The sequence below is a fragment of the Oryctolagus cuniculus genome, chromosome 4 (assembly GCF_051225735.1).
Source record: "Oryctolagus cuniculus isolate XC-2025 breed Fujian yellow rabbit chromosome 4, ASM5122573v1, whole genome shotgun sequence".
Classification (NCBI taxonomy): Eukaryota; Metazoa; Chordata; class Mammalia; order Lagomorpha; family Leporidae; genus Oryctolagus; species Oryctolagus cuniculus.
The window spans coordinates 127,781,241-127,925,419 of NC_142870.1; positions in this window are offsets into that span (position 1 = coordinate 127,781,241).

Sequence of the window (144,179 nt, forward strand, 5' to 3'; positions counted from 1 at the left end):
GAGGCTCCTGACTCCTGGCTTCGGATCTGCTCAGCTCTGGCTGTTGCAGTCATTTGGGGAGTGAACCAGTGGAATGGAAGACCTCTCTGTCTAGCTCTACCTCTCTCTGTAACTCTGTCTTTCAAAAAAATAAAAATATAATTCTTTAAAAAAAGCAAAGAAGCAATATCACAAAATTCAGTGTAACAGACATCTGTCAGGGAGGGAGGGCAGTGTGATCATGGAAGGCACACAGGGAGCTTGAAGCAAGTTCAGAGTACTCTAGTTCTTGTGTTGATTGGTAGGGACATGGATGTTATGTGCATTATGCTTTATATTCTACACATTATATTTTATAAAATAATTTATATTTCTAAAAATGTTTTACATGTCTGTTTCCAGTGTCATAGTAATTAATAACTATAAAATTTCTCACCTATAAATAGTTTAAAAATGCCACACAATGTATTTTTAAGTTGATGGACTAGTATCTTAGAAAGTTCAAAGTATCCCCTACAGCCAGGAGCAAAAGGGAAGCAAAAATCCCAGGTGTTAGAAACTGACTGTGAAGCAGAACCTAAAGGCATCTATGAGATTCATGCAGGTGGCCTGGAGTTGCAGGGAGCTGTGCAGAGCACAAGAAAAGATGTGAATCCATGCCATTCAAAGCTGGGACCTCACTAGTACAGGGCATGTAAAAACAAGACAATCTACAATAAAACTCTTTCAACAACAGAAGACGAAAAAGAAAACTGTCTGATCTCTGTTTTTTGTTTTTTTTTTTAGCTCATAAGGAAAAAAAAAAAAAACTATTGGATTTAGCAAGGATAGACCAGTTAACACAAGTCTAGACCACACATCTGTGTCACCCCAAAATGTCCAAGAAGAATCGTATTAACAAGAACTGCATGATATTGTGGCCCCAACACCCTAGCAGAGTTTATTTTCTATCAACCGTGTCTTCACAGAAATCCTACATCGAATTTTTAAATTAAGATCTTATAATTACTAACACATAGATGAACACACACAAGGAAATAAAAGTCAACAGCCACAGCAAACAATAAAAACAAAGATTTCACATACTGGAAACTTTAAACACTGAATATAAAATAGGTTTATACTTACTGTGTTTAAACAAACAAAAGGAAGGTGTCGGTGCTGTGGCTCAGCTGGTTAAGCCACAGTCTGCAGTGCCAAGATAAGGCAGAGCCATTGGTTCAGCCTCTGGTGACTGCATTCTTCTGGCAGAGTCCCAAGGAGGCACAGAGCATCACATGGCAAAGACAGCAAGCACACCTCTCTGTCTATGTCTACATGATCTCTTATGTAGCCACTAAGATTTGATCGTGGGGGCTCCATCTTAATGACTCAATGTAATCCAATTGTCAGAAGCCAGACGGGTTCAGTTGTTCCTGGTGGAAAATGAGGAGAGTTCCTCTGAGAGGGTGCAAAATGCTTGCTTCCCCAAAAGTTATCTTTAGCAAGGTCAAAAGTGCCTATTCCACTCCTTGGGAGCTTATGATCTTATCATGAAATAGCAAGGTAGTGGTGATTCCTTTCTGATGGATTTTAGTCTTATCATGAGCAAGCCACACAGGACAGACAAGATTCCAAAGCTGGACTCTCCAAGGGTTTTGTCTCTACCTTGTAACTGATCATTAGCTGATTGCTGTTTTTCTCCCCCAAATTTGTGCTTAAAAACACCATTACCACCAGCCCCTTCCAGTTTGCCTCTCTCAGAACCCCTCTTCAGGCTGCTTCAGCAGTTCTCTGATTTAAATAAATCTTGCTTTTCTCTCTACCCCATCCATATGGACACAAAGAACCCAGGTCATCTTTTCTCTGTAACACAATCACCTCCTACAGGCTCCATTTCCGAATAACAAAATTGGATTAAGTTTTCATGGCTTTAGTAAGACTAAGGTTTAGGGAACCAAACCCTCAAGTAATTCAGAATAAATATAAATATCCCTATGTTAACTACTTCAAATAATTTAGCCTTTGGACAAAGTAATTTTGTTTTAGAGTATAAGGTGGTTCAAAATAAGTTTTAAATTGGAAAGATTCTATGTCACAAAAAACTTTCAGCCTCTTTCAGGACTTACACAGATGGAGTTTTTATGACTAATGGATTCAATTCAGCAAATAGTCCAACTATGTGCACTATCTATTGTTGTGCAAAAAACTATCGCAAAATAAATTGACTTTAAATCACAAACATTTATTTTCTCACAACTTTTGTGAGTCAGGAATCTAGATGCAGCTGACCAGGGTATCTCCAGCTTAAGACCTCTCATAAGGCTGCAGCCAAGGTGTGGGCTAGGCCAACAGCCATCTCATGGTTCTACTGGAAGAATGTCTACTTCCAAGCCTGACCATGTGGCTGTTGGCCAGAGATATCAGCTCTTTGCTGCCTGGATCTCTACATAGTGCAATACATGACAAGGCAACTTGGTTCTTCCAGAATGAAGGTCCCAGAGGGAGAAGAGTAATCAAACAAGAAAGAAGTCACAGGGTTTATTTTATAATCTCAAGAGACACCCATTACATTTGCCATACTCTATTCAGTAGAAGCAACTCAGTAAGTCCATTCCACACTCAAAGAGAAGAAATTACAAAAGGGTATGGATACCAGGAGGTAGAGATTGTTAGAGCTGCCTAGAGCCTTCCTGCCACAACAACAAACAACTATTCAGCACTTGGCCCTTGGAAAGATGCAAGGGCATCTTTCATCATTCATCCAGCAGTATCCACTGAGCAACTGCTTTGTGCCTGGCCATAGAAGTCTTGGGAACAAAATGAATATTTGCATATTTGCATGGCTTTCATAAAACCTACAGCATAGTGTCCTCAAAATTAAAAGCCTAAATGGAGAAAGCATTTTCAATAGCAAGAAATCACACCTCAGGAGCTTTCTATCTGCCTTAGTGCTCTTTCTTAAGTACTGTTCCTGTCGATCAAATACCGATGGCCTCTCAGTAAGGATGAAGAATCCAGGGCCATAACTCTCTTACAGCCCCTGGTGTGGATCTGTAGACTTCCCAGCTCGGCGACAGCCCATGTGACTCCCTCCCGTTTCTATACTGAAAATGCATTGTGAGGGCTACAGATCAGAAGTCTTAGCTCACCCAGCTGTGGAAAGAGATGGTACTTATGAATTGAGCTCTTTCTCCCTCTCAAGCCATCAATGGACAGAAAAATCTATGAGGTCAGCAAGGCCCCAGTCAGATTCCATGAATATTCTTCTTTTCCTCTAATGAAAAACTCAATATATTTTTGAGAAAAATTGAAAACAGAATGATTTCATTGACTTTAAAACAAACCATTATCAGTGATTAAAGAAGCCTGCAGATTTTATTTGCGAAATCATACAAAACTCTCAGACTTCAGAAAATGGGATACTCTTGGTGTTTATTTAGTGCTATGATAGGTAACAACTTTTTTTTAAAACGAGAATTAAATTAAGATCATTTCAGTAATTGAAAAATAAGTAAATACATGATCAACGGTTGAATAAGTTGGAAATTTTTTTGTCTAGGATTCCCCCATAGTAACTTATACACTGCATAAACACAAATATGCAAGGAAATGTTCTGCTATAATATTTGTTTTTATTTATTTATTAAGATTTATTTTATTTATTTGAAAGGCAGAGTTACGAGGTGTAGTGGGGGAAGAGAAAGAGAGAGAGATATGTTCCATCTCCTGGTTCACTCCTCAGTCACAACAGCCAGGGCTGGGCTAGACAAAAGCCAGGAGCCTGGAGCTTCTTCCAGGTCTCCTACATGGGTGTAGGGGCCCAAAGACTTGGACCATGTTCTGCTGCTTTCACAGGCACATTAACGGAGCTGGATTGGAAGGGAAGCAGCTGGAAATGAAACTAGCACCCATTTGGGGTGCCAGCATCACGGGTGGCAGCTCTACCCTCTACACCCAATGCTGGCCCTGCTATAATGCTTCACAAGCAAAGGCATATTAAAAAGTGAAAAGCTTGAAAGAAACCTACGCGCCTATAAGCAGGAGTATGATTACCATTAATAGTAAATTCTTGTTACAGAATAATTGCAACTCCTATAGAATACTAAGTAGAGCTATATGTACTGACCATGAAGAACACACTAAGTACAAAGAAAAGAATGTGTTGCAGTATAATGTGTAAAATTATACTTCTGGGGGTTGGCACTGTGGTGTAGTGAGTAGAGTAGTGCCATATGGGTACCTGTTCAAGGCTTGGCTGCTCACTTCTGATCCAGCTCTCTGTGATGGTTTAGGAAAGCAATAGAAGATGGCCCAAGTGCTTGAGCCCCTAAACCCACTTGGGAGACCCAGAAGAAGCTCCTGGCTCCTGGCTTTGAATTGGCCCAGCTCTGGCTGTTGTGGCCATTTGGGGAGTGAACCAGCGGTTGGAAAACTTCTCTATCTCTGCCTCTGCTTCTCTGTAACTTTGCCTTTCAAATAAATAAATAAATATTTTAAAAATATTATACTTTTGGGGGCTGCTATTGTGTCATAGTGGGTGAAGCCACTACCTACAATGCCAGCGTCCCATATGGATGCAGGTTCTTGTTGCAGCTGCTCCAATACCAATCCAGCTTCATGCTAATGTGCCTGGGGAGGCAGTGGAGAATTTTTCTCTCTCTTTATATCTCTGCCTTTCAAATAAATAACTAAATCTTTTTCAAAAATGTGTATATAATTTTGAAGGTAAAAAAATATTCTCTATTTAAAATGCTAAGGTATATTATAATAATATAATCACATTAAAATATTTGAGCGATGGGAGGTGTTTAGTAGTTCAGATGCTGGTTAAAACACCCTTGTCCAAAACCACAGAGCCTGGATTTGGTTCCCAGGTCCCACTCCTGATTCCAGCTTCCTGCCAATGCAGACTGTGGGGAGTCAGCAATGACAGTAGACCTGGAGTGGGTTCTTGGTTTGGGCTCCAGCAGAGGGGAGCTCTATCTCTCTCTCCATGTCTTTGTCTCTCTACCTCTGAAATAAATGCATAACAAAATACTTACATGGGCAGAAAGACTACGTGCCAGGTGTTAGTTTGAAGAATAGGATTAAAGCAGTGGAAAGAGGGTAGTAACTTTCATATTTTTCTTTTATATGCTTGTGTAATGTTTAATGTGATTGTTCTTTCTGCAAAAGTATATGCTACTTTTATATTACCCTACATCATCACCAGGGCTTCGCATTATAGATGTTAGGAAATTTCACCTCATTATTTTTATGTATAAGTCACTGCAGACATGTTGATATACAATATACAATAACATAAATACTGGTGATATCAAGTGGCAGAGTTATAATAGCAATAATGCACATTAAAACAACATACACAGTGTGATATTATGTATTTATTTGCTTAGTTTATACAATAATCTTCAGGATACAAGCATTGTATTTAAGAATAATTATTCTGTGGCCAGGCTTGCTAGCAATTTTAATTAGGAGGACTATTAAAAGGTGGCTACTACAGATTTTTCCATCATCTATCTCTCAAATCAGGACTTTGATTTGATCAATTGTCTTGAGAAAGTGGTGGAGAAAATGTTAATAATCCAGCTGAAACTTAAATGTGTGTTATGTCTTTAGTCATTATATCATGAATAGTACAAAAAGCTGAGAAATTATTCTTTCAGCATTTGAAAACCCATCAGAATCTACAGTCAGTTATGTCATTGATGGTGAAATGAAATTCCCACAGAAGTCTTCATTGTTTTACTTTCATCTCATTAACACAAACAAAATGATAAAATGATATTCACATAGGGCTCCTCATTCATCAATTAACAACCATAGGTTGGCTACAGATACAAGAAATTGGCCAAGAAGTGGCATATCAGTTATTTACAAATTTACCATAATGAATATTGCATGCTTTATGATTATTTGTAAATCATATATTTCAGTTATTCATCAGTAAAATTTGTAGTAAATCTATCCTTCACTCCCTCCCCTCCCTCCCTCACATACACACACACACACACACACACACACACATTTTTCAGAACGAGTTGTTCAACATTTATCAACACAATGATGGATTCTAGGAGCTTAAGTGATGTTCACTAAGCTCAAGACTTCATTAGCAGATACTGTTGCTATGCCTACTCAGAGGAACTCATACATGGGGTATGGCCAATTGGCGTAGGTGACTTCTAAACACAGAGCTAATGATCAAGACCTCATAATAAATCCAGAATCAACTTTTTGTATTTGGATGTATTCTTTTCAGAACCAGCAGTTTAAAATCTTTTTATTTTACAAAAGCTTTGACCTTGGACAACAGTTAATTAAAATTCTGTATGCACTCTCAAAAACTGTTTTGAAAATAAGTCTGATGAAAATGCATTGATTTTTTTTAATAATCATAACTAGATATGTGGTGTTAAAAGAAATTAACTTGTTTTTAAATTGACTTAGGCTCTATTTCAGGAAAAAATTTCAACAGACACACTGCTAGAACATGACTCTGGGAGAATCTGGGGAGAACAGGGGGACTTTGACAAAACATATTTGTGCATGACAGTGCACAGTTGAAGAAAAGAAAATTGTTGGAGTCTACAGATTTTCTCTGCCACAGAACATTTTTGTTTCCACTTTTAGGGATTAAAGCACAATACACTTATTAAATTATGTTTTGGGGCCAGTGCTGTGGTGCAAAGGGTTAAAACCCTGACCTGCAGTGCTGGCATCCCATATTGGTGCCACTTCGAGTCCTGGCTGCTCCACTTCCAATCCCACTCTGTTATGGCCTGGAAAGCAGAAGATGGCCCAAGTCCTTGGGCCCCTGCACCCATGTGGGAGACCTAGAGGAAGCTCCCGGCTCCTGGCTTCGGATCGGCCCCGCTCCAGCCGTTGCAGCCATTTGGGAGTGAACCAGTAGATAGAAGATTCTCTCTCTCTACCTCTCTCTCTCTCTCTCTCTCTCTCTCTCTCCTCTCTTTCTCTGGCTCTACCTCTCTCTAGTAACTCTTTCAAATAAATAAAATAAATCTTTAAAAAAATTATGCTTCGAACATGAAGAACCTTCAATGAAATACTTGAGTCCTTTAATCTGCAGAGGTGCTATGACATTTAAAGTGTCAGATTCCTTGGGAGTATAGAAAACCTAATGGTGCTTCTCCCTTGGAAATGCCATAGGAAGTCCACAAATGCTAATTTTGGTGCAAATGCAAACAGTTCCAGTAAGCTCTCTAAAGAAAAACTCATTCTAACTTATTAAAATAATATATGGTGCAAAGTATCAGTTTAAAGCTTTTGACTAATTCAAGTAAGGGAATATGAAGGGATTGTAAATAACGACTTGTCCATTGATAGACCATCATCTTGTACAAGTAGATATCTGCTTCTTGAATATGTAAAATAGGGTAATTCATTGACTTGTTTTAGTACTTTGTGTGCCTTAGATTTCCGTTTTAAAACATGTAATTTTTTTTGAGCCTAAGGTTTCTTATACATATAATTATATAAAATAAGTGATTGTTTATTGCTTCCGCTGCTCCAATAAGATATTTCCTAGTTTTAGGCTATCTGGAATACACCCTTGTGATACTTTATGTTAGACTTTAGGCCTTAGTTCCCACTAGAAATTATTTCCTCACCAGATTTAATGGATAACGTCTTAGGACCTTTTATCCGTCATCCATTCTTCCAGTCTACACTTCATTGAATTTGAATCCCTACCTATGATGTAGTAAGCTTAAAAAATTAACATCCTAAAGGATACTTTTGCAAATATTTTTCAAAGACATAACAAATGACCTTCAAAACAATCCATGATGCTATATCTGTAGTTATGCAAATCATTTTGCTTCCAAGTTTAAATCAGTTTCTTAACAATCTAATGGTCAAACACCAATGTTGGTTTATGGGACTACTGGGACTTGTGAAGCTTGGTGCAGTGAGAACCTGAAAATACTAAGTCTCAACTAAAACATTTCCATTCCATTGTTGTAATTAACACCATGAATGGACTGCCTCAGCTGACATCCCCACTATGGGAACTCCACTCTATTCCTCCCTTGTTGGACTCTATTTCCTAGTTTCTGCAGTTCACCGTCCCTGTGCTTCTGCTAATTCATTGTTCTTTAGCATTGTGATTGTATGCTGGCCACACTGCTTTTAGAATGCTCTTTCTCATCAAGCAAGAAAATAAATCGGTTTGAAATGACATTTTCACTCACACACACACAAAAAATTATGCTTCATTACCTAGCTTGGATTAAATACAGAACAGTTTCTAGAAGAGATCTCTCTTTTGGTTGGCTTCCCATTCAGTATTCTTAGGAACACACATGAAAAAATGGTTGAAAACAAATGGGGCTGTGAATAATCAACAATAACAACAGTAGAGTTCAATTGCCTTATTCACTGCAATATGCAGTCTGCTTTCTCACAATATTTGGTCCAGAATAAATACAAGACCAATCAGTGACTTGCTAAATGTCTTGAATGTACACCTTCCAAAGGCTCAGCCTGCGCAGCAGGGGCTCATCAGCTGCGTTCTCAAGCTGAGTCTACCGGTTCTTTGGTTCTTTTGCCTTTAGCTACTGTTTCATACCAGCTGTTTGTTCTTGCTGCTCCTCCCCCTTCTCCACCTCCTCCAGGTCTCATTTTAAAAACCTTCCCCATAGATACCCAATTCATTCCTTCTGAGTTGCCTTGGCAACTCTCAGAGTTAGGATAGCTCAGTTCTGCAGTCTAATTCTGTCACACGCCTCAATTAGTTTAGTTGAGACTTTTATGGTCAGATATTCCTTGGAATCATAATCAGCCAACGCTCACCCTAAACCATGTTTACAGATTCACATAAGGCAATTTCCTGCATTTATCCTGAGGGCCGTCTTCTTCCAAAATCCTTCTGTCTAATGCCACTAGCATGCAATTTTATTATATAACCTGTTTTCATGCCTCTCTGTATGATCTGTCAACTTTACCTTGAACCCTTACTTTCTTAACGTGTCTTTTGGCTGGCCAGGTCTTTTAGCATTGTTCAACACCTGGCCGGGTTCCTTGTTTGGCAGTAGTTACCATGGTTGCCAAGTTTTCTTCTTTAGGTCCTCAAATGAGAATCAAAATGTTTAGTTTGTCAGCAAAACATTCCACTGAATACAATGTTTGCAAAACACAAACAGATAGGCCATTCCTAGTTTACGTTTTGAGAGGAGAAAATCACCCAGCCCATCTTTTTACCCACGTGACACCACCACACAACAGATGGCTCTGCTTGCCCAAGAAGCACAAAAACTTACTTCAAGGAGCCCTGTGGAGGAGGCTGCCCAGGTGGCATTACTTGACTCTTCAGGTTTGAAGAAATTACATTTCCATCAAAAGGATATAAGAGTTCACTTTTCTCTGATTGCTCACTAGTTATTTTTTCTTTTTTTACTTTTTTGACAATACCTATTCTAACTAAGGTGAGATGTTCTTTCATTGTGGGTTTTTTTTTTTTTTTTTTTTTTTTTTTTGGACAGGCAGAGAGGACAGTGAGAGAGAGAGACAGAGAAAGGTCTTCCTTTGCCTTTGGTTCACCCCACAATGGCCACTGTGGCCAGTGTGCTGCGGCCAACGCACCAAACTGATCGAAGCCAGGAGCCAGGTGCACCTCCTGGTCTCCCACGTGGGTGCAGGGTCCAAGGACTTGGGCTATCCTCCACTGCACTCCCGGGCCACAGCAGAGAGCTGACCTGGAAGAGGAGCAACCAGGACAGAATCCGGCACCCCGACTGGGACTAGAACCGGGTGTGCCGGCGCCGCAGGCAGAGGATTAGCCTAGTGAGCTGTGGCACCAGCATTCATTGTGATTTTAATTTACATTTCTGTGATGACTGAACTTCTTTTTAAAAGATTGTATTTGTATAGGCTAATCTATGAAACTGAGAAAAATAATTAAGCCTTGACAATGAAATGGAAAATTTCACAAAAGGTTGTCCAGGGGCCAGTACTGTGGCTCAGTGGGTTAAAGCCCCAGCCTGCAGTGCCGGCATCCCATATGGGCACCCATTCTAGTCCTGGCTGCTTCTCTTCTTATCAAGCTCTCTGCTATGGCCTGGGAAAGCAGTAGAAGATGGCCCAAGTCCTTGGGCCCCTGTACCCACGTGGGAGACCCAGAAGAAGCTCCTGGCTTTGGATCAGCTCAGGTCTGGCTTTGGTGGCCATTTGAAGGAGTAAACCAGCAAATAGAAGACTTTTCTGTCTCTGTTTCCACCTCTCTCAGTAACTCTTTCAGATAAATAAAATAAATCTTTTTTTAAGATTTATTTATTTTATTTGAAAGTCAGAGTTACAGAGAGAGGCAGAGAGAAAGAGGCAGAGAGAGAGAGAGAAAAAGAAAACCCAGGAGCCAGGAGCTCACCCTGGGTCTCCCACGTGGGTGCAGGGGCCCAAGAACTTGGGCCATCTTCTACTGCTATCCCAGGCCATAGCAGAGAGCTGGATCAGAAGTGGAGCAGCCAGATCTTGAACCAGCACCCATATGGGATGCTGGCGCTTCAGGCCACGGCGTTAACCCACTGTGCCACAGTGCCAGCCCAATAAAATAAATCTTTAAAAAAATAAACATAAAACACAGAATACCTATTTTAAAAAATATATAGGTTGTCCAGCCTGTTAATTCAAAATACATACCTCAATTTACTGACTAAATTATGGGAGAGATGGGAAAGCATACCATGAAAAAGCACTGCAAATATGTCTACACATAGTAAACATCCTCCCTATACTACCTTAGAGATTATTTTAAACAATATAATGGTTCTCAAACATTGTCAGGGAAAGCTCAGCACTACTGAAGAAAGTTAGATTTTAATTTTAGGTAAATATAATTATTTCCCATTCCTCTATAATATAACCACAGTTGCAAGAACCAATTCCTATGCAGATAAAGTTACATTTACTGTTTCTTTATTAACCAGTCAGATAAAAAAGCTTCTTTTTAACCTACAGTCTAGGTAGCTCTGGCTAACATCTACTTGTTTAAAAGAATGATTTACTGCAAAAAAAAAAAAAAACTCTTGCTCTTTTCATAACTCTTGTCACTACTTCTATAATTTGTTCTTGTTAAATTTTCAGTGAAAAGAGAGGCTTGTGAGTTATTCTTCCTCATAGATAACTTAGTGTGAATATAGCTACGTTATTTTTTTTAAGGCAAGTAAGAATCCCCCACTGATTTCTTTCCCCCACTTGTGTTTCCATGGAGGTAAATCGTTTTATTTTTATTTTCAAAAGAAAAATAAGTAAACTCTTTTGTATTTACTGAAAACACTGTGTAATTTAGCCGAGCACTGCTTGTTGAGACAGACGTGCACAAAAGACTTTCAAGTCTTTCTGGTGTTAATAAATATAAATCTATATCTTTTTATGAGCTATTTTCCCTCTCACTTATGTTTCCAAAGTAATAAAAAACCTTCCAAATAGCAACTTCTACCCCAAATATGAAGACATCCGTGTAATTAAAGATGGAAACTCCTTTTTAAAAGAAAATTGACTTACAAAAACCAGCATAAGGAATTTGTAGGGACTTTATAGTGGCGCTTAAGAGTTCACTTTCCTTTTGACATTTGGCATCTGCTTAGTGTTCTCCATCTCCACATCATTGACAGAGTTTTTCAGGCCCAGAGTCATGATCCCTGCTTGCTCTTCTTCTCTCAGACCCCCTCTTGAATCCAGAATCTGATAGTCTCCTAGTAGAGTCTTTTGATTCACCTATATACGGAATTTTGTCATCTGCAAACAAGGATGGTTTTCTTTTCCAATGTGTATCCCTTTGATAACTTTTTCTTGCCTAATGGGTTTAATTAAAACTTTCAGAACTATATATAATAGCAATGGTGAAAGGGTTCATCCTTGTCTGGTTCTGGATCTTAGTGAAAATGCTTCCAACTTTTCCCCATTCAATAACATGCTGGATGTGGGTTTGTTATATATCACCTTGATTGAGTTGAGGAATGTTCCTTGCATCCCAGTTTGCTTGATTTTTATTATGAAAGGATGCTATATTTTGTAAAATGCTTTCTCTGCATCTATTGGGATAGTAATATGGTTTTTATTCTTTAATTTATTAATGCAATGTATCACAGTTATTAATTTGTGTATATTGAACCATCCCTGCATACCAAGGATAAATCCCTCTTTTGGTTGGAATGAAAAATCTTTCTGATGTGTTGTAAGATTCAACTCACTAGTATATTGCTAAGGATTTTTGCTTCTATGTTCATCAGTGACATTGGTCTATAATTCTCTTTCTTTGTTGTATCCTTTTCTGGTTTTGGAATTAAGGTGATGCTGGCCTCATAGAAAGAGTTGGGAGGACTCCTTTCCTTTCAATTGTCTTAAATAACTTGAGAAGATTTGGAATTAGTTCTTTTTTATTTTTATTGTTTATTTTCTTAAAATGTTATTTAAGATATACAAATTTCATGTATTCCTTATATACAGATTCAGAAACATTTCCACCCTACCCTCCTTCCTGCCCATGATCTCGCCCTTCTTCCTCCTCCCTCTCCTATTCCCATCTTTAATTTTTACAGAGATCTATTTTCAGTTAACTTTATACTCATTGGATTAACCCTACCCTAAGAAAAGAGTTCAACAAATAATATCAAGAAAAAAAAGCACTGTTCCTCAACAGTTGAGACATGAGCTGTAAAAATTATTGAATCTCAAAGTGTAAATTTCACTACTATACATCACCATTTAGGTATTCTATTTGTTACCACAGATAAGGGAAAACATATGATATTTGTCTTGCTGGAACTTGCTCATTTCACTAAGTATAATGGTTTCCAGTTGTGTCCATCTTGTTGCAAAATACAGGATTTCTTTCTTCCCCCCTGCGGTGTCATATTCCACTGTATATATACCATAATTTCTTTATCCAGTCTTCAGTTGAGAGACATCTGGGGTGATTCCACATCTTAGCTACTGTGAATTGAGCTGCAACAAACATGCGGGTACAAATCACTCTTTCAAATGCTGATTTTATTTCATTTGGGTAAATTTCAAGAAGTGGGATGGCTGGGTCATATGGTAGGTCTATATTCAGATTTTTGAGGTATTTCCATACTGTCTTCTAAGGTAACAGCACCAGTTTACATTCCTGCCAAGGATGGATCAGGATAACTTTTTCCCACATCCTCACCAGTATATATTGTTTGTTGATGACATTCTAATTGGAGTGAGGTGAAACTTCATGTGGTACAATTAGTTCTTCTTTAAATGTCTAGTAGAGGGGCTGGCGCTGTGGTGTGGTAGGTTAATCTGCCTGTGGCACCATATGGCACCCGTTCTAGTCTGGCTGCTCCTCTTCCAATCCAGCTCTCTGCTATGGCCTGGGAAAGCAGTAGAGGATGGCCCAAGCGCTTGGCCCCCTGAACCCACTTGGGAGAATTAGAAGGTGCTCCTGGCTCTTGGCTTGGGATCAGCTCAGCTCCAGCTGTTGTAACCATTTGGGGAGTGAATCAGCTGATGGATGACCTTTCTCTCTGTCTCTCATTGCCTGTAACTCTACCTCTCAAATAAATAAATAAAATTCTTTAAAAAAGAAAGTCTGGGCTTTTCTTTTTTGGGAGAATTTTTATTACCAATTCAATCTCTGCCTTGGTTATTGGTTTATTTACGCTTTCTTTGTCTCCATAACTCAATTTTGGTAGATTGTATGTGTCCAGAAATCTATCCATTTCATCTAGATTTTCCAATTTTTTGGCAAGCAGCTATTTATAGTAATTCCTGTTGATTCTTTTTATTGCTGTAAAATCCATTGCAAAATCTTTTTCATCTTTGAATTTATTAATTTGTGTCTTCCCCCATTGTTTTGGATAGTTGTGCAAATAGAGTATCAATTTTATTTTTTCAAAAAAAATCTTTATTTCATTGATCTTTTGTAGCATTTTTATTTCAATTTTGTTTATTTCATCTCTAATTGTAAGTATTTCATTTCTCCTACTAATTTGGGGTTTGGTTTGTTCTTGTTTTTCTACCTCCTTGAGATTCATTGTTAGATTGTTTATTTGATGCTTTCCAACTTCTTGTTGTAGGCACTAATTGGTATAAACTTTCTTCTTAATGTTGCTTTTTCTGTATCCCATAAGTTTTGATACGTTGTGTTGCCATTTTCATTCACTTCTAGGAATATTTTTATTTCTCCTATGATTTTTTCTTTGACCCACTGTTCATTCAGTGACACGATGTTCAGTTTCTATGTATATCTGCATATTTTCTAATTTCCAAAGTTGTTAACTTCCAGCTTCATTCTATTGTGGTCAGAAAAGAAAAATGCATGATTGCAGTTTTTCTGAGTTTGTTGAGACCTTCTCTATGGCATAGAATATGGTCTATGCTCATAACTGGTGCATAGGGAGATTACTGATGCCATAAACAGGAGTGTCAATTGGTAAAGTCAACAACAGGAGTCACTGTGCACTTACTCCTCATGTAGGATCTCTGTCCTTAACGTGCTGTACACTGAGGCTTAATGCTATAACGAGTACTCAAACAGTATATTTCACTTTGTGTTTCTATGGGGGTGCAAACGACTGAAATCTTTACTTAATGTACACTAAACTGATCTTCTGTAAAAAAAAAAAAAAAAAAAAAAAAAGAAATTATCAACTCCCAACTTGACTCTCACTGGGATTAAACATGACAATAGGTCTGATCTGATTTCATCATCATTTAAAAAAAATCATCTATTATTTTTCACTTTATGTTTCTGTGTGGGAGCAAACTGTTGAAATACTTACTTAAGGTATACTAAGCTGATCTTCTGTATATTAAGATAATCGAAAATGAATCTTGATGTGAATGCAAGGGGAGAGGGAGTGGGAAAGGGGAGGGTTGTGGGTGGGAGGGACGGTATGGGGGGGAAGCCATTGTAACACATGAGTCATACTTTGGAAATTTATATTCATTAAATAAAAGATTAAAAAAAAAAAAAAGAATATGGTCTATGCTAAAGAAAGTTCCATGCTGATGAAAAAAAAAGGATTCTTCAACTGTGGGATGAAATATTCTGTAGATATCATTTAAGTCCATTTGTTCCATAGAGTAGATTAGCTCTGTTTTTTCTTTGCTGATCTTTTTGTCTAGTTGATCTGTCAATTGATGAAGGGGGTTTTGATGTCCCCAATTATTATTGTATTGGAATCTATATCTCCCTTTAGATCCATTAACATTTGTTTTAAATAGCCAAGCACCCTGACATTGGGTGCATATACATTTACTACAATCACATCCTCCTGTTAAATTGATTCATTAATCATTACATAATGCTTTCTTTGTCTCTTTTAACAGTTTTGTCCTAAAGTATATTTTGTCTTATATTAGAATGACTACACAGGCTCCTGTTTGCTTTCCATTGGCATGAAACATCTTTTACCACCCTTTCACTTTCAGTCTATTTGTATCTTTGTTGTTGAGGCTTGTTTCTTGTAGGCAGTAAATAAATAGCTCTTATTTTTTAATTCAGTCAATTTTTACCTTTCAATTGGAGAACTTAGGCCACTTATATTGACAGTTATTGTTGATAAGTAACAACTTGGTCCTGTCATTTTTCTATTGTTTATTTTGGATTTCCTTTGTACTTTTATTTATTTCTGCCTTCACATAGATGGTGACTATTTTCCTCTGTTATGATCAATTATAAACTGAAACTGATCACTTGGACTAGTGAGATGGCATTGGTACATGCCACCTTGATGGGATTGAATTGGAATCCGCTAGCACGTTTTTAACTCTACCATTAGGAGGCCGGCGCCGCGGCTCACTAGGCTAATCCTCCGCCTAGCGGCGCCGGCACACAGGGTTCTAGTCCTGGTCGGGGCGCCGGATTCTGTCCCGGTTGCCCCTCTTCCAGGCCAGCCCTCTGCTGTGGCCCGGGAGTGCAGTGGAGGATGGCCCAGGTGCTTGGGCCCTGCACCCCATGGGAGACCAGGAAAAGCACCTGGCTCCTGGCCTCTGCCATCGGATCAGCGCAGTGCGCTGGCCGCAGCGCGCTGGCTGCAGCGGCCATTGGAGGGTGAACCAACGGCAAAGGAAGACCTTTCTCTCTGTCTCTCTCTCTCACTGTCCACTCTGCCTGTCAAAAAAAAAAAAAAAAAAACACCTCTACCATTAGGAATAAGAACTGTGCACCTAAAAGGAAACCTGTTGAAGTGAAATGGACACTATGAGAAAGAATGACTTGATCAGCCCTTGTTCTGACTGTCAAGAAACAACTTACTACTTTATTCCTTTGGTATTATTTTGTTCTACTTAATACCATTGGTTGAACTCTTTAATTAACACACAATTATTCTTAGGTGTTTAAATTTAACTGAAAAGTGATCCCTGTTAAATATAAGAATGGGAATAAGAGGGGGGAAATGTACAGTTCGGCACATGCTCAATTGTACTAACCCCTAATGGTAGAGTTAAAAATGTGCCAGGGGATTCCAATTCAATCCCATCAAGAATGTTTTTAACTAGCTGTTCTTTAGTAGTATGGCAATCTAAGAATTGATGAATGTTAGTCACAAATAATTCTGATAACCTTTTTCTTTAATTTACTCAACAGAGCCCATCTATACATACTAGAGAAAGTCTTAGGCAGCGCTAGATGATTGGCATACTTCCCTACTGACAGCAAGAAATGTGGATCAAAATTCTTGGCAGGTTAAGCCTTATTTTTCCTTTATCTGAATCAATTAGTCTGTTATTGAATTTAAGCCAAAACACTTTAATGAGGTTTCCAACACAGCAATTATAGTAAATGTAATGTATAAAAATTATTTGGAGTAATTTAGTAAATAAACTATATATAATTATATTGATCCAAAACTCTGGTTTATTAACAATTTAAATTATGATAAACATAATGATAGTGAAAATAATGTCAGTTTATTTTTAGGATTTGATTAAGAAGCAAGCAGACTACATTTAGGACTCTAGTGTTCCTCACCCTTTAATCACATTTTAAACCTCTAATAATTAGTGACCAAGTAAATCCTAAGCATTGGAAGTATTTTATTTTCAACTGTATATTCTGTCTGATAATATAAATCAGGATCTCCTTAAGTATCTTCCACAGAACACCAATCTTAGTACATTAACACATACTTTGCTAATAATAATAACTAACGAGGTTCTTTGGCCAAGAAGCTTGAGAAAGATTGGGATAAGAAAAACTTATTTTCTGAGCCGGCGCCGTGGCTCAATAGGCTAATCCTCCACCTTGCGGCGCCGGCACACCGGGTTCTAGTCCCGGTTGGGGCGCCGGATTCTGTCCCGGTTGCCCCTCTTCCAGGCCAGCTCTCTGCTATGGCCAGGGAGTGCAGTGGAGGATGGCCCAGGTGCTTGGGCCCTGCACCCCATGGGAGACCAGGAAAAGCACCTGGCTCCTGGCTCCTGCCAGAATCAGCGCGGTGCGCCGGCTGCAGCGGCGGCCATTGGAGGGTGAACCAACGGCAAAAGGAAGACCTTTCTCTCTCTGTCTCTCTCTCTCACTGTCCACTCTGCCTGTCAAAAAAAAAAAAAAAAAAAAAAAAAAAAAAAAAAAAAAGAAAAACTTATTTTCTTTGCTGAAAGACTTCTCAGAGCCTTGATTCTTAAAAATGTATGTACATTTTCAAGAGAAGTCAAATTATGTGTTCAGTGAACCATTATTTTAAATAAGGTCATTTGGACGTGTATTCTGGACAATGCTTCTGCAATTCAATATAGTAGTCTCCCTTAGCCAAGGTTTCACTCTCCACAGTTTGTAACTCATTTTCAACCATGGTCCAAAAATCTTAAGTGGAATGTTGCACTGATAAGTAACTCGCAAGCTTTAAATTACTCATCTTTCTGAATAATGTGATGAAGTCTGATGCCACAGAAATCAAATTATTCCTTTGTTCAACATATGCCAGTTATCTATATACCCACCCATCAAACACTTGGCAAACCATCTCAGTTACTAGATTGACCATCACAATATCCCAGCACTTACGTTAAAGTCACCCTTACTTTACTTAATAATGGCCCCAAAGTACAACAGTGGGGTGCTTGCAAATTGGATATACCAAAGCGAAGCTGTTAAGTGCTTGCTTGAAAGGTAAAGACTCTCAACTTAATAAGAAAACAGAAAGAATCACATGCTGAGGTTGCTGAGGTCTAAGGCAAAAATGCATCTTCTGTTCTTGAAATTTGGTCAAAGGAAGAGGTTCTGTCTTGTTATTACTCACTGATTTTTTACTACACCTACTTCCTGAACTTTTTCACAGCTATGGACATATAGGAAAAAACAGAGTATGGAAAGTGTGGATATTTAGGGTTCAGTACTTCCTTTAGTCTCTGGCCTCCACCGGGGTCCTTGGAACTTTGTCCCTGTGGATGAGGAGGGACAACCATCTGCACACCTTTGGCACTTGGTGATGCTTTCCTGGCGATAGGACTGGAAGAGTTTTCCCGCAGACTTAGTGGACAATGATTTCAGCAGAATCCCGGTGGTCAAAACTAACCTCATCTACCTTCTATTTGATTTTTGAAAATCCAGCACTTACTGTTTATTGTTCACTATTTTATATTTTCATTATTAAATAGTAACTTCACTTTGTAGTCCCATGTCTTCTTATTTACAAATCCAAAGGATTCTTTCCATTCCTAAGCCATTAAATTACTTTGGAGCATTTGATATTACAGATCACCCAATATTACTTGGAATTCCTAAATCCTTAGTTCTTCTACTCTTGGCTTTATTCATTCAGTTTCCTGTGCCACTCTTTTTCCTCAGCTCACTCTATGTTTTGGCAGGGTCTTCACTACCCTTCCTTCTTTCCTCTCCCTACCCACTCCCATGTTTTATCACATCCATAGTTATTGTCTCAAATGGCATTAGAAACTGGTGGCTCACAAATCTGTATGTCTGAGACCTCTGTGACCTAATGCCTTCAAACCTCTGCACTGGAATGTGGAGGTTGCTTCATTATAGTGTTCACAGATACCTCAGATTCAATTTCCAAGTCCTTGCTCCACCTACACTAAATATAGTCTCTATTCACTGGTATTTTTGTCTTCATGCAGCATTGAATTCACTGAAACAACTATGACAGATAAGTATTACAGAGGGAAAAATGGTTTTCTTGGAGACAGATTACTTAGGTGTGAGTTGTACACTGAGTTAATAACACAGGTACATACACCTGAGTAAGTCCATTCACAATTTTAGCCCTCAGTTTCCTTATACATAAAATATTACATAAGATGGCTGGGAAAATGTATAATTATCTAACATATTAATAAATTATCAGTCTTCCCTTGCTTGAATGTAAGCTCAGTGTTGGCAGGAATTTTTTTCCATTTGGTTCACTAATATATCCCTAACTCCTAAAACAGTTCCTAGTATGCAGGAAGTGCTTAATAAGTTTTTGTTGAATGAATAAATGAAGCATACATAATCATAATTCAACAAGAATTTCATTGACTCATTCTGTGATTGTTTGTCCCATTTCTTCCCCTGTAGAGAGCCTGCAGAAGAGGCCAGCATAACTTTTGAAAGGATAAATTAGCAAATGCTTTGTGTTTCTCTTCAAGGCATCCCTAAGCATATTTCCAAATTATTGAATTCAAGGTTAAAAGTTTCACTATGGAACATTCATATAAAATATGTTATGATTTAGAGGAACCATGGCATTTTCCTGCCTTGAAGCTTTGAAATAATGAGCTCTTTAATTCATTATTGAAACAAAGGAAGTTTAAACAAAATGATACAATATTGGTGTTTTAATGATGAGAGAAAGCCTGCAAGCCCAGTATCCATAGCAACATGAAGTTCTTTTCATATTTTTAGTGACCAAATGTGATTATTTCTTTCCTTCAGTTTATCACAGAGGTGAAGGGCATATACTAGCTTTCAAATGAAGTGAAGGTATTTAAGACAGAAATACACTCAACTGCCCCTGGACCCCCACAGGAAACTTCCTTCTCTCCCAAATAAGAGAATTCACCAATGTCACCATTCAGAAGTAAAGGGTTACAAACAAGAATTGAAGTGCTACTTGCAATTAAAATTTCCGAGTAGGAAAGAAAAGAAAACAACGAGGATAGGCAATCATACTGCTGAAAATTATGCTATTGAATCGTAAGGCAGTAGATAGAGTATCACTGAGGTTTATAGGAATGCTAAGAGGGGCCGGTGCTGTGGCTTAACGAGTAAAGCCACTGCCTGCAGTGCTGGCATCCCATATGGGTGCCAGTTTGAGTCCTGGCTGCTCTTCTTCCGATCCAGCTCTCTCTCTCTCTCTCTCTTTTTTTTTTTTTTTTTTTTGAAAGATTTATTTATTTATTTGAAAGTCAGAGTTACATAGAGGAAAGGCAGAGAGAAAGAGAGAACGGTGTTCCATCCGATGGTTCACTCTCCATTTGGCCACAGTGTCAGGAGCTGTGCAGATCTGAAGCCAGTGACCGGCAGGTGCTTCTTCCAGGTCTCCCACGTGGTGCTTCAGGCCAGGGTCGCCCCCCACCCCATCCAGCTCTCTTTTACGGCCTGGGAAAGCAGTGAAAGATGGTCCAAGTCCTTGGGACCTGCACCCGCATGGGAGACAGAAGAAGCCCCTAGCTCCTGGCCTTAGGTCGGTGCGGCTCCCACCATTGGAGGTATATGGGGAATGAATTGGCGGATGGAAGACCTCTCTCTCTGCCTCTGCCTCTCTGTAACTCTGCCTTTCAAATAAAATAAATAAGTCTTTAAAAAATTCTAAGAAATCCAGCTTCATTGAAGTAACATAGAAGTTCTTTAAGTGGCAGAAGTTATGAGAAAGAGAATATGAGAGACATAGAAGGACCTAAAGACAATACACCAAAATGTTAATATGTGAGTGGTAGGTGAAGTAGAACAGGATCATATTACCTGCTTTGCTTTCCTGTACATTTTAAATATTTTATAATTACAAAACCTGGTGGTTCAAAAAGAGAGAGATCATGAGAAGGATTTATGGAGATGATATGGTAAATTGTAGGATTAAATTGAAAACTAAATTGTCTCTGTGAATCATTTTGCTAATTAATGACAGAAAAAGAGTTCATCAAATAATCTTTCCTCAAAAGCTATTTTCATTTTTTATAAAATGTTCCACCTTATCTATGACCTAGCTAATTCTTTGACGTGATTGGATGCGTATTATTATGGATTATTTGATGTAATGGGATGCCTGTTACTACTGTGGGCTTCAGTCTCCAAATTCTAGAAACAAGAAACAGATTGATTTTTATTTCTATGACAAGACTCATTGAATTTGCAGTTTATTTTTGTCAAAATAATAATAGTAACAACACTAATAATAAAAGTAAAGACATAGATCATGTCAAATACAATGTAAAATTCAAGCTATATTTAATCCTCCTATAAAACCTACAAACTGACACTATTAATATCCTCTTTTTCAAAATAAGGAAACTGAGTTCCAGAAAGCTACAAAATTCATCCAGGATCAGAGCTGGCTTCAGAGATTTTACTCATAAATACTGCTCTATACTGTCTCCGACCCATGGCTACAGGAATTTAAGGAATTTTAATTCTATAATTGTACCATAAGTCATTCATGGTTTAACTAGTTACTCTATTTTATCCTCCCAGGTGTTAAGGGTTTTAGTTATCAAGGAAGGTCCCATCCCTCACCCAGAGATGTAGTTCAACCATCAAGAACAGCCCGAGATAAGAGCTAGGGTGCAAGAAGCACCGAAAGATGTTGGTAATCATAGGAATGGCTAACCCAACATAAGAAGAATGGGATTCCTTGTCAAAGATAAACTAAAACTTGGGAGTAAAAATTATTGGAAAAGACAAATAGACCAGTATTTCATGCTGGTGGCAGTGAGCTCTGAATGAAAAGAGCCAGAGAAAAGACACCAATGGGTGATTACAGATCAAGCCAAACTCAATGATGACAAGGAAATTAAAAAAGTTTAAAATGCAAGCTAAAAATAGACCACTTTGTCAGTATTCTTTCTGAAAAAGATTTTGTCAGATTTTTTTTCATTTAACTGATACGTAATAACTGTACATATTTATAGGATACAGTACAAAATTTTGATACACATATATAATGTATAATGATAAAATCAAATTAGTGCATATACCCATCATCTCAGACATTGACCATTACTTGTGGTGAGAATATTCAAAATCTTCTTTTCTAGCTTTTTTGAAATATGCAGTTAATTGTTATCAACTACAGTCATCTTACTGTGCTAGTAATTGTAACTGTAATTGTTAGGTGCCAACCTGTCACTATCTACCCTCCACCATACATACACACACACACACATACACACTCCTTTCCCAGCCTCTGGTAAACGCCATTGTATTCACTACTTCTCTGAGACCACATTTTTAGCTTACCAATAAGTCAGATCATGTGATTGTGGTATTTTTCTTCATGTGTATGACTTATTTAATTTAGTATAATGCCTTCCAAGCTCTACCATGTTGCCACAAATAGCAAGATTTCATCCTTTTGTGATTTAATAGTACTCCGTGTGTATATGTACCATATTTTCCCTTTATTCATTCTTCTGTTTAGGATACTTGGGTTGATTCCACATCTTGGCTGTTGTGAGCAGAGCTATGCTAAATATGGGAGTGCAGGTGTTTCTTCAACATAATGATTTTCTTTCCTTTGAGTATACACTCAGAAAGGATAAATCATATAGCAGTTCTATTTTTAGTTTATAAGGAATCTCCATTCTCTTTTCCATGATGGCTATACCAATTTACATTCTCACCAACAGTGTACAAGAGTTCTTTCTCTATCTCTTTGCCAGCATTTGTAATCTTCTGCCTTTTGGATGATAGCCATTCAAACTCAGGTGAGATGACATCTCATGATGGTTTGGGATTGCCATTTTCCTGATATTTAGTGTTGCCGAGCAGATTTCTTGTTGTGGTTGACAGAGCTGGGCTACCCAGAGTTCCACTTGCCATTGAAGAACTTGCTGCCCAACTGTGTGAGACTCTAGCCCTGAGCTTCTTCAGCTGTGTCCCAGCTGTGAGGAGCTACCTTACCTAAAGTCACCTCTTTTAAAGGGTGGCCCACAAACCAACGTCAAGATGAATTAAGAGTTCAGGAAAAGAACTTCAAAGTGTCCTTGAAAAAATGGAATTAAAAGGCAATGCACGGGCCGGTGCCACGGCTCACTAGGCTAATCCTCCGCCTTGTGGCGCCAGCACACTGGGGTCTAGTCCAGGTCGGGGCGCCAGATTCTGTCCCAGTTGCCCCTCTTCCAGGCCAGCTCTCTGCTGTGGCCAGGGAGTGCAGTGGAGGATGGCCCAAGTGCTTGGGCCCTGCACCCGCATTGGGAGACCAGGATAAGTACCTGGCTCCTGCCATCGGATCAGCGCGGTGCGCTGGCTGCAGCGCGCTGGCCGCGGCGGCCATTGGAGGGTGAACCAACGGCAAAGGAAGACCTTTCTCTCTGTCTCTCTCTCTCACTGTCCACTCTGCCTGTCAAAAAATAAAAAAAATTTTAAAAAGGCAATGCACATTTTCCATGACCATTTTCAAGGCTCCTTCACATTTCAGGATGAAAAATTAATACAATCTTGCCTTTAAATTTAAAGCATATGCACTCAGAGAACATGTTCTTAATTATCTGGGTTTAAATTAAGACTAATTATTTAAGATTAATTATGCATTATCCATTCAAAAGTATTAAAAGCAAGTATATGTGAAATACCTCAAATTGTATGCCTTTCCATGATTATCCAAGATTTTTATGAAAATAAAGTCTTGATATCAAGATTTTCTGCACGATTTCTTGCACAACTGAAGTTCATTTCTAAACATCCACACACAGTTAACTTGAGCACAAATCTCTAAGATCCCCTGGAAAACAATTCATATTTGTCTACCATGCATAAGCTTTCCATGCGTAAGTTGGCAGTGGCAAATTTCAAGGCCACCTGCTCCTCTTCATTTTCAGTCGCTTTTCCCAACCCATCTATCCTCATTCTAAATTGTTCCTTTTGAACTCACTACTATGAAATTGGCACCACATCTAAACCTACCAATGGATTAAAATCCTGAAGGAAGATAGCAAATAAGTGTATAGAAAGCCAGGGAATTAGTACCTACTGAACAAGAAGAAGGGATGCGTAAAAAGTGAAAAACAGATAGATGTTAAGTGTAGCCAATTCTTTATGAAACAGATCAAGAGTAAGTCAAAAAATCCTCATGCTATGTTATCATTTGTAATAATTATCTTCTAATGATAATATTTATGCTGATAACCAGACTTCAAGTTTTAATAAAGTTAGGCTTTTTCATTTCCTTCTCAGAAATCACCCAAACTCCATAAGAAGAAAAAGAAACAAAACACAAACACTACGTTTGATGAATCTAAGAAGCAAAACCTTAGATCAGGATATAAATTAAAGGGCTGCCAGAAACAGTACAGAGCAACCAGCCATGCAGGGAGATATCAAAAGAAGATTCACAGTCTCAGGGAAAAAAATGGCAGAGCAGAGACCTAAAGAAAAAGTAAAATTCAAAGCAAACAAGCCCTTAATCATGATGCCAAGGAAAGAGGGAAGGGTCTGGGGTGAAAGCTCCACCACCTCCACTGTGGCTCTGAGCAGAGGATGCAGGGCTGGGTGATCACCCACACCGCGTACCTGTAGCAGGTGCACCCACAGTTAAGTCAAGAACAGCACAGACTGCCTCATCATCAGTACCGCAGTATTAATCCTGGTTGATCTTTAGAGGAAAGATAACACTTAAAAGAATGCACAGGCACCAGACGTGAGGGCGATCTGGACGCAACATCTATCACCCCACTGATCTCTGGAGTTGATTTCGGCTGATCTGGCTGGCTAGGCGCGTCCGCTTCCTCCCAAACCGCTCCGTGTGCGTCCCTCCCAAATTGTGTGTTTGATCAAGGAGGATGAACTTCCCTGCTAAAGGAAGACCCATCTTCAGTTCAAGAGTATACGACCAGCTGCACTCCCATGCAGGAACCTCAAACCAAGCTCTCAAGAATGCACAGGCACCAATCTTAAGACATAACAAAAAATGTCTGCTACTATCAACTTCATCTGAAAATTTCTAGCAAATAAATAATAGAGGGAGAAGTCACATAATTAAAGATGAATAAAAATCAAAAAGGAGATAACAGATATCGTACAGGACACCATAAGAGAAAAAGGAGGACAGGGACAGCAAAAATTAATAAAAAGGTAAGAAAGTTAGAAAAAAAGTATTTCCAGTCAACAGGTTAAAATGTGATCAAACATACTGGTATGAATTTGTTAAAAAAATTTTTGATGAGAGGTGTTTGATGCAGTGGTCGTTGCTGTTTGGTGGACTTACATCTCATGTCTGAATATGTATATGGCTGAGTCCCAGCTCCCACACTTCTTTTTTTTTCTTTTTTTGTTTGTTATATAGTTAATTTTTTTTATTTAATAAATGTGAATTTACAAAGTGCAACTTTTGTATTGTTGTGGCTTCCCCCCCCCCAACCTCCCTCCCTCCCGTGGCCCTCCCCTCTCCCTCTCCCTCTCCCATCCCGCCCTTCATCAAGTTTCATTTTCAATTACCTTCATATACTGAAGATCAACTTAGTATATACTAAGCAAGGATTTCAACAGGCTGCACTCACACAACCACACAAGATATAGGGTATTGTTCAACTAGTAGTGTTGTTTTTAAGTTTCATAGTAAAACACATTAAGGACAGAGATCCTATGTGGGGAGCATGTACCCAGTGACTCCCGTTGTTGATTTAACAATTGGCACTCTTATTTATGACATCAGCGATCACCTGAGACTCTTGCTATGAGCTGTCTAGGCTATGGAAGCCCCTTGAGTTCACCGACTCCGAACTTGTTTAGTCAAGGCCGTATCACAGTGGAGGTTCCTTCCTCCCTTCAGAGAAAGGCACCTCTCTCCTTGATGGCCTGTTCCTTCTGCTGGGTTCTTGTTCACCAGGATCTTTTCATTTAGATTGTTTTTTGCCACCTTGTCATGGCTTTCCATGCCTGTGAGACTCTCATGGACCTTTTAGTTAGCTCCGAATGTCCCAAGGGTTGATTCTAAGGCAGGAGTGCTGCCATTCTATGAGTCTGCTGTGTGTCCTGTTTCCCCCGCAGGATCATTCTCTCCCTTTTAGTTCTATCCTTCATTATTTGCTTACATGTCTGAATATGTATATGGCTGAGTCCCAGCTCCCACACTTCTAATCCCGGTGATGGCTGGATCTCCACTACCCATGTGATAGACCTAGATGGAGTCCCCGGCTGCCTGGTCCAGCTTTGGCTGTTGCAGGCATTTGGGGAATGAACCAGGAATGGACAATATCTGTTTATTGATTGTCTCTATGTTCCTCTGCCTTTTAAATAAAATACAAATTAATTATTAATTAAATTTTCAAAAATATTTCAAATGGACACCAAAGACATACATCAGAGTTCAAGGTGATTTTACAAAAGGTGATGAACCATGAGCTGGAAGAATTCAAGAAATAAGAAATAAAAATATTGCAAAAATGATATACAAGAAACAAGACAGCAGGTGAAAACACTGTTAAGACATGAAGACATAAGAAAACTGACCAACAAATTAAATAACATGAACTGTAAATGAACAAAATATTCAAAAATATGAAGAGAAGTCCAAAATACTAATTCCTGTTTTCTTTCTGGGTGTAATATCGTTCTAACCAATGCTATCAATACATAGCATGTCAGTTAAAAGTACTGACTTGGGTCTACACGGTTCCACCAATTACTTGTTTTGGAATCTTGAAAAAGTTACTGTCTGTGCCTGCAGCTCATAAAATGAGACTAATGAAAGCATGCAAGCCATGGGTTCCTTGTGGTCAGGGTTGCTGCCGCTTTTATTCAGCAACTTAGGAGAATCTTGAGACTTCCACAATTCATATCAATGCAATGAAGTCTTTACACTAAGTAATTAAGATAACAAGGAGTTTTCATAGATTCCTACTATAAAAACAATGAATCCAAAATGTATAATTTAGGAACATTATCTAATTATAGTTAATACATTATGTGAATAATATCATTTACAAAATTTGAGAGACAAATATCACCCAGAGGCAGAGGCAACTATCTAATTATTGTGCATTTTCATTCAAAATCTTTGTTTTTTTCTCTCATAATTTTGATTAAACTATACAAAATCTTACATGATATCATATAAAATTGTCTATTATTCAAAAACATTCTGAAATGAAATCTCTTGATTCTTTTTTTTTTGTATTTCATAAATACAACTTTAGAAATATAGTGATTCTTCCCACCATACCTGCTTTCCCACAAACACTCCCACCCCTCGTCCTCCTCTCTCTCCTATTCCCATTCTTATTTTTACTAATATCTATTTTCAATTAATTTTATACATATATGACTAACTTTATACTAAGTAAAGAGTTCAACAAATTATACGGAAAAAAAAAAAAACTGTTCCTTGACAGTCGAGACAAGAGTTGTTCAAAGCCATTGTATCTTGAAGTATCAATTTCAGTACTATAGACTACCTTTTAGGTGCTCTATTAGTTGTCACAGATCAGGGAGAACATACATTATTTGTCCTTTTGAGACTGGCTTATTTCACTAAGTATGAAGTTTTTCAGTTTCATCCATTTTTTCTCAAGTGACAGGAATTCATTTTTCCCACTGTGTAGTATTCGATGGTGTACATGTCCTATAATTTTTTAGTCTTCAATTGACAGGCATTTGGACTGATTCCATATTTTAGTTATTGTGAATTGAGCTGCAATAAACATGGGGGTACAGATAACTCTTTCATATGCTGATGTCATTTCCCTTGGGTAAATTCTCAGGAGTTGGATGTCTGGGTCATATAGTAGGTCTACAATCAGATTTCTGAGGAATCTCCATACTGTCTTCCACAGTGGCTGTACCAATTTACATTCTGACCAACAGTGGATTATGGTACCTTTTTCCCTACATCCTTGTCAGCACTTGTTGTTTGTTGATTTCTGTATGAAAGCCATTCTAGGCAGGCGCTGCGGCTCACTAGGCTAATCCTCCACCTTGCGGCACCAGCACACCGGGTTCTAGTCCCAGTCGGGGCGCCGGATTCTGTCCCGGTTGCCCCTCTTCCAGGACAGCTCTCTGCTGTGGCCAGGGAGTGCAGTGGAGGATGGCCCAAGTGCCTGGGCCCTGCACCCCATGGGAGACCAGGATAAGTACCTGGCTCCTGCCATCGGATCAGCACAGTGTGCTGGCCGCAGCGCGCCGGCCGCAGCAGCCATTGGAGGGTGAACGGCAAAAGGAAGACCTTTCTGTCTCTCTCTCTCTCTCACTGTCCACTCTGCCTGTCAAGAAAGAAAGAAAGAAAGAAAGGAAGGAAGGAAGGAAGAAAGCCATTCTAACGGGGGTGCAGTGAAACCTCATTGTGGTTTTGATTTGCATTTCCCTGACTGCTAGTGATCCTGAACATTTTTTCTTGTGTCTATTGGTCATCTGGATTTCCTGCGTTCTGAGTCCTGGGGCCAAGGCATTTAATGAAGGGACCTCGCCTTATTTGGACTGAATCTGAGGGTCGCCGAGGGCGTCAGGTTGTGTTGGGTGCTCTGAGGCTTGGTGCCAGTGCTTATTTATTGGGCACTGAACTTTATAGAAAATGTATTTCCTCTTTTGAAAAATGTCTGTTTAAGTCCTTTGCTGATTTCTTAACTGGGTTGTTTGTTTTGTTGTTGTTTCTTGAGCTCTTTATATATTCTGATTGCTAAACATTTATCAGTTGTATAGTTTACAAATAATTTCTCTCATTCTGTTGGTTGCCTCTTCAGTTTGCTGAGTGTTTCTTTTGTGGTGTGAAGCGTCTCAATTTGATATAATTCCATTTGTCAATTTTGGTTTGATTGCCTGTGCCTCAGGCTCTTTCCAAGAACTCTTAGCCCATATCAATGTCCTGCAAGGTTTCACCAATATTTTCTAAAAATTGTATGGTGTTGGGTCATAGATTTAGTTCTTCAATTCATTTTGAGTGGATTTTTGTGTAAGGTGTAAGGTAGGATTCCTGCTTGATACTTCTGCAAATGGAGATCCAGTTTTCCCAGCACCATTTGTCAGTCCGTCCTTGCTCCACAGATTTATTTTAGCTCCTTTGTCAAAGATAAGGTGGATATATAAGCATCGGTTGATTTCTGGTGTTTCTACTCTGTTCCATTAGTCTACAAGTCTATTTTTGTGCCAATACCAAGCTGTTGTGATTATAAATTCCCTGTAGTACATCTTGAAATCCAGTATTGTGATGCTTCCAGCTTTGTTTTTGCTGTATAAGAATGCTTTAGCTATATGGAGTCTCCTGTGTTTCCATATATATTTCAGCATAGATTTTTCCATGTCTGAGAAGAGTTCCTCTGGTATTTTGATTGTTATCACATTGAATCTGTAAATTGCTTTTGGTAGTATGGACATTTTGATTATATTGATTCTTCCAATTTATGAACATGGAAAATTTTTCAATTTGTGTGTCATCTATTTCTTTCTTTAATGTTTAAATTTATTCCAAGGTATTTGATTTTTTTGTAGCTATTGTGAATGGGATTAATCTTAGAAGTTCTTTCTCAGCCATGGCATTGTCTGTGTATACAAAATCTGTTGATTTTATGTGTAGATTTTATGTCCTGACACCTTACCAAACTCTTCTATGAGTTCCAACAGTCTCTTAGTACAGTCTTTTGGATCCCATATATAGAATCATGTCATCTGCAAATAGGGATAGTTTGATTTCCTCCTTCCAAATTTATATCCCTTTTATTTCTTTTTCTTTCCTAACGGCTCTGGCTAAAACTTCTAGGATTCTATTGAATAGCAATGGTGAGAATGGGCATCCTTGTCTGGTTCCGGATCTCAGGGGTAATGCTTCCAACTTTTCCCCCAATCAATAAGACACTGATGGTGGACATGACATAAATTGTCTTGATTATGTTGTGGAATGTTACTTCTATACCTAATTTGCTTAAAATTTTCATCATTAATGGGTATTGTATTTTATCAAATGCTTTCTCTGCATCTATAGAGATAATCAAATGGTTTTTGTTCTTCTGCTTGTTAATGTGATGTACCACATTGATTCATTTGCGAATGCTGAGCCATCCCTGCATACCTGGAATAAATCCCACTTGGTCCAGGTGAATGATCTTTCTGAAGTGTTTCAAAAAGCCAGTTTTATGTTTCCCTGATCTTTTGTGTTTTTTTGTATCAATTTTGCTGATTTGTTCTCTAATTTTAATTATTTCTTTTCTCCTACTAATTTTGGGTTTGGTTTGCTATTGTTTTTCTAGCTCCTTAAGATGCATTGATGGCTCATTTTTTGGTGCCTTTCAATTTCTTAATGTAGACACCAGTTGCTATAGACTTTCCTTTTGACACTGCTTTTGCTGTATCCCATAAGTTTTGATATGTTGTATTGTCATCTTCATTTGTTTCCAGAAATTTTTTTACTTTTCTTGATTTCTTCAATGATCCACTGTTCATTCAGGAGCATGTCATTCAGTCTCCATGTATTTATGTAGTTCTAGAGATTCTTGAGTTGTAGATCTTCAGGTTCATTCCATTGTGATCAGAGAAGATTCATGGTATGATTTCAATTTTTTTTGAATTTGCTGGGACTTGTTTTATGACCTCGCATGTGGTCTATCCTAGAGAAAGTTCCATGCACTAGTGAGAAGAATGTGTATTCTGCAACTGTAGAATGAAAAGTTCTGTAGATATCCTTGCGGTCCATTTGATCTATATTGTCAATTAACTCTGTTTTTCCTTGCTGATTTTCTATCTGGTTGATCTTTCCATTGCTAAAAGAGGAGTATTAAAGTCTCCCATTACTATTGATTGGAGTCTATGTCTCCTTTTAAATCCATTAACATTTCTTTTAAATAGCCAAGTGATCTGTAATTAGGTGCATATATGTTTATAATAGTCACATCTTCCTGTTGAATTGATCCCTGAATCATTGCATAGTACTTTTCTTTGTCTTTTAATGGTTTTTGTGCTAAAATCTATTTTGTCTGCTATTAGGATGGTTACACCAGTGCTTTCATGATTTTTATTAGCATGGAATATCTTTTTCCACCCTTTCACTTTCAGTCTGTGGGTGTCTTTGTTGGTGAGATGTATTTCTTGTAAGCAACAAATAGATGAGTTTTGGCTTGTAATCCATTCAGCCAGTCTGTATCTTTTTAACTGGAGAGTATAGTCCATTTACATTCAAGGTGACTATTGATAAGTAACAACAGGGCCCTGCCATTTTTCTATATATATTCCTGTTGTTTACTTTGGATTTCATTTGTACTTTTACTGAGAGAGTTTCTACATTCACCTTCTTTTATAGTGATGACCATGTTACTGTGTTTCTGGGTGCAGCACATCCTTAAGCATCTTTTTTAAGTCCAGATGGGTGGTGACAAATTCTTTCCATTTCTGTTTGTTATGGAAAGTCTTTACTTCACCTCCCTTCATAAATGAGAGCTTTGCAGGGTCCAGTATTCTGAGTTGACAGATTTTTTTCTCTTAAGTCTTAGAATATATCTTGCTATTCTCTCCTAGCCTGTAGGTTTTCTGATGAGAAGTCTGCTGTGAATCTTATTGGAGATTCTCTGAAAGTAATCTGGCCTTTCTCTCAGGCACATTTTAGAATCTTTTCTTTGTTTGACTGTGGAGAGTTTGACTACAATGTAGTGTGGTGAGGATTTTTTTGATTACTCGTAAGCAATCCTACAGGAGTATTCTTAAATTCTATACATGTTAAAGTGAAACTGAAAGTGTTGTTATCTATTTTTCAATGAAGGTATCAGTTTTATTTATTTATTTATTTAAAAGAGTTAGAGAGAGAGAGAGAGAGAGAGAGAGAGAGAGAGAGATTCCATCTGCTGGTTCACACCCCAAATGGCTGCAATGGCCAGGGCTGGGCCTGGCCACAGCCAGAAGGCAGGAGCTTCTTTTGGGTCTCCCATGTGGGTGCAGGGGTCCAAGCACTTGAGCCATCCTCTGCTCCTTTCTTAAGTGCATTAGCAGGAATCTGTATGGGAAGTGGAACAGCCAGGACTCAAATTGCCACCCATATTGGAAGCTGGTATCACAAGCAGTGGTTTAACCTGATATACCACAACACCAGCCCCTAAATCATCAAGTCTAATTTTACACAAACTTAAAATATACCATCAGACTTTTTGTGCTATGAGATATATTTGTCTCTAAAAGATTCCTTCAAGATTAAGAAGAAAGGATTATGAGAAGCAAGGAGTTTGAGTCAGTTTGAGACATTTCTGAAATTTTTTTACTATTTTAGACAATTTTTTGAATTCTGTTTCTGGCATTTCTTAAATTTCTTCATTTTCACATTCTAGTATTGAAGTGGTATTGTGTTCCTTTGGAGGCATCATGTTATCTTCCTTGTTCTTTTTTTTTTTTTTTTTTAATTACTGTGTTTATTTTTAGGCATTTGTAGAGATACTTGTTGGTATTTTTTTCTCTGTGATGGCTTTTATCTTTAGACTATGCCTCTGTGGCTTAGTGGAGTGTCTGCTCTTCCAGTGAATACCCTGAGGTGTGTTCTGGGTGTGGCCAGGGAGCTCTGGTCAGTGTCCCACGGAACTCTGTTCAGTGCTCCAGGGTGAGAGGAGTGCCCATGGTGACACCCAAACTGGGCATGATAGATCTCTGTCTCTTTTTTTTAATCAGAGGAGAGGTTTAATCTGCTCTGTTGGCATAGTCTCACTATCACCTCGCATCCTCCAAGGAGACTGATGCCTGGTCGCTACCCATAATGGGTATAATATTTGTTCACGTTGCCTCAAGAATCACACAAAGGATTCATGCAGTCCTCAGTATGAGCACAGATCCCACAGCAATGACCCTCATCAGGGAATCAGGGAGCCCTGAGCATGTGGAACCACCCACAGTGACCACCCATACTCCCGGCCACACCTTGTGCTTTCCCACACAGCCACAGTGTTTTCACAATCCTGATACACAAGGCTCCCATGGTCATGAGCTCCCAGCACCTTGTCAATTTTCCCAGCTAGACTCAGGCATCTCCTCTTGCCTGGTTGCTGGGCACACAGCCATGAGATGGCACAGCTGTTATGTATGTCCAAAATGGTATTCGCCCTCTCTTGGCTAGCTATAGGACGCTGGTGCTGGGTGGTCAGGGAGAGAGTAACATACCCCTTTTTGTCCTCTGTTGGTTGGCAGCTACACTGTCTCCCACAGAGCTCCAAGCCAGACTCATGCAAGGCTCTTCCCACAGCCTTATCACCAGTGGCTTGGGCTGCTGCAGTTTGGCCTCATCTCACTCCAAAGCTGGTACTGAGGCTCTCTTGGTGACTGGTCCTCTGAAATATAATTTTAACAACTGTTTTGAAGTCCATTATATAAATATGCTATTATGTCTAACTAACTATTCTTTTGATGTGGTAAACACCCATTTAAAATAATTTAATGCATTTCTAATTATTTACCTAGAAAAGAACATCAGAGATGGAATTCTTTGTCAAACATGATTAATATTCTTAAAGTTTTGATACAAATTTTCAAGTTGCTTGAGATAAACAGTAGTAAAGTACTTAGAATATTATTTAAGGCATAGAACCCATTTGAAAAGTGCTTCCTATGATAAAAAATAAATAAAACTTTTCATGTCTCATTTTACATACTTTCCTATTATTTTTTGCCTTAAAATATCTCTAAATACAAAGTTAATGCTGCATTTTAATTACATCTGTTCATCCCTTGGCTTATAACTTTTTATCTAATGAAACCATTCCCCAGCTAGATAGCTAATATTTTCTTCCATTTCACCATTTATTGTTTTAAAAAGACTTATTTAATTATTTGAAAGGCTATCTGACACATATAGAGAGAGGATGATACAGAGAAAGAGTGAGAGATCTTCTAGCTTCTGATTCACTCCCCAGTACCTGTAGTAGCCAAGTCTGGGTCAGGCCAAAACCAGGAGCCAGCAATTCCATCCAGGTCTCCCATATGGGTTTCAGGGGCCCAGCTATTTAGGCTATCTTATGCTGCCTTCTGAGTAGGAAGCTCTATCAAAAGTGGAGAAGCCAGGACTCAAATTGGCAGCCTGATATGGAATGTTGCCCTTGCAAGTGGTGGCCTAACCCACTGGGCAGTAATACCAGTCCCTAATATTTTCAAACTTAGGCCTTGGGTGATTTCTCAATCTTATATGATTTAGTTGAATTTTTTTAGCATTCTCCTTTTGCTAATGAGACTTTTTTTCCTAGATGAAAAATTCAAGTTATCAAAATTAGTTAAAGATTAATCAAAAGTTGATTTATCTGGATCAAAATAAATGGTGCTTAAGAAGTGGCTCAATAGAGGAAGCTGCATTTCACAGCTACTCTGGCTGTTAGATTTTGGTTTGTTTATTTTTTCTTTTTCTGCTTGAGTAAACAATGTCTTCTAAGACTACAAGAAATAGAAAATCATGAAAAATAGGAAAAAGAGTGTTTTTAGCAGTTTAACCTTCAACTTGTTCATGTGGGAAATGAGAAGACAGCATAGAATTCTGTGCAAAATCTAATAGATCTTAAGGTTCACTCATTCCATTGGTTGGAGAATCATCTTGATAGTAATTATTAAAGTTGGAAGGTACACTTGGTTATCTACTACAACCACCACCATTACCATGTTGTGGTGTTAACACAGTCAGAAGTTTGAGCTCCTGGCCAGTGTTCTGGCATAGCAGGTAAAGTCACCACCTGCAATACCTGCATCCCATATAGATGCCAGTTAGTGTCTTGGTTGATCCACTTCTGATCCAGCTCCCTGCTAAAGGCATGAGAAGCAGCAGAGGATGGCCCATGTGTTTGGGCCCCTGACACCCATGTAGAACACCCAAAAGATGCTCCTGGCTCCTGGCTTCATCCTGGCCCAGAGCCAGTTATTGCACCCATTTTTAGAGTGAATCAGCAAATGGAAGATTTCTCTCTCTCTCTCTTTGTCTCTCTCTCTCTCTCTGTGTAACTCTGCCTTTCCAATAAATAGATAAAGCTTTTTAAAAAAAGTTTTAATTCAACACTTGAACATGCTAAAACACTTTATAAAAAAAGGAAAATTCTTGTTTCCAGACTAAGCAATAAAGCTGGCCATTTCATAAACCCACAAATGATGCTAAGTAGCCATCACTGTTCCAGAGTGAGTCAGCATAACTGAGAGAGCTAATAATGGCTAGAACAGTGTCCCTGTGGGAAAAGATTTGGTCTCTCTGACGTTGCTGATTAATGCGTCCCCTCAAGATGGATGAGAGGACAGCTTACCAGTCCTACTATACTCCCTCTCATTACAATTTTCTGCTATGTATTTGAAATGTGACTAAACGGTAAAACATGTATCTTTTATTTAAAAAAAAAAGCTACATTTAAATGTAGAGTTAAAATATCAAGAGTATTTAAAAATTTTTCTATACCCCAAGCAACAATGCTTTTAGGATTTATATCAAGTCATATTTCCAGTAGCCACAAGATAAAAGCACTTAAGAAGCCATATGCCAGTATGAATCTATACATATTTATATAAATATAAATATATTTTATATCTATATATATTTATATAAATATAAATATATTTTAAGTTAAAAATCACCAAAAGGCTGGCACTGTGATGTTTCAGGTAAAGTCACTCTTCTGATCTAGTTCCCTGCTAATAGCCTAGGAAAAATAGAAGATGCCCCAATTGTTTGAGCCTCTGCCATCCACATGGGAGACCGGGAAGAAGTTCCTGGCTCCTAGATTCAGCCTGGCCCTGTCCTGGCCATCTCGACCATCTGGCAAGTGAACCAGCAAATGGGAGATCTCTTTCTCTTTGTCTCCCTGTTTTTCCCTCTCTCTGTAATTCTTTCAAACAAACAAACAAAACCTAAATATATGTAATATATATGTGTATGTATATATATGAACCACAAAAAGCCCACTTGGATATATGGTTTCAAATTATTTGGGAACACAATGCTTATAATATTTATATGTTATATTCTATAAAATAACTTAATGTACTTATTAAGCAAATATTTATTAAACACTACTGTGTCAAACCTTTAATGTATATCAGTGAATATAACAAAAATTCTTACCCATGATCCCTATCCGAGAAGTGCTTGGTTTCTTGACTATGGTGTTGATCACAGAAATCTACACCTGTGATAAAATTGCATCAGACTAAATACATACAAACAAAAGAGTATGCATGAAAGTAGGAAGATCTGAATAAGATGGGTGAATTCTGTCAATGATGATGTTCTGGTTTCACTATTGCACTAAAATTTGTAAGACTTCCTTATCCCTGGGAGCTATTAGATGACTGGTATACAAGATTAATTTATATTACTTCTTACAACTGGGTGTAAATAAATAGTCATCTGACAGTGACTTCTTTAAAATTCCTTATCTTTGAATCTTAAATTCTAGTAGGTAGAAACAGAATTTTCTATATTTTAGGTTAGAAATGAATAAATCCCTAATAAAAAAAAATAGGGTGGAATTAAGAAAACCAAGAGTAGTCTTGATCTTTTAGGAAGGTGATACTTGGACAAAAACAGAAAGTTGACATTTGGCTGTAAGAAAGGCATTCAGTAGAAGGAACAGTCGCTGCAAAGCCCCTAAGGTAAAAATGAGCTGGAGCATTTGAGGGTCTACAGGGGCCAGGTTGCTGGAGCAGAGAGAGTAGAAGAAGAACAACAGGTGATAAGGTCCCCAAAGAGTAGAAGATCATCGTAAGGACTTTGTCTTTTTCTCTAAGTGAGGGGCCTTTGAAGATGTTTTGAATAAAGTGACATATTTCCAAAGGATCGTCTAGTTCCCATGTTGAAGATAAAATATAGCAGAGCAAAAGTGAAAGCAGGGGGACCTGCCAGGAGGCCATTGCAGGCATCCAGGGGGAGAGAAATACTTGCTTGGACAGGAAATTAGCAAGAGTTAAGACAAAGTCTAATAATTTACTACTTCTATACACTGACTTGCACACAAGTACCTAAAATAACAGTTACAAATTCCACAAATTTGCAATATACTTCCAATGACAACTATTTAGAAGCAGATTTTGAAAATGCTGAACTTTCATAAAGTACAGGTTTTGTCCTTTATTGTGAGAATCATAAACACCAAAATACTTACTAGAAAGCTTGCCATATCTCATTCAGAAATCCTCTGCTACCCCAGCTACATCTGATGATTTGGACCCTGGTTGGCTGCATCCCTTTTTCTCACCAGGTCAGGACCGCTGGCTAGGGGACTCTGGCTCCCTCTACTGACCTAATCCCAGGGCCAATAAGAATCCAGATTTATCAACCCCAAAAGAAAACTCCCCTGTGCCTCGATATCCAAAGTGGTGCTATCCATGACAAGTATGTTTAAGGCTTTTGAAGAAGACAGATGCTGGCATGATCTATTGTTTAGAAACTGAACATTCCCATGAAGTGAATTTCCTGGTATACCACGCCCTTTACATCATGGGCTACTGTTTGTCTACACTGTTATTTTACTCTGGGTATATTAGAGGAGCTTTGTCATAATACCTCCTTAAATCATTATACTATGTATGCTTATTGACTAAATAAAAGAAGACATTTTTGAGCAATCCAACCTCTTCAGTACTCAAAAGCAGCTATTCTTTTGAAGCTGATTTACCCCAAGGTTCTGCCCGGCAGGTAGTAAAGCTTTAAAACAATTAATTTATATGTGACTGATGCTGAAGCAGAAGAAATATGCACCACGTGGTAGAATGAAACAAAAAGCAACATTCTACTTAAAGAATGTTTGAAAGGAACAGAAAAGGCTGTATTCGCAAATATTGAAGAGTGCTTCTGTTTTCTTTTTGGCAACACAGTATTGACAATGAAAGTATTTACTCATCTGATCCTGGAATAAGAGGAAAATCTCAGCACTATTAATTAATTGTAGTAAAACCTCCACCTTCACCATTTTCAGTCACAGATTTTGTAAACTTAGTGCTTTCACAGATTAAAGCATAACTAGGTCAGCATCATTTTTATTTACACAAGTAGATTTTGTAAATTACTTATAAAGTTAAAATAATACCATATAACATTTCATTAAAAGCACTGGAGGCTGGAGGCTTTAAACTTGGAGTAGTAATAGATTGCATGATTTCAACACATTCATTGTATTGCCAATATTGTCAATAAATCTTCAAAACATTTTTACATTATGGAAATAATGCTTTACTTTTAAAGTTGCTACATTAAATACTTATTCAGCACCTGATATTTATGGCATAATTGAGCCTTTTTCATTAATTTTAAAATAACTAAAAAGAGACAAAAATAATTTTGTTCCCTTCATTCTCTATTACTTGTCTCCTGTCAGGGTAGGAAACATGCCTTATTATGCCTAGATCTGCATAAATCTTTCACAGTTAAATGCCTCAAACTCGGTTGCCTCACTCACTTACAAAAGAAATAATCCTTTTATCACTACAACTCAAACTGTCTTCTGCCACACTTCATATATCCCCTCACTCTTTTCTGATCTCCATAAACATTGTAGCTCCTAACTCCCCTGTCATCAGGAACTCCATTCAATTAAAACCTCATTGCACTTCTTACTGTTACTGGTCTCCCTATGACATGTGATTATCAACACGTTAGATTTTTCTTCAGGTCTTGAGGTTACACAGCTTTTCATGAAGCAAATTCCTAGGTGGTAGTTGTTCCTTGTGATATTTCCCTGTAATCTCACAGCTACTGCCTCTCATTGTCAACATCTTTTCTGCCCTCTCACCTGGAAATCTGTGGCATATACATTCCCTAATCTGGAAGTCTCTACCCACACACTCTTCTTTCCACCTCTAGCAGCATTCATTTCATCTCAAACTTCATCTTGTTGTCACTTATTTTTGAGGAACACAGTATTGACAGTGAAAAAATGCTTTCTTTTTTCTCTGTTTCATTTTCATCTGTGTATATTTCAGGCCCTTTAATATTATATTAACTATAAAAATGCTATTGTAGTACAAGTACTGTTCCATGTGTCAATGGCAAATGAGGAGAGAACTATTGTTGACTTTACACCTTCTGAATCCCCAACACACTGTTTGCACATAATAAACTCATGTTGAATGATGGTGTGGAATGCACCTGCTATCTCAGGGGTTCTTTGAACCTCGATCCATCAATGTTCTCACATAATTCCTGTAAACCCTAAGCAACAAAGACACAGAGAAAATATTTTAATAATTTTAACTTACATTCAAGACTTTGGCACTGCAGTTAGGACACAGCATGGGACACCCGCATTGCATGTCAGAGGGTCTGGGTTAAAGTTCTGGATAAGCTTACAGTTCCAGCTTCCTGCCAATGTGTGCCCTGGGAAGCTGCAAATTATAGCTCAAGTGCTTGGGCCTCTGCCTCTTCTGGGAGGCCTGGATTGAGCAACCAGCTTCCACCTGACCCAGCCCCAGCTGTTGCAAGCATTTGGTGGAATGAATCAGTGATAGAATCTCTCTGTCTCTCTCTCTCTCTGTCTCTCTCTCAAATAAAAATTTAAATAAATAAAATTTACAGAATTTTTATAAGATCTAGCACAATAAATTCCCTAGTGTTTTAAACGGCCTCTATCCCTATTTCTCTACATAAATCAACATCCTATTAGTAAGCACAAAGAAATTGGCTGTTCACCTTTCCTAAGACCTCAGTTTCACTATTTTAGAACCTCTTTATAAACAGCAAAGCCAGAGGATACTAGACAATACAATGTAAATAAAATACTCCAAAGTTCTTTACTCAAGACAACAACACCAGCCAAAGCCTTTGATATAAGGGCCATAAGGCAGGATTATATTGGCAGGACGAAGAGGAGAATGTGCCGAACAGATTTGACAGAGACCCAAATAAGCCTGGTCAAAATTTTCCTGTCTCTAGAGTACACTCATTCATGATTCAAAGAAAGTGAAACAGACCAGAACAGAGTTCTGCATTTTTGCTCTATTATTTTGTCTCTCCTTTCCCACAAACTCTGACTTCTAGGCAGCTTTTTCTATATTTATTACCTGAACTTTATTTCTGCTAGCTGATCTGAATGTCTTTCACTTCACCTCATGCAATTAATTATGCTAGGTTCATATTATGATAAAAATAATACTCACTTAACATATGCATTAGTGTAAGTTCCCCAGAAGAACAGAACTAATAGGAAAGGTGTGCATATGCACACAGGAACACACACACGAGTGTACTTCAAAAATGTCATGGGATATGGAATTAAAAGACAAGACTAATTTTAGTGGGGAAAAAAAACCCTTCAGAAGCCCCTGCACAGTTTTTTCATATTATGAATTTTCTATGAACTTTTTGGAAAACCCTCTCATAGTTCTAAGGCAAAGAACTATTCAAAGATCCAAGAACCTGGAAAGGTGATGATATAAATTCTAGTCCAAGTCTAATTCCGAAGAGAAGACTATGTCCCAACTCACAGACAGGCAAAGAGAACCAGTTTCGCCCTAACTCAGGTTTTATGTTCAATTCAGGATATTCACAGGTTGCATGAGGCCCAGCCACGTTGGGGAAGTCCATCTGTTTTACTCAATCTACTGATTCATGTGTTGATCTTATCCAGAAACTTCCTCACGGACACACCCAAAATAATATTTAACCAAGTGTCCAGACACTCACTAGCCCACTCAAACTGGTACCTGGAATTAACCCTCAGCACACATGGCATGCCTGCTTTCCTCTGTTTGCTCAAATTCACATCTACATACGATAGTCTTTCCTCTCTTTTCTAAGATTCTAAGAGTCAAACTTTCTTCAAGATGAAGCCTGTGACTGAATTGCATAAGCACCTTCTCAGCCACAGCCAGCCACTCCTCAGTTACTTTTGCTGAACTCGTGATGCTGATGTGTAGACACATGTAACACAATCATAGAGAAAAGGGAAAAAGGCCATTTAAGATTGCAAATGCTAAGTATCACCCAAATATACATAATAAATTAATTACTGTGTACACGTTTTTCCAACTGAACAGTCTTGAGGCTATAAGATCAGTCCAACACAAGTTTAGCTCACATCCCTTGCAAACTATACATCCATGTAAAACCCTAGAGACAGGTTGTTTTCCAAAGCATTAGGCTTGCAGTCCTACACAGCTTTGTCAGGGGTCCTACAGTTTGACTCACAAGATCATGACTTCTGAAGACCTGTTACTGATGCAGGTAAGCTCCATCTAACAGTACGTGTAATGTAGTCACAAGAGTTAAGGGCTCTGATCACATTCTCAAGGGTCTATGACCCCAGTGGGTTAGGAACCAGTATCTTTAGTCATTTTCTGCTGCATCTATGACTATGAAACCTTTCTCTTCTGCTACTTTTTCATGAACGGCTTTTTCATTGGAAGAATATAAGCACTTGTATTGGGTGTTTTTCTGCTCCAAAGATCAGTTAGAGTTAAAAATCGATCTACTGGAATGCAACTGTTAACTGCTATACCACTCAGTTATTACTATGTAATGACCACAAAATCTCAAAGGCTTTAGAACAGGAAGCATTTATCTTACTCAACAATGTGTGAATCCCCTGAGGCAGTTCCACTCCACATGTCTCACATCCTATGACCAACTGGAATGTTTTTTTTTCCTCTGGGCAGTGCAGAGTGCAAGAGAGCAAACTCTACAATGCAAGCACTATTCACGCCTGTGCTTGTGTTAAGTCTGTGAACAACCCCATGGGCCAAAATATCATGTGGCCAGGTTCAAGATCAGTGAAATGGAGAAGTGTATTCACCTCTTGAATGAGAAACTTCAAAGATACAAAGAAGCTGCATACAGGAGAAGATGATGAATTGGGCCCAATAATTTAACTTACTACATTTTCAAAGTCAATTAGTAAACACAACATTCCACAGAAACTAATAAGAGCAGGTCTAACATAGAGGCTGAGAGGAGCACATTTTACATACAGTGTGTCATTTAATCCACACAATCACTGCATGTATAAATCATTTTGAAAGAATATTATTCTTACAACAGATAACAAACTAAAATTTAGGGAATTTAAATGACTTGCCAAAAGATACACAGCTGGCAAGAGATCAAATTCTAGTCTTTGTTGAGTCCTGTGTTAGAAATAAAATACTTTATGTAGTACTAGAGATAATTTTTTTTTAATTTGCTACTAACAAAAATTTCAAGAAGTTTATACAGAAACTAAAAAGTAGGAAAAGGAGCCAGTATTGTGGCACAGTGGATTAAGCTGCTGCCTGCAGTACTGGCAGCCCATAAGGGCACCAATTCCAGCTCCCTGCTAATGCACCTGGGAAAGCAGTGGAGGATGGTCCAAGTGCTTGGGTCCCCACACCCACATGGGAGATCTGGAAGAAGCTCCTGGCTCCTGGCTTCAGCCTGGGTCCTCCCTAGCCATTGCGGCTATTTGGAGAGTGAACCAGCAGATGGAAGACCTTTCTCTTTCTGTCTCTCCCTCTCCTTTCCCTCTCTCTAACTCTGACTTTCAAATAAATAAAATAAATATTTTTTAAAAAGCAGAAGGGAAGTGATTTCTGGCCACATTTCAAAAATGGACAAAGATGGGGAAAGCCTGTATGCATCGTCAGCAGCCACAGGGCCTTTCCCAGTCTCAAGTCATTTCTTTCGATTTCTTCCCCACCTCCCTCTGCAGGTGGATTACATTCTCTAAGGCTGGCATCTGAGAAACAGAACTGCTTTCCAGAAGTTCTAGTTTGCCCCTGACTTACCTGTGACCAAAGAGGAAATGGGTGGATATGAAAACACCATGGAAGGATTTCCCTACCTGGATGGGGTCACAACTGTACCACCGGAATGATGATCGCTCCTAGAGTCTGGGAGTGTGGGCACTTGATTAGCCCAGCCGTGAGAATCCTGGATCTCAGGAGGAGGCTCCTGTTGCAGTAATGACACAGGGGGAAGCATGAGAATGCTATCCCCCACAGATGCAGCAGGCAAAAGCAATCTATAATGATCACTGTATTACAATAATTATTTGACATACTAATTTCAAAATGTTCTCAAGTGGTCAATTTAATTGTTCAAAATTCAATGTTTAAAAATTATTTTAGCTCCCTTGTAGATACCCATTTTCCAATTATTTATTTGATTAAGAGTAATAATGCCTTTGAGAGCTGTCATAATTTCCATTCATCTTGTTTCTGAGTGTTCTACTGATCAATTATGAATTTGCAACATTAATCAAATCTTTTTATCTTTTCCACAGTAACAAACTTAAAAAACTCCCATTGGAAGGAAGAATGATAAAAACGAATTTTCTTAGGAATGAGCTTTATCAGTATAGTGGGAATAGCAAAACAGGGAGCATCAGAGAAGATTACAAATTTTTCAAAATCATGTTGACTTTATTAGCTTTAGCAAATCATACAGGCTTCCAGATCCCTCAGCACCCACTGAGTCTATTCTTTAAGACCGTGACTTTGAGTATGACTGAAGAAAGAGAAATTTATTTCTGTAGGAGGAGGAATCTTCCTATACAAAAGATCATTTTTCTCCCTAGAGGAAGAAAGATTTGTTTCCATCTCTGATCTTGGTGCACTGCAGCAAGCTGCTTGTACTACAGCACTGCAAGCTGCAGCAGAAAGTACACGCATGCGATGCAGAAAAAAATGTGGTACTGAGTATAAGCACCCTTCTCAAGTTAGGAAGTTGGGATACATTCTCGTTTTTGCCTTTTGCCTTAATTTGGGATCTGAAAGCTTTATCACGATAAATATTTTTATCTTTGCAGGAGAGCAATACAATACTCCATAGAAAAATGAGTAGGTGAAAAGGACCCAGGTTTTTTAAAAATTTTACTGAATTTCATTTTGATTTGAAAGTCAGAGAGAAAGAAAGACAGCGTGAGATGTTCCATTGCTGGTTTACTCCTCATATGCTTGCAACAATCATGACTGGATTGGGCTGAAACCTGGAGACTGGAATTCCGTGTAGGTCTTCATGTAGTGGCATGGAACTCCATTTGGGCATGACCCATCACCACTGACTCTCAGTGTGTGAATTAGCAGGAACCTGAATCAGAACCAGATTTCCTGGCACCAGAACCAAGCACTCAGATATGGGATATCAGCATCAGAAGCAGTAACTTAACTGCTGTACCAATACCTACCAGAGCACCCAAGGTTTGAGACAGATTTTCAGTTACAGAGACTGACGTGGGACTTACATTGATCACTCACCTCTCTGAGCTATAGTTTCTCTTGAAAATGGAGTTGAGTTTAATAATCACAAGCTTACAAGATTGTTTGATGTTTAAATAACTATTGTAAATAGTTATTTTGGTGTTTAAATAACGAGTTTAGTTTTCCAAGTATATATTTCAAAAGTCATGGAAGCCAGCACCGTGGCTCACTAGGCTAATCCTCCGCCTTGCGGCGCCGGCACACCGGGTACTAGTCCCGGTCAGGGCGCCGGATTCTGTCCCGGTTGCCCCTCTTCCAGGCCAGCTCTCTGCTGTGGCCAGGGAGTGCAGTGGAGGATGGCCCAAGTACTTGGGCCCTGCACCCCATGGGAGACCAGGATAAGTACCTGGCTCCTGCCATCAGGTCAGCGCGGTGCGCTGGCCGCAGCGCCCCAGCCGCGGCGGCCATTGGAGGGTGAACCAACAGCAAAAGGAAGACCTTTCTCTCTGTCTCTCTCACTGTCCACTCTGCCTGTCAAAAACTAAAATAAATAAATAAATAAATAAATAAGTCATGGAGTGAATGAATATTATCAAAAAGCATGGCTGATAGGAAGTTTTCCCCATCAGAAACACAGGGTGTCATTTTACCCATTAATAAGTGATAATGACTATCTTAAGCAAATTAATACCATTTATGAGAACCTAAAGGCTTATCTGGGTAATAGTCATCATAGGTAATTTTACATCAGATGGAATATTTGGCAATAATGTTACAATTCCATTATAATAAGTTAAAACAGAGAGGGAAGAAGAGAGAAAGACAAGGAGATATGGAGACAGGGACAGAGAAATAGAAGAAAATGAAGTCATTAAACAGGAAGCCTTCAGGACACGCAATCTTCAAGGTTGGCCTCACCTGCACCTGTTTCTTTTTTTTTTTTTAACTTTTATTTAATGAATATAAATTTCCAAAGTACGACTTATGGATTACAATGGCTACCTGCACCTGTTTCTCCTCCTGATAACAGCCTTTCTGTAGGGGTAGGTTTACTGTCAACCCAGGCCTTAGATTCCAAAATCTTTCTTCAGTCTATTGAACACGTTTACTTTGGCCTCTAGGAGGACTTCCTCTGGTTATAACTCCACCAGGATGATAAATGTCTGCCTCTGGACTGGCTTTCCCCACATTACACACTGCAACATGGGAAAAGTGGGAAGGTATTTCCAAACCACTCTAGCAGAACTACTGCTTGCTCTGTCATCAGGGATATTTCTTCTCTCTTCCTGAATTTCTGTACTCTCATTCCCTGATCTACCGCAGAATACAAAGATTACACCTGCAGGTGACATGCAATGTTTCCCCCCTTAACACCATTCCGTGTAGTAGAGTGTAGAGCACCCAAGGCAAGGGTGTATCAGGCACAGAGATAGATCTGTGGAAAACAATGAGCAGGCCCCATGCCCACACTCAGAGTTTATCCTTTCTTGGAAGAATCCTTCTGATGGAGCTAAATTTTAAGAAAGTGAAGTGCAGGGAAAGGAGGGAAGCCCATACCAGAGTGAAACCCCTGCCACGTGCTAGGCTGCAGAGTTGCTTGGGTCCAATGATATGTGTAAAAGTATCCCCTGTGTCACACACTTAGTAAACAACTCTGTGACACGTCAAACTTCAGTTGCATTATTTCTCATGAAGTAATTTTTTTCAAATAAGTCACTGATCAAGGTTTTAATTTCAGTTGATAATTACTTTGAATTAAGGTAGTGTTTGTGGGTTTACCAATATTAACTGATATTTTCGGGCTATTTATACTTTACATTACATTCTGGGAAGCTCAGAGTCTACCCAAAGAATGCTATGTATGCCTGCAGGAAACCTTCCTGACTCCATCCAACCTAGCTTTATTGTTCTCAATTGGAGCTCTGCATCTGAATACCATAATGTCCATATGGGATCTCTCATATAGGTCTTGGTAGTGTTTATCAGCCTAACGCTTGGAGATGGGAAAGGCTGATGGTATTCATAGGAGGGAGCTGGTTGAGAGAGTTGACTATTTTAGGGAAAGGAACTATTTCATGGCAGCATTTAGGGAATGTAAATAATTCATCGTTATTAGTATGTGTGAGTCCAAACTTTTGGAGATTTGAAGAAGTAAGACCAGGAATGCCTGAATGTAGTGATTAAATGATAGTGCAATGATCTGGGCTCTCTGTTATGCGTTATTTCTATACACACATTCTTCAAAGATATGTTAATCAGATGCTCTGAATCCATGATCTTTTGTCTGATGATCTTGTCATTGGGCTAGTCCTTTTTATAAATGGAAAGCTGCTGGGTGTCCCACATTTATAATCAAAAGGAACAGAGACCTTTTGTCTCCTTGTATTCATATAGCAAATTTTACTAAAGGAACTTGATTAGAGTTGCTCAGTTCATGTTCTTACCCTTAGCTCAATCTCCAAGTTCCATGAAACAATTGTGGAGTAATGAAGGCTTTGTTTTTCATAGGTGCATTTACTGTACAGTCAAAAATGTCACTTGGAGTATTTTATGACTATTTTACCATGTGCCTATATCCCCTAATGGACTACAAGCTAAAATAAGAGCTGTGTCTTGCTAATCTTTGTAGGCTCAGTGACTAATACAGGACCTCACCCATAGTAGGCATTCAATAAATGTTGGTTGAACAAATAGGCTGTAAAAGAATGTAAATAACTATCTAGGGAGAGAGGAGAATGTGCTGCCCTAAGTCCTGAAGCACATCAGCAGGGATTGCCAACACTGGGCAGCGGGGAGAGGAATCGAAGTGTTGAGAGCAAGTGGCTCTTAACCTCTGAGTCACTTTGAAATGTTTTTGAGAGGGCACACTACCTACTCAGTTGACATCAGTCACAGGGAGTCTTCATTTTAATCTTAACGTCTCTCTTTTAATAACAGATAAGAATACTCAGGGGATGATTAAAATAGTGTGACATCCTTACAGTTCTGTATTAACTCTACCACTGAGTCACTGAACGTTCTAGTCTGTGAATCAACAGGGACCTGAGGCTCACAGGGTAAGTGGTGTCAAAGCCAAAATCTTGCTAATTTCAACTTCACTATCGGAAACTTTGGTAACAGAAGTGTTCAAAACTCAGAAAAATCCCATGCCATTTTTATTTTGCCCTTTGTGTAGAGTGTTAAGTGAAGTAGTGTATTTTCCTAAATGATGAGCTAGAGTATGGAGGAATGCTTCTTATCAAATTGGTAGTGGTCCAGTGATCGTGAGCAGGATCCTGTCATAAGTGTCCAGAGAAAACCTAGTTTCAAGAAAGCAAGCACGTTCAGAAAGCTTGAGAAGCTGTAGCAGCACTTCTGAGAACTGGCTGTTGATTTTTGAGCAAGTCTCCTGTGGTTAGAATGTGGGATGCTTCAAAAATTTATGTTGAAACCTAACCCCAGGGTGGCAATGCAGTGTGTCCCCTATCAGTGCCAGTTCAAGTCCCAGGTGCTTCACTTCTGATCAGATCCCTGATAAGGTGCCTGGGAAAGCTACTAAAGATGACTCAAATACTAGGGCCCCTCCCACCCAGGTAGATAGATCCAGTTGGAGTTTCTGGCTCCTCCTGGCTTCTGCTTAGATCAGCTCCGGCCCTTGCAGCCATTTAAGGAGTGAACCAGCAGATGGAAGATCTCTCTTTCTCTCGCTCTCTCTTTGTAACTCTACCTTTCAAATAATTATGGAAACCTTAAAAAAAAAAAAAAAAGGAATGAAAGAAACGTAATCCATACTATGTGGTATGCAAATAGTGGCCTTTAAGTCTTGAGAGGTCTACACTGGTGAATGGGTTTTGCACCCTCATAAAAGGGCTTGAGTGTGGGAGCAGTCTCTTGCCCTTCAGCCCCTGCCACATGCAGACACAACAGCGAAGTACCATCTTAGAAACAGATGGCAGCACTCTGCACAAACCAAGGCCAGCATCTTGATCTTGAATTTCTCAGGCCCAGAACTGTGAGAAAAACATTTCTGTGGTTTATGAATTACCCAGTTTGTAGTATTTTGTTGTAGCAGCATACATGAACTAAAACAAAGTCGTCTGGCAAAGAGAGAGATTATTGAAATAAATAGGCAGAGGCTGTTTGTCAAGATATTTGGTAGTAGAACGTAATGGTCATAGGACTGTATAAAGAGTGGGAATATTGCTCCTTGTTTGACTATTTAGCTTTGTTTATTTTTACAAGTAGGAAACATTGTTGCCAATTGCAGGTAGAAGAGAGGGATCCACTCAAGGGAGATACAGCTGTTTCACAAAAGGGAGAGTTTTTCATGGAAGCAGGTCCTGGGGAAGGTGAGGGAGATGTGTTAGAGGGCTTAGCTGAGCAGGTTACTTTAGGTAAGAAAAGCCACAAGTCTGGAGTATGTATTTTTTAATACGTGGATAACTGTTATTTTAGAAGATGAAATAGTTGGATAATTTCCATTCTCAACTTCATTTCACTCAATACTAAGAACTATTTTTTGCTAATTTTCTTTTTTGATTTATGGAAGGCTCAAGTTACGATAGAAAAATTCAAAATAAAAATGATTCCTTCTATTTAGAACATCATACAATAGAAAAGATAATATGCTTCTAAAATACACAAATATGGAAAAGCTAAATATAAAATATATGGAAAACAAAATTATGAAGTTATCCAAAAGTACAATAATTCAGAAAATTTGAGGCTTTGTCCTAAATGAAATGTTTAAGAAATATTTAAGAAACGAAAATTAAAAATTAAGTTAACTTTTATTTAACTTCACAGAACATGCATGCATATCTGGATTTGTTATTGTGCTATGGCAAATAAAATGTCTAAAACAATTTAGTGTGTTTCTTTAGATAAGTACATCCTATAAACAAAAAAACATAAAACAGAGAAAATACTATTAATATATTTTGAGGAAACAGCCTACACACACCAAGAAAAGTGTGAGGGGAAGGCGAGAGGAAGGAACTGATTATTCACCAGGAAAGGCATATTGGTTTTTTTTTTTTTTTTAGTCAGTTGAATCTTCTTTCAAATTAATTTATAGCAGACACTAGTTCAAAGATTCCTTTCATTGCAAAGGTTAAATCACCAAAACAAAAAATAAGGACCGTAGTTTTCCATTAAATCTTAGTACAATGAAGTATAAATAAATTTAAGGGAGTTCTCTGAGAATCAACAAATCATGAAACCATCCCTAGAACAAGCAATGCACACGAAGTTATAACAGTTTTCTCCATCTTTATTCCTGTGTTGGGAAAGGTTTGGGTTATAGAATATAATAAAAATAAATCAGACAGACATGATCATATTAAAGTAAGAGCGTGAGATAATCAGTCAAAAATGCACTACAGTTATTTTAAAACCAGCTCCACACCTGGAAGCAAACTTAATCATCATCCTGGTCTTGTCGTCACTACAGGAATTTTTGAGTGACTGCCTAAGACAAGAATCACAGGATTTCAAAAGACCAAGATTCAGACTGATAAATTACTAACTTCCACTGTTTGATAAAGGGCTCTACATTATTTAGAACCTTGGAACTTGCAGAAACTTCTTAAGATTCACTGTGATGCAATCTCACCCATTGCAAAATGCTGATGAATTCTTCAGTAAATTCTTGGAGTCAAAATGTGCCCTCATCTTCCATACACAGTTACTACCAGAGCCCATATATTAATATCCCTGAGACTCGCCAGTTTAGAAGACCAAGTGAGATTCCTCCTCAGTGTTTTGTCCTCAAGGGGCTTCTCCATATGTTTCTAAGCCCATCAGCCCAAGTTCTCCCACTGCTGCCTCTAAATGTTGTCTATCAAGAATCCATTTGGGGGACGCTGGTCACCACCACCACGCTGGTCACCCCTGCCCAAGCCTCCATGAAAATGATCTGGGTGAGATCTCTCCAACACTCCCAGAGCCACAGATCCAAGAGGTCCCAGCATGTTTCTAGCTTCTGTCCAGCCCTCTGAGCCTCACAGGCATACACAGTCTTACTTTTACACAGTGCAGGGAATCTTCTCTTTGCCTCCCTCTGTGTGAGGATGAATATATAGTTTATCCTCTTAACTCAAATAATTTTTAATTTTTTTGTTTTTTACTTTTATTTCAAAGGCAGAGCAAGTCAGAAATCTTCCGTCTGCTGGTTCACTCCCCACGTGTCTTCAAAAGCCAGCACTGGGCCAGGCTGAAACCCCGAGCCAGTAACTCAATCGGGGTCTCCCACATGGGTGGCAGAGACTCGAATACTTGAGCCATACCTCCGAGGGTGCACCTTAGTAGGAAGCTGGATTAGAAGCAAAGCTGGAACCCAAACCCAGGAACTCCCATATGAGATGCAGATGTCACAAGTAGCTTAACCACCTCACCAAATGCCCACCCCTTAACTCAAACAGTTGTGAAAGTAAAAACAGGTCCTAATTACTAATTACTCCAAGAAAAGAGACTAAATATGAAATAACACAGGAAATTTGTGTTATAGTGAAGCCATATATGATTGCTTTATTTCAGCTGCACCCTCAGGCAATGAGTTTGCCTCCTGGTTCCCCATCAGTTCTGAGGTTAAAACAGCTTCTTTAAGCACCTTTCTTTCTTCCACAGACCTCAGAGGGAATCCACAGGGCTGTACTAGGGAGGGCCTGGATTCCATTCTCTTTGTCTGCATGCCTCACCAGCTGCCCACATCAACCTCTGCTTTGCACACCCTCCCTTCCCCAGGAGACACTCAGACCAAGTTGCCTAAAATATGTTCAGAAGTAAGACACCCAGAGGAACAAGTTCAGCCTCAGCTCAGTGCAAGGAAAGCAAGCAAAGAGGCTAACCTTTTCTTTGCCAAGGCCAATTAATAAGTTTGTATATTATGAATGTATATAAATAAAGTTTAGATATTATCCTTCTATTTGTCATTAAATATTGATAACTGCATCTGCTCTGTGTCTAGAAATATGTATAACAAGGCAGTACTAGCAAAATCATGTCTATAAAGCATTATTGATCCCTAAGAAAAAGAAATTACATTATTAAAAATAATATTGTTTTCAAAATAGAAATTTAAATGGAAAGCAACATATTCCTACCAGAAAAGCATCTATAATTTTTTTTAATATTGATTACTTTAAGTGAATATTGTCAGCCATATTTCCTAGCATTCACCAGCCATGGGGAATCCATAAAGGACTAATGATTGCAGTCTAGTACTTAAGTGTGAATGTTTCCAAGAGAGAGTACCACATCTTTGAAAATAGTTTTTAACAATGGACTACACAGCATTCATTTGAAGCAGAGAGCTTTAGGGAAAAGCTGTGACACAATTATGTGCACAATTTACAAAGAAAATAGTTTTACTCAAGACCCTAATAAAGATCTTACATTGTTTTCTATTGGCTTCCAAGATAAGACTGTGACATTCAGTTAAATATTAAATAATCTGACAGTCAAGTTTACATTTGTTTTACTGATCTAGATTGCATCGAGAAATAGATAAAACTGAAACCTTAGTCAAGCATAAAGTTAGGACTTTGCACATTTTGGTTGCTCAGTGGCTGTTAGTTAATTTAATAACCTTGACATGTGCCCAGCCAAACAGGCAATATCACATCTCTTGAGATAGGATTCTGACTTTAGGCTAAACACCAAGGATATCACCGCTGAGCACAGTGGAGTCGTGCTGCTTCGGAGTCCTTTTCTAGACATGATGAGAAGTTTCACTGGGAAAAACTCAGTTCTGAAACAGAGAAAGCAGGAGCAAATGATAAGGTGAGGTCTGAAAATAATACAAATAATACAACAGTTCAATTTGAATCCAATCCAGGACAGCATGCTGCATAATTGAATCCCTTAACATGACTTCCCATGAGGTCACTTGGAAGGGCCAACGTTATCAAGCACTAGGCTGATGCCAAATAGTCTCTACTCCTCTTTATGACCTTTCTGACTTTCTTAATACCTGAAATTCCACCATTACATCATTATTCTTTTAGACTGTGAAACTTCTTGCTCTTCTAGAATTTCTCATAAAAATGAACATTGCATTGGGAAGGTCAGATATTTACTACAGCTTTTCCAGTATATAGATATAGATATAGATATAGATATATTTGTGTATATTTCCAATCCCTCATGATGCTCCAGGGGTAGAAAGCCCTAAGGGGAAATAAATATGGTAAAGACTGAAAACTTCATCACTCTCTAAGATTAACAATGACAGACTATATTAAATAAAGGTTCTGAAATACCTTACAGATGAAAAGCTTTTTTAAATTTATAGTTGCTTAAATCCAGTGTTTATAAAATTATTTTGACACAAAAAAAGTAATTTGGAATACTTTTCAGCATCCAGAATACTATATAATATCAACTCACAATGAGTCACTAGAATTTGGAAAAAATGAGCAATGTGATCAGCAGCTAGGAAGCCAGAACTCTTGAGTTCCTGGGTGACTGCCTCCGTTGTCATCGCAGGTAGTCATCAGACTAATAATCATTGAATAACATCAAGAGTGTTAATGATTTTCTAATTCTTGTAGCCCAATGCAAAAGTATATATCCTGACCTATCCATTTAAGATATATCATATCCATTATTTGAGAAACAAAATAGGACTCAGGTGAAAAGCAAATGAGTAAGGAAATACTTGATAGACTAAAGACAGGCTATTCAGATTATTTGCCTTTGAGTTTTAGAAATAAGAAGTTAGTGGAATTGAGCTGTGCTTTGAAGATTGTGTAGCATTAGAATTGGCAGAGAAAAATGAAAGGAATATCCTCATCCAGAAAATGATGACTAGAAAGGCAATCCAGTAAGACAAAGGCAGTGGGTACCAGTGCCACCTGCCAGAATGAACCACTCCTACCACTGGGAGGAACACCTGGAGCCACTGCATTCAGTTACTGCCTACCACATTAGGCATTCTAGAGCTCAGTGTGGGCTCCCCAAGGACCCTTCTCAACTGGGGATGCTTTGAGCCAGAGCTTCTGCTAAGAAGAAAATTTGTGATTCACTGAAACCCGGATCCACCAGAACCTGTAGCCACCAGGCAAGCTAATTCCAAATCTGTCTCTGACCAGCAATTGTCATAAAGGAACCACCATTGTCTGAACCAATAAGTTGGGCTGAAGTAATAATGATAAATAACTTGGGCTTAGTACTCAAGATTCCAGCCCCCTTGTGATCTCCTGGTACACCCAAAATTTGCTCTGTTTTGAATGGTGGTGCTTATGAAAATTCAGTGCTCAGGGGCCGACGCTGTGACCTAGTGGATAAAACCTCCACCTGCAGTGTTGGCATCCTATATGAGCACCAGGTTGAGTCCCGCCTGCTCCACTTCCCATCCAGCTCCCTGCTATGGCCTAGGAAAGCAGTAAAAGATGGTCCAAGTCCTTGGACCCCTGCACGTGCATGGAAGACCAGAAAGAAGCTCCTGGCTCCTGGCTCCTGGCTTCGGATCAGCGCAGCTCTGGCCATTGCAGCTAATTGGGAAGTGAACCAGCGGATGGAAAACCTCTTTCTCTCTCTCTCTCTCTCTCTCTCTCTCTCTCTCTCCCCTCTTCATCCTCCTCCTCTATCATGCTCACTCTGTGTGTGTGTGTGTGTGTGTGTGTGTAACTCTGAATAAGAAATAAATAAATCTTTTTAAAAAAGGAAATTCAGTGCTCAAATAAATGTCCTGCTGCAGAGAGCATGGAATATTAATACTCCAAGTGCTGCCCCTTGGGTCCACCATGTCATGTGAGCCCCAGCCATGTTGCCCACGCGTACCCCCTGCTAACACTAATCCTGGTGAGGAGACTCTTCCAAGTCATTGCTGTGACATGAGAACTTCATAACTGGTAATTTTGGCCCAAGGCTTTCCATCAATAAAGTCAAGTTTTTTGGACCTCTACTGAAGTCTGAGACGGGTCATAGCTAGACTTCTTTCCTTTTCTGTCTTCATCGTAGGCTCAGACCAGCACTGTGGTCTGGTGGTTTTGCCTTCTCCAGCTCCCTACCCGTTCTCCTTCTCCAGTGTTTCCTCTGAAAGATCATTGCACATCTAACACTAGCTTTGTGTCTACTTCTTGGAAAACCACAACTAACACAGATGCCCAACCATGATACAATCCATTCTGAAATCCTACTCTGCTGAGCTTTTCAGTGTAGTCTGTCTTTCTCACAAGCAAGCCAGCCCTGAGCAATGAGGCAAAGAAGTGAAGATTCTCCATCTCCCAGTGCCACCCTTCCTTTGGCATGGAGTTCCAGGCCTAAGTCTATCCATACTCTTCAACAATGGTCAATTGGAAAAGTATTTTTTCATTTGATAAATGCAAAGGAAAGACAATTAACACTGGAAAACTGGCCACCCAAACAAAATAATAAGAAATGCACATGAAGAATTGGAGAAGATTGTATAAACCTGTATCTTGAAGAGCCTAACAGTGGGTACTATTCATTTTGCAATCAATAAGAGGTTACAATTTTTCCATACTTGGTATATTATATTTGTACAGCTACACAGCAAACACCACCAGTTGGGTAGCTTTCAACAACAAAAGTTTATTTTTTCACAATTATGTAGGTTAAAAGTCTGAAATCAAGTAGTTGGCATAGCCATCTCTCTCTGAAGACTCTAGGGGAGAATCTGTTCCATGTCTTTCTTTTAGCCATTGGTATGACCAATATTCATTGGTGTTTTCTGATGTACGTGTATATTGGTTCAGTTCCTGCTCTGTGATCCCATGGTGTTCTCCTTGTGTGTCTCCCTCTCCATATCTAATAAGGACATCAGTTATAACAGATTGGGGCCCAGCCTACTAACATTATCTTCATTGAACTGTACATACAGAAACCTTTTTCTCAATAAGACTTCATACATATGCTACCAGGCATTAGAATCTTGGGAAGCAATTCCACTGACAGTATTCAGATAGAGGCATATTTATTTGAATAGAAACTGGAAACCACACAAAAAACAAAAGTTCTCAGTGACTTGGTAGATAAGAAATCAAATAGTTCTCCTTTAATCACTGAAATGTGCTGCTACTTCTATTACATCCTTGTTGTATATCTGATGTGTCCACAGACTTTATATCTTCAGAAGTAGCCTGAATTTAGCTTTTGGGTCACTGCTTAATATTACTACATGGGAAGTGACATGAAACCAGTTTGAATCTTCTGAGAGCCTATGAATTATATGAATTGATAGGCATATTTATTACAATGGGTAAAAGCACTTCTGGTTTGAGTGGTGACCTTTATGGTTGAAATTAATGAAAGATCTCTGCGAGTGAGATCCCAGTGGAAAGAACAGGCCATCAAATAAGGAGGTACCTTTCTCTGAAGGGAGGAAAGAACTTCCACTTTGACTATGACCTTGTCGAAATAAGATCAAAGTCAGCGAGCTCAGGGGGCTTTCAAGGCCTTGGCAACTCATGACAAGAGCCTGGGAGATTGCTGACACCTAAACAAGAGTGTCAATTTGTTAAGTCAACAATAGGAGTCACTGTACACTTACTCCTCATGTAGGATCTCTGTCCTTAATGTGTAGTTCAACGTGAATTAATGATATGATTAGTGCTCAAACAGTATTTGGCAATTTGTGTTCGGTGTGGGGGCAAACTGATGAAATCTTTACTTAATATAAACTAAATTGATCTTCTGTATATAAAGATAATTGAAAATGAATCTTGATGTGAATGGAATGGGAGAGGGAGTAGGAGATGGGAAGGTTGTGGGTGGGTGGGAAGTTATGGGGGGGAAAAAGCCATTGTAATCCATAAACTGTACTTTGGAAATTTATATCTACTAAATAAAAGTTAAAAAAAAAGAAATTAATTGGGTCCTTTCAATGACACTATTTGCACATGAATATATTTTTCTGATTCAGAGAAAACAAAATAAAGAAACCACCAAATCAATCAGTTGTAAAGGATTTTATTAAGCACTTTTGAAATAATGAATCACAGCACACTAAAACTTCACATGTACGTAACTGAACATTTTTAACAGATTCCAAATCCCTGCCCCTTCCATCTGCCACACAGAAGTGATTTAACTAGAATGGAAAATGTAACAAATGTTGCCTATGGGCTATTCAAAAATCATTCACAGTTAGCCTTGTCCCTTGCTGACTCCAAGTATTATAGAGGCAAAAAAGCTAAAATTTTGACTTATATTAACCTTTGCAATGGGGTGAGAGAGTGGAGAGGTACGTTACCCAATTTTGGCCAATAATATATGGGTGGTCACTAGGAAGACCATCTCTTCTCAATAAAAATACAACCTCTTTAATTTTGAACTCTTACTACTTGCTGATCTCCCACTCTCCTACCAGAAATGTGTAGGTGATGTCAAGAAGTACAGAAGCCATCTATCCACCAGGTGTTCAAAAGTTTCTATTAGCAGAGTGGAGCAAGATCATTAAAGGCACTAGCCTTGGATTTTGGAAGCAAACTTGTTTATTTTTAAAATTTATTTATTTATTTTAAAGGCATAATTACAGAGGAAGAAAAAGAAAAAGACAAAGAAAGAGATCTATTAGCTGGTTCACTCCAAAGCCAGGAGCCAGGAGCTTCTTCCAGGCCTCCAATGTGGGTGCAGGGCCCCAAACACTTGGGCCATCCTCCACTGTCGTCTCAGGTGCATTAGCAAGAATGTTAGATAGGGACTCAAACCTGTGCCTATATGGGATGCTGGCACCACGGTTGGCAGGTTAACCTGCTATGATACAGCACTGGCCCTCTATTTTGTCTTTTCTTTTTTAAGATTTACTTATTTGAAGGTCAGAGTTTGAAAAAGAGAGACAAAGAGAAAGAGAGACAGAGAGAGAGAGAGAGAGAGAGAGACAAAGAGAGAGAGAGACCTTTCATCCACGGGTTCATTTCCAAGATGGCCAAAATGCCAGGTCTCAGTCAGGCCTGAGCCAGGAGCCAGGAGTCTCACCTGAGTCTCCCATCTGGGTAGCAGGGGCTAAGTACTTGGGCCATCCTCCACTATTTTTCCCCAGCTAACAGCAGTGAGCTGGATCAGAAGTAGAGTAGGCAGGATGTGAATCAGTGCCCATATGTGATGCTGGAGGGGCAGGTGGCATTTTTACTCACTATGCAACAATGCCCCAGGAAGCTGTTTTAAAATCAGATCTTCTAATAGTTGAACTTGAACTTGACTTTTACCACAGTGATTATTAACGGGAAAATTTTTACTTCAAGGAAGAATTTGGCAATGTTGGGAGATATTTTTTGTTTGTACACCTCGGGGGGAGTGGAAATAGTGGCATCAAGTGGGTAAAGACTAGGAATGCTGTTAAATATCCTGTAACGTGCAAGACAGCTCCCACAACAGAGAATTATTCAGCCCCAAAAGTCCATGTTGCAAAGATTGAGAAACTCTAATGTATGAGTCTCAGTTTCTTTAATGTTAAAGAAGTGAGTTTTTAAGAGATGACATTTCTGGTTTCTTACAAAAATACAAAGTAGTCTGAATATTCCTGACAAGAGAATACTTGAGTGAAGGTGCACAAACTTGGTAGCAATTTATACTACCTTTTAAAATCATAACTGTGCACACAAAGCAACAAAGCAAAAGTTCCATATTTCTTAAGATAAAAAATATAAGAAGTGTTGAGTATTGAATGATTAGTGTAATAAAAGTGAAGGTAAGTAATCCTATCAAAGTGATAATTTGTATTGAGGATTTCTCATAGTTTGTTCCTATTTTGCAAAGCTTACTCAATATGACTATGCTATTTCTATAATTTGGAAAATAATTTCCTAAAGTAATGGATGAAAAGAAAGATTAAAATATTCATCAGCACTGTGGCATAGCAGATAAAGCCGCAGTCTACAGAGCCAGCAACCCATATGGGTTCAAGTCCTAGCTGCTCCTCTTTCAATCTAGCTCTCTGCCATGGCGCCTGGGAAAGCAGTGAAAGATGGCTCAAATGCTTGGGCCCCTGCGCCCTTGTGGGAGGCCTGGAAAAAGTTCCTGGCTCCTGGCTTCGGATCTGCTCAGTTCCAGCTATCATGGTCACTTGGGAGTGAACCAGCAGATGGAAACCTTTCTCTCTGTCTCTTCCTCTCTCTCTGCCTGTAACTCTACATTTCAAATAAATAAATAAATGGACCTTTAAAAAAAGGCATAAATTTTTTAAAAATAGATCTATTTCATTGATATCTATGAAATTTCTTCTTAACCTTACAAAGAATATATAGGCTATTATAAAGATGTTTTATGCATTCGAATGCCATTTATATTCATTTGCCGTGTCAGCAACATTCTTTTTCTAGTCTTCCTACTTCCCTAAATGTGGAATTCTTGGCACTCAACTCACAGGACTATACCTCTCCAGGGTTTTGTGAAAGCATCAGAATAACCTACACAATCAAAATAAAATTACATGAACATTTTTCACTTTGAAGGCTTATGGTTGCTTTGGATTCCTGTGACTGCTGTATCAAATTACCACACCAGGTGGCTTAAAACAACTTCCATTTATTCTCTGACAGTTCTGAGGCCATAAGTCCAACGTTAGCATCCTTGGCCTGAATCCCAGGGCCGCCAGGGCTGCACTCTTTCCAGACGCGCTAAGAAAATCGTTCTTGCCTCTCCTTAGCTTCTGGTGGCCTTGGGCATTCTTCGGTGTGTGGTTCTTTCATTCCCATTTCTCTTCCATATCACTTTCTTCTCTGTGTGTTTGTCAAGCTCCCTCTGTCTCTCTCCTGTACAAATACATGGGATGACCTTTAGTTCCCACACAGGCAATCCAGGGTAACATCCCTGGGATGGCTGATCAGGGAGGGAATCCCTCTGACTTAAGGGACACTCAAGTCTTAAAGAATTATTTACGCTCTGTTTCAGTGGGCACTGAGTTCATTCCTACTTGCTGAAAGGGAAGCCCAGATGATTTGACATTTAATTAGAATGATTGAGCTGCTCTAGGTGAGTCTGTGAGGGAGTTTGTGGTGGAGATTGGCTTGTGAGTCAGTGGACTAGTGGGAAATATACTGTGATTGTGGGCAAGCATCATCCAATTAGCTGGGGACCTGAGTAGAACATAAAGGTGGAAGAAGGGCCAAGTCTTGCTCTCTTTTTTTGTGTAACTATGATACCCTTCTCCTGCTCGTGGACGTCAAAATCCCAGGTTCTTTGGCCTTTGAACTCCAAGACACACATCATTACCCTGGTGGAGTCCCAAATCCTTGGCTTTAGACTAAAAATAACAGCTGGTTTTGAGGTCTTCAGACTTGGACAGAACCAGGCTATCAGCTTCCCTGGTTCCCCAGCCTACAAACATCCTATGATGAGACTTCTTAGTTTCTATAATAAAATGAGACAATTTCCATAATAGGTGCCTTCTTATATCTCTTATATATGTATACCCTATTGATTATGTCTCTCCGGAGAACCCTGACTAAAGCATTCCCCCTTGTCAAAATTCTTAGTTTTTAATTACCTGTGTAAAGATCCTGTCTCCAAAAAGGCAAGGGCTAAGTTCCAAAGACGAGGATCTGATATCTTTGGAGACCATTATCCAATTTATTACAACATTATATTATAAATGTCAACTATTTATAATATTTCATGAAAATATAAATTCCCATTAATACCTCAAAAAGACTTAAAACCTGGTGGGATTATTCAGGATCTTTTTTGTTTTAAGATTTCTTTATTTATTTGAAAGGCAGCGATAGAGAGAGAGATAGAGAGGGAGAATCAGAGAGAGAGAGCTCTTTCATTAGCTGGTTTACTCCCCAAACGGCTACAATACCCAGAGTTGGGCTAGACGAAAGCCAGGAGCCCAGAACTTCTTCCCGATCTCTTACGTGGGTCATGTAGGATCTTAATCATACAAAGGTGAGACAAAAAAAAAAAAAACCTCTGATTAATCTTATTAAATGAAAGAGGCACAAAATGTTAACCGTCAGAGAAATTAACTTTTTTAAAAATACATTAGTGTGGCCGGTACCGCGGCTCACTACACTAATCCTCTGCCTTGCGGCGCCGGCACACCAGGCTCTAGTCCCGGTCGAGGCGCCAGACTCTGTCCCGGTTGCCCCTCTTCCAGGCCAGCTCTCTGCTGTGGCCAGGGAGTGCAGTGGAGGATGGCCCAAGTACTTGGGCCCTGCACCCCATGGGAGACCAGGAGAAGCACCTGGCTCCTGCCATCGGATCAGCGTGGTGCGCTGGCCGCAGCGCACTGGCCGCAGCGGCTATTGGAGGGTGAACCAACGGCAAAGGAAGACCTTTCTCTCTGTCTCTCTCTCTCACTGTCCACTCTGCCTGTCAAAAAATATATATATAAAAAGTACATTAGTGTAAAATGTCTTTTAAGTTGTGAACTAGCTAATAAAATTTGTTCTACCTATATCGAAATGTGAATACAGTATAACTCCATGTATCTAAAAGTAGAAAACTCAGCCATTGTTTTACTGTACGTGAAAAATGGCATGTTTTGAAAACTAATTTGAGAATTTAACCTTAACAGTACAGTTCAGTAAACATAAATCTTGGAAATTACTAAAGAGGCAGGATTATACTTATTTTACTTGAGTTGACTAAGAAGCTGAAAATATCTTAATTAACTTTCCAATTAAACATATTTCAGCAAAATTATGAGAGTACACAAATAATTGAAGCCCTAAAGCTTTAACTTGGCTAGTTTAATTCTTCAGATTTAATTTTAGAATAATCCTGCCGAAGGCTTAAATTTTGGAGTAGTATATATAACTGTTCTTGCATTTGTGTTTTTTTGGCCAGGAACATCATCTCTGTCTAATCATTAATTTCTATGTTGCCTGGAACATATTTGACCTTGGCATTTAACAGCCTTTAATGCTACTCATTTAGATGCAATTAACCAGTAAAACCTACTCGATTATTTTCAAAGCTGAAATATAAAAAGCTACCCATTGAACTTTAAACAAATCAATAGAATTGTCTCTTAAATTAGGCAAGTCACGATCCAGCTTTATCACATTTAAGATTATGCGTGCCATATGCCACCCAATAGAAAAAAAATAAAGAAAAATCCATACCAGTGCACAAGATAACCTTACTGTAAACTTTCTATCTTCTCTTTTTTGTGAAAAGACAAATGGGTTAAATTATGTGTTTAAAACAAACATACATATATTTACTATGTTCTTTTGACAAAGTAAAGGGATAATAATTGAAGTTTCAAAAACAACTTTTCATGTCTATTAAGTAGTAGTAGATCATAAAGCCCAATGTATCACTATGTCCAAACTCCTCCTGCCTATCTCCCAGAGCTCCTTTCTAGGGTCCATGCTCTCTTTCTGGTCTCTTGAAGCTAATTCCAATAGTCCATGCCTCTTTCCTCTGACCATAATTTCTCCTTCTCAACTGGTCCCTTACATCCATCTACAAGCAAGCATCTCTTCTCCACACTGAGAAGAAAAGAAGCCCTTCATCTCCCCCTTGTTTTTTCACCCTAACATCCTATATTCTTCCTTTACTTGTGAGTGGTAAATTTTACTCACTACTTAGGTTTCCCAGTCTCCCATTTACTCTCTAAATCTGCCGTGACATATCTCATATGAGACAATTGTAACACTTAGGTGACAAAATTTTTCTTTTCTTTTCAGGGAATTCTGCAGTGAGGTAAAATGCACAAAACATACCATAGACCACTGTAACCATTTTAAGCAACCAGGTCTATGGCATTGCACACATTCACCTTGTTGAACAACCGTCACCATCGTTCGTTGCCAGCATGCTTTTGTGTTGCCCAGCTGAAATTCTGGACCCATTAAACAACAATCCCCACTCTCCCATCCCCCAGCACGTGGTAGCCACTATTCTACTATCTACCACTATGAACTTGAAAATCCTATGTACTACACATAAGTGCAATTAAGCAATTGTTGTTCTTTTGTGTCAGGTTAATATAATGCAGCATAATTTCATTTTATCCATGTCCCAACACAGGCCATAATTTCCTTCCCTTTTAAGATTGAATAAATCTAGCAGACACCAATTAAAATATGTAATATATATAATCCTCTCCACTGCAGCACTGGCATCTGATATGGGCACCGGTTCTAGTCCCAGCTGCTCCTCTTCCCATCCAGCTCTCTGCAATGGCCTGGGAAAGCAGTGGAAGATGGCCCAAGTCCTTGGGCCCCTGAATGCACACAGGAGACCTGGAAGAAGCTCCTGGCTCCTGGCTTCAGATGGGTGTAGCTCCCGCCTTTGCAGCCATCTGGGGAGTGAACCAGCGGATGGAATACCTTTCTCTCTGTCTCTACCTCTCTCTGTAACTCTGTCTTTCAAATAAATAAAATAAATCTTAAAAGAAGAAGAAGAAGCACAGAGTAGCCAGGACTTGAACCAGGCATTCATTCCTACATGGAACTAAAGCATTCCAAATGGCAACTTAACCCACTGCACCTCAATGCCTGCCCTTCATTGTGATTTTGATTTAATGATGTTGAACATCTTTTAATATGCTTATTAGCCATTTGTACATCTTCTTTGAAAAAAATGGCTAATCAAGTCCTTTGTCCATTTTTAAATTGAGTTGTTCTTTTCTCTGTTGGTGAGTTGTATTCTTTATACTCTTTATATATTTTGGATATAAATCTCTTATCAGAAATATCCCTTCAAGTATTTTCTCTCCTCTCATGAGTTGGCTCTTTACTCTGTTCATAGAGTCTTTTGAAGCACTAAAGTTACAACACACAATTTTTTAAAGATTTATTTATTTATTTGAAAAGCAGAGTTACAGAGAGGCAGAGGCAGAGAGAGAGAGAGAGAAAGAGATCTTCCATCCACTGATTCACTCTCCAGATGCCCACAATAGCCGGAGCAGTGCCAATCCAAAGCCAGGAGCCAGGAGCTTCTGCAGGGTCTCCCAGGCAGGTGCAAGGACCCAAGAACTTGGGCCATCTTTCATTGCTTTCCCAGGCCATATCAGAGAGCTGAATTGGAAGTGGAGCAGCCAGGACACGAACCTATGCCCATATTGAATGCCGGCAGTATAGGCTATGGCTTTACCCGCCATGCCACAGCTCTGGCCCCATACATGACACAATTTTAAGCACAATTTATTTAATCCCCATAGAAATTCTATGAGAAAAATACTATTATTATCATTCCTATCTCAGATCTGAAGAAGCTGAGACATAGAGGACTTTAGGAAAGTACCAACATCCCATGATAATGACTGAGCCTAGATCTGAACCCATGGAATGTCTCCAAAAACATGATATCATAGACATATTTTATAATGGTTATCAGTGACCTCCTGATCACCTTTGATCACATATTGCAACCTCTGTAGTTGAGATATTTGTGGCCCTAGCCATGCTGAATGAAAATCACTAAGTAACCATTACGTCCTCATTTTCCACCCACTTGGAGCTGTCTCTGTCTCTGTAATCCAAGAATCATGTGTGATCCCTTGGTTTGGGAGGTCAGCATCCGGTTCTCTGACTTGCCAGAGTCCCTTCCCTGCCCTGGCCAGAGCCCCACCTGCAAAGTCAACTCTATCTGCTAGCCAAAAGGAAGGAAGGCACTGTAGGACATGTTATGAGATATAGAATATGGAATCCTGGCTATGTTCCCAGTGAGTTTGGCTTTGTTGACCTCTGCTTGAGAAAAAAAAAAAAATTGCATCACATCCTCACACATTTATGGCTTGAGTTTTTGGGGCAGGCATTTGCATGGTAATTAGGACACATTCAGTATGCCCTCACCCCACATCACAGTACTTACTTCAAGTCCCGGCAGCGCTTCCATCCACTTTTCTCAGGTGTGCACACTGGAAGCCAGCAGATGATGGCTCAAGTACTTGGGTTCCTGCCACTCACATGGGAGACCTAGGCTGAGTCCCAGGCTCCTGGCTTCCGCCTTGCCCAACGCGGGATTTTGCAGGAATTTTGGGAGTGAATCAGCAGATGAAAAATATATTTCTATGTCTCTTTTGCCTTTCAAATAGCATGAAATTAAATTAATTAAAAATAAATAAATAAATAAACCAGAGCTTTCTGCCAGCCTCGTGGCTAGAGTTCTGGTGAGTGTTCACAGATGTTTTTGAAGTCTAAGATTCCAACCCATCATCCACTTTAGCACTCTACTGTTGTGACACATCAGGGACTCAGACCAGCTTCATGTTCAATTTAGTGCCACCACTCATATTTTCTAAAAATTTGATCAAATGCATTTAACAATTCATAGTTCACATCACATATTTACATTTATTTTCCTACACAACCTAAGAGAGTTAAAGAAAGCCAGAAACCCAAGAGATTAAACAGCAATAGGTCACACACGCTCCAGCACTTAGATGCAGACCTCCTACCACTGAACCCAGGTCTCCTTTCCCCTCACAACACGGTGTGCACTTGCATTCCTGAAATGTCCGCACAGATCTCTCACCAGCAGGACCAATCCCAGGGAGGCTTCTAGCTCCAGATCTCTCTCTTTCTATACCTGCCCTGCCCTCGTGTAGATATCTGTCCCATAGTCCCTCATATCCAAACATCGCTAATGATCGATTTGACACTAACAATCCCCCTTCTCAAAAGGCTGAAATTGTAGACCAACATAGTTCCATAAGCAAGTATGCAAGTTTGCAGGTACAAGGTTAACAATATTTCTTTGGCAAAGTCAAATGAATAGGATGTGACCATGCTGAAGCCAGGAACCCGGAACTCTATCCAGATCTCCCACATGGATGGTAGGGGCTCAAGCACTTGGGCAATCCTCCACTGCCTTTCCAGGCACACTAACACAGAGCTGGATCAGAAGTGGAGCAGCCAGGACTCCAACCAGAGCTCAGATGTAGATTGCTGGAGTCGCAGGTGGTGGCTTATCCCACTGTGCCTGAACTTTGGATGCATAGTAGTCTTTTTTTCATCCTTTTCTCCTTCCTTAATGCTGTAATACAACAAGTCTGTTTTTTGTATTGCCATTGCCTACTCTGGTCTGTAAAATGCTGGACATACGGTATAAAGGTGATGAAAACATAAGCTCTGGAACAAGATTGACCCAGTGGGAATCCTGATGCCACTATCATTGATTGTGACCTTGAATCAGTTGTTTAAAAACACTGTATCTCACATTATGTCTTATGGAGCTATAAATAGACTTGTCTCCAAGGGTTGCTGGAAGGATTAAATAATTAATATAAATAACGTGTCCAGAATAGCACTGTTCTGTAGAACTTGCTATTTAACTGTTCACTATTGTATATGTACAGCAATGAGGAAGTAGCACACCGCACTCCCTGGAGGAATCATAACTACTAGAGAGCCAGAGGGAATTTAAAAGCAAAGACTTTGGAAATCTGACTCTATTAGTTGTCATAGTATGCCTCCTTACATAGAAAAAAATGTAGATAATTAGTTTATATATGAAACAGTTATTTCAATCTAATAAACATGTATGAACTTCACTGTGATAGGGGATGCCAGGCACAAATTTAGACACAGAGCAAGCAAACACTGACATGGAACAAGAAGCTGGTTATCAAGAGAAAAGGTTGGCCATGGGTTTGGGGTCAGATCCAGACTGCAAGACAGAATTTCTTGAAAAAAAGTTTGGTAAAGGCCTATATAATTTATTTGTAGGCACAATTTATATTATATTTATATGCACAATTGTTAATAAAGATCTGTGATGATTTATACCTTCCTGTGTTCTTGTATATTCTTAAGTTTTCAATATGAGTTAATTAGCACAGAAGTTAAGAGAATTAATAAAAAAAAAGTAGCATAATTGCGCCATATCTTCTGCCACTGTGTCACCTTTATAGAAGGAAAAATAAATAGTTACTATGATGGTAGAAAGTTATAAAGACTCCATAATGATACAATGTATACAGAATTATCCTCGTTGTTAGTTCTACTAATGTCAATTTTTGTAAAAACTGAACCTACAATTAGAAGCATTCTAACAAACTATTTCTCCGAATTATAATGTAACTGAAAAATAAAATATGAGGACTATTTAGGTATACGAACTGATGATATATAAGAGCAAATAAAGCTGTCATATCATGTCAATATGTTATGGGCACATTATCAGGGAAAACAGAACAAGAAAATAAAAATTCAATTGTATTTAAGAGAATGTGACTTGTATTGTCACTAAAAACTTGCGACTGAGTTGTGTGCCAGGATACCAAAATGTTGTTCCCAAAGTATAAGACATCACACCTGGCTGCCCTGCCCACTACCTTAGACCCAGCCAATATGACCTAGCTCCTGAATCACAGTAGGTGCAAGCCAGGAGATTGGCCATCAACAGGAGTCCTTGCTTCAGTTCAGTGACTCCACCCACGCAGGGCTCATTGAAGATCTCTTCACATCACATATTTACATTTATTTTCCTACACAACCTAAGAGAGTTAAAGAAAGCCAGAAACCCAAGAGATTAAACAGCAATAGGTCACACACGCTCCAGCACTTAGATGCAGACCTCCTGCTACTGAACCCAGGTCTCCTTTCACCTCACAACACGGTGTGCACTTGCATTCCTGAAATGTCCGCACAGATCTCTCACCAGCAGGACCAATCCCAGGGAGGCTTCTAGCTCCAGATCTCTCTCTTTCTATACCTGCCCTGCCCTCGTGTAGATAACTGTCCCATAGTCCCTCATATCCAAACATCGCTAATGATCAATTTGACACTAACAATCCCCCTTCTCAAATGGCTGAAATTGTAGACCAACATAGTTCCATAAGCAAGTATGCAAGTCTCTTAAATAGTACCTAAAAATACAATTGAATTTTTATTTTCTTGTTCTGTCTTTTCCCTGATAATGTGCCCATAACATATTGACATGATATGACAGCTTTATTTGCTCTTATATATCATCAGTTCGTATACCTAAGACTTTTGCAAGATCAGCAAGTGTCTATCCCAATTTTAGTCCCACTCCCAATATGTCACTTTTAGAGAGTCGGCTTAAAACTGGGCCCTTGTTTTTCTGGTATATCTTTAAACTGACAGGTACAGGAAAGAAGAACTTATCCAGGAAGGAAAACTGGATCAAACATTTAACATCACACTAGGGCCAGCAGTGATGACTATATGTATTCTTACTTAAATAAATCTTCCAGGGGCCCGCTCTGTGGTGCAGCAGGTTAAAGAACAGCTTGCAGCGCTGGTGTCCCATATGCGAGCAGGTTTGCGTCTTCGTTGCATCACTTCCAATCCAGATCCCTGATAATGTGCATGGGAAAGCAGTGGAGGATGGCCCAAGTCCCTGGGCCTCTGCACCCACATGGGAGACCTAGAGGAAGCTCCTGGCTTCTGACTTCAGTCTGGCCAACACTGGGGGTTGCAGCCATTTGGGCAGTGAATCAAAGGATGGAAGGTCTTTCTCTGTTTATCCTCTCTCTATATAAAACTGACTTTCAAATAAATAAATAAATCTTTTTTAAAAAATAAATCTTCCATTGGTCTTTTTTTTTTTTAATTGAGACTGATGTCGTTGTCCTCCTCTTGCTTGTATACAACTTCACCTGGCAAGTTAAATGTCCCAGAAACTTTGACTTGCTTCCCAAAAACAAACCATTTCTATGCGCACCTTTGGAAAGAAGAACTCCTTGCAGAGATCCAGAGTAAGTGCAGATCTTGATGTGGGGGAAGGGGGTACCATGACTTTCCCAGGGCCAACAAACTAGCAACACCATTCAATGGATTCTGGCAGTGTCTGCAGTCTCTCTCTCTCTTCTTCTGCCCAGAAAGATTGCAGAAGCTACCTCTCAGCACCAGTGACCCTTGTTCATCTTAGAATCTTCACCATTTAACAAGCCACCTCTGGAGAGAACTGCTAACACCTAGCACCTAGGTGGTGAAGTGGACACCACCCTTTGGTACCTGAGCAACTAAAGGGAGTTGGAGGGCATCATGCGTAGGAAGAACCTATGTGTGTGGAGTAGGGTGTGTATGTGCGTGCATGTGTGTGTGCATATGTGCATATATTCCTACGTGTGTGTCTTTTTCTTTTTTGCCATGGAGACAGTTGAATTTGGGGAATTTTCCTACAAAAAACAGTCAATTTCTGCTTCCCTAATAAGGAATGACTATAACCTTAAGCCCATTAATGACACTTGCAGTCACCAAGACAACTAGTGTGGCCTGAGTATGACCGACATGGACAAAGGGCATGAGAATGAACATCTACCCAAATTCACTCTGAGCTCCTGCAAAGGAAGCAAGGAAAGTGCCTGCACTCTGAAATGCGAGCTTCGTCCTCACCCTCCCGAGCTTGGCCCACCTTTCCATTGTTTCCTTGGGTGAATGCAGGAGCAGCAATGGTCCCCTGCCACCTGGACAGTGGTGTGTGTAGCACACAAGCTGGGTGGGTGTTTGTTGGGGGCCTCATAATGCCTTGGAGCAGATGAAGATAATGAGGTTTTCCTTACCATATAAATGACTATTTGCATGATTAAACTAACACACCCACAAACACACACACACACAAACAAACTAGAAAAAACTGTAACTAAAAATGAGTTTCTCACTTTTTAAAAACCCCAGGGGGCCTGTGCTGTGGCATAGAGGGTAAAGCGGCTGCCTGCAGTGCCAGCATCCCACATGGGTACCAGTTTGAGTCCCGGCCACTCCACTTCCAATCCAGCTCTCTGCTATAGCCTGGGAAAGCAGTAGAAGTCCTTGGGCCCCTGCATCCACGAGGGAGACCCAGAAGAAGCTCCTGGCTCCCGGCTTTGGATCACCTGAGCTCCAGTCATTGTGGCCACCTGGGGAGTGAACCTGTGGATGGAGAATTCTCTCTCTCTCTCTCCCTCTTCCTCTCTCTCTCTCACTCTCTCTTTCTCTCTGCCTCTACTTCTCTGTAACTCTGCCTTTCAAATAAATAAAAATTTCTTCAAAAAAAATGAGTTGGAGTTGCATTACAAAGAAAGCAAACTGCCATATAAGTAAATAAAGACCAGTAATAAGGAATTATTTAAAGAAAGAGGTGGGCATTTAGCACATGGTTAAGAAGCTGGTTAGGACTTCCACATCGCAGATTGGAGCAACTGGTTTGAATCTCATTACTCTGCTACTGACACAACTTCCTGTTAATGTGTACCCTGGGGGACAGAAAGTGGCTCAGATACTTGGTGACGCTCACATGAGAGACTCGAATGGAATTCCTGCCTCCTGGCTTTGCACTTGCCCAGCCCTGGCTGCTGACGGCATTTGGGAAGTGACCCAGAGGATGGAAGATCCATCTCTCTCCCTCCCTCTCTCTCTCTCTTTCAAATAAAAACAAAATGAATAAAAATTTAAATAATTTTAGAAGAATTTATTTAAAGAGAGAAAAAAGAAGTTTCACTGTCTCACAGTCTTAATGAATGAATCTCAAAGTCTTCCTTATGACCTTGACCTACAGAGCATCATTACCATATGCAGTCTTCTTAGCAGACCACCAAGTAAGACAGGAAATGTCAATTTAGCTTTTTTTTTTAACTTTCAAAAGCTAGATTGCATGTCCAATGGCAAGACTACTGTTCTGATAAACTCTTCTTTATCTAAATACCTGCCTTTCTTCTAATCTCCTTGACTCCACCAGGCCTCAAGACTACAGCTGTGCAATCTGATAGAAGATAAACCCTTGTGCCTGTTTTCCACCCTCACTGAAGAAAGCCTTTGAATTTGTAATTTGGGTAGAAGATGTTTATCACACAATCTTCAGGTGCCAGGATTGCTAAAAGTGGGCCATGGCAGCCACTGCTGGAATCTGGCTCTTCTGGTTTTGTTTGTTTAAAATTAAAAAAAAAAAAATCCACAGATATCAGCACAGAACACTTAACTGAATTTTAGTTCAGTTACCCAGAAACATCCTGTAATACTTTTTTCAGTAATTTATTTAAACTATGTGGCAGTTCTGCAGAAACACTAGATCCCACTACCATTCTAATTTTGGGGGGTGCTGTATTCTTTTTAAATCCATAGGTGTTAACACAGTTTCTAAGCCAACATGATACTGAGTGGATTTCACTTTTTGAGAAGTCAATTCAAAGGAGACCCAAGGCAAAATCCCAAATCCAAATGACATTCTTAATCAAGAAATTCCCCACCCAATTTTTTTAAAAATGCAGCTCATAACACAAGAAATACAGGTAGCATTCAGGAGAAAATTTCATTTCAATGACCTAAAGACCCCAAAATTTGAGACTTTAGACTGTTTTATCCTCAGTTAGGCAAGCTTATTGAGTGATGATTTTTTCTTCTCCAAATTCTGTGATTTTCTACTTATGCCCCCAGACACACACTGCCATTCAGTATATCTAATCTCCCTTGGCCTGGGACATCAAACTAACCTAGGAATAAGTAAATGCATGCTAATATCTGAAGCCCTCAAGAAAAAGAGATTCAATTGGCCTTTATCTAAACATGATGCTTCTCCCCTGTGCTGTTAACCAAGCTGTTTGGGTCCTTTCTCCTAATGGCATCCCATGAGTCATTCACTCTAGCTCACTGGTAATGACCACTCTTATTTAGTTGTTCATCTTCTCCCCTGCACTTTAAAACTTTTATAAAAAATATTTTATTTATTTATTTGAGAGATAAAGTTATAAACAGAGGGAGGGAGAGACAGAGAGAAAGGTCTTCCATTCACTGGGTCACTCCCCAAATGGCCACAAAGGCTGGAGCTCCAGTGATCCAAAGCTAGAACCTGGAGCTTCTTCCAGTCCCCCATGCAGATGCAGGGGCCCAAGGACTTGGGCCATCCTCTACTGCTTTCCCAGGCCATAACAGAGAGCTGGATCAACAGCTGGGACACATACCCGCACCCATATGGAATGCCAACACTGCAGGCAGAGACCTAGCCTACAGTGCCAGCCCCTAAAACTTAAAAAAAAAAAAAAAGATTTATTTATTTGAAAGTCAGAATGAGGAAGAGAGATGGAGAGACACAGAGATCTTCCATCCACTGATTTACTCCCTAAATAGCTGCCATAGCTGGCGCCAAGCCAAGCAGAAACCAGAAGTCAGGAACTCCCACGTGGGTGGCAGGGCAGCAAGCAGTCAGGTCAACTTCTGTTGCTTTCCCTGGAGTGTTAGCAGGGAGGTGAAATAGCCGGGACTCAAATTGCAATATGGGATGCAGGTATTGTAAGCAGAGGTTTAACACTCTGTGCTACAATACCAGCTCTTCCAGCACCTTAACAACTCTTGGTCTCCTTCCTCTATTCATATTCAGCCATATGTAAAGTATTAAAGACTGAATAATACAAAAATGGTATGCCAATAGACTGGACTATAATTAATGCAGGGAATAAGTTTCAGGAAAGTAAGGTCCATATCTGGTTTCCTTCTTGGCTTTGCAAGGGTGACACAGTTTCCAGATTATACACCTGCTTTAATTCTACTTTTAAATCAGTTTGCGATTACTGCAGTGGATGATGAACTGAATCCACAGTGTCCTATTTAGTAAATCGAAATAAAACAAGGTTTACAAAGTTTCTGTAATCCATAGGTAATCAAATTTCCACTTCTCAATTTCAAGGGTTTCTTTCAAAATCAAAATAGCAATCAAAGTAAAACTACTTCATTAGCCAAAACCAAAAACAAACCTCCCCCCAAAAAACAAAGAACCTAACTACACACAAATAAATTAATTACTATGTGCTAGTAAATAAGCACTTAAAAATATTAATGAGGTTCCCTTATGTTGTTTGTAGTTTTACCTTAATTTTTCTCTTGAATATCAAGCTGAGTAGAGATTTCCAAGGAGAAATGAAAGAACTTTTGAAAATTTCATTTTTATGATAGAGACTTTATTAGATACCTTGGACTTATTTTGTAATAAAATCTGCTCCTTGCTGCTCATTTGTCACAATTCCTATGCATTGATTAAATTGTTTAGTCCTAAGTGACCCATTTCAGAGTCTATGTCACTCTCCTTTAATCACTTCTCTGCTGCCCAGGGGCAGAGGATAAGAAAACATAATAGAACCAGTATTGCCTCCTAGTCATCAACTTTCTTTTTTTTTTTTTTTTATTTATTTATTTGACAGGTAGAGATATAGATAGTGTGAGAGAGAGAAAGAAAGGTCTTCCTTCTGTTGGCTCACCCCCCAAATGGCCGCTATGGCCGGTGCTGTGCCGATTCGAAACCAGGACCCAAGTGCTTCTTCCTGGTCTCCCATGCGGGTGCAGGAGCCCAAGCGACTGGGCCATTCTCCACTGCCCTCCCGGGCTACAGCAGAGAGCTGTAGAGGAACAACTGGGACTAGAACCCAGCACCCACATGGGATGCCGACACTGCAGGCAGAGGATTAACCAAGTGAGCCACAGCACCAGCCCAGTCATCAACTTTCAAATACTTTATGATTGACTTGTAGTTCAAGTTCAACTGGCAGTTTCTCTCACCCCTGCCTGCTTTCCTCCTAAGACCTGAAGCCTTACACACGGTGGCCCTGGGAAGTCTGGATATGACCATGAGTCCAGGAAAAACAAGAACTCTGAAGTATGGGACTCCTGGGGTGGTTGATCCTGAGGACCGGAGGCAGTAGGAGATGGGGAACACCTGCCCAGCTATGGCAATGTGTTCTCTCCTCTACAATAGTATCCACTGGGGCAGCTGTTTGATGCAGCAATTAATATACCACTTGTGTTGCTCATATCCCATGTCACAGTGCCTGGGTTCATGTCTTGGCTCTGCTTCTGGTTTCAGCTTTCTGTTAATGGGCACACAGGGAGACAGAAGGTGAAGGCCCAAGTCCCATATGGGACACCTGGATTGGGTTTAAGTTGCTAGTCTTCTGGTTCTAAGCATTGGTCTGACCCAGATTTGGCTATTGAGGGCATATGGGTAGTGAACAAGAAGATAGAAAATCTCTCTTTCTCTCGCTGTGCCTCTCAAGTAAATACAAATAAATTAATTAAAATTAAACAACACCCATTTATTTTTTTTTCTAACCAAATGCTTTCACCCCCTTTCACTATAGATGGAAATGCTGACAATTAGAAAGTCACCTGAGTTAACACATACACACTTTTCAAAGACAATGACTTCTGGGAGAGTTCAATTCAACACTCCCCACCCCCATAGGCATAGACTGTATTGCTGGCTCTATGCTAGGTTCTGGAAGTAGAACTAGAAGATATTCATGAAGATGAAGAAAACACAACCCCTGTCCAACTGAAACCAGAATCTGGTATGAAGGAAAGGTTTATAAACAGATGTGCATGGCAATGTGCTATGTGGCATAATAAGAAACATGTTAAACTCTTTTTAAAAGGTGAAATCTCAGGGGTATTGGCAAAGGCTTCAGTATGAATGATTTTGAGTATCTTCAGAGCGAGAACTTGGAGAGTCAACTGGAAGTGCACAGTCTGAGAAGAGAGGTCACAGTGTTGCACGCAGAAAGTGTTGTGCATGAGGGCAAGAGGGCAGAAAAGGCTCCTACTTGGCAAGAAGGAAATCACTGGCCACAGGGAGTTGGTGGGCATGAGGAACCACAGAGCAGATGAGGAATAAGGCTCTGATGTGCAACAACAGATTGCCAAGGGCCTAATGAGACAATTTAAGATGGTCAACTGTGTCTTCTAGTTAAAGAGAAAGCATGAGAATATTATAACCTGGATGACAGGTCCAGAACTGAATTTTTCAAAAAACAGTTCCAGGGGCCACTGCTGTGGCATAATGGGTTAAGCCTCTGTCTGCCATACCGGCATCCCATATGGGCACCGGTTCAAGACCCAGATGCTGCTATGGCTCCCTGCTATGGCCTAGGAAAGTGGTAGAAGATGGTCCAAGGAACAAGGAAGACCCCCTGAGAAAGACCCAGAAGAAGCTCCAGACTTTTGGCTTTGAATTGTTCCAGCTCCAGCTGTTGCAGCCACATGGGGAGTGAACCAGCGGATAGAAGATCTCTGCCTCTGCCTGTGCCTGTCTCTAACTCTGCCTTTCAAATGAATAAATAAATCATAAAAAAGACAGTTCCAGTAGCAGCTCTTAGTAAAGCATATTTGCTTTTTCTTACAAACTAGGTGGAAGGCCATAGTTAGGAGATGGGAAGAGACGGAAGGGAAGATTAGAACATCAGAGCATGGGGTACTTTGGGATAGAGCAGTCCTGCAAGGAAGGCTGTCACTGAGATTTAGAGCAGGATGGGTGTGCAGGGAACATGAGGCAGATGAGGGAGGAAGCAGAAAGAGATATTAACAAATCAGAAGTTAATCTTGGGTTTCTATACAGCAGGATTGCCCAACCATGCCTGAACTTAGCTACTGTTCAGCGTATAGGATGCTTCTACCTGTTAAGCAGATGGGGGAAAATCCAAAGATTAATACTTGCAAAACAGCAAACTTATATAAAAGTCAAATTCTGTGTCCATAAATAGAGTTTCTTCTAAAACAGCTATGTTCATTTGTTTACATATCATTAAGTATCAGTGTTAAACACTGGTGACAGATGATACGATGTGAAAAGCCTAAAATACTCTCTGGTCCTTTGTAGAAAACACTCGAGGGCTACTTAAAGAAAGCCAGCCCTCTTCCTTCCTCATGAGGTTGGGTCAGCAAAGGGAAATGAGACCTAAAACACCAAATATTTGTGCCCTCTGTGGTGCCACGCAAGAGTTGCAAAAGTTGGAGGCTATGCCACACTTCTCTGCAGGCACTCAGGGGTAACAGTCCCTTTGTGACAGCCCGATTTCTATGCCCCAGTTACCTGCACCAAAGGTCCAGGATTCAGAATCCAGAACTTTGACTGTAACTATTATAATTCAACTATTTTTAATTTTTTAAATTTATTTAACCTGGAAAGAGAGAAAGAGAGTGTAGTCCCATTCACTTGTTCACTTCCCCAAATTCCTCCAATTACAAGGACTACACTGGACCAAAGCCAGGATCCCGGAACTCAATCAAAGTCCTACATGTAGGTGGCAGGAATACAACAACTTGAGCCATCACTTGCTGCTTCTCAGGGTCTGCCTTATAAGAAAGTAGTATCAGAAGACAAACGGGGCCGGCGCTGTGGCACAGCGGGTAAAGCAGCCACCTGCAGTGCCGGCATCCCACATGGGTGCCGGTTCAAGACCCGGCTGCTCATCTTCTGATCCAGCTCTCTGCTATAGCCTGGGAAAGCAGTAGAAGATGGCCCAAGTCCTTGGGCCCCGGCATCCACGTGGGAGACCTGGAGGAAGCTCCTGGCTCCTGGCTTCAGATCAGCACAGCTCCAGCCATTGCGGCCAATCAGGGAGTGAACCAGTGGAAGGAAGAACTCTCTCTCTCTCTCTCTCTTTCTCTCTCTCTCTCTCTCTGCCTGTCCTCTCTGTGTGTAACTCTGACTTTCAAATAAATAAATAAATCTTAAAAAAAAAAAAAGACAGAACTGGGTATCAAACCCAGGTACTCCAGTACACAATGCAGATGTCTTAACTGGTGTCTTAAATGCTATAGACTAAACATCTACTTCGAGCTATTTTTTAAATGGATTTCAAAAGGATTTAGTGGACTAATTAGGCAAATCTTCATGCCAGTGTGAAAGTAGACCTCTAAAAACAGCTTCGTTGTAAGCTGTGGATCTGCATAGTAGCTTAAAATATAGTAGAATTTTCGTTCACATGATTCAGCCTAAACTGATGGGACTTAACAGTGTGAAGGCTCATAAAAGACGACTAGGCCTTGGAAGCATGCCAGAGGTTTCCTGATTACTACACACTGACTGCTTCAGATATTGTTGGGAAACTGTTGAATGAGGCGGACAGGATGTAACACAAGAGATTAGTTTTATGAATTGGAATTTATCACTGACTTCAAATTATGTCTGGAAGAAAAGATTGCAGTGAGGATTTAAGAGAGTGCAGATTATTTCATAGGACTTACAATAAAACATGCGTGTTGATAACATTCTTATAGAACCACTTGCAGAAACATTTTAGTTTTTTAGGCTTAAAGCATTATGTTAAATGTTTTATAGGATTTTTTTAATCCATTGATGAAACACTTATGTAGAATTTACAAAATGCCTGGTTCCATGTCAGGTCCTGGGGATACAAAAATAAATAAGATATGGTCTCTTTCCTAAAATAATGTACTCACACAGAGGGAAAAAACGGTACGGGTCAACCAAACACAAAAATTAAAAGCAATAAAGAATTCATAGATAAAATGAAAGCATTTTTAATCCACACAAAGGGAACGGTCATTTTAAGATAAACATGTTAGAGACCAGCACTGTGGTATTGCTGGTAAAGTTGCTGCCTTCGATGCTGGAATCTCTGTGAGCACTGGTTCAAGTCCCAGCTGCTCCACTTCTGATCCAGCTCCCTGCTAATGTGCCTGGAAAAGCAGCAAATGTGGCCCAAGTACTTGGGTACTTGGGTACTTAGGCTCCTGCACCCTTGTGAGAGACCTAGAGGAAGCTCCTGGCTCCTGGTTTCAGCCTAGCCCAGCCCTGGTTGTTGAAGTGAACCAACGAATGAAAGATCTTTCTATCTCTCCTTCTGTTTCTTTCTCTTTGTAACTCTTTCAAATAAACAAAATAATTCTTTTTAAAAAGATAAATATGTTAATATTGATGCAGATTTGGAGCTTCCTGGCAGGAAGACTCTAAACAAATGCAAAATTATCAAAGACCAAGCCAGTCTTCAATTTTAACTCCAGACACATTAGAAGTAAAAAAGCTTATATGGTGTATTGGGGCATTGATCTTAAAGTTGCAAAGGCAAATTCTCTTCTGTTGTTTTTTTTTAATGAAAACTTTCCATTAAAAATATAAAGCTGAAGCCAACATTTGTTTTCACAGTTAAAACATTGGTTAAGATGTCTGTCGTATATCAGAGTGCCTGGATTTGAGTCTCTACTCCAAAGCCTGACTGTAGCTTTCTAACAATGTGTACTTGCAGGGGCAGCAGGTGATGGCTTAGTGATTGTGTCATCCACACAGGAGACCTGGATTGAGTTCTGGGCTCCTGCCTTTGGCCTGGCCCAGTCCGAGTCACTGCAAGCAATTGGGGAGTCAGCCAGTAGATGAGAGTGCTCTCTCTCTCTCTCTCTCTGTGTGTGTGTGTCTTTTGTTTCTTGAAAAAAAATATATATATATATAGTGCTTCTCCTTCCTACTTTCCTTCCTTCCTCCCTTCCTTCCTTTTCCTGTATGTCTCTCTCATTCTAAATAAGGTGTTGGGTTTTCTAAATAAGGTGTTGGGTTTTTTTAAGTTTTTCTTTTTAAGTTTATTTTTTTCTAAATTGTTTAAAAGGCATAGCAACAGAGAGAGAAAGAGAGACAGAGAAAGAGACAGAGAGAGATCTTCAGTCTGCTGGCATACTCTCCAAATGCCTGCTCTGACAATAGCGAGGGCTGGGCCAGGCCAAACCCAGGAGCCAGAAACTCCATCCCAGTCTCTGATGAGGCTATCAGGAAGCCAAGCACTGGAGCTATCATCTATTGGACCCCAACGTACACATAGGCAAAATACCAGAATCAGAAGAGGAGCTGGGATTCAAACCCAGTCCTGCATGGGATGTGAGTCCTCAGCAGTAGCTTAACACACTGTAGTACAATGTCTACTCCTGTTTTTTATTTTTAATAGACACATAATAGTGTACATATTTATGGAATACTGTTGCAAAGACAACCTTTGGTAAAAAAAAAAAAAAAAAACTGCCATAGGCCAATGGTCACACTCTTATCAAATTTGTATACCCAGGGGTTGGCGCTATGGCATAGCAGGCATAGCATCCCATATGGGCGCCAGTTCTAGTCCTGGCTGCTCCTCTTCTGATCCAGCTCTCTGCTTTGGCCTGAGAAAGCAGTAGAAAATGGTCCAAGTCCTTGGGCCCCTGCACCTGTGAGGGAGACCTGGAAGAAGCTCCTGACTCCTTGCTTTGGATGAGCACTGCTCCAGTCATTACAGCCATCTGAGGAGTGAACCAGCAGATGGAAGACTCTCTCTCTCTCTTTCTGCCTCTCTGTAACTCTGCCTTTCAAATAAATAAATCCTTTTTTAAAAAAACTCTGTATACCCAGAAGTTAATACAATGCAATATATACAAAAAGATCTCAAATGTTAATTGAATGAATTAATGTGATTATATATTAGTGAGCTAAATTTTCAATGTGCTTGGAAAATATAATTGACATTGGCTTTAGGAAACTCTAGCCATTGTCAAAAGGTATTGTTTTGGCTACATTGCGTCATAGTAGTATCTGAGGCAGGAAGTTTACCACGGCAATGATTAACCCTCTGTATTTTTCAAGGTAAGAGGAAGGACGTTCCCAAACTGAATAATATATTCAGATGATAGACATATCACACTGATAGACATAATGGGACTTCCTGAGCTTCACACTCTGTGAAGAGAACAGCTTTAAAATATCTAGCACAAGGAAGAACACATGTAGCTTAGCAGTTACGACCCCAGTGTCCCATGCTGAAGTGTCCGGGTAGGATGCCTCCAGCTTCCTCCCAGTGCAAACCCTGGGAGGCAGCAGTAATGGCTCAAATGATTGGGTTCCTGCCACCCACAATGGGAAACTTGTATTAAGTTCCAAGATCCTGGTTTTGGTACCTCACAGTTGTCATGGGCACTAGGGGAATGGAATAGCAGATGGGAGCATTCTTTCTGTGTGACTCTCTCTCCCTCTTACCTCTCTGTCTCAATGTGGTTTTCAAATTAATATTAAAAAACAAACCATTAACATTTGTAAGGCAACATTCACACTAATATAAAAATGTTAAGGGAAATATAATAAAAGAAATCCAGCATGAACATGTAACAATAGCAATAGTAGTAGTAACAATAAGTTTTACATAACATAATAGCAGGTGCAAGGTAATGCAAGAAGCTCAACAACAGTAAATGCAATTGGGATGACATTCAAATAGTTGAAGATTCTGCTCAAGAAATGCAACAATGGCATACGAAATGGGAAATGTACTACAATAAATGTGACAACGGTATATGCAATGTGGAATATTTTTCAAGTGCTTAAGCAGTATCTGAGACAATGCTCGCTCTGCATGTACTAGTTTTGTTGCTGTTGTTGTTCTGCTTTTTCACATTCATTTAGAAGAACAACACTGTAAACAAACCAAAACTATTTCTTCTGAACGTTGGGGTTATAGTTGCATAAATTTTTATTCAGATTTACTTTTCTGTAATAAAATCTGCCCTTGCTGGTTTCATTTTTGTTTACTCATTCACTCACAATTGTATTCAACAAAAACCATTCATTCAAGCAAGTATTGAGTGAGTTGAATCAACTTTTATCATCTTCTATTCTTTTAGGGTTGTACTGAAAAATCTAAGCATACCTTGGTTCCTGCCGGCATAGATGTCACAAGAGAACCACACAAATATATCAAGGATTAAAGTGTCTGTTGTCAAATACAGTGAGGTAGAGCTTCCAGTCCACAATTGCGGTGTGTACAAATGCGTCTCTTAAAGAAGTCATACTCAGGTATGATTTTGAGAAGCTAATAAGATCTGGCCAGAATCCCAGGTAAGGAGCATAGGAGCCAAAATCACTGGAGGCAGAAAAACCGTGGGAAGACACAGCATTTAAAAATGCACACTTTTTTTTTTTTGGCTGAAACAAAGGATACATGTCAAGTATATTGTTTGACTTTTTCAAAATTTGATGCCACAAAAAGTCAAGGGCCAACAGTTCACTCATGAGGGATCCCAGGAAACCCTGGGGAGGGTTTGGGAAAGGAAGCTGGGAACAACAGAAAGGCCACTAACAGAGAACATTTTATCAGACCTGTTACCACCATTTGTAAAAGGTAATTAACTACACTGGGGACTCAGGCCTCTGAGTTGCCTATGCCAGGGCTAAGGAAGTAGCTGTTTTATGAACCAACTTTTGTGAGTCATTAGTTGAGGATTTCTACTGGGTGGAAAGGCTGCAGGCAGTTGGAAGTCAAGCTCAACAAACGGTGAGTTGTGGGTGAAGCACATCAACAGTACGAGCAGCATTCAGTCTTGGGCACAGCTACACCCCTAGAGTATGTCTCTGACAGGAAGGAGTAGGAGATGGAGAGGTTTCTTCATGGTAGTGAAGGAATTTGACGATTATACTGATTTTCACAGAAGACCTTCTGAAATGCTTCAGAGAAGGGGTTTTGTTATCTCTCTGGAATGTAAAGAAGAGCTTAAAGGAGCTAGAGTAAGGGTAGGAAGCTAGAATTTAGAAGATGCTGCAGTTTCCTGATCAAGGCCATGCTGACCTGAGCTATCGCTTTGCATTCTGTGTGAAAACAGAACAGAGGGAGAGGTAGGTCACAGGAGAATCCAGGTTTGTGTCTTGGGAAACTAGACAGATGTGTGCATCATTCACCCCAATTGAGAGTTCAGGAGAAAACAGGTTTTGAGAGAAAAACGATTGAGATCAGATGTAGAAATTCTGACTGCTCATCCTGCTATATAAATCCAAAATTCACCAGACCGCTCAGAGCCGGAGACACAGCTTCAGGCATCCTCAGTATGTAAATGGTAGTTGAAGCCATGTGCTAAAGAGGCTTGAGGGTCCTGGAGGATGAAAAGAAAAGCTTGTAGGAGTCTAATGAAGAAGAAGGCAGACCAGCAAATACAAATGGAGCTACTGGCACAAAATGCCAATACGTAAGGGAGACTCTTCAGTTTGCAGGCGGCATCAGAGAAAACTGTAATCAGAGAGTCTGTTCATTCTAAGTATGAAAGGAAGGGTCATATCTATTAGATGATGAATTGGGATCGGGGGAGTAAACCATCCCTGAAAGGATGACCTGTGTCAAGACGAGTAAGTAATAAAGGAGTAAATTACGCAATTTGTGCTAAGTTAATGTACAACCAAGCTTGCAGTTCCTTTATCTCCTAAGAGAGACACTCCCTGAGAATGAATGTGAGCTCTGTGGATGCTGGAAACATCTTTATCCGCAGTACCTAGCAGTGCTGAACAACTAGCAGAAAAAAGTGTTGCTAACCACGCTATCTGTAGCTGATAGAGAAAGCTGTCCGTGTAAGGAGCATCCTGATCCAGACTTCCCATTTATTTGAACAAAACTCTTCTCTACCTAGTCCTGACTAGGGAGGCTCTGTTATGAGCATATTTTATCTAAAGTGACCCACCTACTGTTTGCCTTTATTTTTTGCCCTAACTTCTAGTGACTGCATTGTTATTTCCTTAACACCTAACAGAAGTCTCAGAGTGCTGGGTATATAATAAATAAACCAACTCCCAGGAATTCATTCACCTCTAAGCAAAGTGGCTACTCTTCTTGTCAGTGGCTCTAAAGCTTTCTGTGGTGTTGTGAACTTGTTTTTGACTACACAGAAGTTTTCCATTCTCCTTAGAACACTACTGCTGTTTTGCCTTGGAAATCTACTTGGATGTAGTCATGGGTAGCATCCTGGATACAGGCCTGGAAAACTTCCCTCAGTTTCACTCCCCACCCCACCTCCCCCAGCCAAGATTTGGACAGGACCAGCTCAGCAAGGTTGATGCTTTCAAAAAATCTATTTGGAAATTTGAGTACAGTGACCCAGGAACTGAACAGGGTCTTTACATAGCTGGAGCTACTTTAGTTCCTCTCTTTTGGATTGATCTTCAGATCTGTTTTTGATTCATGATCTATCCCATAACTGTAACCCAATCAGAATTAGAGTTTCATGATTATAACCAAAGAATACTAATGATATATAGTTCTCTAAGATTATCTGAAACTTAACAAGAGAAAAAAGGAGAGAATGTAAGAAATAACACAGGCCGGCGCCGCGGCTCACTTGGCTAATCCTCCGCCTGCAGCGCCGACACCCCGGGTTCTGGTCCCGGTTGGGGCGCCGGATTCTGTCCTGGTTGCTCCTCTTCCAGGCCAGTTCTCTGCTGTGGCCCAGGAAGGCAGTGGGGGATGGCCAAAGTGCTTGGGCCCTGCACCCGCATGGGAGACCAGAGGGAAGTACCTGGCTCCTGGCTTCAGATCAGCACAGCGCGCCGGATGTAGTGGCCATCTGAGGGAAGAAGCAACGGAAAAGGAAGACTTTTCTCTCTGTCTCTCTCTCTCTCTCTCTAACTCTGCCTGTCAAAAAAATAAAAATAAAAAAATAAAAAAGTAAATAACACAGAAGTATGCTGAAGGAAGAATCATATTAAAATATAAACTGTTTGGGGCCAGTCCTGTGGCACAGTGGGTTAAAGCCCTGGCCTAAAGTGCCGGCATCCCATATGGGCGCCGATTCTAGTCCCGGTTGCTCCTCTTTCAATCCAGCTCTCTGCTATGGCCTGGGAAAGCAGTAGAAGATGGCCCAAGCCCTTGATCCCCTGCACCCATGTGGGAGACCTGGAAGAAGCTCCTGGCTCCTGACTTCAGATCGGCTCAGCTCCAGCCATTGCAGCCATCTGGGGAGTGAACCAGTGGATGGAGAACCTCTCTCTCTCTCTCTCTGTCTCTCTACCTCTCTCTGTAACTGTCTTTCCAATAAATAAAATAAAGCTTTAAAAATAAAATAAAATAAAATATAAACTGTTTAACCCAAAGATGAGTTTTATAACTTTTTTTTTGGTTTTTTATTTGAAAGGCAGAGTTACAGAGAGAAGAGGAAGAGGAGGAGAGAGAGAAAGAGAGGAGAGAGAGTCATTCCTTCATCACCTGATTCACTCCCCAAATGGTCTCAAGGGCAAGGGCTGAGCCAGGCTGAAGCCAGAAGCCTAAAGTCTTCCACATGCGTGCAGGGGCCCAAGGACGTGGCCCACTTCCATTGCTTTCTCAGACACACTAGCAGGGAGCTGGATCTGAAGTACAGCAACCAGGACTCAAACCAGTGCCCATATGGGATGCTGGCATCGCATGCAGAGGTTTATCCTTCTATGGCACAGTGCTGGCCTCCAGGATTGTATAATTTTCAATTAATGAGTGTGAGTTTAAGGTCAGCCACTTTTGGGCTTAGTGAGCGGAACAACCACTTGGGATGCCTCTTTAAATGTAGAGTTCCAAGCCCTTCCTGCAGAGATTCTGATTTGGAACACCTTGTACGCCTGGGAATCTGCATAGTTTACAAGCTCCCCAGAAGATTCTCATTCCAGTGCTACTGTATACAAAAAAAAAAAGACAATTAATCAGATATGCAAACACAGAACCTTCCTTCTCCCCACTATTTCGCTAGATAGTGCCAAACTTCTAGTAAAATAACTATCTTATAAAATGCCTTAACTTTGTCAGTAGCAATGGTGCTCTATTAAGTAAATTATGGATATATTTCCAAATAACAAGACAACAATGACCAATTTCATTTTTTTTTTATTTCATTAAGTGACTAGATCACAAAGGAAAACATTTAGGCTCAGAAAACTAAAACTACCATCCTTCTTTAATGTTCTAATTTTTAAATTTAGATAAAGGGAACTTTCTAATGACTATGGCTTTATTCCCTGCTGGTCTTTTATAGACCTTTGTGTTTATTTCAAATACTTTCTGCATAAGAAGAAAGCCTCTATCATAATGGCCAGGAATTCATGATTACAGTGTATCCTTTGAAATAGAGGCATATTAATAAGCTTACCTGGCCAGTCATGGATGTATGATTATCTCAAAGATATATCACAGACCATGTAATTTTCACAAGCATTTGAAGAATCGAGTTTGCTTTCTCAAAAGTCAATAGTAACATAAAAAAGGATCCTATAAAGTACAACATGAGCATTTGGACACAGCAAAATATTCCAATTTTTTTATATGGCTGACACTTTTTACAGATAGACCTTCCTATATAAGCTATAAGACAAATATGTTCCAGAAAATAACCAAGTCCAGACTGTATGCAATGTCAAAAGTTTGGTTAAAGTGCTGTTTTGCTTAATTATTTTTGTAGAATTATCTAACAGATCTATACAAAACTTTCATCCTGGAAACAAGGATAATAATTTAAACTCTTAAGTTCAACAACTGTTTATTGGATGCAAAGAAGATCTTCATGACTCTGCTAGAGTAGAATGTAAAAAACTGTAATGCAGCCCATTTTGGAATGGAACTATAAATATAAGGGATTTAAAAGTTGATTTTAGGGAACGGCATTGTGGCATAGCAGATAAAGCCAACACCTGTAAAACCAGCAACCCATATGGGTGCCAGTTTGTGTCCCAGCTACTCTCCTCCCTGTCTGGCACCCTGATAATGGACTGAGAAAAGCAGCAGAAGATGGTGCAAGTGTTTGGGACCCTGCCACCCACATGGAAGACCCAAATGAAGCCCCTAGCTTTGGCTTGGCCCTGTTCTGGCCATCGCAGGCATCTGGGGAGTGAATTTTTGAATAGAAGATCCTCTCTCTGTGTCTCTGCCTCTCTCTCTCTCTCTCTTAACTTTGACTTTAAAAATAAATAACCTTTTATCTTTAAAAAAAAAAAGAGTTGATTTTAAAAGCCAGAGCTGTGAGGGCATCATCAAAAGGACAGTATTTTAGTATAAGGAATCCCAGGAGGCCCATGGGATCCTACTAACATGAACAGAAAACACTGTTCTCCTTGTCTTCCTTTCTGCACATGACACTCATAAGGTTTACAAGAAGGAGGAGAATACTCAGTAGAAACCAGTGTCTAAAGCACTGAACTAGTATTTAGAAATTAGCCATGGGCTTGGAGAAGTAACTCTCATCATTTATACAAAAACTCACTAAAAATGAAAAGGTATGAAATCATTACAAAACTTTTTATTAGAATGTCAGTCTCAGTCTTTGAAAACAAATTCAAAGCTGTTTTGCATTATGTCGCTAGTACATGTGACAGTCACAAGAGATCTTGGGTGTCCAGTGTCATAACAATGACCAAACATCCCCCATGTCTGCAGCAGAGACAGGACTAAGTTAAAGGGGAAGGAACACTCTTTGTGGATGCCTTGTTTTTGGGTTTTATTTCCCTGTACCGTTAGTTCACCCAAATGTCCTTTTTTTTTTTTTTTTTTGACAGAGTTAGACAGTGAGAAAGAGAGAGAGAGAGAAAGGTCTTCCTTTTCCATTGGTTCACCCCCCAAATGGTCACTACAGCCGGTGCGCTGGGCCGATCCGAAGCCAGGAGCCAGGTGCTTCCTCCCGGTCTCCCATGCGGGTGCAGGGCCCAAGCACTTGGACCATCCTCCGCTGCCTTCCCGGGCCACAGCAGAGAGCTGGACTGGAAGAGGAGCAACCAGGACTAGAACCCTGCGCCCATATGGGATGCCGGTGCCGCAGGTGGAGGATTAACCAAGTGAGCCATGGCACCGGCCCCCAATTGTCCTTAATTTTGATTATCTCAGGTGGTAGAAACCAGGGTTTGCTTACATTGCTTCCTTGATTAGCACCAAAAAAGTCAAAATTTTCATGCAATTCAACGTGACTCGCCAGTTGTTTATTGAATACCCACATGTTGCATGGTTCTCCACTAGACACTAGGAAGGATGCTAAAGATGAGTAACAGAATCTCTGACTTCTAGGCCTGAGTTTTCCTCTTGAAAGGCAAAATATACCAGAACTGGATGAAGTCCTGTAAGATGACAGGTGAGCCTTTGAGGGCAGATGAGGCTGATGGTGGTGGTGTGCCTAAGGAAGGAGATGTCACGCAACAATGCTCCTGTTACTAATATTAAGAAAAAACAACAGAGATATTTTTAAACAAGGAAGTATTCTGCAGAGTAGAAATCTAAAAATACTAATTGATAGTTGCCTGTTTCAATGAAAATAAGTCAGATAACACAGATGTGGATAATATAGGAGAGGAATTTCACATCTGTTGGAATGTACATCTGGAAGATTTTCCTGCTAAAGAACAGTGATCCCTAGACACTTTTAAGCCCTAAATAAACTTGTATGAAAGTAATACATGGTTGGCCATTTCAAAATCATGTCCAATCAGAGTGACACATGAAATTATCAGTAATGAGTAATAAGCTGAGATGTGAAACTTGAAAAAGTATAAAGTGGCATTGAGTTCTATAGAGGCACTTTTATTCTTACTTGGAAGCTAAGATGATCCTCTACCAATCCTGGATTTAGTCTGTTGTTGTTGTTGTTGTTGTTGTTGTTGTTTTCAAGAACTAACCATCTGCTTTTCCCTACTAAAAGTGATTGACAGGGCCTGCCACTGTGGCACAGCAGGGTTAGCCACAGCCTGAACAATAGCATTTTGTATCAGATGTGCCAATTTGAAGTCCAGGCTGCTACATTTCCCATCCAGCTTCTTGCTAATGCTCCTGGGAAAGCAGTAGAAGATGGCCCAATACATAGACTCCTGCCACCCATGTGGGAGACTCAGATGGAGTTCCAGGCTCCTGCCTTCTGCCTACAACTGCCCCGGGTGTTGTGGATATTTGGGGAATGAACCAGCCAATGGAAGATCTCTTTCTGTGTGTCTCTCCTTCTCCCTATGTGTCATTCTGCCTTTCAAATAAATAAATCTTTAAAAAAAAATAAAAAACTGTGGTTAGAAAGAAAAAGAGAGACAGAATGGGAAGATGGAAAGAATTATCATTATATTCTTAAAATTGTTTCTGAATTGTAAAAAATTAAAAAATAAATACATAAAAATGTGATTGACAAATTGAGAGTAAAAATAAGTTTTGTTACTATCATAAAAAGTACAATTTGAAATCTTGTTTATGGTTGTGTGAAAAATGTTTGAGTTCAATATCAAAAGTTACAGAGCCTTGACATAAGCTTTGTTCATGACAGACAATGCGATTGCTGAAGAAGAAGCTCTGGGGGAAGCTCACGGATCAACTTAAACTATTTGATAAGAAATAAATTAGATGCTATTTCACCAAGTAAAAAGCCTGTATAAATTTAAACATTTAAAAGAGGGAATAACAGACATTTGAAAACCAATTAGTAGTCAAGAATGCACTTTTTCTAAAAGCAATCTGGAATTATATGGCTTTAGAAAATGAGTTAGAACAAGTTGGAGAACTGCTTGGAGTGGCAAGTCTGCTTGATTTGTACAGTAAAATGTATGCTGTCCCATGTCATCTTCCATTTTGTGGCTTCTCCTGCACACAGTATAAATAATACAGGTTCCCAGTCAGTGAACTTGAAAGTAATTATGCTTGTCAAGCCTTTTATAAAGCTATTTGAAAACAGGTTGTGAGCACCTCTCTTGCTCCAAGCCTCATTCTAGTAAGTGATGATACAGTAGGATAGGTCCAGCCCCTGTCCAGAGTACTATGGGATTTCCAGTGAAGGCAGATGGTAACATTGCCTACAAGTTCAGAAACTTTGAAAGTGGCACCCAAGGACCTCAGCACCATTCTTTCATCTTCTTCCCAAACTATAGCCACTACACAGACACACACCCACACAGGTGTTCTACTTTCTGTCAATCACAGCTTTCAATTTCTTATATATGAACAGTGTAAAGTACAATGTGGGGCTGAGAAATTCAACCAAAAGCAAATGGTGTCAGATGAGACAGCTCTCTTTCAGGTGGCTTCCGGGAAAACAGCCATCTTTTCCATACCTTACTAAATTATAAGTAAAGTTTTCAAAAATAGTGGTTTTAGTAGTCCAGTTAATATTTTAGAAAATGTGTTAGATTTCTTATTGTAGTTGGTGTGTTTTCTAAATAAATTTGATATGAAAAATATCAAAGGGGCTGGCGCAGTGGCGCAGCGGGTTAAAACCCTGGCCTGAAGCACCGGCATCCCATATGGGCACTGGTTCTAGTCCCTGCTGCTCCTCTTCCGATCTGGCTCTCTGCTGTGGCCTGGGAAAGTCCATGGGCCCAAATCCATGGGCCCCTGCACCACGTGGGAGACCCAGAGGAGGCTCCTGGCTCCTGGCTTCAGATCAGCATAGGTCTGGCCATTGAAGCCATCTGGGGAGTGAACCAGCGGATGGAAGACCTCTCTCTCTGTCTCTACCTCTCTCTGTAACTCTTTCAAGTAAATAAAATAAATCTTTAAAAAAGAAAAATATCAGAACCACGGAATGGGTGAAAAAGCATTCATTTTACTTAACCTACAGGTGTTTTTCAAATTCTGTCATATCACGACACACAGACGTGTGTCGCGATCACTTTAAACTTGATAGTCCAGGATAAAGCAATACTTCCAAAGACAGACTTCCACGGTGTTCAGGATGCCCGGTTGCAGAGGAGGACTTAGCTCAACATATCTGTAACCCACTGATGCACATCATGTGGAAACTCTGATCTAAGAATTTGACTATTAAGTTTTCTATTTTATACTCAGAAATAGCTGAGTTGCCTTGTGAACAGCCAGGCCCCCTCCCTGTAATGACACCTGTAATGAGGAGAGGCTCACAACTGGAAATGGCTGTGGGAATGAGTTTCTTTTACTGCTGGGACTTTGCCATGAACGAATGGCACAGGCGGAATGGACAGAACATCATTAAGAAAGATCAAGCCAGAGTTTGCCAGCTTAACCCTTTATGTTAACAAAGGGGAAAACTAGGCACAAAGATCAATTGTAAGTGTCTTGGTGGCAGGAAGCAGTGAAAGCAGATGAAGACAAGATCTCTTAACTTCCATCCTTGGGCTCTGTGTAGCACCTCGATGGCTCTCAAATGGGGCTGCCAAGCTGGCAACATCAGCATCACAGAGAACTTGCTAGAAAGACTACTTTTCAAGTTCTACTTTGTATCTAACAAATCAGGGACTCTGATTTAGCAAGTCCTCCAGGCTGCTCTAACATATATTAAAGCTGGAGAATTCCTGCTCCCCAGTGCTGCTCCCACGGAGGGCTTGAGAGCTAATCTGGATCCAGACTGCCCCTGCGTAGTCTGAGGGCCAAGCACTAAGCTGCAGTCTCTGGGAGTGGAGCAAGGGTTCACTCTGTCCTAACGGATGGACTTTAGGATTAAAGCAGCCAAAAGGAAAAAGGAGATTTAAGTTCGATATCCAAGTGAAAGCTCACTTTTCTTGGAACTACCAAGTATGTTATGGCCCGGGCCCTTTTCTATTAATTCCTTCAAAAAAAAGTTTCGACTCCACAGCTGTGAACTTTAAGGAAGAATTTCTAAGTTTATAATGAGAACCAGTAGAAGAAAGCAATTTTCCTGTTCAAAATTGTCCTTTGTTGCCTCTTAGTTTAAATATAATAATTCTCAAAATAAAAAAAAAAACCTCTGTAGACTTGGATCATGTAATATGTAGAAGATTAAGGGAAAGGGGAAAAGGATATTTCTTGGAGATGAGGCAAGGTTGAGTTTGCCCAGTTTGCGTCATCTCTATTAAATTCTTTTGCCCTGAAAAATGCTTGAGTTTTTGTTGCATATGACTCACCACCATTTTTCTGTTCCTTAGATGTGGGTCCTACATTGTGCTGATCATGGGTATCAAATAACCAAAATATGAAAAAAAATGCATGACTTACATTTTAGTCCAAGACTAATTCTATCATAGGGGAATAAACAAGTTGAAAATTCTTTTTCATGATTGAAAAACTCATGTTAAGCTTAGCAATATTAGTTGCATTAAAATACTTTTAAGTTATAACCTCAGGACACTGATGAATAATAAAAGCCATAACAAACACTGTTGTCTTTAAACCTGGCTCATACTAAATCTCATAAACCACCTCTAAAAGAGGAGAAGGATACACTGAATTGCACTCATTTCCTTTCATCCCTCTCTACCCGTTCTCATATTTCTGGATAATACCTCTTTATCAAATATTTACTTATTACTCAACTACCGCAAGGAAAAGCAACTCCTTAAGCCTCTGAAACCATAGTATTCAAGATAATTATCAACATTATATACAAAATTTATCAGATAATTTTCTATTTATCATTCATATGTGGAGCCATTCATTCCATCAGTAGATATCTGCAGTGCAGAGTAAGAATTTATTAGGAGATACTGTGAAAGAAAATGCAGATATTATAGTAAAAAAAAAAAAGCTTATTATTATATAAATATGTTTAATCTGGTCTTTGTGTCTTTTCTTTGCAAAGTAGATTCTATTTTTAGTTACTTGAGTAAAATTAGAAACCCAGGATTTTAAGCTCCACAAAGTGTGGGAAAGAGTAATATTTAATTACTACCTCTTTAGACCTAACACAATACAAATAATGTGGTGCTCAAGTCCATAAAAACTTAGCCTGGACACAAAACTGTGACGCTTCAGGCCTACAGAAAGAGTTGCACAAATGTGTTTGTGTTTGTGAAAACATTTTTCTTTAGCCCAAGTACTCTTTCAATGCACTCTACATTCATAAAACTTCCCAAGAAAAGTAGAGAATGTTTCAATACGTATTAAAGGCAACACACGGATACAAAAAGTTCCTGCCAGTATTTCCTACTCTAAAGCTTAAAGTTGGGGAGCAATTGAGAAAAGGAGCTGTTTGTTTAGTACACTAATTCCCAGTTTGAGATCCCATCTGCTTTCATGAATAATAGGGAAGATCCAACGGAACAAAATGCAAGCAAGTATCAATTAACAAGGGCAGTGTGTTATGAGAAATGCATTGTTTGGGGCAAGTAAGTTAGTACTTACATAGACTAGGATGGCTATATCACTGCGCAGTGTAATCTTATGGTTCAAAAACCATGGGAGATGTGGTCCATCACTGAACAAAGTCATTACGTGGCACATGACTTTATTGAAAATATATCTAATTCTGCTGCACTGCAGTGACCACTTTACAGATTTGATCTCTCCTAATGAATACATGCTATGAAGATCCACATTTCTGGTTTTCTGAGGTAGCCACTTACATTTATTTTTTTGAAGATTTATTTATTTACTTAAAAGTCAGAGCTACACAGAGAGAGAAGGAGAGGCAGAGAGAGAGAGAGAGATCTTCCATCCACTGGTTCTCTCCCCAATTGGCCACAACGGCCGGAGCTGTGCCGATCCGAAGCCAGGAGCCAGGAGCTTCTTCCTGGTTTCCCACGTGGGAGCAGGGGCCCAAAGACTTGGGGCATCTTCCACTGCCTCCCAAGGCTATAGCAGAGAGCTGGATTGGAAGTGGAGCAGCCAGGACTCGAACTGGCACCCATATGGGATGCTGGCACTACAGGTGGCGGCTTTACCCACTATGCCACAGCACCAGCCCTGCCACTTAAATTTAAATTCATTCGTATAACAACTGAATTCATTGCAGCTTCCTACCAAAGCCCTAGAATCATGTTAATATTATCATAACCAGGCAATGTAAAAAAAAACCACATTTTTAATATTTTCCCTTGCAACTTCATAGCATGATTTTTAAGTCTCTAATACAAACAGCTACTTTCAAATCTCCTTTCTAAGACCACTCAGCCTATTTTCTTTATGGGAAGCAGATTGTTTGCTCTATAGTGTTCTGTTATTGCTCATTCTTCTGCCTGTTGTTCCTTCTCTCTAATATTTCTGTGGGCGCTCTGAACAAATGTTCAAATACCTGTGAGTCAGTTATATTATGTCGTATCTTTTAAATTGCTTCTCTAGTTATTTTATTTCAAAGACAAAGACAGACAGGGATCTTCCATCTCTGATTTACTCCCTAAATGCTTGCAAGAGCCAGGACTGGAGCAGGCCAAAGGCAGGAGCCCGGAACTCAATCTGAGTCTCCCCTGTGGGCAGCAGGGACCCAAGTACTGGAGCCATCATCTGCTGTCTCTCAGTGTGCACATTAGCAAGAAGTTGAAGTGGGAAGCAGAACCAAGACTGGAACTGATAGGGGATGCTTGTGCCCGGTTCTATTATTTCTTGGAAAAGAGAAGAGAAGCCATGTTTGTGGTAAGTCCTCCGTGTGTTAAACTCAGAGTAGCCAGTTGACCCTCGCAATCCTTGGGAATGCTACATTCCAAAGGGGTAATTGTCATTGCACCCATTTTACACGGTTATAAATTAAGGCCTACAGAAGTAACTTGGCAATAAACTTCCAAATATAAAGGGGCAAAAATTTTGTTTGCATCAGATACTTTGTAGCTACAAAGCTCATGCTCTTTGTAAACTTAATAACATATTATCTCTGGAATATTTACTAAAAATTGTGATAGTTTCATTTAACGACTAAGATTCTTCAAGGCACTGTCACATACACCATCCCACTTTAAGGCAGCCGGTAGAATGGAGGACTAGAGGGGGCTGTTGTAAGGATTAACAATAATGTATAAAGTACAATACTCATGTCTACTGTGAAAGCAGCGCTCAATAGCTAGTATTAGAGTATTGATCTTCCCAGCAAGCTGAGCAGTTCACCTGTGTAGATGTCATCACTCCCTCCTGACAGACGACCTCTACAAAGATTAATCCATTTCACATTATACCCTACAAGCAAGAATTTGGTATTTTTATTTAAAAAGCATTGGCTTACAGGAATCTCAAAACTCCATATTCCAGTTGAGTTTGCAACCGAGGCAGACAGGGAATGGAGGGGAAGGCAGTGTGAGGCTGGCAACAGTCTCACAGCAGGGTCGGAGGTGGAGATTTTGCCTGCTGCCTCTAAGAGTCTGCCTCCCCCCCCCCCCACTGAACCCAAATGATATGCAGCAATGTCCTTAGTCCTAAGCTTCATTATCATCTTATTACAGTAGTAATAGAGAGTCCTTCGTGCACCCCAGGGAGAGAAATGACCCCCTGAAGAGGTACAAACCACATTGGCTTGCTGGAGTATGAGCAGGCACCAAGCAGAGCCACAGCTTTGGTCTGACTTCTGCAGCCGCATTCCTGTTCCCCGGACAGTAGGCAGCGAAGTGCAAGAAAAGTGCTGTGTATCAGTGACTCCCAGCCAGAAAGGAAATCGAAAGCAGGTCCACCCTTCCTTCCTGCCCTCGCCAAGAGCTGAGCTTCTAACCACAGGCTGCAAAGGGCCTAGAATGTTACTGAGAAGAATTGGAGCCCAGAGTCAGCAACCCCAGCTACTCAACTGAAATGGATTAAACATCAGGGCCAGCTGCAGGGAGAGCACACTGCTCTCTCTATCCTACAGAATACTTTTCCTGTTGAGATTCTGCTTTCTAACTTTACTCAGCATCTCCTTGGAAAATTCTAGACTTTGTGTTGTTTTTAAATATGAAAACAATGAGCTGGACATAATTCAATTGAGTGATCATCCTTTTTGCCACTTTGAAAAAGCATGCAAGTGAGGCTGACACTTAGCACACCATTTGGGGTATCTGCAACCCTATCAGATTGAGATCTTGGCTTCACTTCTGATACAGCTTCCTGCTAATGTGCACTCTGGGAGTTAGTAGGTGATAGCTCAACTAGTCGGGACCCTGTCACCCACGTGGGAGAGCTGGACTAAGTTCCAAATTCTTGACATCAGCCCTGGCTACTGCAAGCATTGGAAGAGTAAATCAACAGATAAAAAATTTTTTCTCTGTCTCATTAATTTTGTCTTTCAAATAATTAAAAATACTAAAGAAAATTTTAGAAAGCAAGCCAGAAATTATATCAATTATTATCAAGCAGGGCTTCAATAATGGCAAAATGGCAGGATGTGTCTGTATAGTAAAATGTGACTGCATTCACAAAATGGAGGAATCTGGAACACATCATGCTGAGTGAAATAAGCCAGTCCCAAAGGGACAAATACCATATGTTCGCCCTGATCGGTGACAACTGACTGAACACCAAAAAGGAAACCTGTTGAAGTGAAATGGACACTATGGGAAACAGTGACTTGATCAGCATAGCCCTGACTGTTAATGAACAACTTAATACATTATCCCTCTTAGTAGTTTTTTTGCCTGTTCTACTTAATATGACTGGTTTAATTCTGTAATTAATACACAGTTATTCTTAAGTGTTGAAAATTAACTGAAATGTGATCCCTGTTAAACGTAAGAGCGGGAATAAGAGAGGGAAAAGATGTATAATTTGGGACATGCTCAAGCTGACTTCCCCCAAATGGTAGAGTTAGAAACATACCAGGGGACTCCAATTTAATCCCATCAAGGTGGCATGTACCAATGCCATCTCACTAGTCCAAGTGATCAATTTCAGTTCACAATTGATCATAATGAAAGGACTAAGAGTCAAAGGGAGCACATAAACAAGTCTAGTACCTGCTAACACTAACTGATAGAATAAATAAAGGGGAGAGTGATCCAACATGGGAAGTGAGATACTCAGCAGACTCATAGAATGGCAGATGTCCTAAATAGCACTCTGGCCTCAGAATCAGCCCTAAAGGCATTCGGATCTGGCTGAAAAGCCCATGAGAGTATTTCAGGCATGGAAAGCCAAGACACTCTGGCAAAAGATCTCTGTGAGTGAGATCCCAGTGGAAAGAACAGGACTTCAAAGAAGGAGGTACCTTTCTCTGAAGGGAGGAGAGAACCTCCACTTTGACTATGACCTTGTCTAAACAAGATAAGAATCGGAGAACTCAGAGGGCTTCCATAGCCTTGGAAACTCATGACTAGAGCATAGGGAGATTACTGAAGCCATAGACAGGAGTGTCAATTGGTAAAGTCAACAACAGGAGTCACTGTGCACTTACTCCTCATGTAGGATCTCTGTCCTTAATGTGCTGTGCATTGAGATTTAATGCTATAACAAGTACTCAAACAATATATTTCACTTTGTGTTTCTATGGGGGTGCAAACTGTTGAAATCTTTACTTAATGCATACTAAACTGATCCTCTGTAAAAAAAAAAAAAAAAGAAATTATCAACTCCCAACTTGACTCCTCTCACTGGGATTAAACATGACAATAGGTCTGATCTGATTTCATCATCATTTAAAAAAAATCATCTATTATTTTTCACTTTATGTTTCTGTGTGGGAGCAAACTATTGAAATCCTTACTTAATGTATACTAAGCTGATCTTCTGTATATTAAGATAATCAAAAATGAATCTTGATGTGAATGAAAGGGGAGAGGGAGTGGGAAAGGGGAGGGTTGTGGGTGGGAGGGACGGTATGGGGGGGAAGCCATTGTAATCCATAAATCGTACTTTGGAAATTTATATTCATTAAATAAAAGTTAAAAAAAAAAGAAAAAAAAAGAAAAAAAAGTGACTGCATTCATGGTAAGATTTTGAACTCAATGTAAAATTCCTTCACTAAAGTTACATTATGCAAGCCTAAGAGTTATTAACCCAAGGTCAGCTTTAAGTACTTTAAGCATTTAAAATAGGCATTGTCATTCCCATTTTATACATGAAGAGACTATCAAAATAAATAAAAGCCTCTCCACTGTCTCCCAAAATTATTTTTAAACCTCATGAATAATAAATTAAACTCAAGCTTTGTGTGATTGTGTGATTGAGTGTGTATGTATGTGTGTGTGTGCATCTAGTCACCAAAATTGAGCTCTGAATGACAGAAAGGAATCAGTCACTCAGAGATGGGTGAAATAGAATTTGGGCAGCAGCAACCCACTGGTTAAAAGGTGTTAAGTTTAAAAAAAATCTTGACTGGGGCCAGCACTGTGGCACAGCGCCAGCATCCCATATGGGCACCATTTCGAGACCCGAGTGCTCCACTTCTGATCCAGCTTCCTGCTATGGCCTGGGAAAGCAGTGCAAGATGGCCCAAGTCCTTGGGCCCCTGCATCCACGTGGGAGACATGGAGGAAGCTCCTGGTTCCTGGCTTCAGATAGACGCAGCTCCGGCCATTGTGGCCAACTGGGGAGTGAACCATCAGATGGAAGACTTCTCTCTCTCTCTCTCTCTCTCTCTCTCTGCCTCCCCTCTCCCTGCCTCCCCTCTCTCTGCCTTTCCTCTCTCTGTATAACTCTGACTTTCAAATAAATAAATCTTTAAAAAAATCTTGACTGACTTCTTTTTATTTGAGAGACAGAGAGACAGAAAGACAGAGACAGAGAGACAGAATTGCTACCCATTGCTTTACTCTTAAAATGCCTGCAATAGCCAAGACTGGGCCAGGCCGCAAATGGAAGCCAGGAACTCAGTCTGTGTCTCCAATGTGGGTTGCAGGGACCCTACTAATAAGCCACCACCTGCTACCTCCCAGGATGCACCTTCGCAGGAAGCTAGAATCCAGAGTGGAGAGGAAGTTGAACCGCAATATGGAGAGTGGGTATCTTGACCACTGTGTCAAACACTGGCTCCTCCTTGAACATTTATACGATGATCAGACCCTTTTTTGCTCAGACCCTTTCCCTTGCTGCTTGTGCCTTCCCTCCACCCACCTCAACCACTTATGTAACTCAGCTTTTTCTCACAACAAAACACCACAACACTCAGTGACTAAGACAATAAGCATTTGCAATTTTTTACAGTTCTGTGGGTGATCTGACTAATGCTCCTGGATTAGTCCAGCTCATTTGGGGCTGCATGGTCTAAAGTGACTTCCTTGTCATGGCTGAGGCTACAGCGAGGGCAGCTGGGATATTTAAGCCATTCTTCACATGGCTTTTTCTCCTTCAGTACAGTGAGAGTCTCTTGGTGACAGAAAGACTCTTAGCCATGCCCAGAATTCAAGGATGGAGAAACAAACTCAACTTTGATGGGAAGTATAGCAAAAACTCCATGACAAAAGGACGTGCATATGGAGATCTATGTAGTATGTGAACATTATGTGATCCATTGCACCTTGATTTTGAAGAAACAATACAAATTTAACTCACAAGAAAATAGTCAGCACTCCCCATAAAGTGCTTTGCTTCTTGCTCTGGCAAAATGCCTCATCTCAAGGGATCAATCTCCAGAGTCCGTGTCCCAGGCCCTCAGCCAATGAGGGTCTGGTTTTCTGCAAAAGACTCTGCCAGTGCTTCTAGTCCTGACTCCTAAGGAGCCACTCTCTCTGCTCAGACTCCCACCCTTTAGAAAAGTTGTTATCATCGTATGCTTGAGAGGCATGATTTGGCTTATGGAAGAAAGTGCATCAATCACTTGAATCTACCAAGTGCCTGGCATATAAGCTACTCAGCAAATTTTGGTTGAATTAATGGAACTGTGTGTATGAGTGCAGTGACAGGGAGAGAGGGAGAAAACATATGCATACACACACAGCTCCTTTGCAAATGCTACCATACATAGTCAAGAGGAATTGTGAGCGAATGGAATTGGCATGGGTTTTCATTATCAAGTGAACATACGACCAGTATTCAGAGACACTGAATAATTAACAGACCAGGCTAGCTTCCTACACAAATTCATTCCTCTTTCCCTGCTTGGTTCAGCCCCAGTGCTGCCTTCCTTGAGTGGTCTACATTCCTAGACCAGCACAATCAAGAAACGAGAACGAGCCTGGGAGGGAGAGGGAGGCAAGCAGCAAGAGGTTCTTGCAGCTGCAGCAGTGAGAGGCAGATAAGCAGGGGGAAAGAGTGACTGCAGCAGTGTAGCACCTGCAACAGTAAACCCCCAGTTATTCACTGTCTGCCATGGCAGCGCTGCAGAAACCCACAAATCTCTCCAGATTTGGCTCAGTATGCCTGACACAAAACAGGCAGCCCTCAAGTTTTGTGAACTAAATGAATGATCTCACATATGGAGATCACCAAATGACACACAAAGAAAAAGTGTCCATATGCAGGCACGTTTCTGAAACTTCACTCTGTCAAGAGACAAAAGACCAAAATTTTATGAGAGAAGAAAGAAGTCATCTATAAAGAAATGAAAATCATACAGTTTGAGGTGTCAGTTCTGAGGGGAAGTTATTTTGAACTTGGACTTTTAATTTAAATAATTTTTTTCAAATCCAAAAGACCTTCTTAGGCATTCAAGTACTTAGAGATCATTTTACTTCCCATGCACACTTTCTGAAGAAATAAATTACTTAGGATAAACTAAGGCAAAAATAAACAGTAATCTAAGACAAAGAAGACCATGGAAACCAAGGGAAAAAGGAAAACTGAACTTCACCCTCGAAATCGGTGAAAAATCATTATTGGGTGAGAGCTATCCAGAAAGCTTAGAAAATCAGCATTTCAGATAGTAATGGGAAATCAGAGGACTCTGCCAGTCTCCGCATAGACATACCCCTGTAGGAAATGTTCTTATTAAGAAGTTAGGTGGTTTTGACAAGATGAAAGCACATTATAATTCTGTCCACAAGAAAAAGAAGTTAATAAGAAATTTCAAATACCTGAAATGCTGTAAAATAAGAACTATGGTCTAAATATAAAAAACCTATCCTATTCTGTGAAACTTTATAATTTGAAGAAATCAGGGCTGGCGCTGTGGTGTAGCAGGTAAAGCCACATTTGGTGCTGACATCCCAATGGGCGCCAGTTCAAATCCCAGCTGCTCCATTTCCAATCCAGCTCTTTGTTACGGCCTGGGAAAGCAGTAGAAGATGGTCCAAATGCTTAGGCCCCTGAACCCACATGTAGGAGACCAGGAAGAAGCTCCTGGCTCTTGGCTTTAGATCAGCTCCGGCCACTGCAGTCATTTGGGGAGTGAAGCAGCGGATGGAAGACTCTCTCTCTCTCTCTCTCTCTCTCAGAATCTGCCTCTCTGTAACTCTGACTTTCAAATAAATACATAAATCTTAAAAAAAAATTTTTTTGAAGAATCAACTTGACCTTGGCACTTGAAATATTACTCTTCAAATAGGAGGTGTTTTTTTTTGTTTTGTTTTGTTTTGTTTTGTTTTGTTTTGTTTTTTTTGGACAGGTAGAGTTAGAGAGAAAGGTTTTGCTTCCATTGGTTCACCCCCCAAATGGCCGCTATGGCCTGCCCGCTGCACAGATCCGAAGCCAGGAGCCAGGTGCTTCCTCCTGGTCTCCCATGCGAGTGCAGGGCCCAAGGACCTGGGCCATCCTCCACTGCACTCCCTGGCCACAGCAGAGAGCTGGCCTGGAAGAGGGGCAACTGGGACAGAATCCAGCGCCCCAACCGGGACTAGAACCCCCGGGGTGCCGGCGCTGCAAGTAGAGGATTAGCCTATTGAGCCGGCTGGAATTATTTTTTTAATAGGTCTAATCATACTGCTTTGTGCCCTAAATAATAATATTTACATTATTATTCTAATTCAGAATCTTTTTTGCTTATTTTTTAAATCAACCTATTGACCAAGTATCAGTCATTGAGAATAAAGTCTAACTGTGGCATAGCAGGTGAAGCTGCTGCCTGCAACACCAGCATCCCATATGGACACCACTTCCTGTCCTGGCTGCTCCACTTCTGATCCAGCAACCTGCTAATGGCCTGGGGAAAGCAGCAAAAAATGACCCAAGAGCTTGTGCCCCAGACACTCACGTGGGAGACCTGGAAGAGGCTCTGGCTCCTGGCTTCGTCCTGGCCCAGCCCAGGCAGTTGAGACCATTTGGAGAGTGAACCTGTGGATGGAAGATTTCTCTCTTTCACTCTCTCTCCCTCTCCAAATCTTTCAAATAAATAGATGGCTCTTTTAAAAAATAAATAAAAAATAAAAATGTTTTTGCTGGTTGTTTCCTTCTGATATTTTAAGTTTATGCTTGAAATAATTTCAAACTTAAAAGAAAAGTAGCAAAGGGGCCAGTGCCATGGCTCACTTGGTTAATCCTCCACCTTGTGGCGCCAGCATCCCATATGGGCGCCGGGTTCTAGTCCTGGTTGCTCCTCTTCCAGTGCAGCTCTCTTCTGTGGCCTGGGAAGGCAGTGGAGGATGGCCCAAGTCCTTGGGCCCTGCACCCGCAAGGGAGACCAGGAGGAAGCACCTGGCTCTTGGCTTCAGATCGGCGCATCTCCGGCCGTAGCAGCCATTTGGGGAGTGAATCAACGGAAGGAAGACCTTTCTCTCTGTCTCTCTATCACTGTCTATAACTCTACCTGAAAAAAAAAAAAAAAAGGAAAGAAAAGAAAAGTAGCAAGAAGAGTACAAAGAACTTCTGATTACCATATTTGCTGTCTTAGCATTTGCTTATTTGCTTTCTTTTCTCATCTTCCTATATCCAGCTCTTGTCCATATTATACATTTAACAAATATTTTTCTGTGCCACATGACAGAAGGTTGCAGACATCATTCCTTTGTACACTTTAATATTTCTATCTATATTTCCTAGGACAAAGCCAGAAGATTAAATTCAAATCCACATTGAGTGGCAGGGACCCAAGAAAATGGGCTGTCACCAATTGCCTCCCAGGAAGATGTCTTTTTTTCCTATAACCAAACTATGATTAAAAAAAAAATCACGGCACTTGACATTGATGTAATGAATTAAAGTGCATTTCAATTTCTTCAGTTGTCCCCTAAATATCCTTTAAGTGGTTTTCATCCAGTTCAGGATACAGTCTAGGATCATGTACTGCATTTGGTCATCATGTCTCTTCAGTCTTATTTAACTTGGAGCAGTTCCTCATTCTTCTGTTTTCTTTAATGCCCTTGGTATTTCCAGTGAACATAGGCGAGTTATTTCATGACCATAGCTACTAACAGTTGAGGTTTTGTGCCATTTCCTCCTGAAGAAGCAGAGATGACTCATTCCTTGGTTGGATTACTGCACAAGTGCTGTGTCTCTCTGTGGTATCACACTGGGAAGCCCCGATGCTCCCGAGCTTCTTGTTGCTGATGTTAGTGTTGCTGCACTTCATCAAGTAAGATGCTATGCTGCCTCTACGCTAGGTGTGGGGAGCAACCCGGACTAGACTGAGTTACTGGAATTAAGACTTATTCTATGCATCTGCTCTCCCACAATATGGCGCTGGGAGAGAAGAAAACAGCTTCTGCACAGCTGCCTCCAGTTCAACCAATAAACTGTAGGACTTGCTCCTGATTGGAGGAGAGCAGCGTACTTGGCGTGTGGGCAGCCGAGTTGGGATTGGCAGAGGAGGACTATAAAGGAGGAGAGAGATGGCATGCACCGGAAACATCTAAGGGGAACATCTAAGGGGAACACCTGTGCAGCCCCCGAGAAAGCCGGCCGGCGGTGTGCCGCTCCCCTGCGGAAGTGGGGAATGTGGCCAGGGGGAACTGCCCTTCCACGGAGGTGGAAGGGATAGTAGCCAACCCGGGAAGAACCAGCAGCAAACCAGGGGAGGGCCAAGCAGACAGAAAGAACAGCGCAGGGTCCTGTGTCGTTCCTCCACGAAGAGGGGTAGCGACATAATGGTGCCGTGACTCGGATATGAAGCCTAGGCAGGGTTTAGTGTCGTTCCTCCACGAAGAGGGGGAGCGACACTAGGCATGGTTTTCCTTTTTAATAATGTTTAAATAATTTGTGGAGAGATATTTTGAGACCACATAAAGATCCTTTCCTCATCAAAATTCCCTCTGCTAAATTGAGCATCTATTGATCATTCTAGTCAGAGTCAATGTTACTGTGATGGTCACAAGTCACTAATTCTCCAGCTCCGCTTTCCCTACCAGCCTTCTCTCCCCACTCATCAGCATTTCACCATAGGGAGCAGATTTCTCCGCATCCTTATTTATCTGTGATCAGTTTAGTTCCATGAATTCTTGTTTGATTCCATTATAGTCAATTTCTCTCTCTCCCTCTCACTCTCTCTCTCTCACTCCCTCTCTCGCCCTCCTGGTCTTGCTGAAATTGTTCCAGGTTTGGCCAGATGGAGCTCATTCAAGTTACTCCTGTGTCCTTTTGACACGTCTTCATCAGTGTGCACTTCTTTAGTTTTCTGGCACAAAAACAACGCCAGGCTCATCATGTACCTGCCCCCACTGACACCCTAGAATCTGCCTTTCTCCAAGAAACCCTAGTTTCTTATTTAGGTTGATTGATTTGTTTTTAAATGGACATGATGGAGGTCAGGCTTGTCCACCTAAGCCACTGTTTCTGGTTTCACAGGAAACGGAATCTGCAACCGGAAAGGACTCCAGTGTCATCCAGAGGGGAAAGATTCTGAGCTTATTTTTAAAAATTATTTTTCCAGGATTAGGAAGTAGATGCTAAAAATGAATCCAAAGCAATAAAATAAAATACATTGAATTATCTATAAAATATTTAGTTACCACATAAAAATATTCTGCAATACAAATAAACTAAGAAACCTAGTAAATGAGTTGAAAAACATTATGATTTTATTTGACAACACAAATGAAGATATCAATTGTGTGACTTCTTCAAGAAAGTAAAAATGGCTTAACTTGTAAATCACATATAAATGTAAGTTCAAAATATTAACTTCAATATACAATTTTTTTTTTTTTGACAGGCAGAGTGGACAGTGAGAGAGAGAGACAGAGAGAAAGGTCTTCCTTTGCCGTTGGTTCACCCTCCAATGGCCGCCGCGGATAGTGCACTGCAGCCGTCGTGCTGCGGCCGGTGCACCGTGCTGATCCAATGGCAGGAGCCAGGTGCTTCTCCTGGTCTCCCATGGGGTGCAGGGCCCAAGCACTTGGGCCATCCTCCACTGCACTCCCTGGCCACAGCAGAGAGCTGGCCTGGAAGAGGGGCAACCGGGACAGAATCCTGCGCCCCGACCGGGACTAGAACCTAGTGTGCCGGTGCCGCAAGGCGGAGGATTAGCCTAGTGAGCCGCGGCGCCGGCCCAATACACAATATTAAAACAAGATGACACGGAAATTTAAAATTGATTTTCTGGCAGGTTGTGGATGCTAACATTTTTACTAAATGAATTAAGGGGATTTAAGGAAAAGGCAGTAACTTGTAAGAATCCAAATTAAAAGCATGTGATTGTGGTTGTCATTAATAGAATACCACCGAGGCTCTCTCTAACTTAAATAGACCGTGGCCAGTTTCCAACTTAAATACCATTTATTTGAAAATTTGACTTTATTTTTAAGAGCTAACAAGCAAAAATTGGAGATGAAAGAGCAGAGCAGTGCAAAGGTCCAAGCAAAGCAGGCCAGCCCAAACCATAGCACCCCGGCAGTGGCTTTTCACTGGGAAGCCAGTTTGCGGCAATACCTCTCCTGCAGCCAGGAGGCAATTAAACAGCTAAGAATGGACAATCCTCCAATGACTTCCCAAGTGTTAAGATCTGCACCAGGGCATGTTGTAACTCACCATATGCTGTAATTAAATGTAGGCACTCACACTTCTCTGTGACCATAAAACCTCTGCTTGGGAAGGGAGCCTGCAACCTCTGCAGTCCTGGCCAACGTGAGACCGGGCTCATGATCTACGTGATCTGTGAAAGCCATGCCTCGCTTCTCCCACTTACAGACACGTCCTCACGTCCTCGGACAGTCCCTGGCATGATTTCAGATCCTCAGGCTTTTCCACTGCCACAGTTGTAATAGTGAGAAAGAAACGGAGATCAAAAGAGATCTCCGCGGGAGACAGGAGTCCAGGAGCAGGACTAGAGTTTCCAGGTCCTGCTATTTTCTTTCAAGTAATGACATAAGTGAACATAAAAGAGGAGGCCAAGTTGCAAATCGGAAAGGAGGCTGGGCAAGAAGCAGCAACAGCAACCAGCCGGGAGGACTCGGGGTTAGCAGGGTCCGACCTGCTGAGTCCTCATTTCAGGGGAGGCGTCTTCCTCTTAGTGCGACTACAGAGCTTCAAAAAATATAAAATAAAATCAAAATGCTTCTTGGGCTCAAAGAAATTGTAGCATACAGCAGTGCAAATATTTCACAACCCCGTTGTAGACGATGGAGACAGCCGCAGACAGAGCTGTATTGTAACTGGACATACTGGGAGCAGCCCCTGTCATCAGTCATTAAACAAGAGAGCAATCAACTCAGTAGGAAGCTGCCATTTGGGAGAAGAAGTGCTTGATTTACCTGCTCCAAAGTGGCAACATAGGGGATGAACTCCAATGACCTTTTGAAAGGATAAGGAGGAATGTCTCCCAGGAAAGGGCACCCCTCTGTGAATGGGCTCTCCCCTCCACACCTGCCAAGTGAAGAAATCTTGCCACACTGGCCCTCCTTGCTTGCCACATTCCTGGGAGGCTACACAGGAGGCCTTTGGGGAAGCCAGGGGTGCTTCAGAGTGACACTGAGCCCTGCGCTGTGGCCCTGACACATGTCCACCTTTCCATGAACAGAAAGAGAGCTCCAACAGACACAGAAGGCTCCCTGTGGGGTGGAAGTGATATCGGAATTTGACTCTCTAAAATATATATGAAATGTGGCCCCTTAAAGTTCCCCAAAAATCCCATCTGGGTTGTCACATATGTTATCGGAATTTGGGGTGCCATACGATATCACCATATGCTTATTAATAAATCCCCACTATTAATAAGCCCAAGTGGGTTCTTGCCTAATATTTAGAGAAGAATTCTAAATACCGGCATGAATGAACGAAGCAGCATGGTAACATTTTAAGCTTTTATTTAGTGCGAAAGATGCATAGGAGAGTGAGAGCTTTATGTAAGAAAGAGGTAAATCTGGGTTCCTACTGAGTACCAGGAACTAGCCACATGGAGGAGCATCTAGGCCAGGAAGCCTAGGGTGGGTTGGCCTGAGGCCACCGGCCCTAAGGTGCAGGGCTATAGCCAGCCCCCTATTGGCAAGAGGTCAGGGCGAAGAGAAAGGAGGAAAGGCCAGACATACCCTGTCCCAGGCTTTTAATCCACTTTCAAAAGGGAGTGGTAAATTAACCTGATTGGCTGGTAGGTGCTCAGGTGTGACCAGGTAGGGGCATTCGGTCACACAGGGGTGTGGTGAAGGCATGGTCTACCAGCTCACAAACCCAATCAGTTTTAACCTGTATGCTTGCCTACTTCAGAAGTAAGTGAACAGAGGTCAAACTGACCTTCCAGTCATGACCCAGGTAACTAAGCTTGAGAGTCCTCCACTTACTGTTTGACAGGAGCTCCCTTAGCAAGCAGAGAACTTGGGAGCATTGTGCCATCCCTGAGACCATGAAACACCCATGGGTGTCCTGCCATCTGATCTTGGCTCAGATTCCATTTATGGCGGTTCCTCATCAAAGCTGGATCATGTCACTACAGTACACTGGGGAGATTAAAAATCTCACATCCTGGGGCCAGTGCTGTGGCATAGTAGGTTAAGCCTCAACCTGCAGAGTTGGCATCCCATCTGGGCAACAGTTCGAGTCCTGGCTGCTCCACTTCTGATCCAGCTCTCTGCTAATGGCCTGGGAAAGCAGTAGAGGATGACCCAAATGCCTGGGCCCTTGCACCTGTATGGGAGACCTGGAAGAAGCACCTGGCTTCTGATTTCAGCTCAGCCCAGCTAAAGCCATTGTGGCCATTTTGGGCAGTGAACCAGCGGACGGAAGACCTTTCTCTCTCTCTCTCCCTCTCTGTGTCTGTGACTCTCTCTCTCAATTAAGTAAATACAAAATCTTTAAAAAAAAAAATCACACTCCTCTGCCCTCCTCACATTAACCCCCTTCCCCACACCCTTACCTCAGGCTTCCAGTGCAAAAGACAGAAGCAAGTTAAAAAGCAATAGGAAGGATTTCTTTCATCTAACTTGCACAGTACTATACAACAAAGGCGGCTTCGGTCCATTTCCTGTATTTTTTACAGCTACACTGTAATTATCACTGATGCTCAGAATGTATGCCTGCAGCACTGCAAATTTCCCATCCTGAAGGACTGATATTCATTGTAGATATATTGCTATTCGTGTTATTGCATTCCAGTCTTTGACAATCCATGTGTAACATATTCGGCGGGAGTGACAGTAATGTAGAAACCCCATTTCTCAAGAAGGCTTCCTGAGTCAATTACGGACAGGGAAGAACAAGAACTGGGGTGTTTTCTTTGGGAAGGTTGTTTGCTACAAAGAGGATGGATGCAGAGCAGCTCTCCTGAATGTCTTGGGGAAAACGAGATGGAAAACAAGGCCAAAATTCTCATTTTGTTTTTTGGATCTTTAATTTTAAAGGAAAACTAAAGAACAGTCATTTTAAAATATTATTTCAAGGGTCAATACTCCTTAATTCTAAATCTCAGTTCTTTCTGGCATCACTATAGGTCTTCAAAAATTTCAGAGTATGAAATACAGGAGAGGTGGATTATGAAAAACCATACATTGAGTTTCAAGATTTTTGCATAATGTTATACATTTATTTTTTAATTCTCCCTATTTAGTTTTGTGTACCCCTCATGAGGTATGGATATGTTGAGGAGTGAACATGGACATTTGAAAACAGATCAACAGACTGAAGAGTCACAAAATACTCTTTTAAAGGGTTTGGCATTGTGGAGTAACAGGTTAAGCAGCCTGCAAGGCCAGCATCCCATATGGGCACCAGTTTGAGGGTTCCAGCCCAGGCTGCTTCTCTTCAATTCAGCTAATGCACCTGGGAAAGCAGCAGAGGATGGCCCAAGTGCATGCGATGCTGCAGCCAGAGGGAAGACCTTGAAGAAGCGGCCCTTTGGGGAGTAAACCAGCAGATGGAAGATCTCTCTCTCTCTCTCTCTCTCTATCTCTATCTATCTCTATTTCTATCTCTATCTTTCTCTCTCTGTAGCTCTGCCTTCTAAATAAATCTTTACAAAAAAAAAAAAAGCTAAAGGAAGAGAAAGATTTTGCTGACTGCCTGGTTTGGGTGATAAATGAAAACTGCATTAATTATGAAGATAATGTAAGTACTGGTATCAAAAAAGCAATAAAACTTTCAGGTTAAGCTAAGAAAGCAGAGTTACAGACTTGTTTATTTAAATAAGCTGGGCTATCAATCATAGTAAAACATTTCAAAGAACCTCTAGGCCGGCGCCGCTGCTCAATAGGCTAATCCTCTGCCTGTGGCGCCGGCACACTGGGTTCTAGTCCCAGTTGGAGCACCAGTTCTGTCCCGGTTTCTCCTCTTCCAGGCCAGCTCTCTGCTGTGGCCCAGGAGTGCAGTGGAGGATGGCCCAAGTCCTTCCAGGAGAAGCACCTGGCTCCTGCCTTCAGATCAGCACAGTGTGCCAGCCACAGCGGCCATTGGGGGGTGAACCAATGGAAAAGGAAGACCTTTCTCTCTGTCTCTCTCTCTCACTATCCACTCTGCCCATAAAAAAAAAAAAAAAAAAAAAAAACACCTCTAAGCAAATTTGTAGTCACAAAATTATTGTAATAATGGCTACTCTAAATCATGTGAATCTAGAGACACTTAGTACTAGAAAACACCCAAGCTCTTCTAGAAAACAACACATGTATAAAGAAAATGAGAGTTTTTGGCTAACTCAACCATGCAGACCTTACCCTGATGAAAGCAAATTTAAAATTTTAGAAGCAAATATTTAATTATTGTTTAAAAACTAAGGTAAGATTTTCTTTCTTCTAACTAATTTGCTATTGTTTGAAAAATGGATAATGTAATATTTAAAATTTGACACCTGAAAAAAAGATTGCAAATGCCGGCTGAGGGGACTAGACTCACAAGTCATAGTTTTGTTGCCCTGGGAAATCACGAACTTTCAAAGCAATGTTGTCATTCAACCTATTATTGGCCACAGGGTTTCTTAGAGCGAAGTTTTCACACATTACTTGGACAGTCGGTAAACCTCAATCACATTTGAAGTGAGGTGCCTGAAGTCAATAACCACACTGACCGATCATGGCCCTGCCTGTCTTCACGTCTGCAAGGAGGTGTAATGAGGGTTGACACTACTTGTGTAGACAGCAATTTTGTGCTGAAAGCTTGGAGCCAAACAAGTGAGGGCTTGTTGTCCCCTATTAACTCCTGTTTCCTTTCTATGAAGGAGGACATCTAGATTAAACTTAGAGATGATTAAAAATCAAAACCAATCCTCAAGATCAGAAGAATCAAAGTATTAGACAGCTTAATAGTAGTTCTGAATATAATACATTGTACTGGTATGTATTTGAAAAAATTATAAATAAGATACTGTTAAATGTTACTGTATATAAATAAACATTCACTCTTTCAAAAACTGATTTAGAAACTATGTATGTCTTAAAACTTTCCAAAACCTCATCCTAGTATTTTTGTTAAGCTTTATTTAACTTCATAAACACTAATATCAGATTTTTTGAATACCATGTAATGCAGCAAACTCTTCTGAAACAAGCCAGAGAGAAATATGTTATTAAATGTCAGGTCCTACGCTTTTGTTTAAAAACGTACCTATGTTAGAGAAACAAATGCTACACAATCTCACACTCACATGGAAAATCAAAAACAGTTGATCTTGGGGCTGGTGTTCTAGCTCAGCAGGTTAATCCACAGTCTGTGACACCAGCATCTGATATCTCATCCAGCTCCCTAGTAATGCACTTGGGAAAGCAACAGAAGAGAAGCCCTCCCACCCATGGGAAAGACTCACATGGAGTTCCCAGCTCCTAGTTTGTGTTTGGGACAGCACTAGCCATTGTGACCATTTGAGGAATGAACTAATCAATGGAAGGATCTGTCTATGTCTCTCTTTTCCTCTCTCTGTCACTCTGTCTTTCAAATAAATAAAATGAATCTTTAAAAAAGTTTATATATGGGGCTGGCGCCATGGCACAGTAGGTTAATCCTCCACCTACGGTGCCGGCATCCCATGTGGGCACTGGTTCTAGTCATGGCTGCTCCTCTTCCAATCCAGCTGCCTGCTCATGGCCTTGGTAAGCAGTAGAAGATGGCCCAAGTCTTTGGGCCCCTGCACCCATGTGGGAGAACCAGAAGAAGCACCCGTCTCCTGGCTTCGGATTGGTGCAGCTGCAGCTGTTGTAGCCATTTGGGGAGTGAACCAACAGATGTAAGACCTTTCTTTCTCTCTCTCTCTCTCTCCCTCATACTGTCTGTAACTCTATCTCTCAAATAAATAAATAAAATCTTTTTAAAAAAGTTTATATAAATTAAGAATAGAATAGTGTTTACCAGATGCTGAGGAGATTAGGGGACAGGGAAGTATGATTGGCTAACTGGTACAATGTTACATTCAAGTAGGATTTACTTAGAGATGATGAAACAAGTGTAATTGTTTAAACTTGATTAAACAAATTCTGGTGTTCTATTGCATAGCAGAGTGACTAGAAATAACAATAATGTATTATGTATTTCAAAAATGCTATATAAAGGGGCAGGCATATGGTCAGTATTTAAGACACCACTTGGGATAGCCACCTTCCATATTGGAGTGCCTGGTTTTGGGTCCAAGATCACCTTCTGATCCTAGCTTTTTGCTAATCTGTACTCCGGGAGGCAGCATGTTCAAGTGCTTCAGTATGTGAACCCAACAGGGGAGACTCACACTGAGTCTGTCACTGCTGCCCTAACCTTGGCTGTTGACGGCCATTTGTGGAATGAGCTAGAGGATGAAAGATCTCTCTCTGTCCCTGTTTCTCTCTGCCTTTCAAATGAGATAAGTAAAAGATAAAAATTCATTAGAAGCAAAACAAAATGCTGGAGGAGAGACTTTTAAGCATTTTACCACAAAGAAATGAAAAGTGAGAAGATAAATATGCTTACTCTGATTTGAACATTACACAAAGTATACTTGTATTGAAGCATCATGGGCATTGAAATCTGTCAAATTCTTATTTGTCAATTAAGAAAAAATAAACATAGTGGAAAAATGGGCAGAATACTTGAATAGACATTGCTCTAAAGAAGATATGAATGACCAGTAAGTACAAAACAGATACTTAACATCATTAATTATTAGGGAAATGGAAACCAAAACCCAAATGATACCATTTAAAACTCAATAGAGTGGCTATGATTAAAAAAAAATAGCAAATAATCACAAGTATTAGTGAATGTGGGGAGGAACTCGGACTAGACTAAGTTACTGGAATTAAGACTTATTCTATGCATCTGCTCTCCCACAATATGGCGCTGAGAAGGGAGAAACAGCTTCTACACAGCTGCCTCCAGTTCAACCAATAAACTGTAGGACCTACTCCTGATTGGAGGAGAGCAGCGTACTCGGCGTGTGGATAGCAGAGTTGGGACTGGTGGAAGAGGACTATAAAGGAGGAGACAACATGCACCAGGAACATCTAAGGGGAACATCTATCTGAAGGAACACCTGTGCAGCCCCCGAGAGAGCCGGCCGGCGGTGTGCCGCTCCCCCGCGGAAGTGGGGAAAGTGGCCAGGGGGAACCGCCCTTCCACGGAGGTGGAAGGGATGGTAGCCAACCCGGGAAGAACCAGCAGCAAACCCGGGGAGGGCCAAGCAGACGAAAGAACGGTGCAGGGTCCTGTGTCGTTCCTCCATGAAGAGGGGGAGCGACAGTGAAGATGTGGAGGAAGTGAAACCTTATATTGCTGGATGAAAGTAAAATTGTGCAGCTACTTTGTAAAACAGTTTGAAAATTCTTCAAAATGTTAAACACAGAGTTAACATGTGACCCAGCAATTCCACTCCGAGGAGTTGAAAGAGAAATGAAACTATAAGCCTACATGAAAAGAGGCAGCCAGGGGAGCCATCACTCCACTTATACCCACCCACCTTGGGCACTGCTGATCTACAGGAAGGTTCATGCAGTATTATTCATAATAACCAAAAATAGAAACAGTATAAATATCTATCAACTGATGAATGGATAAATAAAATGTGATACAGCCATATAAAGAAATACTCAGCAATAAAAAGGAATAAAGAACTGATACTTGCTATAACACAAACCTTGCAAAGGCTATGCTAAATACAGCCCACATACTGTGCTAGTTATTTATGTAAAATATCTAGGGGCATGCCTTTGCTGCAGCAGGTAAGATGTTACTTGGGAGTCTCTTTCTGACTTCCAAATACATCAAAATTTTTTAAATGAAGGGAAATGAATTTTCCAGGATATAAGCAGAAAACAGATTCCTGTGGCCAGAAGTTGAAGAGAGGCAATATGGGGAATGATCGATCATGCACACAGGCTTTCTTTTTGGGGTGATGCAAATGTTCTCATGTTAGATAGCGATGATGCTGCACAATCCTGTGAATACATTAAAACCACTTACTTGAACAATTCAACAGTGTAGGTTTTATCAAATGTAAAACATATCTCAATAAAGTTATATTTAAAGGGGCTAAAATTATGTTAAAATTGTTATAAAACTAAAAACTGAAACCATAGGTTATTTGTAAATTCTTGTTTATAATCACTTGTGCTTTTTAATGGTTCTACACTATTTGTAAATTTTGTGTCAAATAAAAGTGCTAATAAAGAAAAGATTCAATGCTGAGGCAAACTGCAGCACTGGGTGGCTTCCAGGTGCCCCCAGCATGTCCACAGATGTTCATGCCACAGAAGTCAGACATGGGCTACACTGGTTACTCAGCTGGTACTCTACCTACTAAGAGCCCTGCTAAATGTCAGGTGCTCTGTTAAGTCCTGGATGGGAGTCTCTCAAATCTCTTGAGACAACTCCCTCTTTTTTTAAAAAAAAAAGTTTATTTATTTATTTTTCATCTATTTTAAAGGCAGAGCAACAAAGAGATCGTCTCCATTGACGGGTTCACTTCCAAAGTGAACACAACAGCCTGTGCCGGGTCAGGCCAAAGCCAGGAGCCCAGATCTCCATCCTGGTCTCCCATGTGAGTGACAGGGACCCAAGCACTTGAACCAACTTCTGTCACTTCCCAGGATGCGATGGCAGGAAGATAGATCAGAAGTGGAACAGACAAGACTCCAACCAGCACTCTGACATGGGATGTAGGCATCCTGAGCAGTGTCGTAATCCCTGGGGCAGCCTAACCTGCTGCCCTCACTGCCTGTCCCCCACCTCCTCTATCTAAAGCACTTTTCATCCAGACATTTTTCCCATCAGGTAAGGAACAACGTGGATATTTATGACCCAGACTCACACACAAGATCTATTTAGGCTGATATCAAAATTTTCAATGAAACCTCAAAACAAACCCAACCTTGAATCTAATCTAGGGCAAAGAAAAGTTAATTGTAATCTAAAGTACATATCCATAACTGTTCAATTTGTTTATGAGTTTTACCATTTTTGAAAAAACTAAAGAAAAGGGAATCATTTTTTTTATTTTTTTTATTATTTTTTTGACAGGCAGAGTGGACAGTGAGAGAGAGAGACAGAGAGAAAGGTCTTCCTTTGCCGTTGGTTCACACTCCAATGGCCGCCACGGCCGGCGCACTGCAGCCGGCGCACCGCACCAATCCGATGGCAGAAGCCAGGAGCCAGGTGCTTTTCCTGGTCTCCCATGGGGTGCAAGGCCCAAGCACTTGGGCCATCCTCCACTGCACTCCCTGGCCACAGCAGAGAGCTGGCCTGGAAGAGGGGCAACCGGGACAGAATCCGGCGCCCCGACCAGGACTAGAACCTGGTGTGCCGGCGCCGCTAGGCGGAGGATTAGCCTAGTGAGCTGCGGCGCCGGCGGGAATCATTTTTATTAAATATCCACTCTCTGTCATACATTAAGCATTGCATTTTACCAGCTGAATATAATTTAATACTCATAATAGCTGTGTCATATATTTCATTCCTTATTTTTCAGATGAAGAAACTGAGTCCCAAGGAGTTTACTGAGCTGATGAAAACAGAGTTAGGATTTAAAACAGAGTTAGGGACATGACCTAAAGGATCAAAGACTAGATAAGTACACTGATGATTCTTTAGGAAGATTTTCTTGTTTAAAATTCCTTTTCTGGGGCCGGTGCTGTGGCACAGCAGGTAAAGCTGCCGCCTGTGGTGCCAGCATCCCATATGGGTGCCAGTTGAGTCCTGGGTGCTCCACTTCTGATCCAGCTCTCTGCTATGGCCTTGGAAAGCAGTAGAAGACAGCCCAAGTGCTTGGGCCCCTGCATCTGCATGGGAGACCTGGAAGAAGCTCCTGGCTTCTGGCTTCAGATTGGTGCAGCTCCGGGCCACTGCAGCCATCTGGGCAGTGAACCAGTGGATAGAAGACCTCTCTCTCTCTCTCTCTCTCTCTCTGCCTCTACCTCTCTGTAACTCTGCCTTTCAAATAAATAAATAAATATTTAAAAACAAAACAAAATGAAATAAAATTCCTTTTCCCTCAATCCTTTGTTTTTTGAATGCAACCAAAGAAATAGAATATATGTAAGTGGTTAGCGGTGACCTTTCTCTGCCCATTGGTAAATAATGTCTTATTAGGTTTGAAATGGACAAAAGATGGAGCAAAGAAGATGCAGGAGTCAAATTCCCCAGCTAACTCACAAGTAAAAAAAAGTAAGTCCATGAGAAATCAAGGGTATTCTATGGCAAAATTACATAAACAATTATCCAGATCGTTTATTTTTATTGATAATTCCTTCTGATAGCTGTTGAAGCTTAAAAAGCTGCATCTTATAAAACATGAAAAATGAAATATTGAACTTCATCTGTTCAGGTTTTCTGTAATTAAAAGTGTTATGTGATTAAATTTTAAAGTGCAAATAAATTTCGAACACCTCATCCAGTTGCTGCCTTTCTACTACAGTTATCTCCATTTCTTGGGAGTCAATTTCAGTAGGCTATCAAGAAATTTTGAGTAAATTCATTTCATCACTGCAGTCCAAGGTCCCTGTTTTAAAACTTAGGCTCTAAGGCACCCACAGTTCTGAAAGCAGCGACTCTCGTTTTATTCTTGTTTTCTATATAGGTTGATGAAGAAGCAGGTGTTTCATTGTCATCTCAGGACCTGGTTTATATTGTGTCCTGTTACATGTTGAAGTCCAGGTGAAATATCTTTTGAAATATACAGCATAGTACATGTGTAGTATAATGTCAGAAAGAGCAATTTAAAAACTGACTTTGTTTTGGTGCTAGCCTCCTGAGAGCCAGAAGCTTAAGGCAGAGAAGGGAGTGACAAGGAAGTCTCCCTGCTCTCACACAGGCTGTCAGTCTCTCCCCACTCCTAGGTTAACAGTGCCACCAATAAGGCCACATAGTGCAGTTCCACTGCTTTATATGCATAGACCTTCCTAGAGTAAACTGCCATGTGCCCGTCTCCTTTGACACAGCGTTTGCTGTTCTTTGATACATATCCTGGAGGCAAATAGCATTCGTCATCTGACTGCAGAGAGTCGTAGAACACACAGTGTTTCTCAAAGATGGTGTTATCTTTTGGAGGGTAGGACCTGTTGATTGTGAAGTCATTAAGCAGCTCTGATCCTAGGGTACAGAATGTAAATAACCTCTCTCCCTAACTTTGACTTCAACAGCAAATTCAAATAAAACAAATGCCGCTCCAAATGTTTCCATGACCCCAGGGAGGAAGGCAATATTTCCCTGGTTGGCACTCATTGCTTTATGCTAACTGCCTCATGAACTGTCAAAAAATTGAACCAAAAGTGAAGGACAACTTGCAATTAAAGCATATTTTTACTCGTCCCTTCTCCACATTTCTTTTCTTTTTTTACTGTTATTTATTGTCATCTATTTGAAACACAGAACAAGTAGGGTGGGAGAGAGCTTCCATTCACTGCTTCACTCCCCAAATACCTACAACAGCCTGGGATTGGCCAGGTTGAAGCCAGGAGCCAGGAGCTCCATCCTGGTCTCCCAGGTAGTGGCTGGGTCCCAAGCACTTGAGCCACCATCTACTGCCTTCCCAGGATGCATTAGCAGGAAACTAGATGGGAAGCAAAATATGCAGGACTCAGTGCAGGCATCCCCAGCAGTGGCTTAACTAACCTGCAGCACCACAAGGCCTTCCTATACCCATCCACCTATTGAAAGAGGGCTCGAGATTTATAATCAAATAGTTGGGTTTTAGAAGTAATTATTTCGAAGTGAGAGTATGGTTTTGAAGAGACATGTTGACTGCCATGACAATGAGTGAAAAGGCAGGAGAGTAAATATGTGTAAGGTTTACTTAAAGCAATTAATGGCAAATATCTGTGATGTACCCTGTACCAACATTCTGGCTGGACAAGTGACTCTTCAAGTAAAATTTACAATCCCTTGGAGGTAGCTGAGAAGTTTTTAAGTCACCCACAAAGTCAAAATTACTTTTCATGATAACACTAAAACACAATTTGCCTTTTCACTACTATCAACATTTAAGCTGATGGAGCAAAATAAATTTGGGGGAAAATCTGTGCTAGTGCCCTAACAATCAGGGGCAGTGGTGCCAAATTATATAAGCAGTCTTCTTTTGCCCCACCAGCACTAGTACGTTAAAAAAATGTTTAAACATATCTTACATATCCTGCTTAAGACTACTATTTATGAAAGCATAGTCTATGTGACTAAAGTGGAAATATGCATAAAACACGTCTGCATGGAGAAATACAGATTACTTCTCCAGAACAATACTTGTGAGATTGGATTAAATGTCAAGCTAATCATTTCTTTAATATAGCACCATTTTTTCTTGAAAGAACAATTGATAAACTATGGTGATTCAGATTTGGGTATTTAGAAATATAAAAAATGCGAGCCTGCCACAGTTATCCTGATTTGCCTGCGTCTAGGGGTTCTGGAGCCCAGGACCTTCAAGGCTAAAACCAGAAAAATCTTGGTTAAAGCCTGGCAATTCAGTCAGTCTACCACCACTTCAAGAAAAACAACTGGAAGTATCACAAATGATAAAAATTAATGCGTCAAAGCAAAAGTTTGAATTTTGAAAAAGTTCTATTCACCACTATGAACTCACTGATATCTTACTCCTTAAAAGATTTTTTGTGAAGAAATTGGTGGTTATACCTGCTATCCATGTGGGAAACCCAGATGAAGTTCCAGGCTCCTGGTTTTGGCCTGGCCCAGACCCAGCCATTAGAGTCATTTGTGGGGTGACCCAGTGGGCGGATGCGTTCTCTCTCTCCCTCTCTCACTCTCTTTGTCACTCGGTTCTTCAACTAAATAAATGAATATTTTAAATAAAAGATTATGTACAATGATCCTTATTAAAAGGCTATTTCCTATTGTATAGCTGAGACAAGATTTTCCTCTTAAACTTCAATTCAATCATTACTACAACAGAATGAATCAGAAATATATATAAGACTCTAAATGCCTTTTATTAAACTGGGCTTTAAGGAGATTTCCAAAACCATAAAACAATATCATTCTTCCCATTATTTTATTTTATGAAATATATTACTTCTTCAGTAAAATGTATTATAGATATTAATGTTAATTTTTTATTTTTAAATTAATGAAAAAAGTCTTAATTTCCTATTTTCTAGTATGGCAAACACAAATTTTTAAAAATTGCAAAATACAAGAAGTTTGTGTGACTCTCAGTTTATTTTTTTAAGATTTGTTTTTATTTATTTGAAAGAAACAGGGGCCAGCGCCGCAGCTCACTAGGCTGATACTCTGCCTGCGGCGCTGGCACCTCGGGTTCTAGTCCCGGTCGGGGCACCAGATTCTGTCCCAGTTGCTCCTCTTCCAGTCTAGCTCTTTGCTGTGGCCTGGGAAGGCAGTGGAGGATGGCCCAAGTCCTTGTGCCCTGCACCTGTATGGGAGACCAGAAGGAAGCACCTGGCTCCTGGCTTCAGATCACCGCAGTACACCAGCCGTAGCGGCCACTTGGGGGTGAACCAACGGAAAAAAGGAAGACCTTACTCTCTGTCTCTCTCACTCACTGTCTACTCTGCTTGTAAAAGAAAGAAAGAAAGAAAGAAGAAAGAAAGAAAGAAAGAAAGAAAGAAAGAAAGAAAGAAAGAAAGAAAGAAAGAAAGAAAGAAAGAAAGAAAGAAAGAAAGAAAGAGAGAGAGTTACACAGAGAGAGAGGGATGAACATCTGCTAGTTCACTCCCCAAATAGACACAATGGTCAGGGCTCAGACAGGCCAAAGCCAGGAGCCAGGAGCTTCTTCTGGGTCTCCCACATGTGGGCAGGGGCTCAAGAACAGGGCCATCATCCAGTGCTTTCCCAGGCACATTAGAAAGGAGCTGGATCAGAAGTTAAACAGCCAGGACTCAAACCGGTGCCCATATGGGATGCTGGCATCATAGGCAGTGGCTTTACCTGCTATGCCACAACGTCGGCCCCATGACTCTCAATTTCTAAGAGCCAAAAGGAGATTGAGAACTTCCATCTTCCGTGATTAATACTGCTATATTTTTCCACTTCCATTCTTTCCAGATTATTACTATTTGGGAACACTGGCATTCTAGTTGGGTGTGAGTATTATGTTCCATCGCTTGGAGCAAATGCCTAATAATTCTTCTTCACTTCTGGTGATGAAGTGGTTAAAGTGATAGATTCTCCTTGTAATAAACCAACAGCAGATTAAAAAGCAACACTTTAGGAAGCTGTTGAATATTCCCCCACTCCTAAGATTCAGTAGAGACATGACTTGCTGAAGTACAATATGTTTGGAATAACTACACAAAAGGACATCCCACATTTTGTATTTCAAACTGGATCCAAATCCTGACCTACAAATATCAAGAAAAAGAATATTTGTGTAGAATTCTTAAAAAAAACTTTAAAATTTGTCATTCTCAAAATTACTTATTTTTGCTTATTTTTCTTTTCATAAATATTCCATGGACGTCTTCCTTTCAATTAATATAATTTTCAAAATAATGCAGGGTGTATCACTCTGTCAGTATCCTAAACACTGTGTTAAAACAGTGATAGATCATTACCACTGGTGTCTGTTAGCTAAGCGCTAAAAGTCTATGTTGCACACAGGTTTTGCTTGCCAGTGTTTTTATAGAGAACCACACCCAATTCCTAATATTTTGATATGGGAACTTTTCTCTAAGAACCATGTGAGAAATCCTAATCCCAATAAGAGTAGTCAAAGAGAGTAGCTCAGACCAAGCCAATCAGAAGAAATCTCAAACAGAATAAATCCCAATATTAAGTTGGAATGTTGTAAAAGGATGGCAACTAGCAGGATATAGACCTTGGCTACGAATAAAGTTCATCAAGAAGACTGCCTTGCTGGCCCATGCATTTGGTCTAGCGGTTAATATACCAGGTTAGACATCCAGTACTCACACCAAAATACCTAGGTTCAATTCCCAGCTTCGGCTCCTGTCCTCAATTTTCTGGGAGATAGCAGCATTGATTTCAGACATTGGTTCCTGTCACCCACAAAAGAGACCTGGATTGAGATCTTAGCTCCAGGTTTCTGCCTACCTTAGCTCAGGCCATTAAAATCTACTGGGGGAGTGAATCAGCATTTGGGAGCTCTCTCTCTGTCTCACTGCTTCTCAAATAAATAAATGCACTTAAAAAAACAAAGCACAAAGACTGCAGTGCTAATGAACAAAGGAAAAGAATTTTGAGTTCTATGCTATTACTTGACTCCCTGGATCCAACACTGCCAAAATTCAGATAATCTTTGAACTTGTTAGTCACACAAGAAAATAATTCTCTCTTTTATTTTCAGAGGCTTCAAGTTTATTTCTGCTGCTTGCAAGCAAAAGTGCTCTTATTAATACGATCCATTACTCCAGCAATGTAAAGAATAAAAATTCTTACCCTCAACATGGGTCAGATTGTAATGAATCTTATTCCCCATGTACTACAAAGGATTGTTAATCATTTTAAAGGTTTGGAAAGAAATATGAATATAATGAACTACATGTCCTAATATTTTGCTTAAGGGTACAATATGACAGGAGGGAAAAGTGTTAATTGCAGTAATATATATGTCCTCAAAAATTAAATCTAGGGCCAGAGCAATGGTGTAATGGGTTAAAGACCCGGCCTGCAGTGCCAGCATCCCATATGGGTGCAGGTTCAAGTCCTGGCTGCTCCACTTCCTATCCAGCTCTCTGCCATGGCCAGGGAAAGCAGTAGAAGATGGCCCAAGTCCTTGGGCCCCTGCACCCACGAGGGAGACCAAGAAGAAGCTCCAGGCTCCTGGCTTCTGATCAGCTCAGCTCTGGCCGTTGCGGCCGCTTGGAGAATGAACCAGAGGATGGAAGACCTTTCTCTCTCTCTCTCTCTCTCTCTCTTTCTCTTTGTCTCTACCTCTCTCTCTGTAATTCTTTCAAATAAACAAAATAAATCTTAAGAAAATAATAAATGCAGCATAAGGCTTAACTATTGGACAATGTGAAGGATGTGATAAGTTTCTCAATATTATGCTATGTAAGTCTGAAATCATGAAGATTTTGCAAATAGGAAATGTTTATTATATAATATTGTGTAGAAAGGATCAAAACAATTTTGCATTTATAAAAATAATTATAGCTCTATAAATTGATATATACCCAGAGATAAGTGGTTTCAACTCTGGTTATATAGTAGAATTTCCTGGGGAGCTTTGTAAAAAATGTAGAAAGTGTTGCTACTTCAGATATTCCAATGTAATTGGTCTAAGGTAGAGGTTAGGCATTAGCCGTTTTCTAAAGCTCCCCAGGTGGTACTGACATGCAAATATTCACAAAAGCTTTAGAATTATGAAAAATTGAAGTCCCTCATAACAATAAATCAACAAATATTTCGCTTTTAAATGTTCATTTATTCACAATTTGGTATTTTAGCATATTCAAATATTCACTAATTCAGCCTATTCACATAGTCACAAGTTCTTGATGTTGGCCTTTGTCTCACCCATGGTTAAACCTCAAAATAGCTCAATTTGACAGTTTCTCAATTGGTGGAGACAAATGGTAGCTTAATTATGCCCTGGACTAGAACAGAAAACAATGAAAATTTGAGAGCATCTTTTTAGGTATAAACCAATTTATGGACACACCAAAACCTGGACTGTCCCAGTCTTTTGTTTTAATCATTTCAATGATTCTGGTATTATATTTGCAAATTGAATTGCTTTTAAAGTTTAGTCCTACTGGTCTGCACCTTAGTCTCCTTTGTTCATCCTTATATACTCTCTCTCTGTCTCTCTCTCTCTCTCTCACACACACACACACACACACACACAATCACATGCATTCATGGTTCAAACAGGGCTCTCAACCATGCTCCTCAACATCTCCACATAAATATCAATAAGCATCATGTCCTTAAACAACACCACTCTTTTTTTTTTTTTTTTTTTTTTTTGACAGGCAGAGTGGACAGTGAGAGAGAGAGACAGAGAGAAAGGTCTTCCTTTGCCGTTGGTTCACCCTCCAATGGCCGCTGCGGCCGGCGCACCGCGCTGATCCGATGGCAGGAGCCAGGTACTTATCCTGGTCTCCCACGGGGTGCAGGGCCCAAGCACCTGGGCCATCCTCCACTGCACTCCCAGGCCACAGCAGAGAGCTGGCCTGGAAGAGGGGCAACCGGGACAGAATCCAGCGCCCCGACCAGGACTAGAACCCAGTGTGCCGGCGCCGTAAGGTGGAGGATTAGCCTACTGAGCCACGGCGCCGGCCAACAACACCACTCTTAATTCTTGCACCATAACTTAATCCTCCCTTATCTCTGTAATCAATGCTATCTGAAGCAACCTCTGTGAATCAACCCTCCATAAAATCCTTGAGTCTCGATCTCAATCCATACATGGGTACTTTTTATTAAATCTCTGATTATACATTGAAAATGTAACTTGGGTTCAGCTCACTGCCCATCAATACAATGCACTAATTTATTCCAAGATGTCAGGGTCTTAAGATTTCTAGACACAGCTTTGCAACAATCACCCTCCTTTCACTCGTGTCACCTATTTTCTAAACTAGGTAAGATCACATTTTCCCCCTAGATCATAACTCTCTGATCACATCCATCAGAATCAAAACCTGCATCTCTGTAATCTGTTGTCTGTCTTAATTCTTAACTTCCTCTCTTAGGGGTTTCCCATCACTACCTGAGGGCCAGGTTCATGGGGGTCCCTTTTCTCAAAGGTACCATGTATGTGCCAGCCTTAGTGTCTTTGCTGTTGCTGATCCTTCTGCTTTAATTGCTCCCAGATTTCTGCACGGCTCAGCTGCTTGTACTTCTCTCCAATGTCTATTAAAGTTACCTCAGAGAGACCTACCTTAAAACATTCTAAATGAGCAATTTCCAGGGCTGGTATTACGACATAGTGGGTAAAGCCACCATCTATGATGCTGGAATCCCCTATGGGCACTGATTTGAGTCCTGGTTACTCCACTTCCAATCCAGCACCCTGATGATGGCCTAGGAAAAGTAGTGGAAGATGGTTCAAGTGTTTGGGCCCCTGCCATGCACATGGAAATCCAAGATGAAGCTCCTGGCTCCTGGCTTTGGCCTGGCCCAGTGCTAGCCATTGCAGACATCTGGGGAGTGAACCAGAGGATGGAAGATCTCTCTCTCTCACTGTCTCTTCTTCTCTATATAACTCTGACTTTCAAAATAAATAAATAAATCCTTTAAAAAATAAGGAACAATTTCCCTCACCACCCACATCACTCTGTATCCCTTTAAGATGTTTATTTTTTCTTACTAGTAATTTTCACTACCTAATGTATCTATCTACTGTCTGTCTTCCCTCTAATCTCCATGAATGCAGTTTGACTAATTTTGTTTACTGTTGTTAACCCCATGTTTTAAAGTGATGCCTGGTATACAGTAGAGAGTCAATACATTTCTGTGGAATTACTGAATGAAGGAATCAATGAGAAAACAATGAGTCAAGTGTTTTGTGTTTCATACACAGACATTGGACAGCAGTTTTAGAGGCATGGCAATATGAGCAGAAGATACAGAAATTCCCCATAAAACCTCTGTTCTTATATACCCTCGACCTCCTCAGCTATCCACAACCCATATCAGAGTGCCCCACCCTTCTGCCCACAGCATTCCTTGGAGACACAGCAGTGGCCAAGTCTTCCCTGACAGGTGTGCACACATACAAATCAGGTACCCTCCTTTACGGTACCATCCCATCTGCAGTCGCAACACTACTGTAGCTCCCAAAGTGTAATAGAAGAGAAGAAGGTCAATAGAAACTTAAGACTGTTCATGATGGATTTATTCCATACTGGTTAAGAGCATAGACCTTAGAACTAGGGTTCAAGTCTACCCTTTTCTATTTGGATGGCCTGGAGCTTGTCATTTATCCTCTTTGGATTCGGTTTCTTCATCTAGATTATGTGAGGCAACTATAGCACATAGATGTAATAGAGTAGTGATGGTTAAATGAATGCTAAACACCAAATATTCAGAGCAGTGTCTGGCACATGGCACTCTGTGAAAGTGTTAGTGATTATTTTATCATTATTGCCTCTGTCTTCCAATTCATGTCTATAATTTGACTGGATTTTGTGATAAATTTTCAGTAACTGAATTCCTTCTGAAAGCTTATTACATATATCTAAACTGAGATTTCTTTTTTGCTCTCACTTTTGATCATTATGTAATAAAGGCAATAAGCAAGGAAATTATGTATTTAAACTTTGAAGTATTCCAATTCTAATTATGATTCATTTTTATCCTGGTCCTAAACATACCTATATTAGTTTCTAGAACTGCATAAAAAATTGTCAGAGACTTGGTGGCTTAAACAGCAGAAATTTATTTTCTCCCAACCTCAAGTCTGAGGTCAAGGTTTGAGCAGGGTTCCTCCCCCTGAGGCCTCTCTCTTTGGCTTGTGGATCACGCCCTTTTGCCTGTGCCTTCACAGGGTCTTGCCTCGGTACAGATTTGTATCCTCATTTCTCCTCCTTGTAAGGATACCACACAAATTGGGTCAGGCCTCACCCTAACGACCTCACTTTAACTTAATGGTATCTGTAAAGACCCTCTCTCCAAACACAGTCACATTCTGAGATACTGGGATTAGGATTGCAACACATGAATTTGGAGATGGGGGTGGAGACATAATTCAGCCTGAAAAAGCACCGCATCACTTACCTGTAACTACTCTTAGAAAACCTAAGATAAAATATTGACACCTAAATATATGAGCTGTATCATAATTTTAAGTCATAGTACAGTGAGTTAAAATTGTAGGGAAAACACAATTATTTACAGCAAACTCATGTGAAAAAAGATCTCAAAGCTCAACATAAAAGAATTCCAAACCACAACCTAACTATAATGAAGAAAAATACTGTTATAGATACATGAATCTTCTGTAACTATGTCTCTATTCCACAGAAAGAAAATTACATTAAAAAAAAGAGTTCATCAGCAAAAAGATACCCAAAGAAAAACCTAAGTGATGAAGTTAAATGATTTTTAAATGAGAATTTAAAAAACAGTGACTTAAAAAGTTATAAAATATGAAAATGCAATATACCAAGGGTCTTAATTCAATTTTAAAATTTAAAAGGTTGGTTTCAGAAATACTTCATAAGTTAATGCCATTTTATAAGCCCTAAATCAATATTTTCATCTCACTATTATCATCCAGTTTGCAGATGGGGTGATTCTTGAACCTATTGCTCATATCAATGCTAGAACACAAATTATTGATAAAATGCTGTTATACATTTTAGTCTTTGATTCCAACCTGGCTACTCATTTAGTATTTAAAATAATTACAATCACAACAGCATGGAAATATTTGGAGGGAAAAATGAATATCTGGGATTAAATACATTCTTGGGAGCTAGAGTCATCTAAGTTATTAGACAGCAGTCATTTTAAAATAAAGCAGACAGTAGTACTTCCTGCTCTCTTAATATACTAATATATCTTTTACCCCACAGCATTAAAGGACAAAGATCACCTGTTATGCATTTTCTTGCTTTTAGTGATTAATACAAGATACAGATAATAAATCAGATTTTTCTAAACCTCTTGCCCTCTGCCACTACAAAAAAATATATATGGATAAAACTCTATAAATTCTACAACACGATAACTTTGATAAGAAGCAAAGCTTTAAGGAATTTTTAAATGAAAAATTTAACTACTGTAGGAATTATTGATATATTGTTTGATCTGTTTGCAACTAATAGAGAAAGAGATGAATTTGAAAGTGCCAGGCCTGAGTTATTCACCATAAAATGCCTTGTTTAATGTTTCTTTAATGAAATCAAATCGTTAAGATAATGAAAATAAAGAGAAAGGTCAAGTCACTGAGGATAAGCCACTTAACCTTATATCTTATTGCATATAACAGTGTGGAGCAAGAAACCAATCTTCATAAATTGAATTTATTTCACATCCTAATGCTTATGAATAAATCATCTTCTATAATTAAATAATGTGTGCTACTCTTCTGAAAAATCTACTATCAGTTGTTAGAGGTGGTTTCTGTTTTCCATATTTGCTCTATATCCACTTGGGACCTCCCGATGGAGTCCAAGTTAAATGCTGTAACCTTGGACAGGCATCGGACCTATTTCAGAAATGATAGGAAAAAAAGAAACTAATAAAAACTCAAGGAGTAAATCTTCTCAGCTCTTGAAATTAACCTGGATCACATGACATCTCTCATAAAAGAAGGCAACAGGTAAGGTTATCTACCACGCCATCATAACCCTCTCCCACATCAGTCCACATAAGCATGTACCTAAAAGGTCCATTTCATTGTCTTTGGTTCCAAATAATTTTTTTCAGTCTCTGTAATACAATTCTCATTAAATTCTAAATCATATTTGTAAGGGAAACATTTAAAACTAAAAATTACCTTCCATTTTCTGTTTTAACAGTATGCCTAAAGCACATTTGAAAACCACGTTCATCCTTCTGGAATTTTGCTAATTTTCATCTAAGACATATTTTGTGTGTTTATTTTATACACACACACACATATTTATGGCTTTTCAGGAGAAAAAGACTTTTTTTTCATCTGAAGTCAAATGAGGGTGGTTCATGTCTCATTTTAATAACTAAAATAGATCAAAAGGGAAAAGTAAGCATTTATTTTCTCCACATAAAACTTATCCCACTTCCCATGGCTTTCAGTGCACTAGGACATTTTGAGTTAAAAAGCAGCTTACACTGCAGCCATGTGTCTTGTATCATATATATATATATATATATATATATATATATATATACATGATATTTTCCTGAAGAAATCCTCACAAGTGTTGATGCTTTCACTGCAGGCATTTGCCAAAAATCACAATCCCTAGAATGTTCTAACTCCATTCTTGTCTTTTCCTGTCAAAGGAGTCTATCCAAGTGCAAATGATTGAGAACAAGAATGCCATCATGAAGTGGCTAGCCTTGACTATCCTCTGCTTTGTAAAGAAAATAATCATTCCTCAAAAAAATTAACATTGATATTTTGCAACCCCTCCATGGAGAATCATATTTTAAGTGTTTTCTGATAAGATTTTCCTGTGTATAGTCCATTTCAAAAACTAGAGCACATTATTCCTATTAAATATATAATGTTTTCCAGATGTATTTTAGAGTTATTAAAAATAATTTTCCGGGGCAGGAGTTTGGCAGAGCAGTAGAAACACCTCTTAGGATGCCACATTCTATACTGAAGATCGGGTTTGCGTCCTGGCTCCAGTACTGATTCTAGCTTGCTGCTAATGTGCATTCTGCGTGGTAGCAGGTGATGGCTCAAGTACTTGCAATCCCTGTCACCCAGGTGAAAGACCCAGACTGAGTTACAGACTCCTGGCTTCTTCCTGGTGTGGCCTGGCCTCAACTGTTGTGGGCATTTGGAAAGTGAACCAATGGATAGAAGATATCTTTCTCTCTTTCTTCCTCTTGTCTCTCTATATTTCAAATTAAAAAAAAATAAATAAATAAACACACCAGCGGGAAAAAAAATTTGTCATGCAAAAAAGTAATTAAGTTGTATTTCCTAGATTTGGAGCCTGCAAAATTTATTGCATGGTCTTCTTCCATATTAGATCTATTATTTGCACAATAATGTTTAAATTTATCTGACTTTTACACCAATTATTTAAAAGTTTGAAATGCAGGACCAATGCAGTGGCGTAGTGGGTTAAGCCACCTTCTGCAGTGCTGGCATCCCATATGGGTGCAGGTTCAGTCTCTGGCTGCTCCACTTCCTACCCAGCTCCCTTCTAATGTGCCTAGGAAAGCAGTAGACAATGGCCCAAGTACTTGGGCCCCTGCATTCACATCAGAGACTCAGAAGAAGCTCTTGGCTCCTGGCTTTGGACCAACCCAGTTCTGGCTGTTGTGGCCATCTGGGGAGTGAACCAATGGATGGAAGACCTCTCTGTCTCTCCCTCTCTTTCTGTAACTCTGTCTTTCAAATAAAATAAATAAGTCTTTAAAAAAATCTAAATGCTTGAGTGATCTGAGTTCTTAAGATGAATATTTTATGAGCTACTTCCTGTTAGTCTGTTAGTATAACTGACTGATTCTATGTTTTAAGTAAAACATTGCACATTACAGTTCAAGTCAACAAAAGAATAAATGAAAAGTTCTTCAACAAAATAGAAGTCTCAGGGGTGGGCATTGTGGGGCAGCAGGCTAAGTAACCACCTGGGGCATCTGCAGCCCATATCGGAGTGCCTAATTGGAATCCTGGCCACTCCATTCTTCTGACTCAGCTCCCTCCTTGGGAGGCAGCAGATGACAGCCCCCAAGTACCTCAGCCCCTGCCACCCACATGGGAGACCAGGGTGGACTTCCTGGCTCCTGGCTTCAGCCTGGCCCAGCTGCAGTTGTTGTGGATAATTGGAGAGTGAACCAAGGGATGGAAAGTTTCTCTCTCCCTCTCTCTCTGTCTCCACTCCCTGTCATTCTGCTTTTCAAATAAATGCATAAATCTTAAAAAGTAAAAATAACAGTCTCAGTCATATTTACAAACATCTGCCTAAAATATTTCACAAGATTTTATCTTTTGACACTATCTAAGGAAGCACATTTGCTAATCGAGGTTAGACATGCAAGGTTTCATTTTTAGAAAGTTTGTGTTTGCAACGTTTACAAACACTTCGATTGCACTGAAATGATTGTTACAAGCTAACAGTAACCCCATTAATCATATTGTGAAAAATAAATCACTAAAAAAAATCTCTCCTAATAAATGCAAGTCCCTATTACAGTGAAGCAACTTTGAGCATACAATCAGAATAAGGGCATCTTGCCAAAGTGAACATGTGACAAACATTATTTGCTTGCAGTAACGATGAAGACACCAACTGACACTCAGATAAATGGGGGAATAAAATACCAAAAACATACCAAAGCGAGTTACCTCATGGTGAACAGGCAGATGTAATTTGTTGGCCAATGCTGACAGCTTTGCATCCCCTTTCTTTCCCAGCCATGTGAAGACAGATGTTCATTTTATATATGAAAAGCAGATACAATTTCTGGGGAGATAGTCAAGGAATCATAAGTATTTGTATGAGAGTTCCATGAATGTGTGGAAGTTTCCTGAAAAAAATGAAGGAAACACCTTTTTGAGCAAGTGATCAATCTGCTTCAAATTTTATGCTAGAATTAATTATGTCAAATATTTCTGGGTAATTTATAAATTAATCTATTTACCATTTTTCCGTGATTATAAAAAGTGGCGGCAGGGTGTTATAAAACGTTATGCTCATGGAGACCGCGTGTGACACTTTGGCTTGGATTTTAAACGAATATGAATAGATTGTAAGAATCAACAGAACAATGCTAAGTAGCTTCACCAAGCATAATCAGCATTCCTTTTTCTCCCTGTTGCTCTATACTCGCGTCTGGTTTTACAGATGAACAAGACAAAGCACTTTAACCTTAGGAAGTATTGGAAAGAAAACTAGAAACAAAACCACAATGAAAAGATTAGTTTTAAATGATAGTTTCACTTCAGAAATTAAACTTCAAGCGAATCTATGTGGGGCCAGCATTGTGGTGCAGTGGACGAAGCTGCTGCTTGCAGCATCAGCATATAGTAAACCTTTGCAGTCGATAAAGGTGTGTGTCAGAAATGCAACTGAAATGCAAAAGAAGACACTTAGAAGGGGTTGTGCAGAATTAAATAACACATGGAACAACCTTTCCCCTAGTAAAAAATTAGAATTATATATGACAGGAAGGAACACAGAATTCACATCACTTATTTTGAGGAAAAAATGCAAATATACACGATTTTTAAATTCTATTTTCTTTTTTTAAAGGTTTATTTATTTATTTGCAAGTCAGAATTACACGGAGAGAGGAGAAGCAGAAAGAGAGGGGAGGGGTCTTCCATCCGATGGTTCACTCCCCAACTGGCCGCAACGGCAGGAGCTGCACCGATCCAAAGCCAGGAGACAGGAGCTTCTTCCAGGTCTCCAGTGCAGGTGCCGGGGCCCAAGGACTTGGGCCATCCTCTACTGTTTTTCCAGGCCATAGCAGAGAGCTGGTTGGAAGAGGAGCAGCCAGGACTAAAACCGGCACCCATATGGAATGCTGGCGCTTCAGGCCGGGGCGTTAACACACTGTGCCACGGTGCCGGCCCCAATGCAAATATACACTATTAAGGGGGATTTAAATCAATCATAACATTCAAGTAACTAAATTCTATATACGGGGCAACCAAAATTTTTATAAATTTATCTGAAATTGAATAAAAAAAAAACCTGATACACACTAAAGAATTCATGGATTTGACATTCTATCAAATAGTTTTCTGTGGGAGTCTAATTAATAGTGTGTTGTTCTGGCATACAGAATTAAGCTATTATGGGAAATAATTCATTTGAAATATAACTTCCCTAATGTTTGAATGCTAATTACCCTGTTTTGATCTTTACATGTTGTATACATGAATCATCACACTGTATCTAAGTTGTTAATGGAAGCCATGATAGCTCTACTAACTTAAATTGTTGTATATTAGTAATGATAAAAACACAATGTTCAGTTTTTAAAAAGCAGTACAGGGGCAGGCACTGTGGCATAGTGGATAAAGCTACCACCCACAGTGCTGGCATCCCCTATGAGCACCGGTTTGAATCCTGGCTGCTCTACTTCTGATCCAGCTCTCTGATATGGCCTGGGAAAGCAGTAGAAGATGGCTCAAGTCCTTGGGCCCCTGTACCTGCGTGGGAGATCCAGAAGAAGCTCTGACTTTCAAATAACATAAATAAATTTTTACCAAAAAAAAAAAGTATAATTTCATTGATATTTAATAGCTTTAGATAAATCACCATATGGATATAACCAATATAATTTAAATAATTTAATTTCATCTGTAAGGATTTTGGTATAAAATTTAATTATAACCTGAATGTAGAATATACCATCCTTTCACTAACATTCTAAATTTCTTGGGCTCCCAATAATATTTCCTTAAATACATTATGTTAATAGAAAGATAAACATGTGAACAATTCAGCTGGCATTGAACCATGGCATATTTAGTTGAATCTAAACTCATAACATTCTAAAACTAAATTTAGTCTGAAAAATCACGCACTGATACCCAGAGAATGGAACCCATTTTTTTTTTTTTTAATTTATTTGACAGAGCTATAGACAGTGAGAGAGAGAGAGAGAGAGAGAGAGAGAAAGGTCTTCCTTCCCGTTGGTTCACTCCCAAAATGGCTGCTACGGCCGGCGCTGTGCCAATCCGAAACCAGGAGCCAAGTGATTCTTCCTGGTACCCCACGTGGGTGCAGGTACCCAAACACTTGGGCCATCTTCCACTGCACTCCGGGGCCACAGCAGAGAGCTGGACTGGAAGAGGAGCAACCAGAACTAGAACCAGCGCCCATATGGGAATCCGGCACCGCAGGCAGAAGATTAACCAAGTGAGCCAAGGCATCAGCCCCGAACCCACTTTTGAATGACACATTTCTAAGCACTGACATTCACTGTGAAACGAGAACTGAAGAATTCAGGGTAGTCAAAATAAATCATTAGGAATTAGACACATTTTCAAACTTCTTAATTTAAAAGAGTTGCCAAGTTTTCATCTTTAGTATTTTCTTCAATTGTTGGAAAAAAAACACAAGCCCAAATTCTCTGCCTTAAATCATTTTAAGCTATTTCTCTCATAGTCAACTTTTTTCTACAGTGAAACCTTTGCATTCCAAAAAAAAGTTTAATTTTGAAAGTAACTGTCATATAAATAAAAAATAAAGAGAAAAAACATGTAGTTAAAAACTCACTTAAAAACGGTATTGCACATCTCCTGGATATGCAGTCTGAGGCCCATCACAATCATAATAGAGTTTATTACGATCACAGTATCTCAAACCTGCTGGATCAGAGCATGCATTTTAGTGGGATCCTTGGGTGAATTACACACATACTGAAGTCTGAGATGCAATGGTAAACAATCTGACACACAAATATTAGAAAAAATCTGGTTCTTATATCATAATAACAAAATTAAGTTCATTTCTTGTGATGAAGTTATTCCATATACTTAAAAGCTAGGAAATCCAGGTGGAAAGGCCCTTCAAACTTCCAATTTCTCCTGAACCTCCACTCATAGAAGTAGATAGAGAGGAAAAATCTGTTAAAGTTTCAATTCATCTTCAATTTAAACTACCTTCTCCCTCTCATTCAATCATCACTTTTCTTTTTCTTTTTAGATCCCAAGAAGGCAATTTGAGGAAACCAAGCTAAATTGCATTAGAAAACAGCTTTCTACTGAAGTGGGATTATTGAAGACATAAAAAAAAAACCTATTTTAAAAAAATAGAGCACACAATTACTTGGCTTCATTTCACAGGGGGCAGAAGCTTTGTGCTATTTCTAGCAATACAATATAGGTACATGAAATAAACTGTTTCACACAATTCTAAGAATGCTATATTTAGGTATCAAAACACGCCAGTTGTTCTTCTCGGAATGAAAGCAATAAATGGTCATCCAAATTACTCAAGAAAGTAATATTGAGGTTTTTGTCTTCTTTTAAAGAGTGGATGATTACTTGAAGTTCTAGAGAATCAGAAATAGTTCAAACTCAGCTCCACAGGAAGTAGGAAATAAAGCTCATCATGTCCTGTCCAAGAGAATCTGAACAGCTGCTCTTTAATTTGGGAGACTGGATGATGGCTGTGACAAGTGAAAGTGCCTGAGATTTAACTGAGTTGTTGGAGTCTGAATATTTTTTAAACTCTATTTGACAAAATGGGAGAAAGGAGAATTTAAGTACAGGGTAGAAAAGGGAGACCTGGAGACAGAGATATTTCTTTGAGCTTTCATGAGATAATTCAGTGGTAGGAAATAAGCATGTGTGTGTGTGTGTGTGTGTGTATAATAAATGTCTAAAACGTGCTCTCCCTTGATACCCCCCCCCCCAAAAAAAAAAACACTAGGGAATTAAGCAAACCAGCTCTTCAACGTCAAAAAGGATCCATGCACTGAGGCTAAGATACTAACTGGCTGCATGTCCCTGGCCTCTTTCTAGGCCTTCCCAGTGCTATCCATCAGGTAATCAAAACAGTTTTCTTATAAGGCTTGATGTTAACTGAAGGCAATTAAAAATACATTTTTAAATTGTGAAAGGAAGTCATAACACAACTCAGAATACATTATTTTTTATCCCTGTCCAATTTTTCCATATCATCATTTACAATGCAATTACTTGATTTATACTGAGGGGGTCTGAGTTTTTCATGTAATCATTCAAGAATGTAAAATAGATTAATTGAATTGGGGGGAAGTCTGTCTTTATCATCATTCAAAAAGAGATTAATATATTTTCTGTAATTTGCAGAATTAGAGAACCTAATTGTGCATTTATGGATAAGGCACACACACTTCTGTAATGGAAGTGAATTATCAACAGTCACAGCGTATGCATATTACCACATTCACAGAATTAGCTCCATTAATTATCTCCCAGTGTATATTTAATTCCCTACTCTCAACAAACATGGTGAGTTTTTGTTGGTTCTTTGGTCATCTAATAGAGAGGTACTACAGAGAAATGCTGTGTAATAAAGATGACTGTCCTCCGAACCACCTCCACAAAGTAATATTAGGAACTTTTATGACTGCATTTAGAAATGACTTTGGGATTCAAGTGTTACTCTTACATACAGATCGGACCTCTGCATCGGTTCATGACTGAATTATAGATGTCGGAAACATGGCTGACTTTGCAATAAAAAAAATAAAATAAGACAAAAACAAGAGCAGATGAAATGTCACCAAGCTATCAGCGCTCTGCTCCTGGAGGAGGAATCACTGTGAGATCAAGCAAGCATTCTCTTCATCAGCGTGTCACAAATGCAGACTGCAAATGAGGATAAGTTCACGGAATTTGTTGGAAATGCTATGTCCTGGACCCTATATATATTTACTGAATCAGAGATTCTGGGAGTGAGACACAGTAAAACATGGTTTTTTTTTTTTTACTTTATTATTCTGTTTTATTACTTTATTTTAAAAGGCAGAGAAACAAACAGACAAACTGATAGAGATCTACTGTCTGCATGTTCACTCTCCAAATGCCCACAATAGCCAAGTCTGGGCCAGGTCAAAGCAAGGAGCCCAGAACTCAATCTGGGTATCCCACGGGGGTGGCAGCGACCCAAGTACCACCCAGGGTGTGTATTAGCAGGAGCTGGATTGACTGCAAAGCCAGGCTTGTACCCAGGCTCTCTGGTACGAGATGCTGACATTTCTTAAACAGTGCCAAAAGCCCACCCCTACAATACGGTGTTTCAGTAAGCCACCAAGTGAAACTGATGCACTCTCAAGTTTGGAGCCTGCTGAATTAGGTGATTATCTAGCTATAAAGTAATTATCAAGCAGAACCACCTGTTTATGAGCTTGTTAAGGATTGTGGTTTTTTTAGCCCTAGTACCTAAAATGTCTGAATGAATGAATAAGTAATTGGGATATGACCTGCACAGAATAGTAACATCTTGTCATTGGAAATTCCAACTACATTTTATCTATGACTATTTTATGGCAAAAATCACTCTTATTATTGTAATCCAATTATGATTGATATTTGTGCATACATCTTTACCTTTTCTACAAAATAGCCACCATTCAAAATAATTTTCCTTCTGCATCTCCGAGAGCAGTGGCTCTCAAACTTAACCATGAAAACCATCATTTGGAGAGTACAGATCTTTGGGCTCCATCCTCAGTGCTTCTGATTGATTGGGTCTGATGTTGGACCTGAGGTTCTGCATATTTAACAAGGTATTGCTTAAGTTGCTAGTCCTGGGACTCTATTTTCAGAACCACTGCCCCGGAGCATGGCCCACTGGGCACAGAGAAGATTCCAGTGTGTCATAATACAAATTCAAAATGTGAGCTAGTGGATATTTGCAATACAAAATAATGTATGTATTGCATATTATCCAAAGGAGGGTCTATTAAATAGCAAATTTATTAATTGTATCATAAACATGATTTTATTTTTTAGATTTATTGATTTGTTTGAAAGGCAGACTAACAGAGAGAGAGAGAGAGAAAGAGATGGAGAGACAAAAAAAAAAAAAAAAAAGATCTTCCATGGCCTGGTTCACTCCCCAGATGGTTGCAATGGCCTGGGCTGGGCCAGGTCTTTCACAAGGATGGCAGGGGCCCAAGGACTTGGCCATGTTCCACTGCTTTCCCAGGTACATTAGCAAGCAGCTGGCTTAGAAGTGAACAGTCAGGCCTTGGGCAAGCACTCTTATGTAGGACGCCAGTGTTACAAGCAGCGATATAATCCACTGCACCACAAAACCAGTCCCATGATTTTATTTTTATATACAACTCGTTAAGATCATACCCATTGCATAAAACAAGGCATACTCGCATTTTGAAAACCAGTACACAGGAGGGCACAGGTTTATTTTCTCCAAAGTCCTGGAATTATTTCTTTTTTGTTTTTAAGATTTTATTTATTTGTTTATTTAAAGAGTGACAGAGCAAGAGACAGATACACAGGGAGATCTTCTATCCACTAGTTTACTCCCCAAATGCTTGCAAAAGTTGGCACTGGACCAGGCAAAAGCCAGTGGGCAGGAACCAAAGTACTTGGGCCATCACCTACAGTCTTCTCAGGCTGTATAAATGTATACAGTGTTTCTCAGGCATGTAAGCAGGAAATTGAATTGGGAGAGGAGTCAGGAGTCCAGCTGGCACTCGCACATGGGATGTGGGCACCCTAGAGGTAGCTTAACCTGCTATGGCTCAATGCCCACCCCTCTGAAACAATTTCAACTTTGCTTTTGATATTTAAGTTCCATTAACACTGTAATGGTATTGCCAATCCAAGTATAAGTTCTCAGAATTGATGAATAAGGGAACAGCCCATAATTTTTCGTTCTCCAACAATACTTGCCTGAAGTTGATGCAAAGCTTCCCAGTATTCCAATTTTTCTGGTTACCGTAACCTATTTCTAGTGTTGCAGTAAAAACTACTTACTTTCCCTTTGCGGTTAACTGTTCATTCATTCATTCAACAAATACTGAGTATTAACTCCCACCAGGGTCTATTCAGATACGGGGTACAAAAGAGTGAGATACAGTCCTTGGCCTTACAGACTGCCCTTGTAGTGAAGAAATGAATAATAAAAGTCATTAAGCAACTGAATAACTTAAATAAAATTTAAAAAATAAAGATAAAAATAAATACAATGCCAATTGCCACCCCTAAAAAAAAGCCATTAAGCATCTATGCTTCTAATGAGTTTTTTTTTTTTAAACCCTCATGGTGTATACTATACATCATAAATTTAAATGTATTTTAAAATGTTTTTTCCTGGCTCAAAATATAGTAAAACAATATAGCTTAAAGTGTTAAGCAAATACTTCTATCACTTAGCAATACCATTGATTCTTAATATGCAGTCTATAAACAGCTCATTGCTCCCCACCTCACTCTACCTTCTATTCCTGGAAACCACACACTTAATTTAAGGAAAGAGAAAAGTTAATTAGAGTCATATTGCGCATATTCACCATGGCATGAAGCAGGAAGTTACATAAAACAGTAAATTATGGTTGCTAAGGGAACCAGAATTTGCTATGTATTTTGGACAAAAACTTTAACTCTATTCAGGTGAATTATAGCTTAAAGAATAATACACAGAGAAAAGTACCCTGAAAAATAATTTTCTATAATAACAAATTTCATGAAAGTTTTATTCTTGCTCTAAATTGCACATCAAGAGTAGCCCAAAAAGTATTCATTTCACAAACTTTAAAAAGAGAATGAGAGTTCAATGGCATTTTCTCTATCATTTTCTCTATCAGACCCATTATCTGATTATTTTGATAAAATGTTGTTTGCTTAATGAAATCTGTATGTATACGAACTTTATCTTCTGATACTAAAAATGTAAAATCTGATTCATGAAATCTACTTGAGCTCTGAAATAATACTTTAAAACTCTATTTGGAATTCACTGCAGAGAATAAAATCTGCTCAAATTCTCTAGCAAAAAACAAAACAAAACAAAACAAAGGCAATGCTTTCAATGTCAAAATGAAGCAGACTTGGGAAATAAGCAGATAATTTAGGTGGTTAGAAAATAATTTTAATATGAAAATTGACAGTTCTCAATGGATGACACTGTTACCAAATCTGATCATTTTTCAGATTTTCATCGTATAAATTTTTAAAAACTGCATGTTAAAATGACCACACAAAAATTGTCCAGAAGGCCATTTTTTATGTTTATTTCTGCTGTGTTTTTTCTATTTAGTATTCTACATTGTTAACAAAATGTCACTACCACTTGGCAAACATTTCTGATGCTTCCATATTGGATAGTACAAATCAAATCTATTATTTGTAATTAAGAAGGTATATATCTTGCCAAATCATTACCATCATTAAGAAACTAAAAACCACTCTATTACTTTTGGGTTATTCACATACATAGGTTTTTCCTTTTTTTTCTGTTCATAAAGTATTATTCTGAGAAAAAAAAAAGTTTAAATTGGTAGTAATTTTGCTATGTAACATAACTAGGGAGAGATTATGATTGTACATTTAAAATGTAAGTACTACATGTAAAAATAACTGTCAAATGGTAATTTTTCAAAGAGCAAATTTCACTCCCACTGAAAATGTTGCCTTGAAATCATTTCTAAGGTATAAAAGGTAAGTGCAAATAATGACATTACAAAGCATCCTGCACAATTAATTTATTTGTTTAATTTACAAATACATCTATTCTCCTGGCTACTGGCTACAGTAGTTCATAACTGAATATTTCCCCTTGTTATAGACTTTTTAATTAAAAAGAAAACATAGTACTCCCCATAGCCAAGAAAATCTAGAGATAAGAAAAAATGTTGCAAACAGCACAGATGATTATAAAAATGAAAACAGAGTATAAGAAAGACAAGAAATTTAGATACACCAAATCTGTTTTCTCTATCTTAATTGTGATCACATTACCAATTAAATCTGATAATTCCATTTTCAATTTAACACAAAGATGCTACAGAAAATATTTCTAACAATACCATCCATTCTAAAACAAGATAATTTTTAAACTTGAGAATCAAGTTTAGCTACCCAAATCACTCACTCATTTTCAGCAAACAGTATTTTTTGTTTACTCTAGGCGATTAAACTCTTCTGGCTAGTTAGAACTTCTTGGAAGCTTCTGAGCTTTTTCTCACTGATTTGCAAAATGTGTAACATGCCTTATGTACTAGAAATATTTGATTTGCAAATACGTCCCCCTTTGAAACACAGAATCATAATTTTCTCAACAGGTAGGGTACTCAATAGTCTGATGGCTTAAAGATTTTAGGGGTATACTGCATAGGTTTTAAATATCTGTTTTATTTAAAATTAAGACCAAAAACAACCATGTCTGGTTCAGAGTAAATTAAAGATCCATGGTTATTGAGTTAATTCCACATTAATGAACTTGCTGACAGGATACTTAATGCTGCATTCCAGGGGTTGCCAGCCACAGCATATGTGCGAAGGGGAAGCTGCCAGATTTCAGAGGCACTTTATTACAAAGCATCACTGCTGCCTCTGCTGCCCCCGTCTTAACAGCCTTGCTAAGAGGTCTGGGCACAGGTAGGTGTGTGCAGTTAAGCAGCAGGAGCCCAAGCTGGACACACTCAGCCACTTGTTCTGAAACGTGAATAAAGAAGAGACAGGAAGGAGGGAGAGGGAAGGCGCAAACCATAAAAAAATGAAAATAAAGGAGGAGAGGCTACATAAAGTGTGTCCTTTCCATTCTGAAGTGAGGTCAGGTGTTGAACAGGTACCTGCATTCAGCCGGAAGGAGACTCTAAAATGAACTGGCAGATGATGAGGAAAGATGAAAACCTAGCTGTCTCTCAGCAAAAACTTAAGTGAGCTCCAAAAAAAACTGCAACACAATTACCCTCAACTCCCCTTTCAAGGATCTTCCCACTCTTCCACGTCCTCCTCCTTAGTCATCCGGCCTCCCTGAGTGACTTCCTGGCCATCATAGTTCATGACCCCAACCAGAAAACACCTTGCTTTTTCCTCCTGGTAACCCAAATCCCCAATGAAGATCAGTCCCTGAATTCTCTGTATTCCTCTTAGCTGTGAATGTCCAAAGCACAGATGCATTGGCGTTTCAAAAGAAAAACATCAGCTGCAATAAACTGCAGTAAGGAAGGGCTTCCCTGCTCTTGGTTTACTCTTGGTTCACCTTGCATCCACTATTTCCCACTCCTCCATCCCCAGATGGAGTTCAGAGTAGTGGTTCCCAAAGAGGGGCTATGTCTGCAGGTTTTTTTTTTTTTTTTGACAGGCAGAGTGGACAGTGAGAGAGAGAGAGAGAGAGAGAGAAAGGTCTTCCTTTTGCTGTTGGTTCACCCTCCAATGGCTGCTGCGGGAAGCCAGGAGCCAGGTGCTTCTCCTGGTCTCCCATGGGGTGCAGGGCCCAAGCACTTGGGCCATCCTCCACTGCACTCCCTGGCCACAGCAGAGAGCTGGCCTGGAAGAGGGGCAACTGGGACAGAATCCCCGACCAGTACTAGAAGCCGGTGTGCCGGCGCTGCAGGCGGAGGATTAGCCTAGTGAGCCACAGCGCCAGCCTGCAGGTATTTTTGATTGTCTCAACTAGGGTGATGTGCAGGCATCTGGTGACTAGAGCCCAGGAATTCTGATGAACATCCTAAAACTCACAAGACAGCCCACCTACAACAAAGAATTAGCCAGCCCAACACATCAACAGGGCGGAGGTTAAGAAAGCCGGAGTTGGGTCCAATTTATGGCAGTGGCTTTACCACTCCATCCCTATGTCTTCTTCACCTGTGGCCACTGGAAGTCGTAAACCTCACCAAATCCCGTCACAGTGATTCACAACTTTGACCAAAGAAATCCTCCAATTTGGAGGAATTTAGGACTGGGGGAGTGGGTGGAAGAACAAAGCTACCTCAGTCAGCTGTGCATCCCCTTTTCAGCTCCATGGCTTCCTTGTGCCTTAGCAACTAGAGTACAATTCTGTCTGCTGAACTCTATGAAAATGATGAGCAAAATTAATTCATTTCCCTTACTAGCATTCATGTCTTCTCAATACAAATGCTAGTTTGCTTTTGATTGTTGTTGGCCCTACCTTTCAAGATACAATATTCTCTTACAAAACAGAGTATGTTTCTCAGTTTGGAATTCAGCAAGAAGAGACTGGCTGGAAAAATTTTTCGGCAGTTCTTAGCATTATGAAAATAAATATCCCCACAATTTAATTAACTGTTGAGAGACTTTGTTGGGCAAACTTCTTTAGTTGTATCTGTTTTGGTCTAGATTCAAATATACTGGAAAAATACATTTTTATTCTGTACTTTTTTATTTTCTTCATCATCTAAGCAGTTTTTGGATTTTTCTATAAATTAATGTGGATTATATTAGCTACAGGGGAAATAATGTGCAAAAACCAGATAAGGATGATTGAAGTGATATGCAAAAGGAAAATTACAGGTAGTATGACTTAAAGCAATCACAAAATTCGGAGTAAAGAACCCCAACTTCAAGACTTTTTCTAATGATGATGTTGACATTAAACTTAGATCTATGCTTATAATTCCATAATCTAGTTACAATGTAAACTGAAAACTAAAATAACTTGAAAATATTCTCTTGAAATATATATTCTTACAGAATTATGTTAGTACAGATTCTTCATGCAGGCTCTTTTCTTGAGTTATAACTCAATATAATGTTAATCTCTACAATGAATGTTTAAAATATTATGTTGATATGTAAAATGTTTAAAAACCTTAAAATATTCTGAGTTCAAGACTAGCCTGACTTTGAAAGTCTTCTATAAACTTTCTAATGAATAAAATATTAAAACTTTTAGTCAAGCTATAAAACTGTAAGTAATAGATTTTCATTTAGTAAAGGTTATACAGTAAACAGATTTTTTAAAAATAAACAAGGAAATACCTTTCCATGAACTGTTTTGCTACTCCTGTAATTTTGTAACATATTTCAAAAGTATGCTATCAATTCAGGAGATAGTCTACACAAAATGGTCACTAGAAATCACTGTGCAAAACTGCCAGACATTAGTAACACAACCCCACCCTTCAATTCACATGGCTTTACAATAATTGCTATTATTGTTATCTCTTGCAGTTTGCTACCGACATTTTTTCTCTGAGCTGGTTGCCATCTTCCCATAAGCACTAAAGGCATGAGAACAAGAGCTTTTGTATAAAATAGCTATTAGCTTGGCAGACTGAAAAACATCAGCTTAATTCTTTGGCACACTCATTTTTATAGGATTAACTTTTTCAACAGAAATGCTCTTCCCTGCATCTGCTTTACAGGAGGTAACCCCAAAAGACTGCTTCTTTCTTGGAAACATAACTTAAATCGTCTTCATTGTATCATCATTAAAAAAAAAAAAAAAAAAGAAAAAAGATAGTGAATTATTTCCTAAGGCTTTTTTCTTTGGTTTTCCCTCTTCCCTTTGACATGAAAATATGAAAGCAAACTGATCTCGTGTTGTTAAGTGTTCAATTTTAGCTAATCTCAAAGAGCAAGCTGGAAATCACCCAACAGACTTAAAGCACAGTTTCACATGCAACAATTGTTAGCTAAACTTCATGAGATCCATTTTTATTAATAATATATGCATACCTTTCAAAGAAAAGGTCAATTTTCAACACATTTATCTAGTCTAGACAGACCCCCAGAATCATAACTGATGGCACTCACAGATGTGCTTTTATGGTTTCCCAGACTATTCTCACAGCCTGTGGTGAAAACCAGCATTAACTTGTTTCTCTTTCACCTGACTTCCTCCCTTTTAAGCAGTAGTCCTTATACCAGTCAGTAGTATGTGCTCAGTAACTGTTAATGAATGAGTCAAATCACCTCTGTTACCAACTTTCACTGTAACCATATTCTTAACAGTCAGGGAAGATGATCAGGCCTTTTTTGGGCATTTACATTCGCAATGCATCAACAATTTCTTTTCTATCTTTAAAACCATTTTTGCTGCCTTTGCAATGTCTCAGAATTGCTGCAAATAAACCAAACATACATTCTGAAAATCTCTAACAAATGTAACCTAACATAATTTTACAAGATAATACATTTTTAAAAAGAAATGTTTGGTCAATTGAACCAGAAAGAAGGCTAAAGCTGTCCCCTCCAATTTACAAAACAGATGGACACTCACAATTCCAAAAAGCATAAGGCCATATTTTGCTTTTCCTGGACATACCAGTTAGCTCTTTCTCCTTCTTAAGACAAACAATGTTACTAAATTAAGGCTGTAGAAATTGTCATCCTATTATTCTTCCATTCGCTTAAGGAAAAATAGTACAGTTCTAATGAGTATTAGCTACCATTGGAATGAACTGTTAACTAATTCTGATTTTATTAGACATAGTAAATAATTTTGTAATATAAGACCCTTTTAAATATATTATTACAAAATAAATATAACATTAAGTTCAAACAACTTAACAAAATTGAGTAGTAGTAATCCATAGTGACAACAGAAATAATCAGAAAATGAAAGCCAAGAAAATACAGTAAACCAAAGCTTCATTATCCTATCATAAGCAATAATAGCCGTTTGATAATGGAGCCCACAAGAATGCTCATAGATTTCAAATCGCCAACCTTAAAGTGAACCTTAGTGTCAGAACAACATACAGGCAGATTTGTTTGCCAGACAGGAAAGCTAAACTTAAAAAAAAAAAAAAAGTTTGATTTTATATGTAGTTAGAAGACATGGTTAATTCCAAAGATTATCTTTACAACTCTATCATGGGTCGAGGAGACAAAACCTAACATTCTTCAGCCAACGTTATTCAGCTTCTATTACAATAAACTCACACTAACTTAACACTCCATATTCAACTCATTCAGCAAAAAGTAAGCTACCACAGTAAGCCATAGGCTGTTGTGCTATGAAAATAATAGTAAAGCACAAATAGGTTGAAATTAAAAATGTTTGCATCAAAAATATGTACTATTACTAATGGGGCAAAAACAAGCAAAGAACCCAAATCTAGAAAATATTAAATATGAAAAAGATTTGAGTCCAGTCCCTCATCCAAACATTATTAGTCTTAATACTTAAATAGCTATTACTCAGCCTATAACCTGGGACTGAACTCTGAATTATAAAGAAGTTTGAAATGAGCAGCTCCACAATGCATAATTAGATCTCGATTCATAGTTTCTTTAGAAGTCACTCACACTATCTTTAAAACCCAGATCTTTAACACAGATTTCTGGAAACTTTCACAGGAATTAAGATGTATAACAAAACAAGATGCATGGTACAGTTTTGGGGTATGTGTTTTTTTCTGAATGGACAATAATAGAACTACATGAGACTAAATTAACTAACACCTGGAAGTTTGTCTGAGAAACTGAGCATCTACCTATAAACACAGACATACACACGTACTTACCATGACCTACAGATTTAATTTTCTAACCCCTTTGTGTTTTTTAAGACTCCTTGTTTGGAAATATGAAATGCTGAATTCCTTATCTTTTAATCTTGTAGTTATGACAAAACAAATACAAGTTCTTACCAGTGTTCCTCTTGTCAAAGATACTCTTTTCAAATACAATTTTAGGGAGTTAGGGGAAGGTGTTCATTCTGATCTTTAGGCCATGCCCCTATTCCAGTCAGTTTCTCATTTACAGCCAACTTCTGAATTAACACCAAAACCCACAGCCAAATGGTACACATAATCTGAAAATAATCAAAAATTTGACCTACAACATACCTATCTTATTTTACATGCAACAGTTTCATATCTTGAAGTATAAATTGTGTTAACATCTTCAGTTGTAGATTTCAAGCGATGTTAGATTATTCTATGACTGTTGTAGATGGGACTCTTTAGTGTGTGCATGGGTCTTAAGTCTGTGTCTCTAAATGAAGTTGGTTCTCAGTACAGTGCTCATTTGCAGTTTGGACTAGATCATTGATTCTCAAAGTGTGGTCCCTGGAACAGCAACACCATCATCACCAAAAAAAAAAAAAAAAAAAAAAAAACATACTGAAGGAAAATCATGAGATTCTAGCACCATGTAAGAAATTGGAGCAAGGGCTCTGAATTAATGTGTTTTAACCTGTAGATTTTGCTATGTAGTCAAGTTTGAGAATCTCTAGACTAGCTGACCCCTAGAGTCTCTTCAAACCATCAAACTCTTTAATTAAAGTATCTCATCTAGAACCAAGACCGTGTTCTGTTAAATGCATTCAATCATGGCTTTTAGCCAACACAAAACACTAAAATCAAAAATACCATATTCCATAATATTGAAAACTTTGCTAGTTTCAGACAAAACTTATATTAGCAAACTTTTGTCAGTTAAGCAGACACTGTGACAAATGTTTGATACCATTTTAACAGCAGTGACTTTCAACAGAAATCTTGGTTCTCTTCATATTTATAACATAGAAACTTATCCCAGCTGTTGTGAAAAAAAGAAAGAATGCTTTTATGACAGTTAAGGTGCAGGCATTTTGCATCTACTTCTCAGGATCAGTTGCCGTATAGAACTTTTTTCCATTTTCAACATCCCTCCTGTGAGGAACACTGGAATAGAGCACAAGAGGGTACCCAGAAAAAAAAAAATATATCTGAACAGTTCAAATAAGTGAGGCATTTTAGGATTCCCACTTGCAAGAAAAATTAACACATCAGGAAGAATGAAGTTCCATACATTTAAGGAATTTTAACCTCGACTAGATCTGGCCCCACAATGTGATTCAATGAAATTTACTGCAACAGTCAGCAATGTGGAAATTATTTCATCTAAGCAATCCCAAAGAGGGAAACATTATACTTGGGATGACACCTTTAACTTTCCCCAGGCTTTTAGTAAAGGACAAAAAGAAACTTTTGAAATGAGGTAAAACCAAGACGACTGTCAGGGACCAAAAGGAAAAGCTGTTTTAAAAAACAGCAGGGGTCAAGTGTAAAAGTCAGCGTTTGCTCCCCCAGATAGACTCCTTTCCCACCCAATTTCTGTTTTGACAGGTGATTGCCTTGCAGCAAACCCCTCCCTCCCTGACTCACTTCCTCCAACACTCTTAAGTCAGCCTAAGGCTTCCTTGCAAACAAATGCTTTTATCTCTTCACACCATAATACCAGGAGTTCTCACTAGCCAAATAAACTGGCATAGTCTTCAAGAGCTGCTTTTTTCTCAAGAAAAAAATCTAGTTTCTTTCAATTTTGCCAAGAAAACAGTGGGGAATGTCAAAAACCTCAGAGCTACTATTTTTTCTGCTCTAGGTGCAGAAAAATTGCTTTCACTGAGAATCCAAAAGGCATTCTATTTTACAGTATTCAGTAAAAGCATATTAAAATCTTCAGTTCTGCCATCTTAGACCTCTAAAGAATTTAGTCATGCAAGTGACTAAATCCTGTGCGAAGGTGATTAATGCACCCACAACCTATTTCATTTCCCTTTCCAATTTTCCACTTCCAAATAATTCCTGTCAGTATATACATTTCTGAAATTAGTTAGATACTTGGCAGCATCTTATGTCAAAAGCTTCCAAAAAATAAAAAAATAAACACAATCACCAAATGTCTTTTAAAAAAATATCCTTCAGGCAGTACTTGACACATTGTCACAATTTTTCAACACTGTAGTCCCCCCTTAAGCCACTAAATTTACTCAAATCCAAAAATGAATCTTTGTCAAGGCCGAGGTTTGAGCAGTTTCTCAATTTCTACATTTAGAATACTTGTAATATTGCCTTCTAATTATGATTGATAGTAAAGGTGAGATCAGAGGTTTTAAAAAAAAATAGGTAATAGGATCAACACAGGCAAAATTCTCTGTTCTTCTACCCTAGGGAAATACTGAGATGCCCACTGGGCAAAAAGAAGAAAAAAGAAAAAGAAAATTCAGGCGAGATTTTACTACCCCTGTAAAGAAACATGTGTCCTGTAATTCCTTTTGGTTTTGTCAAGGAAATATATCCCTTTTTTTCCAAAAAGACTCTTTAGATTTCAGCTACACTTCACAGACCTAACGTATATCAGGTACGATTTATATACAACCACAGACTTTTTTTTATTCTACAGGCTATATTAGTGACTAAAGAACTCATTAACAAAAATAAGAAATAAAAGCTCACACTGCCTCCTACTGTTAGAAGCAAAGAGTTCAAATATGGTCCAGGAACTGCACAGTGTAAAGAAAGCAAAGTAACTGTCTTGGCCTGTTTTCTTCTTTTTCTTTTAAACCTAATAATCTATTTCTAAGCCAAAACTTGAAAGTGGTTGAGATGTCTAAGCCGTAAAAATACAATGCAAAAAAAAAGAAAAAAAAAAGGCACAAGATGTGACTTCAGAATTGGAAACCATCTTTCCCAAACATGCTTTGCACTTAATGTGTGGTTAAAAAAGAAAGAAAAATTAAAAAGTGCCATCCCACTTCCCCAGATGGATAAATGGTTCCTTCCCCAGGGCCAAGGCAGCAGCAGTTGGTTTCTCCCCTTCCCTACCTACAGGGA